General features: G+C 37.8%; 3 protein-coding genes and 1 long non-coding RNA gene across 10 annotated transcripts; all 4 read left to right on the forward strand.

Moving 5' to 3' along the window:
* The first annotated feature begins 5,387 nt into the window (after positions 1-5,387).
* Positions 5,388-11,364, forward strand: LOC128861369 (uncharacterized). 2 transcript variants are annotated; one of them, XR_008454368.1, is made up of 4 exons: positions 5,388-7,516; positions 8,846-9,375; positions 9,437-10,422; positions 10,498-11,364. It is a non-coding gene; the product is annotated as an uncharacterized LOC128861369 (long non-coding RNA). The 2 variants fall into 2 exon arrangements; XR_008454367.1 differs by having other exon boundaries at positions 5,389-7,510.
* Positions 11,365-12,878: 1,514 nt separating this feature from the next.
* LOC128861375 (protein fem-1 homolog CG6966) lies at positions 12,879-41,604 on the forward strand. 4 transcript variants are annotated; one of them, XM_054099489.1, is made up of 6 exons: positions 12,879-13,848; positions 38,366-38,723; positions 38,793-39,393; positions 39,457-39,710; positions 39,762-40,225; positions 40,283-41,604. In XM_054099489.1, the coding sequence occupies exons 1-6, from the start codon at positions 13,789-13,791 to the stop codon at positions 40,466-40,468; spliced, it is 1,923 nt and encodes a 640-aa protein (XP_053955464.1). In that variant the 5' UTR covers positions 12,879-13,788; the 3' UTR covers positions 40,469-41,604. The 4 variants fall into 4 exon arrangements, with proteins under 4 accessions (XP_053955464.1, XP_053955471.1, XP_053955480.1 ...); XM_054099496.1 differs by having other exon boundaries at positions 39,768-40,225; XM_054099505.1 differs by having other exon boundaries at positions 12,882-13,848; positions 39,777-40,225.
* A 34-nt stretch (positions 41,605-41,638) lies between these two features.
* Positions 41,639-42,694, forward strand: LOC128861400 (zinc metalloproteinase nas-13). Its single transcript, XM_054099523.1, has one exon. The coding sequence runs from the start codon at positions 41,816-41,818 to the stop codon at positions 42,617-42,619; it is 804 nt and encodes a 267-aa protein (XP_053955498.1). The 5' UTR covers positions 41,639-41,815; the 3' UTR covers positions 42,620-42,694.
* Positions 42,695-46,530: 3,836 nt separating this feature from the next.
* Positions 46,531-93,661, forward strand: LOC128861406 (uncharacterized). Of its 3 annotated transcripts, none has more exons than XM_054099536.1 (8): positions 46,531-47,346; positions 49,883-50,080; positions 61,277-62,028; positions 76,820-77,349; positions 88,351-88,573; positions 88,741-88,868; positions 89,913-90,081; positions 90,407-93,661. In XM_054099536.1, the coding sequence occupies exons 3-8, from the start codon at positions 61,605-61,607 to the stop codon at positions 90,973-90,975; spliced, it is 2,043 nt and encodes a 680-aa protein (XP_053955511.1). In that variant the 5' UTR covers positions 46,531-47,346; positions 49,883-50,080; positions 61,277-61,604; the 3' UTR covers positions 90,976-93,661. The 3 variants fall into 3 exon arrangements, with proteins under 3 accessions (XP_053955511.1, XP_053955519.1, XP_053955529.1); XM_054099554.1 differs by having other exon boundaries at positions 46,535-47,346; positions 90,429-90,684; XM_054099544.1 differs by lacking the exon at positions 49,883-50,080.
* Positions 93,662-144,179: the final 50,518 nt, after the last annotated feature.

The following is a 144,179-nucleotide window of genomic DNA, read 5'->3' on the forward strand; positions in this document are numbered from 1 at the left end:
ATATCATCCAGCAGACTCATAATGTATTAATGAGCTTATGAACGATGTTATTGTAATAAGACAGCGTAAGACTCGTAACACGCTGGTTCACACAAACTACTATTACGTATCAGCCAAGAAGATACCGTGTTGTATTTACTTATACGATAAATAATAATCAGAAGTAAAAAATAATACTTATTATAATAAACATACATATTTACTGGTACTGTGCATGTATAATTGTTAGTACATTATATCACCTCTAATAAAAACCAGATATCGAAACCCCGAAAATGAATTTAACTAAAACAAAGAGCACCGTTTTAATATCTATGTACATACTTACGTCGCCAATCATATCAGCCAGGCATAAAAATTCTCAGCACCTTACAAATATGATAAATTGTATTACCGTCATTACTTAAAAATAATTGTTTTTGGAAAAACTATACACGATAGGTGGAGCTGGAGTTTCGAGTTATTACGAAAAAGCATTGATGTGCACACATCCATACACATGTATTTGGTTAGATTTGGTTCATACCCGGGATATGTGTAAAGGTGCTCTCACTCACCAATGGAAACGTACGTTCCGGGTCAGCGACACGATAAAACTAATGAGAGCCCCATGTAAATGAAAAATCACCACCGTTCCGTTCCGTACTATCGTAGATCGTGTCGTGGGTAAATGAAAATTTTTGGATTATTCCGTAAAAACGTGTCAGCTGATTGCTCTCTCACCACACAGTCTTGCCAAATAGTACATTGCGAAATCATTTACAAAATAAACGTATAAAAATTTAAAAAGAAAGTCTAAGCGAGCGAAGACTGTGGCGGCTACCATATTATTTTTTGAGTTTTCTTCAAATTTTCAGGGTTTACTTTAAATTGTGGGCCCTTATTAGCCATTTATACCTTTTCAATTTGCTTTAATGCATTTTGTAAAAATGCTAACCGCTAACCCGCTCTCAGTGAATTTGACAGAATGACATGATTTTATATACTTATGCATGTCAATAATGATAGAAATAGAAGATTGCGCCCATCAGAGAGTGCGTGACGTCCATTAGCCGAGTTGTGCAGTGTTGCCAACCATTTGCTCTTTGCAATAAATTTTGCGCTTTTTCACACCCTAATTGCGAAAATTTTTATGTTTGGTCTTTGTTTTTTTTTTAATATAAAGCTACCGAAAATGCAAGTTAAAAGCAAACTGTATTATTGAACAAAAGAAGGTTAAACAAGATCCCTCTGAGAAGATTTTAGTGCTAATAAAAATTTGTTGATTCTTATAAAAATTTGATATTTGGAATGTGCAAATTTAATTTTTGCCCTTTTAAGGTTATGCAAGAATATTAAATCTTCTTCTCTCAACTCTCCTTAACATTGAATACCTTTTTACACATTATAAAAAGCGTTTGAATTTACTGAATACGAATTAAAACCATAGAAGTCTAATCGTTTCTTCCAGTCCTCAGTCCTTAGTGGCACATAGGGCAGCAAGACGTGTATTCATAGTAAAAATAAACCAAAAAATACTAGAAAATACTGAAGAAACCATAACGTCGTTTTTACAAAAAGAGTACCTTGCTATATAACCTCAAATATAGCAAACAAGTCTTTCTCTTAACAAAAAAGAGATTGGTCCATATGTTTTTTGTATGTTGTTGTTGTCTTTACATATAGATTTATTCTTTTTGTTTGAAAATTGCGCGAAATTGTATATGTATATGCATGTTTATATGTTTTGGCATAGGACATTTGTATATTAGACTATGAAAATTGAACCAAAGTATATGTATGTATGCATGTTTATATATGTACATATATTGGTATACAACATATCTTATAAGGTATGTATGTGGTAAATATTTCTATACACTTTTTCCTTCATATATAATAACAAAGTATTAATAAAAACATTAAAACAACAGGTATTATTAACAACTAGTCGTCACTAATTATAAATTCGGTGAGGATGATGATGATACACTTGGTTTTAAATTCTTCAAGTAAATCAAATTAATAATAATCAATAAGAAGGCATATGCAAATAAAAATATGTAAATTTATATACATATGCGCATATACATGCATATATATGCTCATTCAAGTAGGAGAGAGCCAGATGTCGAACGTTGCCGAATGCGGGAGCCGATTGTGCTCTTTGTTGTTGTTGTTGTTGTAGCAGTATCTTTGCCCTGTCAGTGTTATGTAAATTACCGGTCGTCTTCGTCTAGCTCATCTAACGGTAGGCCCAGGAAACTGGCTGTTTCGATGGGTTGGGTCCAGAGGGAGAGGGGTGTTAGATGAGTGGGTTTGTTGGGGCATGTGAAAAGGTGGTTAGTGTCGTGCGGGGTGCCTTCACATGCTGGACATATGTTTAGTATGTCGGGGTCGATTCTGGATAGGTAGGAGTTTAACCTGCTACAGTATCCAGAACGTAATTGTGCCAGGATTACGCGGGACTCTCGGGGAAGCTGGAGCTCTTCATCTGCGATGGGTGGCGGTTGGACTCCGATAACGGCATTCGAGGGTCGGGAGCTTAGGAAGGTGGTAAGGGTCTCCCGATGGATGTCGTTAATGGTCTGTCTGTATACTGTCTGATCCTGGAGAGGTCTGTCTGTTTTGTCCAGGATCTCGTCCACGTAGTTGAGGAAGTGTCTCCTGATGTGCCTAGGAGGTGGCTCGGGCTCGAGCAGGTGTCTGCATGGGTGAGGCCTGCGGTGACACCCTAGCAGAAACTGCTTGCCGAGCATTTTGTTGTGCTCCTTAACCGGGAGCATGTTGGCCTCATCGTGTAGGTGTTGAATTGGGGACATCAGGAGACATCCTGTCGTGGTCCTAATGGCAGTATTCTGGCAGGTCTGTAGCTTCGTCCACTGCGTATCACTGGTTCGGCCTATTGCTTTGAAAGTCGACAGCAACATTTCTTTGTCTTTGCCCCAAGTGCTGCCGGCAAGCGACTTGAGGACCTTGTTGCGATTCTGTACTTTCGTTGCAATAGCGGTTGTGTGCGCTGAGAAGGAGAGCAAGCTGTCCGAGGTGACTCCCAGAATTCTGGGGTTATTAACCGTCGGTATTGGTGTGTCGTCGACGTGCACCTGAAGTGGCAGCTTGACCTCCTTTGTCCAGGTTGTAAAAAGGGTCGCCGTGGATTTAGTGGGAGAAAGTTTTAAGTTTCTCGCAGTGAAGAAGCGAGAAAGGCGGGCGAGGTAGTCGTTTATCTTAGAGCATAGGCCATCAATGTCATTGCCCGACGCCATTATCGAGCAGTTGTCGGCGTATGAGACCAGTGAGACTCCCTCTGGTGGCTGGGGGAGTTTCGAAATATAGAAATTAAAAAGCAAGGGTGAGAGGACACCACCCTGCGGTACTCCTTGCTTTATTTTTCTCTGTTTAGAGGTTTGGTCTCGAAATATCACCGACGAGTGACGACCACTCAGGTAGTTCGCGGTCCACCTCTTCAGCCCTGGCGGGAGTGTCGACTGTAAAATGTCATCTAGTAGCGTGGCGGGGCTAACTGTATCGAAAGCCTTTTGTAAGTCCAACGCTACTAGGACAGTCCTCTCGCAGGGGCGGTTTTGGTTAAGTCCGCGGTTTACCTGGGTGTTTATGACGGTGAGTGCCGTGGTGGTGCTGTGCACTCTACGGAAACCATGCTGGTGTGGGGCTGGAGTCAGGTGTTGTGTGAGGAGTGGGAGTAGAAGGGCTTCAAGTGTCTTCACTACTGGGGAAAGGAGAGATTGTGCATTCCCATGGCAGCCGGTTCTACGTTACCGGAATGACTCGGGTTTTCTTTCCCGACCAAGGGCTGCCGCCCCAGTATACTAGCCCTGTCTAGTGTACAGTATTTTTACCATTGTGCTCTTTGTCGTTCGTTTCGCTTGCAGTTCAACGATCGTCGATGTCGTTCGTTTCGCTTGCAGTCAAACGATTCGACGATTGAGCAAGATAACGACGATTGAGCAAGATAACGACGATTGAGCAAGATAAGGACGATTGAGCAAGATAGCGACCATTGAGCAAGATAACGACACATTTTTTCGTGCGTGCAGCCGGCTAAATCGAATTATAAGACGTTATCACGTCAAAACTCATAAATTAAATTGAACATAACAATAACACCTTTATTTAAAAAAACGCACTTTCTAAAGACAATTTGTCACGCATACAAAGTTCTTTAAGTAATTCAATAAAAATTTGGTATTTTATTTTCTTTAAATGAGCATTTTAGTGCGTTTTTATATCCAAAGCTAGGCAACACTGCAGTAGCGAGAGAGAGATTTGACTGCTGGAAGAAGAACAGCAACAATAACCGCAATCGCGGGCAATCTGACCAGACGTTAAAAAGTAAAGCTAAATATAACTGAGTGAATTACTGAACTAATTAAAAAAAAATGTATATTTTACAAAATCATAAACATTACATTTTAATTAGAACAGGGGAGAAAAATGTCACGAAGAAAGAACTAAAACTCCGGGACTAAATAACAAAAAAAACAGCTAAATCAAGTCACGAAATGGTAATCTGGCCATACTGGTCGACAATTGTGCTAATATGAAGTCACTCATTGTCAAATTTGCTGAGGGCAAAGTAACGATACCACGATAGGCGCAATCTCATTATTCTTTCCATCATGTATGCATGTGATTTAAGAGTTTTGCTTTCGTTTTTTGTTTACTGGGTAGTAAAATAGTTAGTTCTAGTTACTTGTCTTGGTTTGGATGTTATTTTGAAGATTACTTTTGTTTTGGCCGTTTGGAAAATATAACCTGATTTCCCGCCTACGCTGTCCCAATGCTATGATTTTTATTTTAAAAAATTTAGATACGAAAGTATATATCGTCCCCTTAGTATTAAAATAGCCTATAAATTTTTTGATGTTTTGAGAAAATGAATTTCAAACTTTTTGTCGAAAGTAGCTCTCACTCAAATCTCGTTATGTCTGTAAATATTTATTATTTTTTGACTGACGTTTTGACCCACTTTGTGGAACTAGAATTTGACAAAATTTTGACCACATATAAAATCGACGATGGAGAATCCAAATATTCAATAAAAAAATAATAGCCTATGAGCACATAGGCTATTGTTATACTAAGGGGACGATATAATAAATGTGCGGAAATAAAAATTATACATTTTGTGTGCACCCAACATACAATCAAACATGTTATAAATCTTTAAACGACTAAGCAGTTTTACTAGTGCTACCAAGGATGATAGATTACCAAGTTTGGCCAGGGTAAACGATTTTTACAGGTGGGGCTAATATCAGATCGGCTGACGTAACCGGAGATGTGGTTACAAAAAAACTGAGAAAGTATTAATGATATAGGAGAAAAACAGTTTCGACTAGGGTGTTACCACAGGTTTCCCCCATGTAGACACCTGCTTGAACCAGAGCCATTCACTCTCTGTGCATGAAAAAGCAAAATGATAGAGTTTTTTCTAAACCTCTAAGTGCATTTCTGCTATGGAAAAGCTTCTCATAAAAAACCTTTTGCTGTTCGGAGTCGGCTTAAAACTGCAGGTGCCTTCTTTTGTGGAACAACATAAAGATCCACGCAAATAGGAGGAGAAGCTGAACTAAATACCTAACAGAAGTGCACGGCTCAATTATTTAATCATTTTGATAAAAACTTTAACTCTGTTTGTACAAAAAAGGTCGTGAATTGGAGTGAAATTTATCCGTTTGTCGTTTACGTCAAAAAAATTGGGGTGTCTACCGACGGTTAACACTGATAACAACGTCAGCTTTGAAATACTTTACACAAAGTAGGTAATTGGGCGAACATGAGAGAAAGGAAGGTAAAAAATGGCATAGTACAACGAATTAAGACCTAGCAGTCCCGCTGGGTAAGTCATGTAATCCAAATATTCCAGCTCTGAAAATATTCGATGCAGTGCCAGAGGGAAAGGAAAGCCTCGTCTGCGTTACAAAGATCACGTGAAGAAAGACTTGGGGGGAAATCCCCATTTGTTCTCCCGCCCCTTTTAAAAAAAGGGGTATAAGGGGGGGTAGAGGGGTGTATCCCCATCTTAAAACTGAAAACAGAACCTACCGGAGGCTTATAGTTTTTAAGTTATTTGAGTTTAAAAATTGTAAAATTTACCAAGAATCCTCCTATTTTGGTTACTACAACCAGCCGAAGTGCTGCCAGACATCGTATAAATAAACAATTTTAGAAGATAATAAATGAATAGAAATACAAAATTTTACAAATTATTTCTATATTATATACGTCTATTCATATATATATATATATATATATATATATAGGTATATTTATGGATATATGTATATATTTATATACATATATATATTAATGCTTGATTTTCAGTAAAGTATGTTTGATTGTATGCATTTTGAATATATGATATATATTATATATATGATATATATATTTTTAATTCCAAATTTTCACTATATTATGAATATATGATATATATATATACATATATATATTTAAAAAAAAAGAAAAAAAAGCGCCGCAGGCGAAAATTTGGAATAAAAAATCGCGCGATTTTTAATTCCAAATTTTCACTATATTATACATATATATATTTAAAAAAAAAAAAAAAAAAGCGCCGCAGGCGAAAATTTGGAATAAAAAATCGCGCGATTTTTAATTCCAAATTTTCACTATATTATGAATATATGATATATATATATACATATATATATTTAAAAAAAAAAGAAAAAAAAAGCGCCGCAGGCGAAAATTTGGAATAAAAAATCGCGCGATTTTTTATTCCAAATTTTCACTATATTATGAATATATGGTATATATATATACATATATATATTTAAAAAAAAAAGAGAAAAAAGCGCCGCAGCCGAAAATTTGGAACAAAAAATCGTCTATGCTGTCCACAGTATTTTTGCGTAAAACTTTCTTCTGCGTAGGCGGCCTTCGGCCGCACTTCAAAAAAATAACCCTCATCAGTCCAACTCCGGCTACGCAATCCACAGTATTTTTGCGTAGAACTCTTTTTCGCGTGGGCGGCCTTCGGCCGCGCTTCAAAAAAATAACCCTCATCAGTCCAACTCCGGCCAGGCAATCCACAGTATTTTTGCGTAGTACTCCTTTTCGCGTGGGCGGCCTTCGGCCGCGCTTCAAAAAAATAACCCTCATCAGTCCAACTCCGGCTACGCAATCCACAGTATTTTTGCGTAGTACTCCTTTTCGCGTAGGAATTTTACGTGAAGCTGAACTGTATTTCGAAAATCACATCGATATTGTATTTATATATATTTATGAACTCGATATATACACCTTAGAGGTTGTAAACCCCCATTCCCTCATTATTCTAACAAAAAAGAGTGTGTGGAAATTATGTTCCTATGTTGCTTCGTTTTCAATGGCATTCTATTATTTTTTTTATTTTTTGCTTCTGGCAGCACTCCATTCAGTCATGCTTTTCAGTTATTGTAAATTTAGCTGGCATATTTGGAGTTAGCAACTTAAAAATGCAGTATAAATGGTTAATTTGTGGTATAAATAAATAAAAAGAGTTAAAAACGTATGTGTATGTTAATATAGTTTCAATATTTATTAAAATAAATGTGATAAATGCACTTATTCTATCAAAATTTGGTGAAGATAAAAGACAAACTTTATCAACAAATAACTTAAAAACTATTATTAACAGAATAGTGTTGGTGCTAGTTTTAGCAAAATAAGCACGAAGTGAACATCTCCTGTGAATTTCATTGAAAAATTCGTAATATTTCTCTCAAAAGAAGTGATGGGAGAACACATGGGGTCGGAGCCGAAATGATTCCATGTGCCTTAGATGTTTGGGCGACCAAATTGTAGTAGGCCACGCACTATGATAGCTGAAAGCTTGGCTGAGCTTTCCTTTTCTACCACGATATATTTGCTTATAATGTCTAAGTGCGTGGAGTGAATTTAAAAATTATAACACGCAAATGTAGTCACTATATCAGCCTTTTGATTTATATTACTTTTGATAAATTGAAATTAAGAATTAATAGTAATATTTAACGTTAAAAATGCAGCTTTTTTGCATAAGCTTAAAAAAATGCCCTATTACAGACGCTTATTTCACATAAATACAAACACAGAAAAGTAACAAAATCACTTATAAACATTCTTTATTACATTAAGATTCGATTTAAAGCTATTTTTACTAAATAATAGTCCAAATTCTATTAAAATTCTATTATTATAAATGTTCTTCTAACCGTTTGTAATACCGTGCAGAATAAATTTGAGGAGCGAACTGTCAAACGGACGATGAGAGAGAGAAGAACAAAGCGAAATAAGAAAAACCCAGTCAACCAAAAGCGAACAATTCTTTTATTATTTATAGGGGCGCTTTTTTAGTTTCAAATATACATAATATGACAAAAACAAATATTTTTACAAATACTGAAAATTTGGAATAAAAATCGCGCGATTTTTAGTCCAAATTTTCGCCTGCGGCGCTTTTTTGATTTCAAATATACATATTAATTACAAAAACAAAAATTTTTACAAATACTGAAAATTTGGAATAAAAATCGCGCGATTTTTAGTCCAAATTTTCGCCTGCGGCGCTTTTTTGATTTCAAATATACATATTAATTACAAAAACAAAAATTTTTACAAATACTGAAAATTTGGAATAAAAATCGCGCGATTTTTAGTCCAAATTTTCGCCTGCGGCGCTTTTTTGATTTCAAATATACATGTATATTACAAAAACAAATATTTTTACAAATACTGAAAATTTGGAATAAAAATCGCGCGATTTTTAGTCCAAATTTTCGCCTGCGGCGCTTTTTTGATTTCAAATATACATGTATATTACAAAAACAAATATTTTTACAAAAAAAAAAAATTTTATAAATAGTGAAATAATGCAAAATCGAACAATTTTTGACCTAAATTTTCGCCATCGGCACTCATAACTTTTACGATAAAACAACGTTTTCATAAGTGCTGTGAAATATAAAACCTAAGTTAAATGCTTGCTGGGTTGACGACTGCTGTATACTCTTCTCTTCAACTGTATTTCAGTACAAACTGCAAATGCGGTCGGAAAAAACCTAATTTTTAAACATCTCCTGGGGGTTCTATAGGGACACTAGAAGGTTGGGACTTTCACAGTTATAATGGTACAACCTTGCTCTTTCTAATGGGCGTGGTGGGTGGTGCCACGCCCCCTCCTTCTCCGCCCCCCATTCAAATATATCGTGGTAGTAAAGGAAAGTTTTGCCGAAAGCTTTGCCTGTCAAGGAGTTGGATGTCGGAACAGCTGCAGTATGAAGTATTTTTTAGAAGTATAGCCGCAGACAGTCAGGCCGATCATTTTGCTCAACTGCATACAACGTACTAACCTCGAAATAAATGAGATTCCAATGAACAGAGGCCATGCATGCGGTAGTTTTACATATAACCATAATCATATGAACAGATTTAAATCGATAAAACATTATTTCAGCTCCACGATTGTCGAGGTACACGATGCCCCAGCTCTGTCACAAAAAGGAAGTCGGGTAAATCAAGGATTAGTGCAGGCTGGACGGACTTGAAAAAGAAAATATAGCTTTAAAAAACTCATCACTTATATATTCACTAATTCATGATTTTTTTAATGTAAGCACGTGTTTCTACTTACTTCATTTTATTAATTAACAAATGAACCAAAGTAAGCATAATATTTCCATTCCATTATTATAAAAATGTCTGGGAGCTGATTGCAATAGTTGCTGCCAGACATTCAGAAAGTAATATAAGTCTGCTTTTACACAGCTCAACACATAATTTCAAGACTTATAATACGTTTACATATGCATTAATTACCAATAAATCCACAAAATTAATCTACTTGTCACATATGACAGATTACCTGCAAAATTGACAATCAGCTGTCAATACTGTTGTAAAAGGTTTTTCTTCATAGAAATTATTTTGGTGAAATATTTGGTCTTTTTGGTTTGTTTAATTATTATTAACGATATGAAGAAAATACAAGGAGAAGGAAAGCTAACTTAATTGCGCAATTGGCTGCTAATAATAAACAGTTGAAGGAAATCCGTAAACGACGTTTACTGAGGTTTCAAACGTTTTTTTTCTGTTATATGAATGCATACTTAATAATACCTAACAAACATTTTATTAGAATTATGTCTATAAACCTGTTTTCTTTGCCGGTATCCATTTTATTTAGTTTTTAATTTGATGTTTTTCTTTGCACGCGTAAAAATAATGATCTATTACATAGAAAAAGCAGGGTTGTATGTCAAAAAATATGATTATTATCTAGGATTTTTTTATAATCTCAGATTTTGGGAGAAAAAATGTGTATCGGAAATCTCGCTTTTTAATTACAGATTAGGAGTTAAGCACGAAAAAGTAGATCATCTACTTATATGTAAAGATATTATTAATGCACGTGTAAGAGATTAAAATAAAGAAAGAGTACAGGTATATATATACTCAACTCGTTACAAGTTACTTTGCTCCCTTTTGACATCTTTTTTTTGAATGTGAATTTTTCAGAAGCTTATTCGACATTTGTGACAATTTTCCACAATTTCTACCACTTTCTAAAATTCATGGTTACATAAATATCAGCGTGCATGGCTAAACGAAATGCTAGCCCGAAACCACGAAGCTGTTGCATTCATTCACGTTCAAGTTACATCAACAAGGACGTTTTGCTACATGCAAGACAAGGCGAATTTATTACAGGTGACAGCAAACACATATAAGTAAAACCCTACATGTATTTGTTGTTGCGCTTGGTGCAAGCATCATGTCAAAATCAGCAAGCAAATGTAAACATACGAATGTAAACATACCAATACATACAAACAAAGCATATCATTTTGACGTAAGCCATACCTACGGCGAAAAATTCAGCTGGGTGAATGCTGTCACCTTATTAAATCCACCTTGATGCAAGACATAATAAAATAATAATAAACATATGTGAAAAAATTAACTCATATTTAAAATGTAATAGAAATAGCGACCTAAGTGCCCATTTACACACGGAAACATTTGTAAGGGAAACATTTTGTACTGTACTGTACTGGCGACACGCTTTGCTCTTCTTATTCGTATTTCTTATCTTAAAGCAATTTTTGATAGTTGCTTCATTTGTTTTCTTCTTTTGTGGGAGAAAGTTCTGAGTTATGTGTTGGTTTTCAATCAAACGGAAGATAACAACGATGACAAACATCCGAACGCTGCTTGGGAAATGCACGATTATTTTTGCTAGTTAAGTAGGCATAATTTAAAATATATTATGGGGCATGTTTATCTTGAATTCTAATTTTCCCCGCATTTCTAGATACTCAAGTTAATTTTAAGTCAATTATTTATATATGAAGTATTTTTAATTTAATTTTTTTTATTCAAGTACAACAATTTATAAATATATTTAAATAAAAAAACAACAAATTATTTATTATTTAACCAGTTTGCATTTTTCATTCATATATTTAAGAAATTGTTGACGAACGTTTTCCGCTTTAGATGTTAGCGGATTGTAGAATATATTCGAACAAGAAGATGCTAAAGTAGCAAACGTCAAAATGTTGCCGAAAACAATTTTGCCCGTGTGGCCGCGAATGAGACATGAAAAGAGAATTTCCAGTGTCTCCCTTCCAGATGTCTCCGTGTGTAAGTCCGGTGTAACTCCCAAAGCTGAGCCTAACATAAAGCAGACTGATAGTGTAGACTGGTCACTAGATATATGGATTTAAACGAAAATTTGTAGAATTCATACATTTTTTCATTTAATGTTTTTAGCTCTTTTTTGGGAAATATTCAGTATAATTCACGCTTTGAAAAAAGGATGTAAATGGGGGATAGAGGCGTGTATCCCTATTTTAAAACTGAAAGCCGTACCCTCCGGAGCCTTACAGTTCTTAAGTAATTTATTGTTACAATTGGGTAATTTAGCAAAATTTTAGTATTACCAGACCCCTCAAAACAGCAAGATTTTCGCCTACAGGTAGGATTTCATGAAACTTTCGACTAGACACGTGTTTATAAATTTGTAAAATTTTTGCGTAAAGCTCTTTACCGCGTGGGCGGCCCTCGTCAAAAATAACTCTCATCTGTCCAACTCCGGCTACGCTTTCAATAATATTTTTGCGTAGAACAGTTTTCCGCCTAGGTGGCCTTCGTCCGCACTTTACAAAAAAGCTATCATAAATTAGAACGCAATATGTATGAGTGCAGATGGAGACACGATAACCCCATCCCCATCATCAACTCTGAATATTTAATTTTTGTTCGTATTTTTATTTTCATTTGCAAGCATCCGGCAACACAATATTGTTGCCAATTCCAATGAATGAATGCATTTGCATTTTACTTTCATTGAAATAATTTGAATACAAATTTACAAACAAAAAAGCCCACACGTGTAATTGTTTATTTTATGAGTTGCAGAGAAATTTAGAAGGAAACATATTATAATATGCCAAATTCTAGTGAAGTTGCCGAAGGGACTCTGAAGGCAAATAATTGGAAAACTATTATTTCCGAAATATTGGGAGTTATAAAAGTTGTTCAGGAACCAGTCCGTAACATCTCCACCAAGTTTCATTAAAGAAATCATTATACTCTGCCCAAAAATGCCCATGCGGCAGTAAACCAAACATGACAGTTCTTGGTTATTATCGAATCTTTTCTCTAATTTCACAGAAATATCAACATACTTGTTTATTTTGCTATTGCCTTTGTTGGAGTATAAACTTTTTGAGTAAATAGTAAATTGAGCAACGGCGTGATATCAATTTCGGTATTTATAGGGTTCAGGGTTTTAGCAATGCTATAACAACCGCAGTTAATGTGTTTAGTGCATTAGTATTCCGACAGTTGAATTCATTTTTTGTAAATAATGGTGCAGTAATACTAGAAATCTTTTGCGCAAATAGCATTTACGAGTAGTAGCAGTTTGCTGTAGGACGAGTGCAAACGTGATCTCAATAACGTTCGGTCGTGTTCGATATAAAAGCAGAAAAAATATAAAAAGTTATTTTTTGGCTTGTAAAATTTAAAGCTTGCGGCTCACACCTCGATTTTAGTCAATTGTTTCCGTTCCCCCTATACCCTTTTGACCACCCTGTGTTTTTATAAATTTCCTTGAATTCCAGGAGTGTTCTTGCTAGTGTTTTATTTGGTTCATTCGTGGAACGGCTTTGCGGAATTTGCTTTTTGTTGTTCATTCGTCGGGCATGCAGACCAGAGAACGCAGAGAACGTTAATTCTGCGAAGTGTAAATGACAGTTCTATTTCTGGCAAAGTTTTTCATACGAGAACAAAGAATTACTTTAAACGTGGAAAAGTACAAGTTACAAAATAACAAATCGCTAACAAAAGTCTATGATTGAGAAGAATGTTGGAATAGCTGCAGATTAAAGACGGCAGAAACAAAGAATAAGGGCAGAAAATAAATTGTCTTCCTGTTTTGCGTTGCCTGGGGGTTTTGTTGTTTTTCTCCGTGGTTCTCTGCAAGCGCCAACGTCTACGTCAGCGGGAAACTGCAAAAGTTTTTCACTATTGCTTGAAAATAAAAAGAAAAATCGTGAAAAAATTGTGCAATTGTGACAAAAACAATTTGAAACGCTTTCAATTAGCCCTAGAATAATTAGTTACGAAAGGCGATAAAACATAAAGTACCAAAAGAAACGATATAAATACGAACAAGTAGAAGATAAATAGAAGTTTCTGATCGGGGTTGTGCTTTCAAGAAATTTCGAAAGCCGTGCAAAACAATTGTTGAATTTGATTTGTTTGACTAAAGGGGTTTTATGTCTGAGTTCTACGTTGGCTATGGATTGTAAATTTATTGTTTATAATGCGGCTCGAGACAACAACTTAGCGCAATTGAAGGTAAGTGGACGGAGTTTACCTCAAAGAGATCTTGGTATTGATTTTAATACACATATGAATAACTAATGAAAACATATATATTTTGTACACCTTTGTTTAATTTTAAAGGATATTTGGTGAATAATGTATACTCGACATGAAGTTACACCTCTCTTGTATAACCGATAAGTCCGCAGCCCCGGCCGAATTATTACTAAAAAGTTCAGAATTCCTAGGCCTGTGCAAGTGGCTGCGGTCCTAATAACAATGAGACTGCAGCCTATATGAGCCGAAAGCTATTGGCATCCCTAGCAAAATCGATTTCTTTTGTTTTTAGTATGATCCTGAATTTCTTTTCAAATTTAGTGACCTTAGTAATATCATCCCTGGGTAGCTTGGCAAGTGGAAGCTGCAGGTTCAAATATTCCATTTTCTTGGATGAGGTAATTTTTCCTTTACCAAAACCTTCCCTAGTCGAGCGCCACGTACGCAGCTGTAGAGCAGCTGTAGCTCAACTCTAAGCGAGAGTCCAAGTCTTTAATTTTGCAGAAATTATTCTAAAATAATGATAAGAGTATTTAAAATCATAGTCCTAACCGTTAAGCATATTAATGTCTTTAACTGGATGAATTTCATAGGCACTGATTCCGTTTTGTGGTCCAACGTTCGGCCTTCGGTGAAATTTTTAAGTACTTTTGCGGTCTTTTGTGCCCTATCTTTACCAAGTCCTGCAACCATATCCCATATAATTAAATGTACATTTATTCTTGATGTGGAATGCCAAATCCAAATATTGTTTCTTATTTCTTTATTATTTGTAAAAACACGATTTTATGTGAATTCATGTATTTCTCTAAAAATGTGTGCGAATTTGACATCTTTGATATTGTGACGAAGATGACTAGAACACTAATATTCGGTATTCATCATCATTCTTGTATGTAGATACCTAATACCTTTCAGGTTTTTGTTACCATGATAACCACGCCAACGTTGCCAATACGACTCGGAATTATATTCAACTTAGGACTGCTTCCAGTGGCATTTCTCGAAAATGTATGTTGTTAAGCAAACGATATTAAATTTAAATTGCATTTAAATACCTTGAGAATGAGCAAGTCAATAAGAGCTGTAATATCTTTATTATTTTCAAAAGATTTTTAGCGGGATAATTTCTCTGTACCGAAGTAATATTCAGATACATATGCATACTCAAAAAGATCTGAATGAAAGCAACGAATACATATAAACTAATATTTTTTAATAATAATATTTTTTAATTAATATTTTTTAATATTTTTAGTTTTCGTATCTTTCTTCTTTCGTATAGCATTGGATTGATTTTCCGTAAATATTTTTTTAAGTTTTGCTGCCGCTTCCATTCGTAAAGGTCAGCATCTGGTTGTGTATCTGGTTTGCTTTGACTCCAATTCTTCGATAAGATCTTTCTGTTAGTTTCTGTGAATTGCCAACAAGTACGTGAACGAGGAAGGGCAAATTGACAGTCAAAAGAACATCAGTCACTGACTCAAATGCTAAACGAATCAGAAATGAAAAGCAATAACCGTACGGTCAAAAAACTCAGACCACTCTTGAGTTTCTGAACGGTTAAATTTCTTGTTTTGGTTTATGCTGATTTTTTTGTTTTTCTTTTTTCCAACAACGCTCTAGCTCAATCAACTATTGCAGCTTTATCGTGTTTCAAGCTTTGGTTTATACAGATTGATGGTGGTTGTAGCCAATATCTTAAACCAGAAGGCTAATGTTCGCCAGTTTGCTATTATATGTATATACAAATGTGTATAATCAGACTAGTTTGTGTTCATGTGTGAATGCAGGTAACTAAACGGAGTTAAATCTAGCTTTACAATCGAGTAATCGAGTAAGATCAATGCGATTATTTCCATTCCAAAGAGTAGGAGGCAGCACTTTCGCAAATAAAAATAATGTATTCGCAATCAATAGTTTCGATTCCGATCACATTTGTCAAAAATTTATAATAGGGGTTTCATGCAATTGGCAATACAAAATTCAATTTTAATACACATAAAAACTGATTCTATTCTCAGAATCTAATAGAAACTGGAAAGTTTTGGTGTAGGCGACACTAATATTTTCTAAATAAGCAATTTTCATTATTATTTTACTGTGCTTTCATTATTGTGTTTTCAGTAAGTTTAAAAGGCTACCTTCGTATTATGATTATTTCTATTAAAACTATACATATGTGTCCGCCGTAGAGGAAGAGATTGATGCGCGAGTACCATTCGGAAGAACAGAGGTTCGAATCTCCTGCTTGACAGACAATGGCAAGCCTGCGAGTGCATTTCTGTCATGAAAAATCTCGTTATAAAAAAACATTTGCCGTTCAGAGGCGGCGTAAAACAGTGGGCCCCTCTATTTTGTGGAAAACATCAATACTATATTTTACAAATAAATTTGCAAAATAATGTAAGTAGATGGTGCCGGGCGCCGATGCTATTTTGTACCCATGTTGGTTAGTTGTGGTCATGTATTGAGTAACATTTCGTGGATTTCGTGGAAAATTCTCATGATTTCTATTATGTTTTTAGCGTAATCTGGAGTTTCTTGTATTTGTTGCCCCTCTTGGAGATGGGGCAGTGCAACACAATGTTCAATGTCAATGTCGTCGAGTAGAATGAACAGGATAGCGGTTCGTGTTTAGTGTACAGATGTTTGCTAGAGAAGAGTGTTGTTTCCAGTCTCACTCTGAGGAATGATATGCAGTCCTACCGATAACACGATGTGACAAAAAAAAAAAAATTTAAATATACTTTTATGGAGACCTAGCACAACTTGTAGGTATAGTAAAACTAAGAAACATGGTATAGGAGAAATTTCCAATACACCCCCAAAATCTCATTTTATGGCCATAAAACCGTTTTTCAGTAGGTTGATGTGAACAATCACTCCTAACTTCGCCAATTTCCATCCGATTTCGAATTTGTTTTTTTAGTTCGAAAGAACAAAAACAAGCCTTTTTGACAGTGTGTTGACATTTTTTCTGAAATGACAACTGACGAGACTGTAGACGGAAGTATTTGGAATTTTTTTATTTTTTCTCTATTTTTTCAACTTTGACATAATTTTTACGATATTATCCGATATTGAGGAGTTTTTTTAGTACCCTACTGTTATAGTAAATTTAATTTTGCGTCAAATGAGCTATATTTGACTGTAATTGAATTAAAACTAAAAGAGTTGTGTGAGTTATAAGATTTTTTTTTTTTTTTTACTAATTTGGTATGTAGGTATAGCTTACGCTAAATGGGAATAAGGACGTGTTTTAATGCGTTATTATAGATACGTAATATTTATTGGAGTGTATATGTATACATAAGAGTACACTGTACTGCATACAACAGAACTGGTTAGAACTTACGAAAATATCTGACATATTATAGCACATTTTTTTTTCAATAGAAATATGAAAAAGCTCCCAAGTGTACCAAAGTTCACACTGTACATTGATTAACAAAAGAAGTTTGTTATTATAATTTAACCTTATTAAAACGTCAAAGTTTTATTGTTTGTTTCATTGAAATTCAAGAGATATAAATCAAAACGTTGCCAGAAAAGCCGAATTTCTCAATATTCTCCGATGATGTGGCATCATCAGCCTTATCATATACCAGATGATTGTTATTTTTGTAAAACGGACGTAAACGGTCATCATTATAAAACTCGAAAGCACATAAAGTATGCTGATGTTGCAACTGTTAAGAACCCCGTAGTCTTGGACGATATGATTGACTCAACTGCAAGTCATGAACTGAAGGAAGTTCAACTCATCGCTGATGATGATCAAACTGATAACAATAAACCTGATGATGAAGAGTACTTTCCGTCTGGTTCTAAGTCTTCAGAACGACACATTGTATCAAATTCCGATTTTCAGGATCTTTCTCGTGATTTACTTCTATCGGGAAGACAATCTGAAACGCTCGCTTCTCGATTTAAACGATGGAATTTAGTTGATGACGACTTCAGATGAATGATGATGATCGAATTTCTTACAGAGAAGTATTCAAAACTGATGAAGAGAATGACAAATGTACCTTACCATACTAAACTCCAAAGGGCCGTTTCCAATGCATTTTTAAATTGGGAACCAGTTCCGCACCGTACCGTACCGTACCATACCGTACTGCACAATACTCCAATAAATATTATGTGTTTATAATGACACTTGTTATCATTTTCATGCTTCGAAACGCATACCAAATCTCGTAGTAAAAAAAAAGAAAAAATCTTAAAACCCACACAACTCTATTAATTTTAATTCAATTACAGTCAAATATAGCTCATTCGACGCAAAATTAAATTTACTATAACAGCAGTGTACTAGAAAAAATCCTCAATATCGGATAATATCGTAAAAATTATGTCAAAGTTGAAAAAATAGAGAAAAAATAAAAAAATTCCAAATACTTCCGTCTACAGTCTCATCAGTTGTCATTTCAGAAAAATTGTCAACACACTGTCAAAAAGGCTTGTTTTTGTTCTTTCGAACTAAAAAAACAAATTCGAAATCGGATGGAAATTGGCGAAGTTAGGAGTGATTGTTCACATCAACCTACTGAAAAACGGTTTTATGGCCATAAAATGAGATTTTGGGGGTGTATTGGAAATTTCTCCTATACCATGTTTCTTAGTTTTACTATACCTACAAGTTGTACTAGGTCTCTATAAAAGTATATTTTCACTGTCGCACAGTGTAATGTACGATGTTGTATTTTGGTCTAATGGATGGATTGTTGTGTAAGGAATAAGCTTGAGCAATTCCAAGACTTCAATTTAATTTCGGAATATACTCTGAGAATCAAGATGTGATTAGTGAGTCAAAGCATGGGTATTCATATGCTAGCGGCAGAGTGAGAACACTTTTTGCTGATCTGTTGTTGTTGTTTTTGTAGCAGTAACTCTGCCCTGCCAGTGCAGTGTAATCACCAGTCGTCTTCATCTAGCTCATCTAACGGTAGGCCCAGGAAACTTGCTGTTTCGACAGGTTGGGCCCAGAGGGAGAGGGGTGTTAGGTGAGTGGGCTTGAGAGAGGATGTGAATAGGTGGTTAGTATCGCGTGGTGTGCCTTCACGTGCCGGAAATATATTGAGTATAATGGGGTCTATTCTGGTTAGGAAGAAGTTTAACCTACTACAATATACAGAACATATATTCATTCCCATGACAGCCGGTTCTACGTTACCGGATCCTACCCCCAATCTTTCGTCACAGGAGCAACTCATTGCAGCAAGTTTGCTCCAAATACTTCTCTTCCGGGCTGGCGTCGAACCCAACCCCGGACCAGAAGTATTTTACTGCTGCATTTGTCACAAACGGCTTCACCCGAACTCCACCTCGGTTAGGTGTAATAAGTGCAACGGGTGGTGCCATCTTAAGACCTGCTCAGGCTTTAAGACTCACAGGGAGTGCCCACAAGGTATGTGGCCACGTGTTGCTCCCGCCCACAGGCGGCCCCTGCCTCAACGGCGATACTGCCCTCAGTGGCGGCACGTCACACTGCCGCCACCAACAACACATCAACGGTAAAGAGCCCCCACGAGCAACACAACTCCCTTTCTGACCCACAACCCTCCAGCTCCTACCCCAGTGCGGGGACAAACCAGCAGCTCTTGGACCCCCGCACAGTCTGCTCCGTGTGTCAGACCGTAGTTCCTCGGAACTTGACAACTGTCCAATGCAATTCTTGCAGTGGCTAGTGCTATTTTCGACTTCGTTGCCCCCTGCTGCAGAGCTCTGCACCCGCAACCGCCCCCAGTGGCTAGGCCGCCAGTCAACATCAGGCCACTACCAATTTTGCGGAACGCACAGCAGGACCAACGTAGACAACATCACGCATCCCTCACCCCCCGAGTTACGACCATATTCCCGCGAAGCTTCAAACTATTGCAACTGAACTGCAACAGACTCACGAGCAAGATTGACGAAATAGTCGACTTCATGAGCCGGTATGGTATCAAGATAGCTGCGGTCCAGGAGACAAAACTGCACGCTAGCTCCAGTTTAGCAAACGAGCGTGAGCACCTACGCCAGGCCGATCCCGGGGATCCCCGCATAAGGGATCTCAATTTGGAGATCCGGCATCTGGTAAATCAGCATAAGCGGACTAAATGGGTTGAGCACCTGAAGACCTGCAACCTCACCTCTGGGGTGAGTAAGCTCTGGTCCACCGTTAGGTCCCTGTCAAACCCGACGAAGCACAACGACAAGGTGGCTATCACCTTCAACGGTTGCACTTCGTCGGACCCGAAGAGATGCGCGAGCTATTTTAGCCGGCTTCTCATATTACATCCTCCGGGCGACAGAACCAAACGTCGTGCTATCAGAAGGCTGCACAAACTGACGAACGACAGTGCGCCACTTACTTTCTCCGGTGATGAGGTTCTGGGGGCCATCAACAAGTCGAAATCATCGAAAGCCATTGGCCCTGACGGTTTAAACGCGCTGATGCTGAAGCATCTGGGACCCCTGGGAGTAGGATTCCTCACAAGGGTTTTCAATCTGTCCCTGGCCACTCTCATCATCCCTGACAAGTGGAAAGCAGGGAGAGTGGTCCCACTACTGAAACCTGGGAAACCCGCCAACCAAGGGGAGTCTTATCGGCCGATAACTCTCCTTTCCTCAGTAGTGAAGACACTTGAAGCCCTCCTACTCCCACTCTACACGAAACACCTGGCCCCAGCCCCACATCAGCACGGTTCCGACGAGTGCACAGCACCACCACCGCACTCACAGCCATAAACGCCCAGATAAATCGCGGGCTTAAGGGGTTATACGCAGTTATGAAGCAAATAAAAGACGGGTTGTCAAGGATTTATCCTGAAGAAACTTCAGAATATTTTAATTTGAAATTGGCGGTTATAAAAGCATCCTTCAAGAACGGAACAACATTTTTTATTTATGAAAATGTTGATTATAGAGCGCGCTGCAGGCGATTTCTGGAACCTTCTTTAAAAAAAGACGATTTACGGTGTACATCGTAACTCAGGATTGGATTATCTGAAATCAAAAAACCAAACAAATTTTGTTAATATATTAGATTATCTAGTAATTAATCGTTCGGCTAATCAAAATAGTGAATTTTCACAAAATGGCAGCTTTTAAAAGAAATGATGTCGATTTTTACGTTAAAATTTGGCCGTAAATTGATTATAAAATGGAAAATAGTATCAGATTTACAAAAGGAACGATTAATTACTAGAAAATGTATCTTTAAAGATTGAGTTAAAACGGTTGACCGATCAAACAAGCCGTTTTCGAGATATCGTGTACACCGACTTGAAAAATGCCGTTTTGAAAAAACACGTTTAAAGTTTCAATACCGGTTGACACATAGGAAAAATTTTTTTTTTTAACTTACATGGTGTCATCTATTCCAGGGCGCTCTGCGCTCGGATATCATGACACGCTCGTTGTCCTCCTTTTGTACATATGCTTGCGCATTGGGCCCCAAAGACAGTCCCATTGCATTCATATGGTACAAAAGTGAGATTAAGCCTTCATTAAAGATACCGGCGACAATATTTGCAGCCATTTGAACAATTTTTGAGCCACTTGGAATGCTTTTCGGCGTAATTTTCCAGATAATCTGGTTATAACTCTCGTTATTATTTTGTGTAAAACCGCCTACACATCGTTCCAATAGTGTCTTGCTGCTGAGGTCTTCGTAAATTGGACGCACAGCTTCAGCAACATCCGTGGATAATGGCTGGTAATCGTGCTCAAATTCGGCCAGTTTGTCTCCTGCTGCTGCTCGCTGCCAAGAACACCATGACTCCGGCCCAACCGGGCACTGCTCGTGTTGTGGATTTGTGTCAGTTGAACAGTAATGCAAATACGTTGCCCATATTGCATTGCACATATCTTCAACAGATTCGCAATTTCTCCTAATTGCTAAACCGTAATAAACTGTCAGTTTGTCGATAGTTTTGCCTGTAAGTTTTCCTTTGCCACCAAGAACTTTGCTTTGAATTTTTTTTTCCGGCTTTGCTGACGGTTTCAACAGATTTTTTTTATAAGTTCTCGATGACGCGTGCCCATTCTTTTCTGCACATGCCCAATACACTCTTTTTTTATAACTTTATTATTACCATACGGTAAAGCTTTTAAAATCCCCGAGTAAGTTTTCGAATCACCGTCGCCGATGTAATTTTTGTACACAACTCCGTATTTTTCTATCGAACACTTAAACATCTCGATTACTGCATCGACCTCCATTTTTCCCGAGGAACTGGAATGATTTGCACAGCAACTTTCTGTATGGCTTTCGTACCACTCATTATATTCTCCAGAACCCATTTTTTTCTCCATAATTCACACTGTTTGCAGTATGCACTTTTCACCACAATGTCAATAATTTTTCCACTACAGTAACCAATCAATGATGAGACGCCATATAAAAGAGGTATATCCTCGTTTTTTCCAAGTCCCATCACCAGATACAGTTCAGTAGCATCGGCTTCGCCTTGATTATCACACGTGAGCTGTTTCTCTTGTGCGCAAGCCTGCTGAAAAAGTTTTTGGGTGACTGTTTCTATGCATCCGTGCATATTATTTATAAGCAAGTCATAAGTATTTTGAGTTATAAAAGCTGGCATGTCCATCAAACCACAAAACTTTTTAGCACCTTTTAATCCTAATCCAAGAACTCTCATTACAAACAAAAAACGTCTGTTTATTGCGTAAGAATGATTGACAAACGAACACGAATTTACAGAACGCGGAGCACAGTCATCACACAGCAAAATAATTTTAAACCCAAGTCCTCTTTCGCCACTAGTTTGAAACTTTATGTCTTTATTACAAGTTTTGCACTTTACATACTCAGAAATTGCTGCAAACACTGTAATAAAGTTCAAAATTCTGTATTCTATCGAGGTGTCACGAGGCACGATATTTTCCTCCTGCGTCTTGAATTTTTTCGCAGACGCGCTAACGCTGCTTTCGTCCGTCTCAGCTTTATTCGGATTAAAAACGTTTTTTCGATTTTTATTTCTCGATTTGTGTGCATTTGTAACAGAACGTCGTTCTCTACTAACTTTCATATTAAATTATTGTACTATAATTCTGAATTATCTTAGAAATCCGAACGAAATATTTCAGAAAATACGAAAACTAATGCACGACTTCACTGCTTGCCTTGGCTGTATATACTGACGAAACGTCTAAAAACTGTTGAATTTTGCTCTCAGGTACAAGGAAAACACTTTTATGCTCTCACTCAATGTATAAGAATACAATACACAGGTATATAAAAGGAGCAACGGTCGAGATAAGCGGCCGCCGCTTGAGCCTCTGTCAACCTACCTTAAAACGTGCCGAGGCATCTCTACATATTTTGGTATAACTCCGAAAGTATTGCTTAGATCTATTTCAAATTTCGTACGTATACTTTTGAATATATGTACATTACAAAAATGCAATAAAAAAAATCGATTTTTTTGAAAGTCATAACTGCGTATAACCCCTTAACCAAAACCGCCCCTGCGAAAGGACTGTCCTAGTAGCGTTGGACTTGAAAAAGGCTTTCGATACAGTCAGCCATTCCACGCTACTAGATGACATTTATCAGTCGACACTCCCGCCAGGGCTGAAGAGGTGGTCCGCGAACTATCTGAGCGGTCGGCACTCGTCAGTGATATTTCGAGATCAAACTTCAAAGCAGAGAAAGATTAAGCAAGGTGTACCGCAGGGTATTGTCCTTTCTCCCTTGCTGTTCAATTTCTACATCTCGAAGCTCCCCCAACCACCAGCGGGAGTTTCCCTGATCTCATACGCTGACGACTGCACGATAATGGCGTCGGGCAATGACATCGATGGCCTGTGTTCCAAAGTGAACAACTACCTCACCGACCTTTCTCGCTTTTTCACTGCGAGGAATCTCCAACTTTCCCCCACCAAGTCCACGGCGACCCTCTTTACCACCTGGACAAAGGAGGTCAAGCTGTCCCTTAAGGGGGGATTCTACTGTAAAAATCAAATTTTCATGGATTTTGTTTTCATACTTGTATTAATTTAATTAGTAAAAAAAAGTTTAGGGTTACATAAACACAGGTCTTGAGTGTACAAAAAAATTTTTTAAATTTATTTTCATTTCAAAATGGCAGCTGTACAGCCGCTCCCCCGAAACGCCTTTTGAAATCTGCCCACACTGTCGCGCATTTAAAAAAAATCTGAAATGAAAAAAACCAATTTTTTTTTATTATATATCATTATTTTTAGTTGTTAAGCCTATTACTTGCAAAAAAAAATTTTTTTGTAAAATTTTTGAAGTTTTTTAAAAAATCGACATTTTTTTGTTGTCATTTTGTTATTAAAAAAGGGGTTATAAATAATAAATTTTTTCCCACCATAGCTTTAAAAACTAGTAAATATTGTTAAAAATATACTATCAAAGTTTGAGCTTGATATGTTAATTTTTCACGGAGCTGTGATGTGGGCAATTTTGAAAACGTGGTTTCGAGAAAAACACGCTAAAACAAGCGCATTATCAAGCGCATATGACCGTAAACCGCTCGAGCGCTCAGTTTATACCTGCTTTGCTAAAACTTTTATAACTTGAAAACTATTCAAGATTTCTTTTTAAGATTTTCATGGAACATTCTGGAGTTGTTTTTGAGTATGTTTCAACAAAAAGTAAAAAATCGATTTTTTTTAAGTTTTACAGTAGAGGCCCCCCTTAAGGTAAAAGTCGATGATACACCAATTCCGACGGTAAATAACCCCAAAATTTTGGGTGTAACCTTTGACAGCTTGCTCTCCTTCTCTGCGCATACAACCGCAATTGCCACAAAAGTCCAAAATCGCAACAAGGTCCACAAATCGCTGGCCGGCAGCACTTGGGGCAAAGACAAAGAACTGTTGCTTTCGACATTTAAGGCAATTGGCCGGCCGGTTCTTAAGTATGCTGCGCCTGTCTGGTCGCCTGGTACTAGTGATTCGCAGTGGACAAAGCTACAGACTTGTCAAAATACCGCCATTCGGACAGCGACCGGGTGCCTCCTGATGTCACCCATCCAACACCTTCATAACGAGGCACAAATGCTCCCAGTTGTGGAGCACAACAAACTGCTCAGCAAGTAGTTCCTGCTTGGATGTTACCGCAGGTCTCATCCCTGCAGACACCTGCTTGAGCCCGAGCCGCCTCCTAGGCACGTCAGGAGACACCTCCTAGACTACGCTGACGAAATCCAGGACAAAACTGACCGTAACCTACTGGACCGGACAGTATTTAGACAGTCAATAAACGACATTCACCGGGAGACCGTTACCACCTTCTTGAACTCCCGTCCTGTGAATGCCGTAATCGGAGTCCAACCACCACCTATTGCAGACGAAGAGCTCCAGCTTCCCCGTGAGACTCGTGTAACACTGGCACAACTACGTTCTGGATACTGTAGCAGGTTAAACTCCTACATATCCAGAATCGACCCCGACATACCAAACACATGTCCGGCATGTGAAGGTACCCCGCACGACACTAACTACCTCTTCACATGCCCCCTTAAACCGACTCATCTAACCCCCCTCTCCCGCTGGACCCAACCTGTCGAAACAGCATGTTTCCTAGGCCTACCCCTAGATGAGCTAGACGAAGACGACCGATGATATGCCTACACTGACAGGGCTACCTATGCTGTTAACAACAACAACAACAACAACAACAACAAAACTGCACGCTAGCTCCCCCCTGATTACCAGGGACGGCTACAACGTGCATAGAAAGGACTGCGAGCGAGACAACGGTGGTGGCCTAGCGTTCATAGTCCACCATTCAGTGCAGTATCGTCTCATCGATGAAGGCATCGACCGCAGGGAAAGCACCTTAGAATGTCAAGGTATAGGTGTCCGGTCAGGCGATGCCGATAATATCTATATACCCCCTGTCACCTGCTGCCCGCAAGATATCTCCCTGATATTGGTGCGCTCATCAGGGGAGAAAACCGATTGGTAGTAGGTGACTTTAACGCGCATCACGTTCTTTGGCATTCAAGCTTGCCAAATGATCGTAGGGGACAGCTATTGGCAGAGCAGATAGACAATTCGACATTCAGCACTGTAAACGACGACGCCTCCACTAGGATAGTGGGCAATTGCAGCAGCTCGCCTGACATCACAATTGCTAGCGCAGGTCTGATAAATAGCATAACCTGGCGACCTATGCTATCGCTTCCATCAGCCTACTTGCCCATTATCATCTCGATCGAGAAACTTGCCGACTTTGTTTCCGCGGATCATCGGTCATATATCAACTTTAACAAAGCTGATTGGACCAGATTCGCGGAATTTACTGAGGACATCTTCGCAGCCCTATACATTCCCACCGATGTGCGCGCAGGCGAACGCGCATTCCGCAAGGTGATCACAGCCGCCGCGGCCCGCTTCATACCCGCTGGACGGATCCGGGACATACGTTCCAATTTCCCAGCCGAAGCAGCTGTTCTGGCGAATGAGCGTGATCGCCTACGCAAGGCCGATCCCGGGGATCCTCGAATAAAGGATCTCAATTCAGAGATCCGGCAACTGGTAACCCGACATAAGCGGACCAAATGGATAGAGCGTCTGAAGTCCTGCAACTTCATCTCTGGTGTGAGCAAGCTCTGGTCCACCGTAAGGTCCCTGTCGAACCCGACGAAGCACAACGACAAGGTGGATATCACCTTCAACGGTCGTACTTCGTCGGATCCGAAGAGATGCGCGAGCTACTTTAGCCGGCAATTTATACTGTATCCTCCGGTCGACAGATCCAAACGTTGTGCACAAACTGACATACAACAGTGCACCGCTTGCTTTTTCCAGCGACGAGGTTCAGGGGGCCATCAAACATATGAAACCATCTAAAGCCATTGGCCCTGACGGACTAATCATGCTGATGCTGAAAAAGCTAGGTCCACTGGGAGTAGAATTTCTCACCAAGGTCTTCAACCTGCCTATGGCCACTCTCGTCATTCCTGATAAGTGGAAATTAGGGAGAGTGGTGACACTACTGAAGCCACGGAAACCCGCCAACCAAGGGGAGTCCTATCGTCCGATAACTCTCCTTTCCCCAGTACTGAAGGCGCTTGAAGCCCTTCTACTCCCACTCCTTATAGAACACCTGACTCCAGCCTCACACCAGCATGGTTTCCGAAGAGTGCACACCACCACGGCACTCACCGTCATAAACACCCAGGTAAACCGCGGACTAAACCAAAACCGCCCCTGCGAGAGGACTATCCTAGTAGCGTTGGATTTACAAAAGGCTTTCGATACAGTCAGCCACGCCACGCTACTAGATGACATTTTACAGTCGACACTCCCGACAGGGCTGAGTGAGTGGTCGTCACGTCGGTGATATTTCGAGACCAAACGTCAAAACAGAGAAAAATAAACCAGGGAGTACCGCAGGGTGGTGTCCTTTCACCCTTGCTTTTTAATTTCTACATTTCGAAACTCCAGCCACCAGAGGGAGTCTCACTGGTCTCATACGCCGACGACTGCACGATAATGGCGTCGGGCAATGACATTGATGGCCTATGCGCAAAAGTAAACGACTACCTCGCCCGCCTTTCTCGCTTCTTCACTGCGAGAAACCTAAAAATTTCTCCCACTAAATCCACGGCGACCCTTTTTACCACCTGGACAAAGGAGGTCAAGCTGCAACTTCAGGTACACGTCAATGATACCCCAATACCGACGGTAAACAACCCCAGAATATTGGGAGTCACCTTTGACAGCTTGTTCTCCTTCTCAGCGCACACAACCGCTATTGCAACGAGAGTACAAAATCGCAACAAGGTCCTCAAGTCGCTTGCCGGCAACTCTTGGGGCAAAGACAAAGAAATGTTGCTGTCGACTTTCAAAGCAATAGGCCGACCGGTTCTTAACTATGCTGCGCCAGTCTGGTCGCCCGGAACCAGTGATACGCAGTGGACGAAGCTCCAGACCTGCCAAAATACTGCAATTAGGACCACGACAGGATGTCTCCTGATGACCCCAATACAACACCTGCATGACGAGGCTCACATGCTTCCTGTGAAGGAGCATAACAAACTGCTCAGCAAGCAGTTTCTGCTAGGGTGTCACCGTAGGGGTGCTGGCCGATTGCACCAACACATTGCGTCAGGTAGCGCCCGTGGGGGCTAAGGGCACCAGATGGCGGGATCGACATGTGGCCACATACCGTGTGGTCCACGAATGGGTAGCGTTAAATCGTGCAAAATGTTGATGATATTTCTTATACTGCAGGTTGCAGCTTGTAATATCGTTTTAGAGAGATTGATATGTTTCTAAAATACTCATGAAGGCTTGCTTGTGTTGAGGTTATTGTTTTGGCTCTTAGTTTGATGGCGCTCTCATTACACGTGTCTGTGAAGTCCTGGTAACTTGCTTCAACTCTCAGTGTTGAACTGAAGCATTTGTTAAGACGATGTTGATTTTTCTTAAATTTGTTGCTGATGTCCATCCGTAGGATCTATGTTGTAGGATGCCATTTGATAGTGTTCACAACATGTTTTGCATGTTCATTCCATAGTAGCATTATCGTAAATATTGGACTTAGTATTCTAATAATCTTTCGAATCTGGATGTTGGATGTGGATTATGCTTACCACACACATATAGGGTTTGAATTTTATCAATAGGAACATTTGGTCGTCTGCTGTTCGCCCAAAGGTTGATTTTCTCTCTTCGATACGGTCAAAGGTCTACTTGCAAAAAAAATTAAAGAATGAAATACCAAAACAATTTTTTTTTGCTCCATTTCAACAGCGCCATTATCGCGAACTAGATCGTGAAGTTAGTTTAAAAAGCTTTCACATCTTATTTGAAAGAAACATATGTATGTAGAAATAGTAAGCGAGAAGAAAACAAGCGAAAACTTTCTAGTTTCGCAGACAACTGATATTTTATTTAAATTTGGAAATTAAAAGTGAAATACGAAAAATTGGACCTAGTGTGTTCTCCAGACAAATGCGTAATGCATATTGCATTGCACATATCTTCAACAGATTCGCAATTTCTCCTAATTGCTAAACCGTAATAAACTGTCAGTTTGTCGATAGTTTTGCCTGTAAGTTTTCCTTTGCCACCAAGAACTTTGCTTTGAATTTTTTTTTCCGGCTTTGCTGACGGTTTCAACAGATTTTTTTTATAAGTTCTCGATGACGCGTGCCCATTCTTTTCTGCACATGCCCAATACACTCTTTTTTTATAACTTTATTATTACCATACGGTAAAGCTTTTAAAATCCCCGAGTAAGTTTTCGAATCACCGTCGCCGATGTAATTTTTGTACACAACTCCGTATTTTTCTATCGAACACTTAAACATCTCGATTACTGCATCGACCTCCATTTTTCCCGAGGAACTGGAATGATTTGCACAGCAACTTTCTGTATGGCTTTCGTACCACTCATTATATTCTTCAGAACCCATTTTTTTCTCCATAATTCACACTGTTTGCAGTATGCACTTTTCACCACAATGTCAATAATTTTTCCACTACAGTAACCAATCAATGATGAGACGCCATATAAAAGAGGTATATCCTCGTTTTTTCCAAGTCCCATCACCAGATACAGTTCAGTAGCATCGGCTTCGCCTTGATTATCACACGTGAGCTGTTTCTCTTGTGCGCAAGCCTGCTGAAAAAGTTTTTGGGTGACTGTTTCTATGCATCCGTGCATATTATTTATAAGCAAGTCATAAGTATTTTGAGTTATAAAAGCTGGCATGTCCATCAAACCACAAAACTTTTTAGCACCTTTTAATCCTAATCCAAGAACTCTCATTACAAACAAAAAACGTCTGTTTATTGCGTAAGAATGATTGACAAACGAACACGAATTTACAGAACGCGGAGCACAGTCATCACACAGCAAAATAATTTTAAACCCAAGTCCTCTTTCGCCACTAGTTTGAAACTTTATGTCTTTATTACAAGTTTTGCACTTTACATACTCAGAAATTGCTGCAAACACTGTAATAAAGTTCAAAATTCTGTATTCTATCGAGGTGTCACGAGGCACGATATTTTCCTCCTGCGTCTTGAATTTTTTCGCAGACGCGCTAACGCTGCTTTCGTCCGTCTCAGCTTTATTCGGATTAAAAACGTTTTTTCGATTTTTATTTCTCGATTTGTGTGCATTTGTAACAGAACGTCGTTCTCTACTAACTTTCATATTAAATTATTGTACTATAATTCTGAATTATCTTAGAAATCCGAACGAAATATTTCAGAAAATACGAAAACTAATGCACGACTTCACTGCTTGCCTTGGCTGTATATACTGACGAAACGTCTAAAAACTGTTGAATTTTGCTCTCAGGTACAAGGAAAACACTTTTATGCTCTCACTCAATGTATAAGAATACAATACACAGGTATATAAAAGGAGCAACGGTCGAGATAAGCGGCCGCCGCTTGAGCCTCTGTCAACCTACCTTAAAACGTGCCGAGGCATCTCTACATATTTTGGTATAACTCCGAAAGTATTGCTTAGATCTATTTCAAATTTCGTACGTATACTTTTGAATATATGTACATTACAAAAATGCAATAAAAAAAATCGATTTTTTTGAAAGTCATAACTGCGTATAACCCCTTAACCAAAACCGCCCCTGCGAAAGGACTGTCCTAGTAGCGTTGGACTTGAAAAAGGCTTTCGATACAGTCAGCCATTCCACGCTACTAGATGACATTTATCAGTCGACACTCCCGCCAGGGCTGAAGAGGTGGTCCGCGAACTATCTGAGCGGTCGGCACTCGTCAGTGATATTTCGAGATCAAACTTCAAAGCAGAGAAAGATTAAGCAAGGTGTACCGCAGGGTATTGTCCTTTCTCCCTTGCTGTTCAATTTCTACATCTCGAAGCTCCCCCAACCACCAGCGGGAGTTTCCCTGATCTCATACGCTGACGACTGCACGATAATGGCGTCGGGCAATGACATCGATGGCCTGTGTTCCAAAGTGAACAACTACCTCACCGACCTTTCTCGCTTTTTCACTGCGAGGAATCTCCAACTTTCCCCCACCAAGTCCACGGCGACCCTCTTTACCACCTGGACAAAGGAGGTCAAGCTGTCCCTTAAGGGGGGATTCTACTGTAAAAATCAAATTTTCATGGATTTTGTTTTCATACTTGTATTAATTTAATTAGTAAAAAAAAGTTTAGGGTTACATAAACACAGGTCTTGAGTGTACAAAAAAATTTTTTAAATTTATTTTCATTTCAAAATGGCAGCTGTACAGCCGCTCCCCCGAAACGCCTTTTGAAATCTGCCCACACTGTCGCGCATTTAAAAAAAATCTGAAATGAAAAAAACCAATTTTTTTTTATTATATATCATTATTTTTAGTTGTTAAGCCTATTACTTGCAAAAAAAAATTTTTTTGTAAAATTTTTGAAGTTTTTTAAAAAATCGACATTTTTTTGTTGTCATTTTGTTATTAAAAAAGGGGTTATAAATAATAAATTTTTTCCCACCATAGCTTTAAAAACTAGTAAATATTGTTAAAAATATACTATCAAAGTTTGAGCTTGATATGTTAATTTTTCACGGAGCTGTGATGTGGGCAATTTTGAAAACGTGGTTTCGAGAAAAACACGCTAAAACAAGCGCATTATCAAGCGCATATGACCGTAAACCGCTCGAGCGCTCAGTTTATACCTGCTTTGCTAAAACTTTTATAACTTGAAAACTATTCAAGATTTCTTTTTAAGATTTTCATGGAACATTCTGGAGTTGTTTCTGAGTATGTTTCAACAAAAAGTAAAAAATCGATTTTTTTTAAGTTTTACAGTAGAGGCCCCCCTTAAGGTAAAAGTCGATGATACACCAATTCCGACGGTAAATAACCCCAAAATTTTGGGTGTAACCTTTGACAGCTTGCTCTCCTTCTCTGCGCATACAACCGCAATTGCCACAAAAGTCCAAAATCGCAACAAGGTCCACAAATCGCTGGCCGGCAGCACTTGGGGCAAAGACAAAGAACTGTTGCTTTCGACATTTAAGGCAATTGGCCGGCCGGTTCTTAAGTATGCTGCGCCTGTCTGGTCGCCTGGTACTAGTGATTCGCAGTGGACAAAGCTACAGACTTGTCAAAATACCGCCATTCGGACAGCGACCGGGTGCCTCCTGATGTCACCCATCCAACACCTTCATAACGAGGCACAAATGCTCCCAGTTGTGGAGCACAACAAACTGCTCAGCAAGTAGTTCCTGCTTGGATGTTACCGCAGGTCTCATCCCTGCAGACACCTGCTTGAGCCCGAGCCGCCTCCTAGGCACGTCAGGAGACACCTCCTAGACTACGCTGACGAAATCCAGGACAAAACTGACCGTAACCTACTGGACCGGACAGTATTTAGACAGTCAATAAACGACATTCACCGGGAGACCGTTACCACCTTCTTGAACTCCCGTCCTGTGAATGCCGTAATCGGAGTCCAACCACCACCTATTGCAGACGAAGAGCTCCAGCTTCCCCGTGAGACTCGTGTAACACTGGCACAACTACGTTCTGGATACTGTAGCAGGTTAAACTCCTACATATCCAGAATCGACCCCGACATACCAAACACATGTCCGGCATGTGAAGGTACCCCGCACGACACTAACTACCTCTTCACATGCCCCCTTAAACCGACTCATCTAACCCCCCTCTCCCGCTGGAGCCAACCTGTCGAAACAGCATGTTTCCTAGGCCTACCCCTAGATGAGCTAGACGAAGACGACCGATGATATGCCTACACTGACAGGGCTACCTATGCTGTTAACAACAACAACAACAACAACAACAACAAAACTGCACGCTAGCTCCCCCCTGATTACCAGGGACGGCTACAACGTGCATAGAAAGGACTGCGAGCGAGACAACGGTGGTGGCCTAGCGTTCATAGTCCACCATTCAGTGCAGTATCGTCTCATCGATGAAGGCATCGACCGCAGGGAAAGCACCTTAGAATGTCAAGGTATAGGTGTCCGGTCAGGCGATGCCGATAATATCTATATACCCCCTGTCACCTGCTGCCCGCAAGATATCTCCCTGATATTGGTGCGCTCATCAGGGGAGAAAACCGATTGGTAGTAGGTGACTTTAACGCGCATCACGTTCTTTGGCATTCAAGCTTGCCAAATGATCGTAGGGGACAGCTATTGGCAGAGCAGATAGACAATTCGACATTCAGCACTGTAAACGACGACGCCTCCACTAGGATAGTGGGCAATTGCAGCAGCTCGCCTGACATCACAATTGCTAGCGCAGGTCTGATAAATAGCATAACCTGGCGACCTATGCTATCGCTTCCATCAGCCTACTTGCCCATTATCATCTCGATCGAGAAACTTGCCGACTTTGTTTCCGCGGATCATCGGTCATATATCAACTTTAACAAAGCTGATTGGACCAGATTCGCGGAATTTACTGAGGACATCTTCGCAGCCCTATACATTCCCACCGATGTGCGCGCAGGCGAACGCGCATTCCGCAAGGTGATCACAGCCGCCGCGGCCCGCTTCATACCCGCTGGACGGATCCGGGACATACGTTCCAATTTCCCAGCCGAAGCAGCTGTTCTGGCGAATGAGCGTGATCGCCTACGCAAGGCCGATCCCGGGGATCCTCGAATAAAGGATCTCAATTCAGAGATCCGGCAACTGGTAACCCGACATAAGCGGACCAAATGGATAGAGCGTCTGAAGTCCTGCAACTTCATCTCTGGTGTGAGCAAGCTCTGGTCCACCGTAAGGTCCCTGTCGAACCCGACGAAGCACAACGACAAGGTGGATATCACCTTCAACGGTCGTACTTCGTCGGATCCGAAGAGATGCGCGAGCTACTTTAGCCGGCAATTTATACTGTATCCTCCGGTCGACAGATCCAAACGTTGTGCACAAACTGACATACAACAGTGCACCGCTTGCTTTTTCCAGCGACGAGGTTCAGGGGGCCATCAAACATATGAAACCATCTAAAGCCATTGGCCCTGACGGACTAATCATGCTGATGCTGAAAAAGCTAGGTCCACTGGGAGTAGAATTTCTCACCAAGGTCTTCAACCTGCCTATGGCCACTCTCGTCATTCCTGATAAGTGGAAATTAGGGAGAGTGGTGACACTACTGAAGCCACGGAAACCCGCCAACCAAGGGGAGTCCTATCGTCCGATAACTCTCCTTTCCCCAGTACTGAAGGCGCTTGAAGCCCTTCTACTCCCACTCCTTATAGAACACCTGACTCCAGCCTCACACCAGCATGGTTTCCGAAGAGTGCACACCACCACGGCACTCACCGTCATAAACACCCAGGTAAACCGCGGACTAAACCAAAACCGCCCCTGCGAGAGGACTATCCTAGTAGCGTTGGATTTACAAAAGGCTTTCGATACAGTCAGCCACGCCACGCTACTAGATGACATTTTACAGTCGACACTCCCGACAGGGCTGAGTGAGTGGTCGTCACGTCGGTGATATTTCGAGACCAAACGTCAAAACAGAGAAAAATAAACCAGGGAGTACCGCAGGGTGGTGTCCTTTCACCCTTGCTTTTTAATTTCTACATTTCGAAACTCCAGCCACCAGAGGGAGTCTCACTGGTCTCATACGCCGACGACTGCACGATAATGGCGTCGGGCAATGACATTGATGGCCTATGCGCAAAAGTAAACGACTACCTCGCCCGCCTTTCTCGCTTCTTCACTGCGAGAAACCTAAAAATTTCTCCCACTAAATCCACGGCGACCCTTTTTACCACCTGGACAAAGGAGGTCAAGCTGCAACTTCAGGTACACGTCAATGATACCCCAATACCGACGGTAAACAACCCCAGAATATTGGGAGTCACCTTTGACAGCTTGTTCTCCTTCTCAGCGCACACAACCGCTATTGCAACGAGAGTACAAAATCGCAACAAGGTCCTCAAGTCGCTTGCCGGCAACTCTTGGGGCAAAGACAAAGAAATGTTGCTGTCGACTTTCAAAGCAATAGGCCGACCGGTTCTTAACTATGCTGCGCCAGTCTGGTCGCCCGGAACCAGTGATACGCAGTGGACGAAGCTCCAGACCTGCCAAAATACTGCAATTAGGACCACGACAGGATGTCTCCTGATGACCCCAATACAACACCTGCATGACGAGGCTCACATGCTTCCTGTGAAGGAGCATAACAAACTGCTCAGCAAGCAGTTTCTGCTAGGGTGTCACCGTAGGGGTGCTGGCCGATTGCACCAACACATTGCGTCAGGTAGCGCCCGTGGGGGCTAAGGGCACCAGATGGCGGGATCGACATGTGGCCACATACCGTGTGGTCCACGAATGGGTAGCGTTAAATCGTGCAAAATGTTGATGATATTTCTTATACTGCAGGTTGCAGCTTGTAATATCGTTTTAGAGAGATTGATATGTTTCTAAAATACTCATGAAGGCTTGCTTGTGTTGAGGTTATTGTTTTGGCTCTTAGTTTGATGGCGCTCTCATTACACGTGTCTGTGAAGTCCTGGTAACTTGCTTCAACTCTCAGTGTTGAACTGAAGCATTTGTTAAGACGATGTTGATTTTTCTTAAATTTGTTGCTGATGTCCATCCGTAGGATCTATGTTGTAGGATGCCATTTGATAGTGTTCACAACATGTTTTGCATGTTCATTCCATAGTAGCATTATCGTAAATATTGGACTTAGTATTCTAATAATCTTTCGAATTTGGATGTTGGATGTGGATTATGCTTACCACACACATATAGGGTTTGAATTTTATCAATAGGAACATTTGGTCGTCTGCTGTTCGCCCAAAGGTTGATTTTCTCTCTTCGATACGGTCAAAGGTCTACTTGCAAAAAAAATTAAAGAATGAAATACCAAAACAATTTTTTTTTGCTCCATTTCAACAGCGCCATTATCGCGAACTAGATCGTGAAGTTAGTTTAAAAAGCTTTCACATCTTATTTGAAAGAAACATATGTATGTAGAAATAGTAAGCGAGAAGAAAACAAGCGAAAACTTTCTAGTTTCGCAGACAACTGATATTTTATTTAAATTTGAAAATTAAAAGTGAAATACGAAAAATTGGACCTAGTGTGTTCTCCAGACAAATGCGTAAGGTCCAAAGTATATTTATTTTCTTCTTCCCTATCTGTATTCTTTATATTTCCTACGATAAATTTAATTTTGTGATTTGCACAAATTGTAAGTAGCCGTTTTGGATCAGCTGTTTTTCCCTGCTGGTGAAAATGTTTCCAAAAATGAAATATCGCATTCTTCTAAATTTTCCCTATAAAATAAAATATGAACTTCGCGAACACAATCTACAGAAAGTATTGTCTATGTAACAGTGATGCTAAACGCATGCTGCTATAACGGAGTTTTGTGCCCCACGGCACACCTCTAGACAATTCGTACATAGTTCGATAGGATGAGGCTAGATTCCAACTACGTTAAGTGAATGTAATGAAATAAACTGTCGAATCTGACATTGAGGAATCTAACATTTAACGGAAATCATAGTTGTATAAACTTCTAAATCAAGCAGGTGTAACGCGTTATTCATACTTCAATGTTTTCATTAATACTGAACACGCGGTAGAGTTATTTATACATAAAAACAAGTTCTTTGCAAGTGTGCACGCCAATATTAATAGTCTTATTTGGCAGAACCACTATCACATGACTCATCCAGTGATGTTGCTTTATATTTTTACTCTTTCCATTGCTCGAACTCAAAATTATTAAATTTTCCGCAGACAATTAACTTTTACTTTAGTTTACTTATCCAGTTCGCTACTACTAGAAATGGAAAATCTTAATGTATGGAAATTAAAAACCACTTTTGCGTTTGCACGTACAAATAAATTTAATTGCGGAAAAATGGATTTTAGTGTTCCTGTGATTCTTTGTGGTTTTCTGTCTTCAGAATTAAGCTCATTCACCTTGAAATGAAAGAAACGCCAATTCTGGTCCAGTTGCTCTACTTTATTTAAACTTAATATTCCTTTATGGCTTCGACACCAATCTTGCTTTCGTTGATGTCCCATAAATTCGTTTTATTTGAACGTGCGAGCACGTGTAACTCAGCCGCTTTATTTTAGCGCCAGTGCTGTGGTAAATAAATATTCACGTGAGTTGTTTTTTGTTAATTTATAAATTTAAATAGCTTTTACTTGGCTTAAAGATGTCATTCATTGATAATTTTATTTTTATGTTGATTTCGGAACCTTTTTCTTGCCATTAGTCTCACCTAATATCTTACAACAATCCCATTTTACATAAAAACGTATTCTCCCACTAATAAGTGGCACTATTAATTAGTATCGCAGTCACAAACGTATTGTAATATTTTTTAACCCTCTGTTGGGCACCCGGGACTTTTTCGGCTTTCGACGTAAATTTAAAATATTTCTGTTGTAGCTAACGACTTGAGTTTCGAAGTAGTTTCCTAAAATTTAATTTTCTAGCGATTTACGGACGTAACCTTTTAAAAAGGAGCTTTGAAAAGGACGAAAAAAGGTCAGATCCGGGTGCCCAACCGAATGTTTTAAAAAAAGGAGGGTTAACAGAATTGCTTTAGTTTTCGAAGTTAATTTTTGTGGTGGGAAATGTTGTTTTGTCAATTGTCTAAACAAATGTTTGGAAAAGTGAAAATAGCCCATTATATAGTTATAGTATCGAATTCACAAACAAATTTACAAAGTTTATGAAAAAAAATGTTAAGTGAGTGCCAAAGTTTTAGCCAATACTGTAAGTGCTGCATTTTGGATATTGCATTGATATTATATTAATCGTAATCTAGCTCATATCCGTATGTAATAATGTATCAGATACCTCCTTTGTTTCTACGCATAAATTATTTTTATTTGACATTGAACTCACACAATGTCAGCGCATTACGAGTTTGAGATACCACTACACCAGCATGATCTTGCAAAGATCACTGCTAAGCTAATCGAAGGCATGCACACGCACACACATTTATGTACCTATGCACGAATGAACTATTTGTTTTTATACATCGAAAATTCGTGTGGTATAATATATGTGCGTATGTAAATACACTTAATGTAGGCGGAACGCAATGGTGGCAATGACTGCAGCGACAGTAAAAGCAACGGCGTATGCGAAAAATATATTCATACACAACATGCCAATGCATAGTGGGACCCTGAGTTGGGGATACATCTCCATAGGCAAAACTTCAGATTTTTGGCGAATCTTGCGCCTGTTGCGACAGCTCAAAGATCAGCTGTTCTTTTGTGTTTATGAATCTGTTTTTTACCAAGTTTTCAGCAGGGGAATTTGTGAGAATTTGACAGTTTACGCTCTCAAAACCATGTTCATACAAGGAAACCTTTACTTCAAGCGTCATCAATTTACTTATTTTTATATTTTCAACTTTAATTTGATTTTCGCATTAATCTAAATTGAAACTCAGCAGGGTTTAAATATTGCTGCTGTAATGGTTTTTACTGAAATACTCCCAATAATTTTGTTTTAATCAATTTAATTTTTTTTGTTTATTCTTATTCTGTAGCATACTCTCGCCAACAGATCAGAGTCGGAAGTGATGATGCTTATATCTGCGAAAGTAAATGGTGCCACACCGTTGGTGATTGCCTGCCGAAATGGCCATTACAATATAGTAGAGTATTTGCTAAAGCGGCATGCCAACGTTGAGCAAGTAGGATCAGTGAGTTTCGATGGAGAACCAATTGAAGACGCGCCACCGCTATGGTGTGCCGCAGCTGCGGGTCATTATGGTATCGTGAAACTGCTGGTACATCATGGGGCTAATGTAAATAGCACGACACGCACAAAATCAACGCCACTGCGAGCAGCTTGTTTCGATGGGCACTTCGACATCGTCAAGTTTCTTGTGAACAACGGTGCAGGTGTGTTTTTTCTTTTGTGAGAACGAAGATTATTTTATATACTTTAAACTGGGTTTTTATACTTTTCAGATTTTGAAGTGGCCAACCGACACGGCCATACATGTCTAATGATAGCTTGCTACAAGGGCCACTATAAGATCGCGCAGTATCTACTATCACTGAATGCCGATGTGAATCGGTGCAGTATAAAGGGGAATACGGCCTTGCATGACTGCGCGGAATCTGGTTCGCTGGAGATTTTGCAACTGTTGCTGAAGCATGGTGCAACAATGGATGTCGATTATTATGGTATGACACCTCTGTTGGCTGCCAGCGTGACTGGGCATTTGCCAATTGTGGAACACCTTATTACTTTGCCCTGTGTCAGTCGAAAAAGTAGAATCGATGCCTTGGAACTTTTAGGTGCAACATATGTGGATAAAAAACGTGATATGATCAGTGCTTTGTCACTGTGGCGGCGCGCAATGGAAGACCGAAATCAGGAACCAAAAATTCCAAAAGTTATCGGTGAACCCACTGCTGCTTACGAATATGTATCGGAAGTGGCAACAATAGAAGCGCTGGAAGAGTTGGTTTTGGATCCCGATGAAATGCGAATGCAAGCTTTGGTTATACGACAAAGGATCTTGGGGCCAACTCATCCTGACACCAGCTATTACATACGATTCAGGTACCTTAGGAATATTATATTTATTACCATGATGATTTATTTACATATTTTCGTGTCATGTAGAGGTGCGCATTATGCGGATGCCGGACGTTTTGATCGTTGCATTGAATTATGGACTTATGCGCTAACGATGCAGCAGAAAATTCTTCAACCTCTTAGTCCAATGACTCAATCGTCTTTGCTATCATTTGCTGAGCTGTTTAGTTTTATGTTAGTCGAAGCTGGGCGTTTGTTACCCCGCGGCCGCATTGTACCACCAATCGAAGCTGCAGATATGTTGATGATATTTAATAAGGCTGTTTTAGAAGTCGAACGAGGTAATCAAATTGCTTGAATAAAATAGGTTTATTTTCGCGTGAAGTATTTAGACTTAGCACTTTCAGGCCTTGAATGGAGCCTAGAACACGAAAAAAATCCCGTTGCACCACCAACTATGCATGATTGCAATCACGATCCGAATGCTTTAAGCCGCGCCTTAGTAAGCGCTTTACATATTGGCTGTTTATTGGCATCACTTGAGGAAGACGAAAACTTCTGCCCAAATATGCGCAAACAAATTTTATATTCTTTATATAAGTTGAATCGGCTTAAAGTGTCCGTTAGATCAGGGCGAACTGCCTTGCACTACGCCTGTTATCGAGAAGGCACCCTTGTTGGTCGCTATCCTGCTTGCCAGTTTCCTTCACCAGCACTAGCGAAAGCTCTACTCGAAGTCGGAGCCAACCCGAATGCTAGAGATGACGCTGGAAACACGCCATTACATTTGGCTGCAACAGCGCAACCATGTCCACGAGCATTAACGAAAGTGCTTTTAAAATATGGGGTACATCTGGTAAGTTAAGATTATTCACAGATTAATCATTTGACAATAATAATATTTTTATTCCAGGATGCTAAAAACGATGCTGGTGAAACCTTCGAGTCACTGTTGAATCCTACGAAAATACATGAAATTGTAAATCCACTGAAATTCACTACTCTGGCATGTTTAGCTGCGCGAACAATACAAAAACATCGAATTAAGTATGTTAATATCGTCCCTTCATCGCTGTACACATTTATTGAAATTCACTAAATGCTGAGTGAGAGCTGTAAAATATGCCAGAATGCTCATAACGTGTTCAACTGTTCAGCGCAGGGCAGAGCAGAGTAAATGATCGCAGTTGTGAATACTTTTGTGATCGACGCGTGTTTTAATATTCTATTGAATTTTATTTTTACGTGTATATTACTTATCAAAACCAGTTCGCGGAGATATTGAAGTTATTAATGTTAATATTGATGCCCTTTCTTCCTGTTTGGCATTTGCACTGATATATGTAATGTAAAACAATAGCCTGCAACTCATCCAATGTCAAGCTTTAGTAAACCAGAAATGAATGAAATTTAAAATATTGTACTGATATTCTATGACAAACAGAACAAATTCTGTGCATTGACCAGATTTTTCGTTTTACCTAGAGGCGTTTGAGTAAAACAGTGATGCAAAAAGTAAGACATTCAGCTTTAGTGAATGAAATAAAGATGTTTGAGGATAAAAGCAAGCATATATACCATACATAGGCAGATAGTAAATAAAAGAAAAGGAAACGACTAAGCAAATCAGTGTAACAAAATAAAATGCATAATCAGTAATACAATTCTTGATATACATGTATAGCAGCTTAGTTCATTCGTATATATTTTCAATGCACTCATAAATACCAAACAGCTGCAAAATAATTAATTTTATATTAATCGCTCAGAGTGTATGTACATCAAATCAAAAATTTCAGTGAATGTAGAACTCTACAATTACATACATATATCCTATAGATTATCGATCTTAAAAAATATACTTTTGTTTAACGACTAATAAGAGGCGGGTTCTTTGTCGACTGTCTTTGCTGGCAACATAGACGAAAATGAATTGAAAATCATTTGCAATTCTTATTAGTTATAAATGTTGGAGACTCAAAGTGTGAATAGCTTGGCCCATAAATGTCATGCTAACAAAAATAAATCAGAATTAAGCAATGCGATAAATAAATATGTAGCATAAAATATAAGTAAGTTTGTAAAAAAGTCGACTTTGGCTCCTTTTTTAGTATAAAGGGAGAGCAGGCTTTTGTAAGACGCGTGGAGAAATACTTAAAAGTTGATATAAATACCTTAAATACAAATATTAAGTAGAGTAATTTAATACAAACACAAACATTTTAAAATCATGAATTGTGTGTTTTACTTAATTAACCAAGCCGTACTCCACTTACGTAGTGTAGTTGATAAGTAAAAAGAACTTGCAAGTATTCCATCTATCGCTTGTAATTAGCATTGAATTCCGGCGTTGTGATAAAGTAGTTGTATGCTAATGAAACGAGACGGTATATAAAGGAATATCGCTGTGCAAAGTAAGTTTCATAAATTCTAGCAATTTGAGGGAATGCATTGTCGTAAGTATTGTATCCTCGTTAGTACACAAATTTTATTGCTAACTGTGCAATGGGCTTCCACGAAACCGATGCCTTATGGAAAACGCGCCATAGAAAACTTCGAGAACTATTTCAATGAAATAAATGTAGACGATGAAGAAGCAGAAGACAAAACTCGCAACGCAGTAAATTCTCCATTACAACGATGGCCAAGCAACTTACTGCTCTACAAAATCTCACCTGATTACAGCAAGGTGGAAGAGGAAAATGTTCACGTGGCACTGAAGGTATTCAATGAGAGCACTTGTTTAAAATTCAAGGAATATGACGAACGTCGAGATGGGAACTTGAGGTATATTAACTACAAGAAATCTTCGAATATGTGTGGTACAAGAGTTGGGTTTAATCCACTAACACCGACTGGGCCACACGATGTGGTATTAAATCCGTATTGCTTAAGCGAACGCGGCGTAATACAGCATGAGACGATGCATGTGCTCGGTCTCTATCATGAACAGAGTCGCCCCGACCGCAATAAGTACGTGCAAATCGAATATACGAACATTCCACAAAAGTACTGGCCGCAATTCATTGCATATCCCGAAATTTATACCACCACATATAACGTGGAGTATGACTACGAGAGCCTTATGCACTACTCACAGTTTGCTTTCGCAAAGGATCAGACCAAACCATCCATGCGTGCAAAGATTGGAAACACGATGATGGATCGTGACATGGGCCAAATTGTCGGACCGTCGAAGGGAGACCTGATGAAAATCAAAATGATGTACAAATGTGGATTAACGAAATAAACAGTAGGTAACTGGTGCAAAAAAGAGAATTTTTCATATATTGACTCGTCATTTAATAAGTAAATAATAAAAGTTGCACGCCTTTTCTGATTATTTGATTGTTTTGTTTAGATATGGAGTTACCCGTTTGCTTTGTCCGAGGAAGAGAAGGAAAACACAGTTTAAATATTGGTATTGTTTTAACATAAGTTTTAACCTGTCATACTAGCGACCACATTCCTCGACAAAGTTTTATACTCGTCTACTTTCATGTAAGCAGTGTCTAGTAAAACTCTTAACACGCGTTATGCATTCCAGGGCTAGCGAACAAAACCTAGTACATACAAAAATACGTATTAAGATGCGCTTTGCGGTATATTCGCAAGTTGTGTGCATTAATATCTTAGAACTGAGCTATTTCTTCTAGCTGAGAATTGAAAGCTTCTCTCGGCATGTAAGTATTCTGTTTCTGTTGTCTCTTTGTCTCTTATTGCTCTGTGCATATATGTATACATAAGCATGTATGACATGCCTACGCATAATATTTGCTTGAGTGTTTGTGTGCGACAATGATTTATTTGTTGGTAAGTAGTGTAAGACCATTAAATTGAGAAATTACTAATTTTCTTATAGTTTAGTGTTCACGTTTTATTCATAAGCAATTTACAGTTTGTATGTAATATATTTAAAAACATCTACATAAACTCTTTGATTAACGTAAACAATTTGAGGCATTGTTGAAGTCTCTAGGTTTTGATATTAATGTTATGCTGGACATAAATATGTTTATACTTTCGACAATAATAGCAGTGTTTTCGTCATTCACACGTGTTGAAATTATTAAAAAACAATAACGAATTTCATGCTCCGATCGATTCTTGAGGTACTGCCAGCGCATGAATGTAGTTTCAAAAAAATGCTAAAATCAATTTGATATCTCACCGTTGTACCATTTAAAATTCCTATCTTTCTTATCTCGTCCCCCTAATATAATACTATATTCTTATTTTTTATTTGTATTCAGCGTAACTTTAATTATTACTAGCGTACCCTCGCCCGCTTCGCTAGGCGATAAATTCAATGATTTGCTGAAAGAGAATAAAATTAATACGAAATAAAGCAAATTCTTTGTTACAATTTCATTCGAACTTCATTGTAACCCTTTTTGGTAGACAACGTTTTTGGTTTTTCCATCTTTCGCGTAAATGAATAATGACGATGGTTTGCCTACTCGTGAGCAAACAATATACATACAATTGTCCATGAGAAAAAATTTGGTATTCTAAATTAATACCGCACATTTGTAGAGACTGTCCTTACGCCTTATTAATTGTCATAGCGAAGGCAAGGAGAATAGGGAACTGCAAACGTTTGTAATCGAATGTTAAATCCGTCGGAATCAGTGGAATTCTGGGTATCAAAACGTATTCTCCTCTGTACTTCCCTTTCAAAATTGTTGCTTCGATAACGTTACCCATTAGCTTCTTCACAGCGAGTCTGGTACCGTTGCAAAGTCGTGGCACATTAATGTTGCGCAGCATAATAATCGGTGCTCCAATTTTTAATCGTAAATTATGAGGTGGTAGGCCTGGCAAATCGAGTGAGTTTAAGAATTCAGTTGGATAATTTACGACATCATCTTGATCAGTAATAGTGTCCATTGACTTACTTATATGCAACTATGCCATCAGGTATTTGATCCAAAATAGCTACATTTATATCATTGACGTCCTTATTTTTCCCAGCTAAAGTAGCTTTTTCACTGAGCCAATCATGGTTTTTGTAATGTTGAACTATGTTTGGAAATACACTCTGTATCAATGCCTCTTTAGACTGTGCAAAAGTGCAGAAATTGTTAGGCAATGTAATCATTCCTGTTGGATCGACAGACATTTGGTCATTTCCGATTTTCAGTAATTGGTGTGAAAATTCAGTTGCTGACGGACCGTTCTGTAGTTGAACACGTACGTTTGTAGCAAGTGTAAGCGTGTTTATATGTCTCCATAAATACGATGATTTTAAGCATGCATTGATTTCATCTGCAGCCGTAGATTTTGGGATCATAGGTAAGGTTTGCCTGAAATCTCCAGCCAATAAAATCATGGCACCTCCAAAGACTGTTTGGCTTCCTCGTAGATCTTTCAAAGTTCTATCAAGTGTTTCCAATGGTTTCTTGTGTGCCATAGTACACTCGTCCCATACGATGAGCTTACATACTTTAAGAACTTTTGCCATTCCAGATGTTTTCGAAATATTACATGTTAGTGTTTCATTTACCTGCATATTCAAAGGCAACTTTAATGCAGAATGTGCTACGCGACCGCCTTCCAGTAATGTAGCCGCAATTCCGGAAATAGCGAGCGCCAATGCAACGTTATTATCTGATCGAATTGTTGCTAATATCAATGAAATCAAAAAGGTCTTTCCTGTTCCCCCAGGAGCATCCAAGAAAAACAATCCACCAGTTCCATGGCTAACATTATTCATGATTGTATCATAAACATGTTGCTGTTGGTCATTCAATTTCGTTAAATTTGATGTTACAAATGTTTTTAGTTCATTACAATCATAATGGTATTCACGCTCCAGTTCTCGATTGAGAGCTTCGGATTCTGTTTTCGTTTTGTGATGAACAATTTCCGTCTTTGACTCGTTGTTCGTTGAATTTTTGTCTGAAACAGCAATCACATTGTCCTCATCGATCTGAATTCCCATGTCTTCAAACACGCTCATATCGTTGGAGTTATCTGAATTTTGTGTATTCATGTGTTCATCCTCTTTGGTAAATAAATCCACAACGTTATTTAAATCTGCCATTCCGAAAATGTAATGTTATTTTTTTCAATTCGTATCAATCCGGGAACAATGTATTCTATTGTAATCTTATCGATGTGAATACCCAAAGAAAACTGTCAACACACAAGGCCTATAGAGCAGACCTGGTAACTGCTTGAAATTGCAAAAACAAAAAAAAAAACAAATTTTTTCTGCCACATCACATGGGGAAAGGTATAAAGTGGTATGCTCTGGTGTGCGGTATTCGTAAACAAACCATTTGAACATTTCCTTTGTTCTTACAAAATGTATATCTCGTTTGACGTAAACCCAAAAACAACAATTTGTACAATATTTTGATTTTTTCTTTTTTTTATATGAAGAAAATATTAAAAAAAAAATTTTTTTTGCTAAAAACCTTCCCCTAGTGGATCCCTATAATATGTAACGAATAAAATTGGCCTCGTATCGGCCCAAAAAAATGCGTACAAACGAACATCATTTCATTTTTATATATATAGATTATTACCATCTTGAAATCCGTCTTTATTCGGATGCATGCGTACCGTCGAGATCGAGTGGGCTGATTCGTGACTTCCACTCGGTTGGTCCGGGCGGCATATAATTGAGGCCATTCCATTTTTAGGACATCATCGTCTAGCTACAGACAGATCTTTTTTTAATCAAACTTTTAAGAAGTATTAAAGTATAAAAGCTGAAAAGAAAAAGACTAATGTAAGTCGTATTTTAATGTAAGGCTTACGGCTTTTGTCCTCGAATCGATGAAGGTTTTTTTTTCCTTTTGAAATTGAAAAACGTCTAAAATAGTAAATATTATGTTTACAGTTTGGAAAATGTGAAGTGTTAATGAGTCAGCAAAAAATTCCCTGTTAATTTGTGGGAATCCTGCTAAATGGCAAATTTTGTGGGTCGTTCTAGTAACGTAAAATGTTGAAATGCTTTCTTAACACTTTGGTTTTTGCAGAAAACTGCAAAAAAAAACCAAAAAAAAACTTTTTTTATCTACTAATTTTATTTAAAAACTTTATTTTTTATTTTATTATCATGTGAATCCCTTCCTATGAGTATACAATTTCAGCATCGTATGGTATTTCTAATACACACTGAAGCAAAATAAAAATTAATATGATTGCTATTAGATGGGCGCTCGAGTTTGACTCTCCTTTCCTTCTTTTCGTTATGGAACGATACACTGAATGCAAGCTTAAGGCCTTTGAGATTGGTAGTAAAACACCCTGTATAAATATGTTAGCCAACACAAAATTAAAAAAAACATGAGCAGTTACTGACGCCTTTGCTTAGCCAAATACATGTTTACTCATCCTAAGCACATTGCATATATTCTATATGAATGTACGTATATGTAAGTGCATGCATAAAGAAGTTGAATTGTCGTTGCTTGACCTTTGGATGATTATTTTAGATACAATCCACAAATAGCGCCAGTATCGTCCAAGCTGATAAAGTTGAATTAGGAGAGAAAGACCAACTGAGATTGTGAGCAGTAATGAGTAGATAATATCGCGTATGCGCAATGTTGGAGCTGTTAAGGCCCAGAATGTATAACATTAAATGCACTTCCATTGAACTGGAGAGGCTTTGAGGAAATTCGTAGCAAACTTAGTTGGAATTAGCAAAATTCCACTGGAATGAACTCATTTACGAGCGTTACGCTCCCACATTTCTCAGGTTATTTCGCATTTGTAGCTTTATGACTCCGTGTAACTGCTAGCCAAAACACGCAGTCGTATCGTGTGCAGGAATATTTCATTTTGTGCGCCTCAAAGTCGGCACTTTTTTCATCCCTCTTAGCAGTTCTCTCTGTGCAATCGTAGTGTAAAGACGTTCGACCGGGCAAAACTACGAAAACGGTGCGGACGGCAGATTTCATATCTAATAGTGTAGTACAAGTCTCAGCTGTAGGTGGCATTAGCCTTGATGATGTGTTTGGTGTAAGTGCTTTTGCAAGTGTTGGTGTTAATATTGGGCGTTTTAGTCCCCGATGTATGCACTCAGTAATAAATAAACCACCGGAATCTGTTAATAATGCGACACCAACGCCACGATGTGTTCTTTGTAGGTCCCTCAGTTCGCTTTATATCCGTATATCGCTGACAACGGACTTATTGCAAAAACACGATTGGGACCCTGTGAGTGCAAAACAACGGGTGGCAAAAGGGGAAACGGAATACGGGATGTTTCGGATAGCCGAAAACGAGCAAACACTTGCAACGGAACGCGACCGACGTAAAACGCAGAACACATTCCCCCCAGCCGTGCAAATATAAATGTTAACAAATAATTCAAAATAGGCGAAAGTGTGTGTTGGCCTTTCGGTATGCAAAGTTGTTTGTCAAAGTCCCCACCACACAGTCCTCTCATACGTATGCCTGGCTGATCTACTGGATTTGGCCTAGGAGAATAAAGTTGTGAAGTGATTGTGTGAAGAGCTAAGGAATTTACATGAGTCAAGGACGGTTCATTCGTTTTCGTGCCACTGCCTCTCCGTCTCTGTGCGCATCTTTCGTCATGGAAAGCAACGAGTAAATCAGCCATTTCAGCTTATGCTTGAATAGAAAACACAGTTCGAAATTATTTCTGTATATGCCAAATAAGAAGTGGAAAACAACAAATAAATAAAATTTAGTTGGTGCAGTGGCCAAAACTTAAAAGTTATTACTGCGCACGAAAGATTTTTTTTGTGAAATTACTGGCAAATAGCCATTAAATGAGTGCACATTTTGCTACCGAAAATACGGACACACACATGCTCTCATATAAGCGCACATATGTATGTACACACACACACATACATATATATAAAATGTGAAAATGTATCCGCTCATCCGTTTACTTTGGACTATCAGAAAGCCAAAAGAAAAGCTAAACTGATCGTGAAAGTGATTTGTTGATGTGAGCAATTTTGAATTTTATATCATCCGGTTGTCGAATATCTGCGTTCATGCATAAACAAGCATGCATATGTGTGCATGATCGAAGTGACTACAGTAGATTTATGCATGCAGGACTAATTTGGGCAAAATTTTTACGAGTTGGCACAAATGAAGTTCACAATAATAATTTTTATGCCATTTAAGTTTTTCGCTGCCGACGGCAAGAGCAACCCATTCACCCGCATAATAACGTACAAGCCTGATTTTTATTTTTTAGCGAAAATATATATGTATGTATATATTTCGTGGATGCTGGGATCGAGGAGGACGTTGAGCAAGGATAAATATGAATGAACAGAGCTAAATGAAATTGCATATCATCCTTGTCGCCTCTAGTGTCGTTGCTTAGGTGCTCATTATTTAACTGGTCGGCATAATATTGTATAATTAGTTTTTATTCGTACCAAAACACACACGCTCACATTATCTCGTTTTCTTGGCAGTTTCTATTAAACTTTGTTTTTATATTCCATTCCTTCGTTTATCTCATGATGAAGCCACTTGCCATCATTCGTTGTAAATATTTAGACAGTTTTATTATCAGACCCAACAAAATAAACACCGCCATTTGGATGTGCATATGTAGGCGAGTGGCAAATGTTAGGAGAGTGGCAAATGAAAATGTTTTAATTTACATCGAAGCAGCTCATGAGGACGGACAACGAAGTTGAATTTTGATACTTCGTTCACCTACTAGGGGTATATGTAAATAAAACGTTCTCTATCCCAAAAGCTGAAACTTTTTACAAATGGAAACGGGCAGTGTGTGTTTTCGGCAAATATTTCTTGTTAATCAATATATTTGAATTGTGCTTCGACATGCAATTTTGCACACTTTTCTAAGTTATCAAATTATCCATTTTAAACAACATGATGGTGGTTACAGTGACTCGAATGGCTTCAATCGATTCTTGATGCTTTTCTTTCTTCGCCAAAAGCAGTTTCGAAAATAGTCAAATTAAGTGAATGCGGTGAATGGTGAGAAGTAGTTTGTCTTTTTGCCTGGGATTCGCTCACAACTCTTGACTGATCGATCAATTTTTTGGCCCTTCGTCAGCTAGAGGTGCACTAATCTTATATTGAGATGAGAGAGTTCTAAAGACTCGACAAAAATGCGGTACACAGTTGTCTGAGGATCCTCTAATTCTATTTCGCAAGCTTTAAGTTTTTGAAGACCATAAACTGGTTTTTGCCTACGGGATAAATAATAATCAACATTTGCTTTTGGCGCGTTTCGCTTTAAAAAATATATTCGCACTAACAAAGATGACATAAAAACTAAAGATATTTAAGTGTAAATACATCCGCGTGTTATTCTTGATGGAATACCAATGCTTGTTTTTCGGTTTTCTTGCAACCCGTGCTTTATTTAAGAGAAAATACAGGTGCTCAGTGTACATAAAATAAGTATCGAGGGGCATTAATCGCCTATAAAATGAGGCGTACATAAAATAAAGCTTCTGTGAATTGATATGAGATATGTTTTAAAAGAAAATATGAAAAGTATTACTAAAATAAAATTTTATGTTTTTAGTGATTAAAAATTGTTATTACAAAACTGTATATTTACATACGTGTGCATGCATACATGTGTATAATTGAAATCTACATTTGTGAACGAACGTATTTGCAGTTTTAGTTTATGTAAATTTGTGTGACGATAAACTTCAAAGTGCTAATAACGTTAAAACTCCGCCGTCGCTGAAGACCTGAACATCTGATTGTAACCAAGGTACATTCTTGAAACCACCAAACGTGTATTGAGAATATGTATGTGTGTACGTCTGGATGCATGAATATACATACATATATACTATATTAGAAACACATTTATTATTTAAGGTGCTGTGAAGTAAGGGATATGTAATATTTTAATAATTTAATTTAATTTTGGTTTTTAAACTTGCCCTGTAAGTGACTGCATGTGATTCTTTTTATATGTAAATCAAACTAAAACATAAAAAAAAATATATATATATGTTTTTAATAGCACATATTTGCATTAAAAAAAAAATTTTATATATACATTTCACAGTAAATTTTATTCTTATAATATTTCTTCGTACAGGTCAGTCCATAAGTTCGAGCGTTTTTTAAAGGTGGTTTTAAAATTAAAAAAAGGGGTTTAAAGTATTTATTAATCAATAATATATTTTCTTTCATTATATACAATGTCTTCCCAACCTTTAGGCAAATTTTTAATTCCCTGTTCAAATCATTTTTTGTCCTTGGAGCCAAAATACGCTTCGATATCCCTTTTTATAGCTTCTTTTGAGGAGTAATTCTTGTTGCTCATATGGGATTGAAGTCCACGGAAAAGGTGTTAATCACAAGGTGCAATATCCGGAGAGTATGGTGGATGCGGGATTAGCTCCCATCCGAACTCGTTCAGCTTGCCTAATGTTTGCCTTGCGGTATGAGGTCTTGCGTTGTCGTGGTGAAACAAAACTTTGCGTCTATTCACTAAAGACGGTCGATTTTTGTTAAGGGCCTCATTCAGTTTTGGTAGCTGATGGGAATAATAATCAGCAGTTATCGTCTGGTTAGGTTCCAGAAGTTCATAATAAACAATACCGGACATATCCCACCAAATAGACAGGAGAATCTTCTTGGGGTGAAGGCCATATCTAGGGGTCGGTTCTGGTATTTCATCTTTATCTAACGATTGGCGTTTGCGAACAGGATTATTGTAAAGGACCCATTTTTCATCACCAGTAACGATACGGTTCAAAACACTTTCATTTTCAAGCCGTTGCAGTAGCTAAGAATACATGGCGATGGAAAGTCTATGCGGAACCCATTTTCCCAGCTTTGAAACCTTTCCCAACTGAACTGAGCTATCATATCGACTGTCAAATTTGGCTCAGCTTCCACGAGTTCGAGAAAGGCGTCGGAGTTAAAGACTTCAGGACGACCAGCGCGCGGGGCATCCTCAGCGTCGCAGTTACCACTTCGGAATTTTGAAAACCACTTTTGCGCAGTCCTTAAACTCACGGTCAACTCTCCGTGAACGGTGTTCATTTCTGCAGCAGCAGTTGTTGCATTTGTACCAATTTTATAAAAAAAATACAAAATTGCCTCTTATACGCGTTCGAAGGTTCCATTTTATTTTTTAACAACACGTGCTTCTATCCGCGTTAAAATCATTTGTTGAACGCACAATATATCAAAGAGAATATAAATAGTTCCGTTATATTCCGCGAATAATTTTTTGTATGTAAAAACCGTACAAAGGTGAAATTATGGGTAAAATACGCACGAACTTATGGACTGACCTGATATTAACTAAAGATAGCTTCTTTCAATATTCTGGGTACTCGAAATTGACTTTAGAGCCATGCTCTAATAGACTTTAAATGACAGCTGTTAAAATTTCATGATATTCCATTCATTAGTTCGTGAGTTATTGTGCTAGAGTACGTTACTTTCATTATTTTCAAAACAATGGATCAAAAAGAACTTCGTGTTTACATTTTACAATGCCTCTTGATGGGAAAAATACCGTTCAAAAGAAGCAGTGGCTTGAAAAGTGTTATGGGGCCTCCGCTCCATCAGAAACAAGAATAAAACGATGCTTTGTTGAACTCAAACGTGGTCGTAGAGACACCGATGATGCACAACGCAGTGGACGTCCAAATGAGGTGGTAACACCAGAAAACATAAAAAGAAATCCACATAATCGTTGTGAATGGTCGAAAAGTGAAGTTGCGTGAGTCAGCTGACATCGTGAAGATATCAAAAGAATCTGTTGGCTTTATATTGAACGAGCATTTGACTATTTGGGTGCCGCGTTCGCTCATTGTTTTGTTTCATCATAATTATTTTGAGGCAAAAGATAAATCGTTCTATAAAAGCGGTATTGAAATGTTAGAGCGGTGCTAAAATTATTGCGTTGTTTTTGATGGAAATTGTGCTGATGAATAAAGCTAATTTTTAACAAAAAACAACTTGTTTTCGTTGTTAGGCCCGGCACTTTTCAGCCTTTGTGTTACATATGTACATATTCAACTGATATTTCTGAAAGTCACTTTGCACGAAAGTATAAACTGTGAAAGATGGAGCAATGTGAGATATATGTTAGCTATTAAATAGCGATAATGATTTCACATTTTTACTTTTTAAAATCTTTAATATACATTAAACGTACCACCTTACAAGGAAACAAGTTTGCTGTATACCCTTGATTTTAAAGAATTTTTGCAAGGCAATGCACTTTGAAACAAAAAATGTTGCCTCCCTGGGTACGGTCTAATTTACACCCCTCCATTACTTCTACAATGTTATTTAAGAATCCTCCATTGCTCAAAACAGGATTGGAAGTCTTCTTCTTTGACTTATACTACAGAAATACTAGAATGCTGCGTTTGGTAGTCAACGCGAAATGAATTGACACATTGTCTTGGTGGAACGCATAACTTCTTCTTAACAGTTCCTTGGTAATAATTTTGCCCTTCAGAAACGCAAACAACATTTCACACATTCAGAGAATCATTCTTAACGTCTTAATACAACGCATGTACCTGAGATTATTTGTTACCATACACTTCTTTCAATATATTGTGTGAAAAACCTCAAAGCCCTAGTTTCTTGTAAGATTGCACAACAATTCGTTCCTCTTTGTTGCAGTTAACGTTTCTTGGGCGAAATAAAAAACAACTTCAACCCTCTAGGAGTCGATAAAAAATAATGGTTGAAATGTATCTAAAATATTAAATCCAAGTACTTCTCAACGAATCGGAAGTATTTTCAAAAATTGTTTTTTTTTCAATTCCCTCATTAAAATTTAAAATAGAAAAGACTACAGTGCGTATACTAAATTTTCCTATTGTGAACGAAGTCTGTTTCGTTATTTCTGCTGGTAACTTACCCACTGCATTAGTTGCGCATTGGTAAACTTATCTTCAGAGTGTATACCTATGTCATTGTCTGTGTACTCACCAGTTAGCTTGGTACCGAGTCTCGCTAGTTCGTCGATGTCGCAATGGCCAGGAACCCATGTTACCTTTGGGTGAAACGACTCAACCATCTCTTTAAGAGATTTCATGGCGCCCTTAGATGTTGTCGATTGTTTGTGAGGGATTTTATCGCCGTCTAAGTATCTGCGAAAATGTAGGAAACATCTCCAGGTATCGCATCAAAGTGTCCCAATGTCACGGCTTCCATTTTTGCCATCAGTTCAGCGTGAAAAGTATGACAGTAGAACAGCCATGTTTATGTTTAGGCAGTCAACAGCCATGTATTTCCTCTGCTTACGATCGAGCTACTAAATTGGCACTCGAAGTAGTATTGGTCGAACAATTTATGTGTCCTTCTGCAATACATTTGCCATCTCAGGTCCGTAATAGGTGTACATTCTTCATATTCATCAATATTTCTTCGTTGAGACTTTACTAATTCTTTATCTGATATAATATACAAGTAAGAGAATGGCTGTGTATAAATTTTTAAATATAGGATGAGGTTCTTAAAATTTGGAACCGTTTGAGATAGTTTAGCGACCCCATATGAATTGCATAGAACTAAATATGATATAATTTAAATATGTGGCTTGTCTGGAGACGGAGATTACGGAGCAGATTACATGTTTTATTCAAACACATCAGTTTATGCCTTCACAAACAAGAATTTTTTGCAACAGAGCCAAATGGCTCGTGAAGTTTCTCTGAGAGGTTTCTGACTCTGTACAAGGGGTCATATCCATGTTGTCCTATTTTAATGCGTTCCCCTTCGTTTACGAAGCATAACTATTGTTTATGTTCTTAAAATGCTTGTTTGACATGGGGCATCCCATAGACTGAAAGGCCTTCTTGCTTCAATAACTTTCTAAAGGAGGATACCGGTAAACCAACACATAAAATAAAATACCAATGATTCACTAATTTATACATAATTTGTTTTGAAGACTTTTATGTTTTCTCGTAAAGCTAATCTATTGATATCTTAACTATGTAGTGAGTTGAATACATTTGGAAGATTGTTATCTTCAGGAAAGGCAATTTCATTTATACCGGGTTGCACTTACTTCCTTTCGTCTAGATCATTGCATTGAAATTTTTCCATTTCGGATCGATGCTTTGCCTTGAGCCTTTTGTCTTTTTTGAAAACTAATATTCTGCAAGTTTTATGGTATTAATGCTCAACAGAACGCACGTGTTGCCAATATTTTTGCCGGCCTATAGTAAAATAATTAATTATTAAAAATGAAAGAAAAAAGAAAATGCCAATGGAAACAGATTTGCTTACTTATTATAAATCATAGTTTCCATTTTGTGCTTCTATGCCTCATCTAAGTCACACAATGCTTAAAAACTCATTAATGAGGAAGAAGCAGATGTTTCGGTTGAAATGTGTAATTGAGCATCTCGAGTGGAACGTGTGCATGCATATGGATCCTCTTTGCTTAAATACGAACATTTATTCATGGAGCCATTTACACGCATTGCACACCCCTTTTTTAATTTCAGGAAATTACTCAGCAGCGATGAAAAGTTTAATGAGGCTCTTTTTTGGTTTGTCATGCGCTGTGTCGTTGCACCTGAAAGACCCGCTGCTCGCACTGAACACATCCTCGGAACCTTTGGTAGCTCACAAGTGTGTTTTCGCGCCGCTCTGTTCTATTTTTTATGATAATTTCATTGCAAACGGAGAAAGCATAATTATTAATTTAAGCGCATGTATGTATAAGCTAACGACACATCTATAACGTAAGCTTGTAATCACACATCTACTGCGACATTTAATCATATAAACATATATGCACATACATATGTAAGGAGATATACTTTGCGACATGCACATCTCCCTGATCTACTCCCCGTTAAAACGACAGCATTAACCAGCCATAGTTGTGGCATGGTAATGATATTATATACATCTGATTAATATTTATAACACAATTTATATTGCGCCTTTAAATTCGGTTAAGGATAAAGGTAAGAATACCCAAGCACATGAAGTCATATTTTGAATTCGAATTTGACATTTTTTCCACGCAGGGAAGAGACGATACCATAAAAAAATGTTAGAAGTTCAAGCAAAACCAAAAATGTGACACGGAGAACAGTTTGTTGTACTAAAAAAGTAGATTGCAAAAAAATATATCACTTTAGATCAGACAGATTTAACTATATAATACTATACAAAATAGCGCAATAACTGTTTACGCGATTTTGGCCGAATTTAACGAAGCGCTCCAGTCGTTTCTTTCTCGTGCTAACCGGCGCCAGTTTTACACACCTAGTGAAGCCAAGTCCTTCTCCATCTGATCTTTCCAACGCAGAGGAGGCCTTCCTCTTCCTCTGCTACCATCAGCTGGTACCGCATCGCACACTTTCAGAGCCGGAGCGTTTGTATCCATTCGGGCGACATGACCCAGCCAACGTAGCCGCTGGATCTTTATTCGCTGCGCTATGTCTATGGCGTAGTAAAGCTCATACAGGTCTTCGTTCCATCGCCTGCGATATTCCCCGTTGTCAACGTGCCCAAAGGTCCAAAAATCTTCCGCAGAATCTTTCTCTCAAACACTCTCAAACACGTCCACGCTTCTGCGCCATACGTTAGGACGGGCATGATGAGAGTCTTGTAGAGTATTAGTTTTGTTCGTCAGTTGCCTACTTAGTCCAAAGTAGCACTTGTTGGCAAGAGAAATTTAAGTTGGATTTCTAGGCTGACATTGCTATAGGTGTTAATGCTGGTTCCTAAATAAACGAAGTCTTTTACAATCCCGAAATCAGAACTGTTAACAGTGACGTGGGTGCCGATACGCGAGTGCTCGACTGTTTTTTGTTTGAAGTACTTCGTTTTATCCTCGTTCACTACCAGATCCATTCGTTTTGCCTCTTTATCCAGTTTGGAGAAGGCAGAACTAACACGGCTCACGATGGCACGCTCTCGAACGGGTGTTCGGAAGCTATCCAGAGGATATTTGCGCTAATCCCGGAAGTTGTGAGCTGCTTGAACCATATGTAGAAGTATCGTCCTGTCCACTCCCAAGTGAATGGCGATTAGTAACTTTCCCCAATTGCGTGGGGTTGTTCAATGGGATATTAGGTTGTTCATGTTATGTTATGGTTTAAAATACACTTCATTATTCAGTATAGTTCCCCTGAACATCAATGCGCTTGTTCTAACGAGATTCCAATTTATAAATTCCATTACTGAAGTGAGAATATGGAAGGGCTGCAAAATACGCTTCCGCAGCTGTGATGACCTCATCATTTGATGGAAAACGCTTTACATGCGTGCATTTTTTAGGTCTGGAAACAGATGGAAGTCGCTAGGGGCTTAATCCGGAGCATACGGTGGATACTACAACAATTCGAGCTTTATTTAATAGGTTTTAGTCATTGCCAAAATGCGCAGTGTCACAATGTGCATTGTCCTGAAAAGAACTGTTTTTTTTGTAAACTGGGTCTGTTCTCACGAATTTTTTTCTTGAGTTGGTCTAAAAGGTTCTACTAATATTCAAAGTTTATTGTTTTACCAGATTGGAAGTAATCCACAATCAAAATTCCTTTCGCATCCTAAAAAAACTGACGCTAACACCTTCTGTGCCGATTTCTGGACACGAACTCGTTTCGGAGCTGAAGAACCAGGTTCATATTACTCTTTGGCCTCTTGTTTTGATTAAGGATCATGGTGATAGTCTTATCTATAGCTACGAATCTCTTCATCCTTTCAAAATCGCTCTAAATGTTCCTGAGAAAGTCACATTCGAATTTGTTTTTGTTCAATTGTTAGCGAATGCGGCACCCATTGTGCACTCTGGCTTTCTGAAACCCAATATTTCAGTCAAAATATTGCTTGCACTGCCCAATGAGATGCCTTGGGATGCTTCTACTAAATCTCTTTCAGCCAATAGATAATTTTGGAATATGATATCTTTTAATTTTTCTACGATTTCTGGTGTTGCTGCTGTTTTTAGGCGTCCTTGACGTGGATTGTCTTTAAGGCCTGTACGACCACGTTTAAGTTCAGCCATCCATTTTGTACTGGGCTAATTGACGACGAAAAGTCTTTATACACTTTCAACATTCGTTCATAAATTTCCAGTGTTTTTAAACCTTCCAAAAATAAAATTCAGTCACCGCACGATACTTGATTTTTTCCATTGCAGAAAATACTGTGACACGTCGATACTACATAAATGTCTTGTGAGCAGAAAATGAATTGACAGCTTTAAATAAAACTTCACTTATGTTCATATGAAGACTGTGCCAATGTAATAAAAAAATAGGCTAGTAGCAACGCCCTCTCTTATCGAACCGCAAAACTTATTGAACAACCTAGTAGAAGGTGAATTCCGAAATAATAAAGACTGGCGTCATAAAAATGTTTTTGATGGTAATCACCGAAAACTCTATCAAAATTGTTCGTACATTTATCAAAAATTAAACGAAATCATTGTTGAAAATCATGGAATCGTAGAATATCTCCAAAACGTTGATTTATCGTTGATAACTTTACCGATCATTTGGGCTTACAAAGGTCTGTGACGTTTCATTCCCCACTAGTTAACTGAGGACCAAAAATTGCTCAGAATTCAACAATCCAAAGACGCGAGGCGAGAAAAGACGAGAACTTCCTTTACAATGCTTATTGCATGATAATTAACCATCCCATCGATTCACTCTTGTGACTAATTTTTTGACTAGAAATCGCATTTTAACCATCGATCAATCACCATATTTGCCTGATATGGCTCCCGGTGACTTCTACCTATTCAGAAAATTGCATTTGGCCATGAAAGGAAAACGCTTTGCATCCGTAGAGGCTATCCAAAACACTGGTACCGACATCCTGAAGGTCAATGACCTGAAACACTCTTCGAAAAACTTTTAGATCGCATAGAACAGTGTATCGAAACCAGAGGGAACTATTTTGAATAAATAAACTCGAAGTTATCAGAACAAAGCTTCTGTCGTTTCTATTTTAGTTTAGTCTTATTTATTTTGGACTTCACCTTGTATATACGAACTCGCAATACATTCGAATGTAGCCAGCCAAATGATGAACATTTTGATTGACACTTTTCTGATGAAGGTTCTGTTCGTAAGCGAACTGCAATCACTTCTCGTACTTGTAAAAATTCATTATGTACGAGTATACTACACAAAGCAAATATTGGTGAGATATTTCAACATAGGCGTATCCAGAAATCCGTTTATATGTACTCGTATGTTAATATCCCAGTGCACAAATGAGCGTAAAAAAAAACGGTAGCGAAATCAAATACACAATTGAGGGGTGTATATTTATTATGTCAGGGGTGTATATTAGGGTGACTTCCTTCTCTAAAAGATTACTTGTTACTTTATGAATTCATTGGTAACAAACCAAGGAAAGAAGTAATTGCGCGGAATGGAGAGATATTTTGCCAACCGGGAGACACCGGCAGACTGTAGTAAAACTTATTATATAAACGCTTTGGCCGAGTGCTTACAAAGTAATTTCCAAAAATGTAGCAAGACAAGAGTTATTTTAGACAGTAAAATAATGTGTTCACGTTTTGAATGAACTAACATAATACTTTACAATAAATCTGCTCTGGTTACCGGGTCACAGGGACATAGAAGATATCTTTAAATCAGATTAAGTAGTGAGCCTGGGTATCACATTACCGATCCAACCAGATACCTATTCCTCTAACAACTTATAAGCTACTAATATATAGATATGGACTCAGTCCCTGACCTGTGCAACAAGTAGGATGACGTGGAATGGAATATGGACCGCACAAACCAACAGTTGAAACTTAACAGGAAGGACGTGAGCAATCTATTTGGGATTCTAACAGGGCATTTCTAACAGGCAGGCATGTTAGCAGGCTGGAAGCACCTTATAACGACTACTGCAGAAGCTGTAATGACATTGAGGTGCATGGCTCTGGGTGGAAGAAGAAAACTTATTTAATGAATTTTACGCCTTTGAAAGGCTTTTGAGATCTAGCGATGCACTTTTAGTAAAGGTGTATTTTTGTATTTGTTTCCTGAGGTTGTGCTGCTTTTAATTTCTAATAACAACGTACCTTGAAGCTAAAAAAACTTTTATTTTTAATAAAAAAAATCGTCTCCTGAGAGTAGTTACATTTTAGGAGAACTTTCAGTTTGTAAAAAGTTAAGAACTAAGAAATTGTTCTGCAGTCGCCTGGGGAATGTTTGAAATTAAATTTTTCAAAAAGTTTAGATTCTATACAGAAAACTAATTTCTCAGTTTTCTCAAGTTGGCGGTTTTAAGCGTTATTTTTTTATTTTAAAGTTGGTAGTCTGCCATGAAAAAGCTCGTCATAAAAAAGATGCTCGGCCAAACACCCAAAAAGGGTGTACGCGCCAATTATATATATATATTGTCGTGGAGAAGTATTTGAAAAAATTAGAATTGATTTGATTGCAAATATTTTTACCACAAAAAGATGTGTCTGGGAGTTTTTGGGTACGAGGTATTTGAATCTGCAATTTATTTTTACTAAAAACGGCCACCAAAAATGAACAGTTGTTTCGGCTAAGACCACAAAAATTATATCTAATGTACGAAACAGACACTTTTTTACACAATGAAAAAAAGAACATATTTGAATATGGGTACATATCGACCATTTGTTGAAAGAGTGTCACAAACCAAAAAAAAAAAAAAATTAGAAAAACGGCTCTAAAGTTTTCAATTTACTGTGCTTCCTAAGTTAAAGTAAATACACATTTTTATGCATTATACTTTTAATAAATATGGCCATGAAGTTTTTACACAGTATAGAAGAAGAGCTGGTGGTCACTTTTGCAAACTTATCTCATATTTTTTGGGTTTCGACACTCTTGCAGCAAGTGATCGATATGCGCTTTTCAGTTTCATTTAATTATTAAATATACTACGGCGTACGACATTAAACATATCATTAAGGACAAAGGACTAAAATAACATCAAGTACTTCTCAATTAATTATAGTCATTATTTTAGTAATATTTTTAAAATGTTCGACATTCCAAACACTAAATAAACAACTGCTTGCAATATATACAAGTAATTTCTTAATAATTTCGACGTAATATTCTTATTCTATTAATATAGTTATCTTTTGTAAATTGACACCCTTAAGAGCCACGTTCCGAGCTAAATACGAAAGTATTTCGTTATCGCATTGCCATCACAAAGAGAGTAGATAGCCAGTCGCATTTGCCATTGCCGTCTCTCCCACTATCCAGATGACGATGGTGCACCAAATTGGTATCTTTTGTTCTGAACGTGCATCTAAATAGAACTTCGAAGTCATATTTCGCTTTGTTTTGGCTCTAGCACTATTGTTCGTCCCTAAGACAATGGCAAATTGGAAAATTCGCTTTGCTTGGTGCTCTGGTTGCCGCTGAGCTCATTCACTATACTTTCAAGCCTTTGCGAGAGTCTCATATTACGAGAATTATATATGTATGCATGTGTGCACGTATATAATGGGCGGATACATCCTTGGTAGGTTTGTTAGGTGTTTGGCCTAGCTGCTTCTCCAAGTTGTGGCGTGCACCTAAATGTTGTTCTACGAGAATTTCTATGGCCATAAACATGGTGAGAGTATGTGGCCGGGAACGTGTGCAATATTGTATTTTCAGTGGAGGGTTACTAGTGCTCTACTTGCTGTAGTTGTAGTTGCTTACGTTGTGTTCAGAAAAAATTTCATTGTTTTCGCAATAAATTGTAGTGGTGAGTTTCAGAAGGTCAAGTCGAATGGAGTACCACTCGGATGAACAAAGCGGCTGAACTTTTTTACGTTAACGAGCCTATACTTGGGCGTATACTTCTACTATATTTATGTGCGTTTATTTATGTTTATATTTGTGTGAATGGTTTGATTTTGTTGGCTGAAACTTAAAGAATATTAAGCGAAGCGAAAATTTAAGGCTAATTTGTCCTAAAGTTTTAACACAAACTTTTTAACTTTTTGCAGAGATAAATGACAATCATCCTTCTACTAGGGCGAATAATGGTACAAGAACACGTGTCCAACATATGCGCCAAATTGCATAAAAAATGAAGTGATTCGTGATTCAAATCACCAACCTCATTGCCATAAAGTAGTTTCACCAAAAATAGCTATGTTCTTACATTTGTTTAAAAACTGTTCCAACAGTTTGCCAGAAACAAGCCACTCTGGGCACTCTCCTCCAATGTACTCAATGCGATAAATTTCTAAACAAACTGAGGAACGGATATAACGACATTACGATCCTACGACCTGTACTAAGGTCGCATAAAACTCTCTTCCCGTGGGACGGATGAGATTTTTAGGACATCGTGTTAAACCAACCATGAGTTCTATAGCTCTAACATACGAACCCAAGGCACGTCAAACACAATACAAACAGCAAACACAGCGAAGATTATCAGCTCTATTGCCATTAAATAACGAGTACAGGAGGAAGAATCTAGTGGAGCTGGCGGCTAAAGGTCGTCCTGCCAAACGCTTGGCAGCGTGTACTGAAGATCAATACTCCCAGCGGCGACAAAGGCGGAAATGTACAATAAAGACAGCCAGAAACAGGTCAGTTAGTTTCGTGGATGAGGCGAAAGCGACAGCGTCGAATTGCAGGCTGTCTTTCTGGAGATATGGCGCTAATTATAACTTGCGGACAGACTCGATGCTTATGATGATAATGATATTTGCTGTTGTAATGGCTGTTGTGATATCGGAAAAAACTGGTAAGTCATAATGTGTGTTTTCATTAAAAAAATCAACATATTTTCAAATTTTTTTTATTATTTTTTGAAGTATTTCGAGTATTCACGGTTATAGCCCACTGAATAATATTATAATTAGCAATTTTTTTTTGCTGGTGGTCTTGTGTATTTTTTCCATATATGGAATGCTCGAAATGTTTTTCAGATGGTTTATAAAACCAAAAGGAAACAAAATACATAGGTTACTTAAAGTTTTTCCAAAAATTTGCTGCATTTTTTTATTTCCACAAAGTTTCCGCTTGAATTTATCTACTTTTTTATACTATTTCATAAAGAAACTATTAAAATAAAATATGAAGTAAGTTTTAATCTAGAAGAGCTTGCAGACATTATGCAAAACGGTGCCGAAAATCTAAAGGAAGGATTGTGCCTAGTACTCGTTCTTGCATCGAGTGGGGCACGAAAAACATCCCGATTAGATATTCGATTACACCCATAAAGTAAAATCTCTAGCAACAGTGATAAAACCAGAATTCTAAGGTTCATAATATCGAGCTAGAGCACCTGCTAATTGAAAAGCGTATAGGTGGCTGATTGTACCTCTAGATATGTTTGACAAAATGAGTGATGCCATGACTCATGTTTTTTAGAGACACTTAAACTTCTATCACACAAAATGAATTTTGGGGAAAAACGGCATGCCTATTATTCTGTTGTAAATTTTGCTAAAGTTACTTTTCTCGACCGTAGCATCATAAAACTATACATTTGACCGAAAGTAGCAAAGCTGATCGAGTTTTTCCACTCCAAATTCCGCTTATTCAAATCACTTCCCATCTCGCTATGCACATACAACTGCTTACTGTCAGTTACTTTTTGCCTACAACTTCAAGCGCTTTGTTCTGGTTCCAAATAATAATATATTAGACGTTGTATAAAAAGGCTACATAAATAAATCTTTTTACTGTAATAAAAATGAATAATGGCGTGTATATATCTTCTTTTGTATTCTATTTATTTACACTATAGAGGGCGTGGTACTTACAATGGTAATAAGCTATTCTAGTGAAAATTCATATGCATTAGACTGGCCGCAGCTTGTATGGAGAAAAATAAAAATTGAAAATCCAAAAGTTTTCGGGTCGTAAAACATGAGGTTAGATGCATTAAAGAACGGTATATTTTTTCACCCCGATCCGATGACGTCTAACCGTGCCCATTTGATCCCAAAGTATGGAAAATTTGAAAAAATCACAATTTTTACTAATTTTTTTTCGTTTCCAATTTTTTTGTTCGAATCTTATATTTATTGATGTGATGCGATTTTAGTTAATGATCTTGTTTACTTTATTGCGGTATGACTCAATTTATATCGAGAAAGCCACCTGACAAAAGGCGCTTTCAGCACACGTAACTGATTAGTGATACGTGGAAAATATGTCACCGTCAGTTGAGTAATAGAAATTGTGTTTTATGAACGGTGTGTTGAGCCAGCTGCTAAATGAAATAATAATTTTTAAATTTTATGCAAAGGTACTTTTTAAATAATTTTTCACACTTCACTATAATAATAAAAATAAAAATTTGTTTCATAATCAACACTTTGGTGATCACTAACAATTCATCAACTGTTGTGTTCGCTGAATACGCTAAAAGTTTTGAATTTAATAGTACACAAGTAATTATATTAGTTAGTGAAAAAATGAGTTCAAAGTTATTATCAGGCATTCCGAAAAAAAGATTACGTTCTGAGCAAAAAATATTTCTTGTGGGTGAATGTGAAAGTGTTATTTTGGGGGCCAAGTTACCATCAATGAAACAGGTGCTCCAATTATTGTTTTACAAAAGGCACGAAAACTTGACTTTGGAAAGTAGTATGAAATACACGATTGGTGCCACGATTGAATTTTGGAAAACAGCTAAAATTCCCACGATGCAACAAAAAAATTGTATTAAAAAACTTAAAAATCTTTAGATAGAATGCTTGCATGCATGGACAAATGTAACCTCTCAACAAGAGATGCCATGCATTTGGTGAGTGCAACGGTTGCTGCCTTCATAAATACCATGCAAAATGTTAATGGAACGCCGTCAATAAGAATGGAAGATTTAATTCTTAATCGAACAACAAGAGATTATTAATGGATTCAATGTAATGGTTTTACTGAATATGTTTATAAGATTTTGGATTCTTGACCTTTCTTTTTACTTGTTGGTAGATTCTCGACGTTTTTGTCCTCCACTGGGATGGCAAGCTGCTTGCAGAAATCCGAGGCACAGAAAAGAAAGATAGATTGTCTCTCGTTGTCACAGGAGAAAATTTGGAAAAACTGTTGGGGATACTAAAAATTGAAAGTTCAACGGGAGATGCAATAGCTGCAGAAGTACATAATTTTTTGTGCAAGTGGAAGCTCGATGATTTAGTGGAAGTTGTATCATTTGATACAACAGCTGCTAATACGGGAGTTAATAATGGAGCAGCGTTCTTGCTTGAAAAAAGGTTGGGCCGAAATCTACTTTTCTTTCCCTGTCGTCACCATGTTAGTGAGTTGCTAGTCAAAGCAGTGTTCGAACAAAACTTTGGCAAATCATCAGCACCGGAAGTTCCCTTATTCAATCGTTTCTCTAACAGCTGGAAAAACATTAATTCTAAGCCATTGAAATTGATCACAGACTACAACAGATCGCTTACTTATAATGAAGAAGATAAACAGTACTTACTGCAAGCTGTTGAGCACTACTGGCAATTGTATCCGTCTTACATCAAAACATCTCTCATTAAATAGACAATCTAATTCTTTAATTAAAATATTATTAAATTAAAATAAATTATATAAATAAAGTTAAATTATTTATATATTGAGTATATACATATTAAATTAAAATAAATTATCTAAATTGGAAACAAAAAAAAAATTTTGTAAAAATTGTGATTTTTTGAAATTGTCTGTACTTTGGGATCAAATGGGTTAGGCACATCGGATCGGGTTAAAAAATTACACCGTTTTTCATTACTCCTAACCTCATGTTTTAAGACCCGAAAATTTATGGATTTCCACAAATAAAAAGTTACGGCCAGTCTAATATGCATATATGTATGTATATGTACATATATAACAAGATCGATTACAGTGGTGGAGAATTAATTAATAAATTTACAGCCGAAAATTTGAGGCACTAAATTGCGTAAGATTCGGCCTAAATTGGCTAAAAATTTCCATCTCAGTAAAATGCGATTGAGCAAACATTTTCAGCGTATACAGTAGAAGCCCGATAAGTACAATTCGAAAATTTCAGCAATGATTGCACTTAGCGAAAAATTGCACTTTTGCGAATTTCTCCTGTGGATCGAGGAATACCTAGGGAAAAATATTTTAACTCTATTCAATGCAATTAATGAGCTCAAAAGGTCGATATTCAAGAAAAATGAACACATATTTATTGAAATTAATACAAAGAGATCAATGCGGAAGGAAAACTTTGTTATTTTCGATTGCGTTTTCTCGTAACACTTTTCAAGTGCTTTTGATCGGATATCATGCAAACAAGCGATCTGATTGAATGACAGTACATCGTTCTGTTCACCCCATTTTAAAATTGTATTGACACAGCCAAAAATAGATTCATGCTGGACTTTTTCGGTTGTTTCTTCTTGAGTAGTATCTTCGGGTTCATTGGCTTCACTATCACCTTCATTTATTCCTAATTCCAAAACCCAATTGCGGATTTCATCTGTGTCTGCTTCACCCACATAGTTTTCGACCATCTCATTTAACCGTTGTAATCCTCCAACAAGAAGGGGGTCCTCAATTTCGATATCCAATAGCATATCGTCTGGATTAGATTCAATAATCGCGTCAACTGTTGGGCTTGTACCCAATACGCTTTTCCAACATTTAGCGATCGTTTCAGGGAGCAATTTCCCCCATGCTTGGCTCAACATGATCACGGCGGGTTTCAAATCAATTTTCTTCAATAGTTCATGTAATGAAGAATCTTTTTCACTAATTATGGTTTCCATTAGCAATGTTTTGTATTGAATTTTTGTCAAGTTAATAACACCTTGATCCATTGGCTGTAAAATCGCTGTGCAATTGGTCGGAAAATACATCACTTCGATCTCACCACAAACTAATTCTTCTTCGGGCGGATGAGATGGGGCTTGATCCAGCAAGAGTAATGCTTTGGGTGGAACATCATTTTCTTTGGCGAATTTTTTCACTTCTTCGACAAAATTATCAAAGAACCACTTTTTGAAAATATCCCGCGTCATCCAAGCAGTCTTGTTGCTAGCATAATTCACCGGTAGACGATACAACGCGGATTCATAGATTTGCCGATCGTTAATGGTTTTATTTTGTGGCTGCCATCACCATTTGCACACAAAAGAACACTGATTCGATCTTTTGAAACTTTGTTGCCTGGAGCACTCTTTTCATCTTTCGAAACGTAGGTTTTATTTGGCAAAAGTTTCCAAAAGAGCCCCGTTTCATCAGCATTATATATTTGTGATGTTACATATCCTTTTTCAGCGGTTTTCGCCGTCAATTTTTCCTTAAATGGCTCAATGGCTTCTGGATCACAAGATAATGATTCACCAGTCACAGTCAAATAGCGAAGTCCGAAGCGTTTCTTGAATCGCGAAAACCATCCATCACTTGCATTGAATTGTTCTCCATCCTTTTTTATTTCATCAAATATTTTTAATGCTTTGCTTTTCAATATCAAGCTAGAAACAGGAGCATTTCGTCGCCGCTGATTCATGAAAAACTGGTACAAACGCTTCTCGAGCTCTGGATGATTGCCAAATTGTATGCATTTTCTTTTAATGAACGGGATTGTTTTTTTATTCGGCAAATCGTTGCGCAATCAACTTTGTATTCGAATACAAGATCTCGTTGTTTAACGCCTTTTTCAATTTTTTGGAGAATCTCATCTCTTTCTTTCAATGTAAGAAAATGTAGATTCTTTTCACTTTTCCCATGATTTTATTTGATGAAAGCAAAAAAAATGATTCAAACTCCGAACGATTGTTTTACTCTCAAGAACCAGCTTGAAACTAACGCGTGTTGAATGTCACAAACGATTCGATGCCATATTTTATGATATCAGCGCTACAATTTTACAGTTATTTGTAAAAATCAAAAATCACAAAGGGTGAGAACAGAGTTTTTGGTCGCAATAATTCCGAGAACCATAACTGTGCATAGCTATAAAGCTGTGTATTCGCGCGTGATGAACCCAAATACATTGCCGTATTAAGTAAAAAATTTCTTCGAACAAGAATTCTTTTGCGCCCGAAAATTGCAATTTTTTATTGCTCTTTTCGAGTTTTCTATGGACTCAAAATCGAATTGTACTTTCCGCGAAATTGCAGTTATCGGTATTGCACTTATCGGGCTTCTACTGTATTTAGTTTTTCTTGTTTTATGCAAAGTAGTTTACTTTTCCTTGTTTTTGAAGTGAAAACTTCTTTAGAATCGTTGGGAGTGATTTGAGACTCGATGAAACGAAAAAGCGACACCAAAAAGAAGAAGAAAAAAGATATACGTATATATATGTATGTATAGAAAATGCTTCATTACCAGGCACACAGAAGGATGGCATAAGCAAATTTAAATTTGTGAATTTATATATGTATGTATATATGCGGATATATGTATATATGTTGTGTGTATGTACATATGTGCCTCGCCACAGCAAAACATACGGTAAAATTTCTCAAGAAATCCAGCGCGCATTCATAGGCATAGCGCACATTCATAGGCACAGCATTGCATGTACAGTAGGGCGGGTCGATTTAAAAATCGCACATTGCTCTATGAAAATCGTATTCTAGGGATCAAAATAAGAAACTTTGCCGAAGGAACCATACCTCTAAAACGAATTCTGATGTCCCCCAATTTCAAAATATCACCATTTTTGGCCTTTACATGAAAAAATCAGCTAAATGGCTATGTTTTTTCTTTATTTTTATTTATTTATAATATTATCTATTTTTTCTCTTAAGAAATTTATTTAGTCAGAACATATGTAAATGAATGAATGTGAGTTATAGAAAAGAAACTAAAAAGTTTTATAGGTATGGTTCCTTCGGCAAAATTTCTTATTCTGATCCCTAGAATATGATTTTCACAGAGCAATGGGCGATTTTTTTGCCTTCCCACAAATCGACCCGGCCTAATGTACAGTAACCTTGAACAGGCAGCTGCGGTTGTCGAGCGTTTAGAAACATATATTTACATACATATATGGGTGCAAACATATTTACGGAGCCGCGGGCACTCGACTTGACAAAAATTTAATATTGGCAAATAATTCTACGCGAAATATTCCAATATTGACTATTTTCGAATTGTCGAGAAAATTAGCATATGGGCGGCTCGTTTTATGAATGAAAGTACTTGCTCTTAGAACTATGAGCTCGAATTTATAAATCAATTTTTTGATGATGAGTTTTTGTTGCACAGTACAATAGTTGAAACTGTTCGGCGCCGCCGCGACTGTTCAGCGCTATGGCAACTAGGATGATGGCCGCTACGCCTGCGCCTATTAGTGCATTTTGTTCTTGTAGTCGCTAGGCATAGAATTTTAGCTTTGGACGGCATACGCATTTACAGGAATAAAGTGAGTGGCCTGTGTGTGCGGTTGTATGTAGATACATATGTGTATATTAATAAGCATTGTTTTGCTGGAAGTTCAGAACACAAATATGTATGTACGTACATAGGCTAGGCCATAGTATAGCATACATACATATGTATAAAAAATTCAAACCAAGCGTCCTACGAATGTTTGTGTGTATGTTAGTACGTCTGTGTATTATACGCGTTACGACGCTCATAATAGCAACCACGTGTGCTGTATTGCGTCCGTATTTTTATATTCGTAAATATTTTCATTTTTAAATATTTACCGCAATTATGCCGAAAAATAATGCAGAAAATTGTCGTGAATATCGACAGAAAAAAAAACAAAAATAAAATAAAACTATAAACCAGATTGAGCAATGGAAAAACAGTTTTAATTGTGGCAATTTATATTTCACTGAATCAATCAATAAATAGCATCACGGAATTCATTCACGAAAATTTAATAAAGTACACACCAGAAGTATCGCGGATACTTAGAAGAGATTACGATAAAGTTCCAATGATTTTAAGTAGCGATTTTAACGTAAATTTTGCATTGGACACAGCGGTTCCTTTAATTGACTTTCTCAATACAATATTCAATTTAAAAATGTGTAACAATCGCACTGAATCGACAACACGATCAAAAACAACAATTGACGCGGTATTTCAAAGATATGTTGACAACATCGAAACCAAAGCATTTGTATCATATTTTAGCTATCATAAGCCACTCGTATCATTTGTTGAAATTGAAAACATTGAGGATGAATAATAATAAAATGAAGAAAATAAAATATGAACTTTATAGCAATATTATAATGAACTTATATTGGGAGGTTGAATTAGTTTTAAAGGTTTTTTTCGAAGATTTGGGGCTTTATTGTGAAAAACGGTACAAAATATTTTATTTGAAGTATTGGCCATCGCTAGCTACAACTTTCGCCCATCTTTCGGGCAATTTCCGGATGCCGTTTCTCCAAAATTCTGGCCGCTGCTTGGCTATCCATGACTCAACCCATATTTTGATAGCCTCGTACGAGGAGAACCGCTGGTCCGCCAAATCGAGACTCATATGCCGGAACAAATGATAATCGGAGGGAGCTATGTCTGGACTATACGGCGGGTGGGGTAACACTTCCCAGCCAAGCGTTCCAAGGTATTTTTTGACAGGTTGAGCAACATGCGGCCGAGCGCTGTCATGTTGCAAAATAACCTTGTCGTGCCTTTTTACCGTTTCCGGCCGTTTTTCTTTCAATGCCCGGCTTAAACGCATCAATTGCAGTCGGTAACGATCCCCCGTGATTGTTTCGCCCGGTTGGAGCAGCTCAAAATATACGACGCCGACCTGATCCCACCAAATGCAGAGCATGATTTTCTTGCCGTGAATATTCTGCTTGGCCGTCGACGTTGATGCGTGGCCGGGCAAACCCCATGATTTTTTGCGTTTTGGGTTATCGTAGTGGATCCATTTTTCGCCGCCAGTCACCACCCGATGCAAAAAACCCTTCCGATTTTGCCGCTCGATCAGCAATTCGCACGTAAAAAATCGCCGTTCGACGTCGCGCAGCTTCAACTCGTACGGGACCCAATGTCCTTGCTTTTGGATCATTCCCATCGCTTTTAGACGCTTGCAAACGGTTGATTTATCAACGCCCAATGATTCAGCAAGCTCCTGTTGGGTTTGGCACGAGTCCTCGTTTACCAATTCCCCCAATTCCGCGTCCTCGAACTTTTTGGGCTGGCCAAGACGCTCCTTGTCTTCGGTGTGAAAATCACCACTTTTGAATCGTCGAAACCAGTACTCACATATTGAAATCGACGGAGTATGGTCTGGGTAGGCCTCCTGCAGCAATTCACGGGCTTGGGCTGTATTTTTTTTCAAATTGAAGCAGAAAAGCAAAGGTTCCCGCAAATTGCGTTTCGACGGCACGAAAGTTGACATACTCGGAGCACGAAAACACTGCGTTGTTTATACTTCAGCGAAATGACAGATACTGATAAACAAAGCCTAGGGATGAGGCTTTGTCATGAATATATATTCAGTATTGCCAACGCGATAAAGTGATAAATAGCGCCATCTGTGTGGCACCTTTAAAACTAATTCAACCTCCCAATAATTATCCCGTATAATGCTGCTTTTGTCCCATTCTCTCTCAGTTGGTTTTACGGAGGGTTTCACTTCTATCGCGTCTAACCGTTAGACTGGTATTTTTTTTATTTATACAAATGTATGCTATACATTAAGATCTGTTGAAAAATTTCCACACAAATTTGGTATAATGAGGCAGTCGGAAAAAGGGGATACAACCACTCACATTTAAATGAATGTGAGGTTATTTAAAACTATTTTGTTAAATTAATTAAAATAATAAGCGGTCGCCGTAGCCGAATGGGTCGGTGCGTGACTACCATTTGCACGCTTTGTTGCGATTTCGTGGGAAATTTGAAGCATCACTTCTGTTAAAATACCCACTGAATTCGGATTCGGCTGGCTGTACTGTGTTTTTAGTTTCTGACGATAATAGCCTGTACTACCAATATATTTCTGCTAATCTATTTCAACGATCAACAGAAAATCTACCGTAAGTGCCAAGGTAGCAATTTACAATGTAATTTTGTAATTTACTTTTGATGGTTCTGTAAGTAATGTTACAACTTATGCTAATTTCAATACTAAACGTTTATGTTCTTCATGCAATGCATACCGCGAAGGTCTTCATCTGTATGCTTACGATGATTGCTAAAAGCGCGACGTATTTCTATTGCTGATAAGATAACTAATTACTTCCTTAACGCTACCTTTAGTGGACTCAAATGCTGCTAAAAATTTACAATCAGAAATTTACGACCAATGCCTGAGCGTACTGCTTTGACCTCATCTAAATCAGCGTTTTCGCAACCGCTAATGTTCTGTCAATTCAACCGATCGTTCGTCCGTATTTTTTCGTATTTCTCCATTACATCCATTGAAAACAAATCTGGAGGAATCATCGGCTCATATTTCATCAAAGAGTCCTTCAGCAAGTCATTTAAAATTGGTGTTTACAGATGGCCGAATTACGGCGCGGTTGCAGCCAACATTTGTTGGACAAGTCCAAGCACTCAGTCAGAAGATCATTGAACACACCCGGATAAATTTCAGTAGAAAGAATAGAGATAGGAAGATAAGACGGTGGTAAGACGGATAAATTAGTTTGAGGTCACTCTTCCACAAATCTCTTGGATTCATTGATGAATCTTAAGAGATCCTGGATGCAACAAACCAATCACGTCTGCTGGTAATTATATTGACATGATCATATTGATCGATAGAGCTTTGACGAACAACATTCCTGGAGCCAGGGAAATGTGCTGAAAAGAGAATATCGTACGCTTCTGATTTTGAGTCCGTATAAGTCCCATCCGGTTTGAGCATTGAGTCCAGCCTAGCCGTCCAGTCTCTTTGGAGGGCTTTGCATAGCCTCGCTGAACTATTGGGTTCCTCCAGTTCACTGCAGAAGGTTCTATTAGAGTCCAATTTAGATGATCTAATTTTCGTTTTTTATTCCTTGCTCTGCTTACGGTAGGCAGTCCAATCTCCTTCCAACTGAGTTTTAAGAGCTCTATTAAGAAGAGTCCTAGAAGTTTTCCGGAGTTTCGAGAGTTCAGCGTTCGGCCAATCGACTTTCTTACCCTCTTTTCTCCTACCTTCCGGGCACCCTTTATTATAACACTCGATTAAAGTTCGCCCCAATGAGTTTGTGGCTTCTTCAATCGCAGTTATTGTTCGGAGTTTGGGAACATCAGGGATTTCCTCTTGGGTGAGATCCTCATATCGTGTCCAATCCGGTTTTCGAGGATTCCGGCCGGCTGGGGTCGAGGTTGTCTCGGCCGCAAGCCTGAACTCTATATAATGATGGTCCGACAGGAAATCTTTATCGAGTACTTTCCAACCAGTGGTATGATCTGATATTTTATGTTAGATAATGTCATATCAATCACTCCTGCCTTCTGTTGGTCACAAAAGTTGGGCTGGTGCCAACATTCTGTATAACCAAGCAAGATGACAGAATGAAGTCCATGAGTTTATCCCTCTGAAGTTACATTTCGTGCTACCCCAGAGTGTGTTCTGTAAATTTGGGTCACATCCCACAATTAGACCTAATCCCATGGATTCAGCATATCTTACATAAACTCCCTCATTTTTAATTTAAGTACACAAACGTAAAGGTAACATCTGGTAACACTAAGGACCAATAGGTCTATGTGATGGCTTTCAGCCAGCCAGGTCAACCTTACCTAACCTAAGTACACAAATAATATTGGGTTGCTATGTTTTCACGATATTCCAATTTTATTATTGTAATCTTAGTGCTCATAGTTGCGTATGAGTGAAATACTGGATTTCGTTCTTTGATATTTGTTTATTTATGAATTACTAATTTTCCAAACAATTGAATGAAATAATGAAATGAAAATAAAGGCATTTATTTCAGTGTTTATTATTTAAGTAGTGATTTGAAATGAACCATATGAATATCAGGCGAATCTACTTACATATATATAAATATATAAAAATAGGGAACGGACTATATTTAAATCCGCTAGGTGGCGCTGGAACCTTGTTATTCGTAAAATCCGAATCTATAATCCGATTTTTACGAAGTTAGGAAAACTGGATCCGCTAACGGGTACCGGAGTCGAAATATTACAAAATCTGTATTTAACTTCCGATATTGAAAAATTTAAGATGCGTGATGCAGGTGCGATTATTAATACTTTTACGAAAAACTAGTCCGGCAGATGGCGCTGGAGTCTCGTCATTCGGAAAATCCGCATTTATAGTCCGGTTTTTATGAAGTTAAAACATATGCTGCAACTGAAATTAGAAATACTTATTACTTTAAATTAGAAAAGGGAAGATACCCTGGAGAATATAAACACTTGTGGAAGTACTATAATTATTGAACGCAATGCATATAAAATATTGTATTCGCAATAAAATTCTCTTCCTTTTTGGCAAGAGAAATCGATGTAAATAGCCGTGTAATGAAGAGTTTGCAACGCAAGATTAAGGATAACACTTTCGTATTCAAATAATTACCTTAAACCGCACTATAAGCTAGCGCCAAATGAAGTCATTTGGAAGCAATTGTTAAATGTTTTAATATTTTGTAGGAAGTGTTTCGAACCACTTCATATCGCAGATATCAAGGTTGGCAAAGGCTTTGTTTGGGTCGTCTATGAAAATTTCTTAAAATTTTCCTGAATTTTGTATAAAGTGTGGAATTTGGATATTCGTTGAATGATGGTTTTTTGTTAGAGGAACTATTTTTTTCGAGGACTATATTATAAGTATAGATATATTTCATTTCGTCATATCATTTCGCTGAACTAACATACAAACATCATACAGGAAATTTCTTTGTAGCATCATTTGAAATATCTATATATATAAAAAGAAGTTACATTTCCTTGGTAATCTTATAACTCAAGAACGGGCTCACCTATCCAAACCAAATTTTTAGGCTTTGTTTGGACTATTCAGTAGATGGTTTGCGTTTTAAAATTTTAAGAATCGGATACCAGGGTCTCGAGAAATAGGCCAAAACGTGAACCCGGGTAACCCTAGGATGTGTTTGTACAATATGGGTAGCAAATGGAAGCTGTTGATGATTCTATAGTATAGAGTATTTTTGATGCCGCTCCGTGACTAGCGTCTCGAGATATCGCCCAAAATGTGGACCCCGATAACTTAAGGATGTGTTCGTACATTATGGGTAGCAAATGGAAGCTGCTGATGATTCTATGGTATAGAGTATATTTCGTACCGTTCCGTGACTAGGGTCTCGAGATATAATCCAAAACGTGGACCCGGGTAACCCAAGGATGTGTTTGTACAATATGGGTAGCAAATGGAAGCTGCTGATGATTCTATAGTATAGAGTATTTTTAATGCCCCTCCGTAACTAGGGTCTCGAGATATAGACCAAAACGTGGACCTGAATAACCCTAGGATGTGTTTGAACCGGTACCTTACCTGTATATAGGTGACCACCACAATCAAATTTTAAAAAAGTAGCAAATGGGAGCTGTTGATGATTTCTATAGTATAGAGTATTTTTCATACCGTTCCGTGACTAGGGTCTCGAGATATAATCCAAAACGTGGACCCGGGTAACCCTAGGATGTGTTTGTACAATATGGGTAGCAAATGGAAGCTGCTGATGATTCTATAGTATAGAGTATTTTTCATACCGTTCCGTGACTAGGGTCTCGAGATATAATCCAATATGTGGTTCCGGGTAACCCTAGGATGTGTTTGTACAATATGGGTAGCAAATGGAAGCTGCTGATGAGTATTTTTAATGCCCCTCCGTAACTAGGGTCTCGAGATATAGACCAAAACGTGGACCTGAATAACCCTAGGATGTATTTGAACCACATGAGTATCCATTTCGGCAAAAATATAAAGCACTTATGGATTTAATTGTGAAATTATATGTATTTGGGGAGGTGCGTTGCCATATGTACTCCATCGAATGGCAGAAAAGGGGATTGCCGCACGCACATATACTAATTTGGCTGGTACATAAAATAACTCCGGATCAAATCGATAGCCTTATATCAGCTGAAATTCCTAACCACACTGCTGATCCTGGGTTATTTCATGGTGTCGTTATATATTACATTTCCTTAGAAATCTTATAACTCAAGAACCGCCGAACCGATTGACACAAAAATTTTAGAGTTCTTTTCTATCTTTGAGGAGGTGGTTTGTTCGAAGTTTGATTAAAATCGGTGCAGCCGTGCCTGAGTTATGATATTTTATGTGAGTAATGGTTTCCTCTCATACGAAATGCCTGTATGGGAAAAACAATAACAAATACACAGCCGCTTATGAGCGTTTCTGTTGTACTGTTGTGGTTGTAAGTGAATTATGTTAATATTAATTTTGGGCGAAAATATAATAAAAACTGGAGCATTCAAGGAACTGGAAAAACCTTTTTAACTTTATTTATTTTAGCATAATTTATTTAGCGTAAAAAATTGAAATGGAAATTAAAGAATCAAAGTTTAATTACAAGTTTTTATCGGCTCTTTCACCTTACCTGTATATAGGTGACCACCACAATCAAATTTTAAAAAAGTACAGAAAAGGCTATTGTGACATCTTTAGAAAGTATGTTGAATGAAAAAAATCAACTTATTCAACTGTTTAAACATTTTACGAGCTCTATAAAGAAAACTTAATATGAAAAATTTCTTGCGATATAAAAAAAAACATTTTATGTATGGTGGTGCGAAGCCCACTGGGTGATGCTAGTTATATATAAAACACAATTTGCGAGAAGCGCAACTGTTTTGTCTTTTAACAAGAAAAAAAGTAGAGCTGATGGATCGATTACTACGTAAAGCATAGAGTTGACCACGCTTCATCAATAAAAGCATGTGAAAACGCATGTTCGGGGCTTTAAAAGTGGTAATTTCGGCAACGGAGACAAGGAAGGAGGTCAGTAACAATTGCAGATACTGAGTTGGCGGTGGAGCTGCTCCAGCCTACTGAAACCAGCACTCGGGAATGCTACCAGCATCAATTGATGCAAAAGTATCCCAACTTGTAATTTCTCATAATCAAAACTCGAAGTTCCAAAAAACTCTTAAAACTTATTTATACATCCAATATATTGCCACTTAGAAATCTGAAAATTGAAATTGTGTATCGAAGCAGGGAGTAATAAATTGATTAATAAAAATACACACACACACTTGTCCTAACCAAGGGATACTGGTTTGTACTATTTGTCAAAGTTCAGTTTTTTAATAGAGAGTGTGTGTGTGGCACGGTTCAAGCCCAAAACAGTCGTATCTCACAAAAGTTTGTTGTATTTTGGAATGCTCGATTTAGTGCTTATGTGAGATAGGTAGATTTTTACCGATGTGATTAAGTTAATAAAAACGAATTAAAACGGTCGAAAATTAATTAATTTTGTGCTTTCGCAAATATACATTACCATTCAACGCTACCACCTCGTCTTTTGTTAGTTTACTATATTTATGAAGGGTATTGCTTGAAGCTTTTCAACGCAATATATTTGCATTACATACATATTTTATTAAACTATATTTATTGAACACATATGTTTATATACTGAGTTATACTTGTATTATAACGATGCTCGAATGTTTTCTTTCAGTTCTGGCTGCGCAGCGCGACTCAGTAAAACAGAAGAATCCCAATAACCTTAGTAGTAATGCAAATGTAATACCAACGGGAAGCGGAGGCGTCGCCAGTAGCGGCACCAGTGCTGTCAACGGAAATGGGAACGGAAATGCCATCGGCGGTAGCAATACCAATCCCAACATGCACAACAATGATATTACCAACGGAAATCCGAACAACAATGCGTCGGCCACAAGTAATGGTAACTCAGCGACGGTCGATGCCGCGGTTAATTACGTCACCATAGCAGCGAGCACCACTTTCGCAATTGAAACGGTATTAAGCAGCAGCAGCAGTCCAGTCTCTAGCGGCAATATGCAGAAGAACAGCGGCAGCGGCGCCTTCCCTTCAGGCACATCCGTGGTAAATCGCAATACGATTGAAGTGACGGAGGATGCTCGCAATGGCCCATATTTCGACAAAGCCGCTTCAAAAAATGTGACAGCGCTGCTTGGAAAAACGGCATATTTAAACTGTCGGGTAAAAAACCTGGGCAACAAAACGGTGAGTTTTAATTTGAGTACAATATTTAATTTCAATTCAAATCCTTTAAAAAAAGCCATCAAAGGAAAAGAAAGAAAAAAGTTCAAATAAAAAAGAGGAAGTTTTTTTGAATTCAGACCAACACGACTGTTGGGCTGCCTTGTGGCCACTGGCAACCTAAATGTGTCCGCAGTAACAGAAGCAACAGACGTGCTGCCATAAAACTTGGGCTCTCAGTTTAAAAACCCAAATGATTAATTAGCTGGCAACCGGAAAAGGCAGTTGAGTGGTTCCAATTGCTGGCGATGCTCGTTGTTGCACTGCTGTTGCAAATATTTCGCTCAATGGGCTTTATGCCTTTATTGCACATACAGTTTCACTGTCGTGGAGAATTTATATTTTCGATAATGCCAGGTAATGAGTATGTAGGTAGGTGAAATGGTTGAAGTGCCGGTCTGGCACTCCTCAAGTAGCACTAAAGCGCTGTTTTGATACCATTATGAGACCTCCGACAGGCAGATATCTACAGCCAGCCAAAGCTGTTGATATAATGGAGGAGATTGATTGGATTTAGGTTGGCGCACTGCCCCAGGCTGTTGAAGAAAGGAGCGCTCAATGACCTTAGTCGCCTAACTGCCAAACCCGGACATTTACAGAGAAAATGCTCTAAAGTCTCCTTCTCTGAAAGTTCCCTACAGCTTCTTCAATGGGGGTTAAATGGTAACCCTAGCTTTTCCGCGTGTGTGCCGACCATCCAATGAACGGTAAACACAGCTACGAGTTTGGAAATTGAATGGCGAGGAGTCCAAAGAACTTTCTGAGTCCTTCGTATATCGTATTGGGGCCAAAGGGTTTTCGAAATAGCACATGAAGAAATGGAGATCCATATTTTTTGCGCTTTCCTGAGAAATAATTTGCCGATGACCGGGTAGGAGGTCTCTGAGGCCAATTCAGTCCCCTTCCTGGCGAGCTCATCAGCAATTTCATTTCCCTCTATGTTCCTATGTCCTGGAACCCAGATCAGAGACATATTACCTGCACACCCAAGAGATTTGACATCCTCCTTACAGGAGTTTACTAATTTCGTTCTGCCCCATGGCGTCGTTAGAGCCTTATTCACGGCTTGACTACCGGAGAAAATGTTAAGCATTTTGCGTGCCTGCAGGATCGCAAAGACTTTTGCTTGAAAAACACTAGCAGTATTCGGCAGTTTAAAGGAGATAGATAAATTGGCTGATGTAGAGAAAACCCCTGTTCCGACTCCCGATTCCATCTTGGAACTGACAGTGAAGACAGGGGTGCTAGCTTCGGTGCAGATTTTCTCCTCGATCCAATCCTGCCTATTTAGAAAGATTGCCCTAGCCCGACCCCCAAACTCTAGTTTGCGGATAGAGAGTTCTGTTCGAAGTTCGAAGAAATGCGGTGTTAACTGCCCGAAAATGCTACCATGTCCCTTGAGAGATTGCCTCTAGAGGCCAATCTCCTTTAACTAATTGCACTTTGAGTTGCGACGGAAATGACGGAAAAGTCGATGGGAAGTAAGTGCAAAAAGGACAGTCAGGGCAGCACTGGGGCAAGTTTTACATGCTCCGGTGATGCCAATGCATGCAGTCCTTTGCACCATCCCCAGTTTAGTGTTATTATAGCCCTTTCGAAGAGCTTCTCTCCAACTTGGCATTAGTTAAAATTGGCAAAACCACTGCGTTGTACATCCACAGCACGACCTATGGCTTGAGTCCCCATTTTTTACCGAACATAGATTTGCAGGAGTAGTAGACTGTACTGGCCTTCTTGATTTTGAATGTCTAGCTTCCAATGGAGTTTGGACTCAAGTATCACTCCAAGATACCTAACTTCCGAGGAGAGCGGGAGAACGTGGTTGTTTGATTTGGGAGGTCGAAAGGGTGGAGGTTTATATTTTCTGGTAAATAGTACCAGCTCCGTTTTGTCAGAGTTGACTCTTAGGCCGCAAGTGGTAGCCCTTTCCAAAATCTCAGCCATGACTGAGGGAAATGGTCCCGATACCTTCAGAACCAAGTCATCGGCGTATGTTAATACCTTAACTCCACCCTTATTTATCATTATCAGAACTTCGTCAATAGCAAAGTAGGGGCGAAGGGACACCACCCTGCGGTGTCCTTCTGTGAACGAATCTTGTGACTTTAGTCCCTCTTACGCCCGTATTAACTTCCAAAGACAGATTGCTCTCCACCACTAGTCTATCTAACGCAGGGATAATTGACTCCGCTCTGATGTTATTAAAAGCATCTTCTATATCTATGAAGCCCCTCAAAGTGAATTGTTTGCCTTCCAGAGATTTTTCCACAGATCTTACGACCTCGTGTAAGGCTGATTCCGTGGATTTCCCTTTCAGGTAAGCGTGTTGCGCTGGAGATAATTTGGATTCAATGTGCTCTCGGATATGATAATCAATCTTTCAAACCCTTTTAGGACAAATGAGGTAAGACTTATAGGCTTAAAGTTCTTGGCCGAGTCGTGACCCCTCCACCCCTGCCTTGGGTATGAAAACCACCCTCTTTTACTTCCAGTTGGCGGGAACGTGATTAAGAGCGATGCACGTGAAGTAGATTTCTTGCAGGACAGGAACCACCGAAGTAATTGTTTTCTGAAGCATCACAGGCAAGATATCGTCAGAACCAGGGATTTAAAAAGAGAAAAACTATTTATTGCCTACGTTATTCTGTCAACTAACAGGATAGATTCCAGGGAAACATCGAGTAGCCCTACCTGTCGGCTCGTGTCGGCAATGTCACGTGGGGTAGTAGAATTTTCCGTGAAGTGATTATTCACCATGATATTTCAAGATTCTTCTACAGCTTCAGCTCACTCCCCGTCCTCCCTTTTTACAAGAGTTATGCAAGAGTGGTCTCTCGGAAGGATCTTGCTTAGCCCTGTAGAATCCTTCACGGATTCAATGGACTCGCAGTACTTCTTCCAGGAGTTGCATTTCGCATATTTAATGGCTTTTTTGTATTCACTCAAAATTACACAGTAATTTTTAAAATTTTTAGTTTGGTAGCATTCGTTAAAAACCCTCCTAACCTTCTTTTTCAAGTTGGTCAGCGTCTTTATCCACCAGGGAGGAAAGTCTTTCTTGCTAAAAGATACTGGACAAGCCACTTTGAAGGCCGTTTGAAAGGATCGCTGCATGTGTTCCACCTGCTTGTCCAGTTGATCAGTGGATGAGTAGGAAAAAGTTTGCCTGTTCAATTTATTATTGAAAACCCTATTAACAGAGGCCACTCGGTTCTTTTATGGTTCCTGTTGGGAGATATGGTTTCCCGTGCGAAATTGATTTTGAAGGGGATCAACCTGTGATTCGAAAAGGAATTTATCTGAGAAACCTTCCAATTATCAACCCTAATGGCACGCTAATTAGTCAAGGGAGTGATATCAAGAACCTTCTCCCAACCGTTTGATGTTTTCGATGCTGGAAATTTCGACTTATAATGAAATCAAAAAGAGGTTCACCTTGATCATTTATCTCGCTGCCTCACCTACCATTTGGTCAGCGGTCACTAGATGCTTCTACACGGACGACTGTTACGTCTGGTGAGCTGAAATGAGAAGTCAGAAAGGCGTTAATAGTATTCCTAACGAGGATACAAGGCCTGGCATTACCTTCCGACTGGACATATACAAGATTATAGTGCCTGTTCTCGAGGCCCATGATCGTAGACTGCCGAACCCAGGGTTCTTGGATCAGACAGATATCTATGTCTTCCTCTCTGAGGATAACACAGAGGTTAGCGAAGGTTAATTTGAGCTACCCTTAATATTTTTTGTTAAACGATGCTCACCTAAGCGTGTTTTATGGCCGAGCTTCGAGGATTCCATGGAGCTCTTGTCTTCGGGTACTACGTCCAGCGCAGATGGCTGAAGTTCGCCTAGCTGATTTGCTACTTCCCCTATTCCGTCCAGTTCGCCATTCGGAGCACCAGACTTGGGGAAGATCTTAAGTTTGGCCGTTCTGAGGCCAAAACACAGTTTGTGCTTCTTTTCCTCGAGTACCTTCAAGGACTCTTCAGAAATTAGCAGCAGTCCCGTGGAGCTGTTCTGAGGTTCCTCCAACTTGATCATAGACCAGTTGTCATAGGAACCTCAGGGTTGTGAAGCTCGAGGCCGTGGAAGATCTTCGGACCCTCCAGATTGACCTTCGGGATCTCCGAAGCTGGGATGAGCTTAAGTGAGATCCCGTTTTCATTACTTTGCCCTCTAAAGTCTGCTTTAAATTATAAATAATAAAGGGTGATCAGACTGGAGGTATTTTTCCAATAGGGATTTTTTACAGATCACACGTGACTACTGTTAAATTAAATACATCATTTCTCAAAGTATTCATTAACATTTCATCATGGAAAGACTTACGCGCCAACAACGTTTACAAATCGTACAACTGTATTGTATAACGAAAATTGACTTACTAAACGACTTTTTGATGCCGAAAATTGAAGCCCGTGATCTCTGCAACATGTGGTTCCAGCTTTGTGAATGAAACATCTTGGATTGAGGCATTACTATAGTTATTCACGAGATACCGAGATACGATACGAGATAATACACAAAAATAATAAAGATTGCCCAATCAGTTTGAACTTTCGTTGTTTTATTTCAATTTAAAATCCGATACCTCTAAATTGATCACCCTGTTTAATACATCAATTTGTTTGCCAATGTTATTTTATTAACTCATTTGTGATAAAAGACGGCATTGTTATTTTAACAGCGTAGATTAACGTATATTTCCCTATCATTCAAAGATGGGCAATCATGGCATTTGCTTGTTTCTGTGAATTTCATCACTACAAATTCTCATTAATAGCAAGCTACTCTAGAAATTCTATTACGTAAAGTACCCCACATACGTTTAAGGTATTCTTCTTGAGTGTCTACCAAATCGCTTCTATGAGAATATTTGAATTGAGAAATTTTTAGCAGAAATCGATACGCTTGATTTTGTGGAATAAGACGGCCGCCCATTCGGGCGTGTTCGTGTTCGAATCCCATTGTGGGATCATTTTTTTTGTTCTAATCACCTCTCGAAAGCGGACGCGGACCTCTCGGTAACGGACAAGCAAAATATATCACTGAACAAATGTGTAAAGAAAACAATAAAAACCTCTCATAAGCGGACGCGATACTCTAATCCACGGACAACAAAGATAGTAGATAGACAATAGTTGAAATAAAAGATATTAAAAGAATATGGATGGGCGGTGATAACGTCAATAAAAAGTTCTTAAACGCGGATGGCTCAAAAATTGACCATTTTAGTTTCGAATGGTTCGTTAAGGCCAGAAGCCAAAATATACCAATATCGGGTATTATTATAAAGGAAAAAGCAAAAGAAATCGCTGGCCGATTAGGTATTCAAAATTTTTCTGCGTCAAATGAATGGTTGGAGAAATGGCGTAGGCGTCATAATGTGACTTTCAAAAGAATATGTGGGGAATCTTCCGAGGTTAATTTCGAGGATTGTGTGCCAATATGGTTGGAGATAAAGAAAAGCCATTGGTTATCGGAAAAGCAGCATGCCCACGCGCCTTTAAAAGAGGCAATATAGGAAGTTTGCCAGTAGAATGAAAGTCAAACTGCAAATCTTGGATGTCTCGTGAAATTATGTGTGAGTGGCTAGAAATGCTTGATAAAAAAATGGGCTGCCAGAAGAGAAAAATTTTATTATTTTTGGACAATGCTACAACTCACCCTCGAGATATTAAACTAGATAACATAAAGTTGATCTTTTTACCTGCTAATACAACATCCGTTTGTCAGCCCCTCGATCAGGGTATAATACAAAATTTTAAGTGTCATTACAGATGCCATATAATCAAACATATTTTGACAAAATTAGGAGACATGCCAATGGACAGACTTTCAAAAACTTTTTTTTTTTATTAAATCTTCATGGGACAACGTAACGGCAGAAACAATTAAGAATTGTTTTTCGAAAGCCGGGTTTCAAAAAGCTCCGCTTGAATGTTCTGACTTCGAGGCAGAGAATGATATTCCCATATCGACACTAGCGGCTTGGATAAAGATTTTAAATGAAAATCAGCAAGGTCAGTATACAGAAGAGTTTTTGTTAATCGACGAAGTTGTTAATACAGAAGACAATAATATTGACGTTGTCATTGACGAAATTAATACTGAGGAATTATCTGACGGAGAAAGCGAAGACTCAAATCATGTATGTGTCCAGGATGAAGGTCAGATCAAGTCATATCCTGAAGCATTAGAACAACTGCGTCGCATTAAACAATTTCTAAGAGACGATATTACTGGATTCCAATACGCCAAGACTTAAGAATGTCATCTTGAAAACCTTTTTCTGAAAAAGGAAAATCTACGACAGACTACGGTATATGAATTTTTGAAGCCTAAAATGTAAATATGTTCAATCAAATATGTATATTCAAATGTGTAAATGTACTCATTGTTCCCAATATAAAAATGTACATACATACCTACATATATATTTTTCAATAAATATGAAAAAAACTGAACGTACCATAAAAGAACATAAAAAAATTATTTAATTAGGTGGGATAGTAATTTTAACTTAGAGTTTTTTTTCAACCCCCCATAAGCGGACACTCCCCATAAGCGGACGAAAATTGTGGAACCGTGAGTGTCCGCTTGTGGGAGGTTTCACTGTACATATACATATATACGATTATATAAGTTAAGAGCACTCGCAAACATCAAAATTCGAATTTATCCTCTAGACTCATGGATTTTACGATTATGTAAGCACGCGTTTTATTATTGATAACTTTTTGGTATTTCACTCTACGTAGCAGTGTGACGTAACTTCCTTTACACGTCGCTCGTCAGGTTGACGTAAAATGAAATCAATTCATTTCGCAATGCCGCCGCCACAAGCATTCCACTGCCATTTTTGCGGCACTGAGCAGTTTAGCGATTCAGTGCTAATACTACAATATGACTTTTTTGGGGGACTCGGCAGATCCTTAGAAATCTAATGGAAGACAAATATCCTCCACACGTATTATTCTTTTTTGCTCATGCAAGAACGTGCAAAGAGTAGCGTCAGGTATGACTACACGAACACCGGCGACAGGTGATAATTATTCGTTTGGAAAAGTTTTCAGTTTGGAATTGTTTCCTTCTGCTCGTCTGTTATGTTGGTGGACCCCTATTGCTTTCCCCCCTGTTCGCTCTTTAATGACATGCTGTTGCACGCACGGATGACAAATTTGAAAAGTGATTGTGCGTCGATTTTTTGTGATGATATCACTTGGTGGGAGTGAGTGGGGTCGTCGCTTTGATGGCGACATGACACAACACGAATTCAATCGATTTGTGAAAATATTCCAAAATTGTGCAAGTCGGCTCAGCACAGATGGTGAAAGACAAGTGTTGAATATCAACACCTATTCTTGTGGGTAAATCTCCTACATTGTAGACCTCCTACCGTAAAAATATACCTAAAATATTGGACTGTCGTTGCCCGAATTTCTTGTCTTATTGTTATTGTGAATGCCAGGTAAATCGCTGGTTTTTCATTAATAGGCAAGGCAAAATGTGCGATTTGTCCTTTGTGCATAAAATTAGCCCCAGAATGAGGGCTCCAAGGCCCGACAATTGTAGCTCAGGAATGCGGTACGGTGTATGTAGAGAGCACATTTGTCAATGTCACCGTTGCAGATGGAAGGTAGTAGGAGGGCTGGCAATGGCTCATTGAATGCGGGCTTTATGGACGCTGAGATTCAGTTTGCAAAGTTGGAAATTTACTATGCAGTTCCAAATAAAATTTCCGTGGAAGGCGCAACATTAACTGTAAAATGGAAAATAGAAGAAGAATGTATAACGACCTATACGCAGCACAAATAAGCAGTTTTAATGAAAGGGCGGGCAACTAAGTGAGTACTATGAAAACAAGCTTTGTGCTTTAGAGGAAAGCAAAAAACTAAAATTCGATGTAAATCCATAAAATTCGACTAAAGATTCTCTAACTAGACTTGCTGACTGGACAAAGGTACCAGTTGGATATGACCATATAAATACAGAAGAGGTTCAGATTAGAAATGTGCTAGCAGATTTCATATTTTTTAGCGATAATTATCAGAAAATTGTTGATGATAAAACTTCGCTTCTGTATTCCTTCGTTGTGCTAGGCTTATGGTAAAGTCAAGTTGTGTCAGGCTCGTTGTTGAAAAACAGCAACCGGAGTACTTTCGAAACGACTCATTGGCCTTTGCAGCTCCCTCTTATTTTAATCAATATTCATTTAAAACAAAATCTTTGTTTACTGCTTAATAATTTTGACGCATTTCATCGACGATTTCTTTAAGGCTTTCTTCCTGGAGTTGCATGCAAACATACAACCATAGCTGCTTGCGTGAACCTTGCTGACTCGCGAAAATACCTCTTGCTTCTTGTTCCAAGCCTAAACTTCTGTACGATAATGCATTCTTATTGCCTTGCGCGATGTTTATCCGCGATCCTAATCCTTACAACTCGCAGTATCAGCTGTGTTTTTTTTTGTGTACTTCTGTCAGAATCATCTTTATGCATTTACCGTATATGTAATTTTGAAATATTTCGACTGAATCGGCTACAGCAAGAGCTTCGTGTTGTTAGCTGTGATAATTTTTCTCATTAACTAAAATTAATACCTGTTTAAACGCCGCTTTACACGCAAAGCAACAACACAAGTCGTATATTTTATCAAAGTAGAATCTAACTCGTATACAGTTATACGGCTTGATGTGAGTTCAATTATGGCACTTTTGTGATTGATAACGAAAGAACTTGTGAAATTTGCATTCAAACGTCATTTCGTCTAATGAATAAGAGCTTAAAGCCGTACTGCCATAGCTGAGATAACCGAGTTGCAATGTATACAATAAAATGCGGCCATAGTTCATCATGAAATCTGGTTCAACACATAATTTTATTTTCGAGATAAAAGGCTTCGAAAATTGCAGGCGTATTTTTCAGCCTAAATATACTTGAACTGAACGCGGGAAACTGACGGTTACTTTCTTCAATAGGGGATTGTAATAACCATAGATCTGTAATGTATTCAAACCGTTCTTTGATATTTCGTGTCGGAAAAATTTCTTTCCGAATGTGATGATTGATGCATCGGAAATTTCCACACAATCTACCTTTCTTCTTTAACAAATTTATTTGACTCGTGTACTCGGAATCGTATACTCAAATCATGTCGCAATCGAGTAATTCTTTATTATATAAGAAAATTATAATTGTATAATTTTTACAATGACAGCAGTGGAGCGCTATAGTCCGCAAGAGCGTGAAATAATTTATATATTTTTTTACCAATAATCGGTCGGTAGTGTGAATATCGTCGTCGATTTCCTTCGTGTCGCGCCTACTGGACAAGCATTTCGGTGCTTAGCTGCTCGACTCGATCAGATTGAACCACACGAGACCTTGCAGGGACTGCTGATGTCGCTGAGAACGAAGAAAGATGTTTCGTACAATGTGCAAGCAGTGCATCAGTTAAGACTCCCTGCCCGTTAGCCGTGTGTGATTTGCTGGAGGACAAATTGAGGCGTATTCTTTTGGAGAATAACACGGTCACTGTAACTGGCGAACACTAAAGGGCCATGATAAACGAATTCTCATTGCCGGAATTGAATCAAGGGTGAATATTTGGTTTCAACAAGATGGTCGGCCACAATGGATATTGTGAAGAAGGCGTTTCCTGGTAGTTTAGCCTCCCGTTTTGGCAATTTAGTCTTCAAGATCGGCCGCTTTAACCAACACAGAGTTCTTTCTTTGCGCCTACTTGAAGTCGCGGGCTTATGCCAACAAACCTCCGACAATCGCAACTCCTAAGAAAAATAGTCGACAGAAATGCGAGCAGTTATTAGCCGAAATCTTGCGGAAAGTCATGGAAAACGCGATAAAATGGGCACAAATGTGTATCAACACTCGCCACATAACGGAACAGCAGTAATTGATTATCATTTCCACGAGCTCTGTTTGACCGATTTTGCTGATGCAACTTTCAAAAGCATCACTGTTATTTGAGGCCGCATTTAGTTTGATAGCCACAAAACAAATGTAGTTTATACATTGATTGTCCGTAAATCCTCTGGCGATAGTGAATATATACACAATTCGGTCGAAGCTGCCTACATGCGAATTTCTAACTATTTTCGAGCAAACGTACACACATAGAACGCATACCACTGCCAAAAAACATTATATTCAGCATACAATCGTCTCTAACATATTTAAGATAATATGTTGGCGTTTGCCTAATCAGTCAGTATAGATTGGGGCTGCAAGCAAAATTCTCGAATTTATTGTTTAAGCTGACTGCCTCATACAATGTTTTTTCGTAGTTAAATTAATCAAAGTTACTCCAACTTGGTAAAAGTTATTAGCCCAAAAACAGAAATACGATGAAAGAAATATTTATATTGGAAAGTGGTACGCGGTAAATGCGTAGGTATCGATAACGACTTCCCACCGCATTTAGATCCAACATAAATATTATATTTGTATGTTGAGACTAAATTTCCGATCCGTTTGATGTTACACGCTATAACTCTTATTATCTACGAGCTTGTTTGATTCCAAAAATTAATAACCAGGCAAATTTAATTTTACCACCAAAATTAACAAACCCCCGAGAAATGAGTGCCCCAGTTTCGTTCAGGTATTTAAATTTTTAATCAAGTTATTGGGTGCACAGTCAGATACTCGGATGGACTCCTTTGCTTCACTAATAACTTAGCATTCAAGTTCTTAAAAAAATATACAATAAGTAGTGCTTTATATGCTCGCTGTAAACATTCTAAATTTATCCATAAAAAGTCTAATTTGCAATTCGTAAGAACCTCAATATCTAACAAATAATGCACCGGTGGAAAATAATTGCAAAATTAAGTAAAATACTTCGTTTTAATTAAAAATATTTTAAAATTATTTTAAGATTCGTAGTTTATTATATTTATAATTGTTATTTTATAATTGTGTTATTTACTCATATTTCAGATGCTTTTGCAAGTCTCCTGGGTACGTCATAGAGATATTCATTTGCTAACTGTAGGACGGTATACATACACATCGGATCAGCGATTCCGTGCAATACATCAACCACAAACCGAAGACTGGATTTTGCAAATAAAATACCCTCAGCATCGAGATTCTGGCATATATGAGTGCCAAGTATCTACCACACCGCATATGAGCCATTACATCCACTTAAATGTTGTTGGTGAGTATTATATTGTAATGTATGCATGTGTGTATGTACATATGTAAAGTGTGTAATATACATAGTATTAGCTTTCCTTATATTATATTTAACCGTTATGTATTGTCTTACAACGGTTTTAAGTTATAGTTGACTTTTTTGAATGTTTTTGCCTACTTCAATTGTAGAACCTTCCACGGAGATTATTGGAGCACCGGATCTGTACATTGAGAGTGGCTCAACTATAAATTTGACTTGCGTCATACTGAATTCGCCCGAACCACCTGCTTACATATTTTGGAACCACAACAATGCTGTAAGTATTGTATATTATTTCCACGCGCTGTTCATACCTACATTAGATCGCACTAGCTTACGGGAAAACATTCACCATACACCCTTGAGTTTAAAGTATTTTTGCAAGGTAATTTCGAAAACAATTTCTTTTGTACGAACGTAGTAGATTACAACATATCGACATGTTTTTCTGGGAAATACACATTTTTTTCTTTCAAAGTTATTTGGTTCAAGTACTTCGCTCTAGTACTTGAATTTAAAAAATAAAAGCAAAATCAAATATGGATTAATTTATAGTGTAATTTTTAATCGATCAAATTGTTTATCGGCCACTTCCATTGTTGAACTACCAGATTCATGAACTATATTACACCAACCAAGTATTCGGTGTTTTGAAAAGTAGATGAATAAGCTGTGAAAATAATTCAGTTTAGCAAAAGAAACTACCAAATTTTATTGAATAGAGCTTCCTGGTGGTCTTGTGTGAAGAATTGCAAAAATGGCGGCTCAGTTAATTCGAATTTGGTCCAATCGATTATATTGTAGTACGGGTCATACTCAGAGTTTATGAAATCATCTACTTGTGGATCGCACATTTCACGAACGTGTCCAGTTGATCTCTGCGGCCTGCAATGGTCTTTGTATAACCATCATTTTTAGGTGTTTGGCCGAGCTTCTCCTCCTATTGGTGGCGTACGCCTTGCTGTTGTTCCACAAATGGAAGCGAAGAGTATAGAAGTGGTATTATTTTAGAATCTCTTAGTCCGTTATACCTTTGGATGTTAGGTGATAAGAATCGGTGTACATGAACTTTGACAAAAACATCGATATGTATTATGTTTAGATCCGACTATATGTAAATGCCGAGGACATGACGAAAAATGTAAAACTTACTTTGGGCAAATACTTTAAACTGAACTGTGGACAGCGAACTTCGTTTTTTCGGCACGGTCTGATGTACATTGAATATTATAATTTCTTTAATTATCTGGCTTAGTTTGCCTCCATACCACAATAACTGTACTGTTTTAGTAATAAGATCCCTCCCATATTACGCTTTCAGATAATCAACTATGACTCTCCGCGTGGTGGTGTATCCGTTGTAACAAATAAAGGCGAGACAACAACCTCCTTTTTGCTCATAAAAACTGCTCGGCCCTCTGATTCGGGGCACTATCAGTGCAATCCATCGAACGCGAAACCAAAAAGTGTAACAGTTCATGTATTAAATGGTAAGTATAAAAACGAATATTTATCATATTTAGAGTTTATGTGAATAAAACCAAAAATAAAAAATAAAATAAAAAATTCCAAAGATATCTGTAATAATGCACGCGGGTATCTTTGGAATTTATTATATTTTTTGTCACTCATGGTTTTTAAGAATTTGTTTACGATTTGATAGGTACACAAATTTTAGTAAAAAGTATGTTAGTGTGCGTGAATTGACTTATATCTAGGGAAGCACTTCTACTGGATGCTTCTTATCGCTAATACCTTTTCGTTGAAAATTAATGATGGTGTTAAAGGACAGCAAAAAAGATGTAAATTAAACAGGTGTTTCTCATTCCGTTTCCAGGGGAGTTCCCAGCAGCAATGCAGCGCGCGGGACCAGCGCATCATCGAATGTCCCAAAGTCACTATCTCCTAGTGTACCTGTCTATGTACTTGTGCACCTTAGCGTATGTCAGGTGGTATATGCAGCCATTGGCAGCAGCTGGCACCAAGGAAGCAGAAATGTGAGGCATTTAGTTGCGAAGCTTCTGAGCGTACTCGCGTTGCTGGCAACCGAGCTGCTTAACAAGCGACAAGCGAATCGAAGAAAGGGCGGAATTTCTAACAACAACTGTGGCTGCGCCTGCATCGACGCACAGCTCAAAGGAAATGCGCAGCTGCAACAACAACAATCTGTATTCACAAAATACAAAGTTGCCTGCAGCGAAGTCATTCACCGAAAAATAATTTCCAAAACAAGCAAATATTACATTTCGATAAGTGGCATACTTCGCTACCAACTGCTAAAGTCAAGTTTTTACAATACCATTAATAAAAGCTGCGGAAGTAATAATTATGCCAATACATCTGTGTTGTTCGATAGACACAAGTCCGAACCAGACATCAGGTGAGTGTACTTTATTTGAAATCCTGTTCACAGGTTCCATGGGCTTATCTAATACTGAGCATGGACTCGGTGAACGGATATTTGAGGAAAAATCTAATTCAAACTCAACAAATCCGACTAAACTAAACTAAGCTATAAGTATGTTATGATAATGAATTCAGAATTGTTTTCGTATTGTATGTATTGTATATTTTTGGTATTCGTTTGATTTGAATTTTTCTACTTGAGGTGAAATAGCTCTTTTGTGTAACCGAAGGAAAGCACTTAGAAAAATTGGAGTACATGTAAATTTACTCATAAGTAAAGTTGTAAATAATTATAAAATAATAGAATATAAATTAAAAGAAAAAACAGAGAAAATCATAATTAAGCGATACAGGAAATTCGCTTTGATGTAGATTACAGTGAGTAAAATTCTAAATTGCAAAAAAATAAATAAAGTTAGTGAGAACCACTGTGCTTAAAAACATAATTAAAGAAAGTTCTACCAAACCAGTGGCTCTAAAAGTATACTATGTAAACCGCATACAAGTAATTCATCATTAAACGAGTACGTAAATCTGCCTGGCACACGATTCTTAAATGCTATGAAATGTTCTGTATTTTCCAGTTGACTAGATACATTTTTGAGTAAAGAAATATTGCAACAGTAAAGGACATTAATATTAAGTTCGTTGTTAATTTTGAAAACTGCCATAAGGTTTTTTTTTATTATTTCACCCAGGCCCGACGAGAGGGGGGGGGGATCGGGTACTTTTTCCCCCGGGCCCGGAGTTTTCAGAGGGGCCCGGACTCGAGATTATACGTATTTATATGAATTAGACATCATTGGAAAGGGCCCGTATTTGCAATTTTCCCCCGGGGCCCGGATATGCTCTCTACGGCCCTGATTTCACCCAATCGCTCAGTTTGAAAATAATTAATAAGAGATGTATACACATAAATTTAATTGTTATGCCATTCGATATACATACCTATATGACTTTTAGATGATTAGAGAGTATTTCCAACCTTTTTCGTTTTCATGCAACTGCTTCTAATTTGCAATGTTCTGAAACTTCTACATTTTCCTAGCCCGCAGTCCACTTGAGATGAGGCTTGAATTATTTTATATGCCACTACACTATCCGCTAAAAGTAGAAATGACTTTTGTAAGGCAATTTTCTGCAGTATACACTCATACATGCGTAATTATACATGTACATACATATTTAAGTAATACAAAGTACTGATCAAACAAAAAACTGTACATTTGACATAAGGTACCTTAAATAAAAGTTATGAAATTTAATTAAAATGAAATTCTTAAATTAATATAATATACCAGTCAGTCATACCAATAAGCTAAAAATTGTTACATATAACGGTTAGCTTAAAGTAAAATGTTTTCAAGGTAAACCTCTAAGTGTAGCCTTTGAGATAACGCATACTGTTTTTTATTATATAATTAAGCAATTTGTTTTCTGTTTTCATTCACACGAGTGCTGTAAGTTTAAGTCTTAAGTCCCGATAATGGCATGGTAAACCGAAATCGTTAAATAAGAAACCTAAAGAACACAACGCAAAATAAAAACTGCAATTTCGTTTGTTGTTGAAATTTTAGCATAGTACTACATCACAAAGACATACCGTAGATAATAAAATAATAAATAAATGATTATAAAGAAAACGAAAAGTGAGCAAGGTTAAAAAACGAAATGAGACCAACAACAAAAAACACAAAAAATAACAAAAAACCAAAAAGTTAAATGTTTAGATTAAACAACAATACTAAAATTCAAGTTAAATAAGCAAATCATAATAAAATCCTTGAACCGAACAAAATAAAGTCTGCGGCAGAAAATAAAAGTGAGATAAAACCGAAACTGTTAAGCATGGAAATTAAGGGAAATACAGTGAATGTAATGAATTGGCAATCGCCAATTTCGTCAGAACGTGCATGCATGAATATCGAAAATCAGCTACATAAGTAATACATATACTCACATAAAATTTAATAAATTATTATAAGGATGTTTTAACATTTCATTAAAATCGGTTCTGTTTCGTCAGGCGGTCATAAGAAAGGGTTTGAATATACTTTGTGATGAATATTTAGAATAGTGATTTGCAACAAGCGTTTGTGCTTCTTGGTTTATGCGTTTTCTTTTTATTTTGAAATTCAATAAAATTTCGCTTATATTTTATATTAAATGTCCAGCATTTGTGTAAACTACAGAACACATTAATGCAGTGTGCACACATACATATATAAGTGTATATTTATATATTTAAATTAAATTTAATTTAATTGAATAACAAAATTATTCTTATGTAATAATTTCAAAGTGTTTAATAAAGGATAAAAAAATAAATAAATGAACGTAAAACAATTTCAAACGATTTGATTTTAACTGCTCATGCGGGTATGCTTAGCACCCCCCAACATAGGATGTGAATATTTATCAAAACTCGACTCCACTATTCTACTTGTATTCCTTTTCGGGATGTGAGCTGTTAGATGTTAGGAATTGTAATTGTTCTACTGTTGTACTGTTTAGTTTGTTTTTGTTTTCGTTTTGAAAATCAATAACTCCGCGTCAAGTGGACTCGATACATCTCAAGTTAGTTGCCAGAAACATAGCGATGAAGCTATGGAGTAACAAATCATAACAATCGGTTGAACTTTAAACAGATCAAAGTGTGTGTTTGATTTACACAGAGTGAAAGTTAAAAACAGTTTTTTTTGCGAGTGTGTGACGGAGTTGACGATGTTTGTCATGCTGTTTGAGATTTCGAAGTGCACGCACGGGGAAAAATGGCAACATTCATAATAAAAACAATGCATGGCAATTTTTTTCTTTCCGCGTTCTGTGCTTACTTGGCAGCGAACAATGTGATATGAGAATCGTCAACCGATCCACAGAGCGTGGCGAAACGAATTCCAAACGATTCTGATGATTTGTTAGACGTTTGCGATGCGCTTTACCCAGACGTTGCATCAACATTGGTTGGTAGAAATATGTGCATGTATGTACGAATATATGCAAAAAATTCACAAACCTTGCAAATACCTTGCAGGAAAAACCTGTACTTCTATGCCTCGCTATCCACATCGCAATAGCTTCAAAGTAACAGAATTTCAAAGCCTAGGAGTGAACGCAAATAATCGTGATTAAATATTACTCTGCTGTTAAGAAGTTTTTATATACCCTTTCTCATTTATCCCTTATATTTATAGATGTGTTTAGCTTTAAAATATTTAGTGGTGGTTACACGGAGCTTATCTGCTGTCTCAATACCGGCATTAGTAAGTTGCTGGTTCATGTTGGGATGAAAGATGGCGTGTAAGTTATTGTTCCACATTTCTGTTTTAAAAAATTTCAAACTATCAAATTTTTAAATGGAAGAACTAATGCCATAAAAATATTTTAAAAAGTGCGTACAAAGTTTGGTAGAGTTTCATTAAGATGTTTTATAGATATGCCAACATATTTGTTCAAAAGTGGGTGTTGCAGCGGAGGCATTTTAAATTATTTAAAAGGAAATCATACATTTACGTCAATGCTGATTGCTGAAATATCATATTTTTTGCATTTTGAAAATTACTGCATATTCCTCATATTGATAGGCGAAGCAAAAGGTTCTGAATACTTTACGCATGGTCATTCCATATATGTATAAATGGCGATGTAGAGGTGTCATTACACTAAAAAGTGTTCGTTAACAGTGTTACAGTGTCTACATTCTTTTTGATCTGACCTGCAAGCGAACAAAATCTGGTACTTGCGTTAGTATAACCGTTTTGATCTGAAGACGTATAACTATATGCGGTTTTATTATGAGGCTGTAAAGAAAAACAAAGAGAAGGGAAGAAAGATCAAACTGCTGGAAGCACACATTAAATCGAGGCACATCTATACCCGGTGAGAGCAGTGAAATAGCTGATCTGTATTTTTTCTTGCGATTTGGTGGTTTCAATGACAACGCTTGTTTATTTGCATTTTGACTGACGTTTTGCAACTGTAAGTAAATGTAAAATGTAATGGACTTCGGGTGTTCTTTTCGCAGGTCGGATGCAAACGAAACCATCAAGCGCTTCACAATAAAGCTGTCTACGGACAAAAGGTCACTCGAGCTAAGTTTGTCTATATTGGAAAGAAAAGCAAGGCATGGTTCTAAATCCATTAAAAGCGCACTGGTTTGATACTAATTGATTTCCCTGCAGGGAGATGTGGCAGCAAGGTGTAGATGTATGTATGTACATATATGGACTTAAACGTACATATTTGAATATGTGTACGTCTGCACTAAAAGCAAATAGTGAAAGTGGCAAAGTGTATTGAACACCATTTTGGAAACTTCGAGCAAGATTAGAAAATGGTAATTTCTTATTACTCCCATTTGGATAGTCTGGCTAGTGGCTGGCGATTTCCCTCTGTGGCTGACTAAAACACCAATTAGATATGGTGGCAACTACTCTAGCTCTGCTTAGCAACACATCTGCCTTGCTGGAAGGTTAGCTGGATTAAGTGGAATTTCTGGCTCTTCATTTGACTGCCTTTGCAATCCTCTTTCGCTAGTCATAACGTACACGGTACGTGTCATAACTTTCATGCGGCTTTCGGTTGCGAACACATCGCTTATGGTTGCTCATTGCCCACACATCCAAGTTAACAACTTACAGCTCACTGCGCTTTGCTCACCATTTGCTATTTGCTGCTCACTGTTCATCGCTTAGTACTAGCCGGACTGACTGGACAGTGATAAAACTTTTTCAATAAAAATATGATTGACTGCAACTGAATCTGTTGAAGATGAAACTGAAACTACGCTTAAGTGCTGCGGTCAAAACTTTACTAATTACAGCACTGGATGACTGCACGTTTTTGTGCTCATCAGGTCATGTCATAAACGTTTCGGAATGAGGTGGTGTGGTAAGCGCTGGTTTTATGAGAAATCCTTTTATTTGAACTTTGGAATTACGATGCGATTTTTATTAATTTTCAAAACGAGTCTGTGGTATAGAGTTTTTGCAGAGAAGCTAGAGAATAAAACTTTTGTTTAAATAATCATAAATTACTTTTCACATGTTTGTGCATTATACGCGAATCAGTAGCAAGCACACACATAAATAGGAATATTTACAACTAAAATTAAGGAGCATAAGTTATTGGTTATCTTTTCAAACTACCATTTTCCTAAAGTTATATTAGATCGTATTTTCTAATTAAATATATTTGAATCAGTAGCAATTAAAGAAATTCAACCAAAATTAAATCAAATGAAATTCACTGACTTTCAGAACCCGATTTATTTTTTGATACAGGTGCTCTTTCTTGCTGTGCCTTCTTATGTTATTCACAACGAGGACATACGTACGAGCATCTGCCACGAAAGCTACCGAATTGACATGATATTTGACGTAATAGAGCGGCTTTATAGCGTCTAATGTGACAGTAATTTTAAATCATCGGTCGAAAAATTAAATTTGAATAGTAAAATATATCAAATGAAGCAATAAGAATATGGTGATGAGAGTTTATACAGGACCTCTAATCCAAAGCGCCTGCTTTGAAGTTGGGCGCGAATTTGCGTTGCAAAGAAATACATAGGCCAAAAGTGTAATGCTCTGTTCTATTTCGCTGTTATGGAGCATTTGCTCTCGCGAAATCGTCGTGCTTGGCCAGAATATCGTTAAAATGGACGTTGTGGCTTGGTGTAGGATAATGCGTCTATTCATCATTCAACTTTAATCAATCCCTCCCGGTGTTCGCCTCATTTAGCTCAGTGTGACTTCTTTCAGTTTCAAAAATTTTCGTCGGCCCCGAAAGGAAAGCCTTATGCAGGCATTGAAGGCATTTTGAAAAAGTTTTCAGAAACGAGTTATCATAAGACGTGTGATATGATTCTTGACCGTGTAAAGCAGTATTCCGAAGAGAACGATTTTGAATAGAATAAATTTATTTTGCTAAAATATCTTTTAGTTTTTTTAACTTTGCACTATTCTGACAGAACTTGTAGTGCGTTTGAAGAAAGGATTAACGAGTAGACACCGCTATTAGAAAAACAACTTTGTTAATGATTTGGTGTTTGAGTCACATACAAGCCTATTCGACTTCACCGGCTGCAAGAACAAATAATATTGTAAAAATAAAGTCAAAATATTTAAGGTAACAGAAAAGTTCTTGGAAAAAAGAGGCTAGCTAGATGGCGTTATGGTCGAAATAATGCATTTATGATCCGATTTAATTATCATATGGACACGTTATATGACTTAAGAAGAGAAGGGTTGAAAATATACACTGGGTGGGCTAAATGGGGGTGTGCTGCCTCCCAAACTAGGGCGTCACAACTTTATAAAATGTCATTTGGCAGCCTGAACTACACCGTTCAGAAGTATTCGTAATTTTATTCTTTTCTTTAAAGGAACCATCGATTTCGACGAAAGTGAACAGTTGAGGCCAAGGAAAACCATATTTAATTGACTTCCAAAGACGTATTATATAAAAGGAATATTCCTATTTAAATTTCGATTGGATCCAATTAGGTTTATACAACAAATTACTTTAATGATTTTAATGATGTTTGTGAAATTTAGCAGCGTTTACGCACAACTAAGTGAATGAAGCAATTCAGAAAATATAAGTTTCTTTGTCTGTGTTTATCTATTTCTAGGAAAAAATGTGTAAAGGCGGGGGTACGTTTTGTGACATTCTTCTTTATGGTATTCTTGTAGCATTCATTATTGAAATCCATTATCTGAAAAAGAGGACAACGCAGGTAAGGTTGTTCAAAGGAAAAGCAAGTAAGTACCGTTAATATTTTTTACATACATATGTATGTCCCTCAATCAAATATAAGTAAAGCCACAATCATAATAACGCCAATACAAACATACTAGCAATTCCACTGCAGCTGCCATATCAACTAAAACTAATGAAAAAAGCAACGGAGAAGCAATCGACGCGCTAAACAGCTTTGACAATGGGCAAATAGAGAGCTGAAACTAGAACAGAAATGGGGACAATAAAAAGTGACCGAATCATAATAAAATTTCACAAGTGTATAAACGTTTTATAGAATAATCAAGTTAATATTTCAAAAACGAGGTAGTTTGCTGCACATGCAAACTACCAAGTCCACGCCCTCATACGTACTGATACAAATGCTTTAATTTCCGTTCTCGCTGTTGGTTATTTTATCGACACGACATCCAAACATCCAAATGTTCATGATATTCATACTTACAGCTACATATGTATATCCACGCACAATACCATTTACGAATGTACGTATGTATGTGACTGTAAGGACATTTAGTTGTGCATGGCGCAACCAAATGGAAGCAACGAATGGTGCTTGCTAAAGGACATTTGAGTTGAGCTGAGCAACTGAGTAGCTGAACAATTGAACAACAACAAGCAAACAGAACAAATAAAAAATAACAGAACACGGCACAACAATCTGTGTTTCCGTTTCCTGTTTGTATTTATGACATCGCTTAAGCTATTCTCTCTTTCACAGTATTGTTTTTCTGTTTGCGGCGTAAATAAATATATATGAACATTGATAGTAATACCTATTGACATATGAGTGTGTGCATACGAATGTGTTATTATACTGTTATTTTCTTTGTTTTATTCACCCCTCACCGGGGTAAGCACTTCGCTTGTGGCGAACATGTGAATGTGTGAGAGATGGAAACATGGCTTACTGGTTCAGCTGGATAGAATGTGTGCACCTGCCATGCGCTCCCGTCGCCTTGTAGATGTACTCACTGGAACTTAAGCATTGGCTGGTGACCGTTGCTACGGTCATTTTGCGTTATAAACCGTATGAGCTGGTTTGCAAGTGTGAGTGCAAGTAAAAACGTGAATTACTCTTGCACCAAGAAGTACCCAAACGCACCCGCCCGCACTCTTGAAGGTACAAAACAACAAATGGGCGAACGACCAAACGAACTCACATCAAGCTCGACAATCAGTTAAATGACTCATGAAATTGTAACCGGAGTTTGTTTTCAAGTGCTTCGCTAGTAGTGGCAGGAAGCGGAAAGAAGATATCACCATATTTCCAAACACATGCAGTCCCATTCATCCAATTCGTTAGTGTGTGGATACAAACAACTGGCAGATTAGATTCTCAACAAGGGAAAGTTTAAGCGATTGAACGATAACTTTTTTGATTTTTATATGAGCATAAACATACATATCATATGCATACCTACATAGTTTCATGCGCATACGAACGAGAGAATACTTATGTGAGGATCTTTTCGCAGGCATGTGGGCGATTGTTTATAAAATTGCTTAGCCAACTATCTGGTAAACTTCCATATGTTAACTAATGCACACAATCATGTATGATTTTATCTAGTCAACATACATACATACTTACGTATTATACTTATGTATATTCATATATACAGGCCACGACAAACGATACCACTTCAACATTTTGATCAGTTTTCACTATGCTTCTTTCTTTTTTTAATTTGCATACTTTTTTTGCATCACAATTCTACAGCTTTTAATTCGAATTCTTAGAAATTTTTCTCGTATCGAGCTTAATAGATTATTAAATTTTAGTATAAGAAAGTATAAGTATGATCTCTGGCGCTCTGGTTGAGTTCATCAAAAACATGCTCTTGAGCAGATTTGTGATCGCAACCCTAGGGGCCTCAGAGATCAAGAAAAAAGTTAGCAGAGGAACACCTCAAGGCGGCGTGCTGTCCCCTCTCCTATGGGTGCTGGCACTAAACTCATTGCTAAAGAGCCTAGAGGAGAGAGGACAACACGTAGTAGCATATGCGGACGATGTTGCAATGGTAGTAAGGGGGAAATTCCCCAATACACTCATAGAAGTCATGCAGGATTTACTAAATATGGTTGAAAACTGGTCAAAAGCAAATGGGCTAAGCGTCAACCCCAATAAAACTGAACTAATCCTATTTACCAGGAAACACAAAATACCAAATATAACTCCTCCGACTCTAGGTGGAACGGCACTGTCATTTAGTGATGAGGCCCGCTACCTAGGTCTAATACTAGACCGAAAGCTAACATGGAAGGCAAATGTCGAAGATAGAGTAAAAAGGGCGACAATAGCACTATACTCTTGTAAACAGCTGATAGGACTAAGTTGGGGTCTCTCCCCATCTATCGTATACTGGCTGTACACGGCAATTGTCAGACCTATCCTAACATACGGCATATTAGTATGGTGGCCAGCTTTAGATAAATTGTACATTAAAAGAACCATGGCACACGTACAAAGAATGGCATGTCTTTGCATCTGCGGGGCCCTCAGAACCACACCCACAGATGCACTAAATATCATGCTTAACATTTTACCAATAGAGCAGTACGGTAAGCAAACAGCTGCCAAAGCAACTCTCAGACTAAGAGAAATCGGCCTACTCAGAACGAACCGAAGAGGACACTCCTCAATTTTAGAACAATTCCCCTGCATTCCCAACACAACGGATTTCTGTAGGACCAAGGACATCAATTTTAATAAATCCTTCGTCACGGTATTTCCCTCCAAAGAGGAATGGGATAACGGGCACATTGTTAAGATAAATGACTTAAACATCTGCACAGATGGCTCAAAACTGGATAATAAAGTAGGTGGAGGGGTCTACTCCGACAAACTCGGAGTACGCCAATCATTTCGCTTACCTGATCATTGCAGTGTATTTCAGGCGGAAGTCACTGCCATAAAAGAAGGGCTTAAAGAAATAAAAACGAGAGTATTATCCACAAATGAAATCTTCATTTACTCGGACAGTCAAGCATCAATAAAAGCGCTGGAATCAAAAACGCACTCGTCAAAAACAGTTCTAGAATGTTTTAAACTACTAGATGACGTATCTAAGTGCTACAAGGTGCACCTTATCTGGGTACCAGGCCACAGGGACATTCCAGGAAATTGTAAGGCGGATGAACTTGCAAGAGCAGGTACAACGCTCGATCTCGAACCGGATAAGGCGCTGATACCCATGCCTATAGCCACTTGTAAATTACTTATAGACAGGGAAACCATCAAAAAGGTAAATACAATCTGGCAAAACCTCACAACATGCGAACTAAGCAGACAGACATGGCCGAACTGGAACAGCGGTCGATCGAAGATCTTGCTAAGATTCAACAGGGAATCTATAAGAAAAATGATAGGTGTACTAACAGGTCATTGTTTAATAGACAGCCACGCTAGAAGGTTAGGACTACCTTACTTCGATTTCTGTAGAAGCTGTCTAAATACAGAAGAAGAGGAAACAGTCAGACACCTTTTATGTGAGTGCGAAAGCCTAGCTAGGAGAAGGCTGCGCACCCTCGATACAGCATTTCTAACCGATGTAGCGCATCTAAAACTAACGAAGCTCTGCTCGTTTATTAAAGCAACCGGATGGTTTGAAAGGGAACACGTAGAGTAAGGATAAGCTCCAGTGGTATCACAATGGACCTGCCGAAGGTCTAAGTGGATCTTACGACAACCACCCTACCTACCTACCTACCTAAGTATGAGGAGTATAACCGCGGAATTGGGATAAAATATGTGTGAAATTCTTTTAAAATTTTTTGATGTGCTCTCGTTTTGTCCCCAGGTGTACCTATATATAGACTTGTTCCGTTATGTAGTAAATCCTAACGAATTTTGAGACTCAATAGTTTTCACTTTTACATACATACATACATACATATGCCAGTTAGAACTAGTAGCAGTCTAGTTTCCTTTCTTTTTATAGTCTTTTGGGTTGCGGCTGAAAATCTCCCAATAAAATCTCCTAATTATAGCTTCGCTAATTGAATAACCCATTAGCCATCATAAAGTTTTCGTTTTGCTCTGTATTGCAAATCATGGTTGTTATGAATGATCAATTCAATTACTCTACAAAAATGTGAAGCATTTTCATTTATGTATTACTAGCTGACTCGGCGAACTAATGTTCCGCCCTAGAGGCAATAAAAAAGCAGATTTTTGATTTTATTAAATTAATTTTTTTATCAATCAAGTATTTCAATGAAGCTTTAATAGATTGCACTCTTCAGTTAAGCCCCTTGTAATACACGACATTTTTTGTTTTATTATCAGGTGCAAGAACAAACAACGCAGACGGTTTTCCGGCCCATGAACATGCCACATATAATTTACCATGTGAGAAACATTGACTTTCTAGATTCAGGCCACAACTTTCAAGGATTGGCCTTGTGATTTGTTAATGGTCATGGCGAATGCAAGACAGATCGGAAATTGAAGTCTTTTAAACTCAAACGGAAGATCGGTTAGGATCATCGGGATCCTCGGAATGAGAACTTCTTCACCTTCGAATTCTCCTTTGAGTATCGTCGCGTAAATCACATTGTTCATCAATTTATTTACCACCAAACGCGTACCGTTGCAAAGTTTTGGTGGGCTTATGTTTCGAAGCATGATTACTACGGAGCCAACTTTTAGGCGTAAATTGTGCGGTGGTAAGCCAGGTACATCCAAGGAGTTTAAAAATTCAATTGGATAGTTGGTGGCTTCATCTTCATTTGTTACACAGTTAATGGATTTGAATGAATGCATTATTCCAATGATATCATTTTGAATTATGTAGTTTAGGTCATCTACATCTTTATTCTCAGCCGCTAAAATTGCTCGCTCACTCAACCATTCATTATTTTTGTAGTTATTAATGATGTTTGAGAATACTTTATTGATAAGTTCGTCTTTCGATGAGACAAAGTTACAGAAATTCTGAGGAAATGAAATCAATCCACTCGATTCGTCGACAGGTACTCGACTATTACCGATAGTCAGTGATTGCTCAGAGAAATCTTCAGTAGATGTATCATTAAGTAATGCAACTCTCATGTTTGTTGTCAGCTGAAGTTTCTTCACATAGCGCCATAGATTCGATGATTTGAGGCAAGCGTTTATTTCGTCAGCAGCCGTTGATCTAGGAATTACTGGCAGTGTTTGGCGGAATAATGGCAATATCACTCTTCCACTAAGGCAGCACAATCCGGGCGTTTCTCCGGAAAACTTCAATGCGCCACAATACTCGCAAACAACGTTCATTGGCCCAATCCTAGCGTTGGATGCAAGCAGTAATCAGTGTTGCAATCATATCGAAACGCTGCTCGATTCAAATCAGCATTTGATAATTCTCTTCTTGTGCGTCGAAAATGATCTACTTGTTGATCTCTGTTATTCGCTCGACGACTTCGCATTGCCAACCAAGCCGTTTTACGGGCTGCCTCACTTTGCTCTTGTGATTGAGAAGCACGAAGTCGAGCCATACTAACGCGGCGCTCTTCAGGGGGGAATTCCTTGTGCTTCTTCAGTCGTTTCATTCGCAATGTTTCGTATCCTTCTTGCATTGCGGCTTTGTCGGGAAAGATTCGATCGTCTTGGTCGCGGCATTGATAATGATGATTGAAAGAGAATAAATACAAATTACTGTGATTATATATTTCTGACAAAATTTATATTATAAAATTTTCTACTTAACCATAGACAAAATTACGTTTAGCTGTCATTTGCGTTTTGTTATTCCATATCAGATGCGTTTTTGTTATACCACATTTTATAGTGACTTCACGGAAAAGCGTTCGAAAGGGATAAAAAGTATCCTATGTCCGTTTCCTGGTTCTAAGCTACCTCTCTACCAATTTTCAGCCACATCTGTTCAGCCGTTCTCGAGTTATAAATAGTGTAACTAACATGACTTTCTTTTATATATTATATATAGATTTTTCATGACTTCCCTTAAAGCTTCCAAGCATATTTGTTTGTTATGAAAGGGAAATCGTAACGCAATGGAAACTTGTGTGCCCAGTCGATGATATTTACTTATATTAAAATGGATGACAAAAGTGATTTTTTAAATTCACTTTGAAGTAAATAAATTTAGGCCACAATGCCTTCTGGCCACAAAATAAAAATACGACAACTATATTTACACGTATTTATATGTATATACACCAAACGCGTGTACGTATGCTGCATATTTATGTATGTAATACTGAAATAAAAAATAGTTTAAAAAAACTAAAAAAACGTGTTGCTTTTATTGCCAATCGAACTAAAAAGTAGAAAATAAAAAATAGTTTAAAAAAACTAAAAAAACGTGTTGCTTTTATTGCCAATCGAACTAAAAAGTAGGAAATAAATTTTAATGACAAAGAGACCTAGAATGAAGTAATAGCAAATCGAACGATCAGTCATAGTCAACTACCTCACAACAGAATTATAACAAAAATTAAGATACAAATATTGTAGAATAATTCAAATTAGAGTTAAAAGCGTGGGATGCTTGGTATAGTAAATATTACAATCATTCTATTGGCAACTACCTATGTACAGAAGGTTATGAAAGTGAAGCAAAATGCATCCCACGCTTTTAACTCTAATTTGAATTATTCTATTTGTATCTTAATTTTTGTTATAGTTCTGTTCTGAGGTAGTTGACTATGGCTGATCGTTCGATTTGCTATTACTTCATTCTAGGTCTCTTTGTCATTAAAATTTATTTCCTACTTTTTAGTTCGATTGGCAATAAAAGCAACACGTTTTTTTAGTTTTTTTAAACTATTTTTTATTTTCTACTTTTTAGTTCGATTAGCAAAAAAGCGTATTTTTTAGTTTTTTTTTTTAACTATTTTTTATTATGAGTGAAAATTATTGTTATCATTGCAGTCAGTGAATTAATGATTCGATATATTCGTGTTATATTTAATTCCTTTCTTATCGACTGTGAGTCTAAAGCTATGCAGTTATCGGCCGTGATAAAGAAGTAATCGGGATGAAGAACTTATTTCGTGGAGGGAGCCTGAGAAACGGCTACCCCACTCCATTGGCCAGTTTTTTTCGATTTTCGTGGTGTGGTGCACTATGAATTCCTTCCACCTGGCCAAACAGTTAATAAGGAATATTATTTGAGCGTTATGTGTCGTTTACGTGAAGCAATTCATCTAAAACGACCAGAATTATGGGCCAACAACTCTTGGTTTTTGCATCACGATAATGCACCGTCTCACACTGCACTCGTTCTTCGTGACCATTTCGCTAAAAATTCGACGCATATCGTTCCGCAACCACCGTATTCGTCTGATTTGGCTCCGTGTGACTTCTGGCTATTCCCAAAACTCAAGAGACCACTCCGAGGAACGCGTTTCGAGTCGATTGAGGAGATAAAAGCTGAATCGAAGAAGGTGCTGATGGCTATACCGGAAATGGACTATTTGGCATGTTTCGGGGATTGGAAAAATCGTTGGCATAAGTGTATTTAATCGAGAAGGGATTGTTTTGAAGGGGATGAAATTGATTTACAAGAATAAATAAAGATTTTTCATTTTACAACCAAATTCACCTTTCTTTCTGCCCACAGGAAAAAAAGAAAATATTAATCCTGACAATCCTAATAAGGATAATGGAAAACTTTTATCAAATTATTGCATTGTCATCGGTCCTTGATAGGTGTGCAAAATTCCAAGTCGATCAGATTTTTAGAAGCCAGTGAAAATTAAGCTCAAAGATTCCGTTACATACATACATACATACATACATACATACAACCCGACCTAATAAAAGTGTGTTAAAAACGTTAAAAAAGTTCTTTGTCGATTTCGGAGAAAATTTTGGCAGCCTGTAGTAACTTTTTTCTGCGCATCACTACATATTATAAAACAAAGTCGCTTTTTCTGTCCCTATGTCCCCTTATACGCTTAAATCTTTAAAACTACGCAACGGATTTTGATGCGGTTTTTTTTAAAGATAGATTGATTGAAGAGGAAGGTTTATATCTATATAATGTGAAGAAATATATAAAGGGGGCGTGGCAATCGGTCAAAATGTGGCAAAAAATCATAATTTTTTTGTTTTCACGGCCATAAATCATAAACGAATCAACCAATTAAAATGAAACTTTCTTGAAGTTTAACTTTGAAATATTTACTTTCGTTCTGCATCAAAAAAAATAATTGATTTATTTGTTATTTAACCAAAATTGTTTAAACAAAAGCAGCTCTTTTTCCAAAAAAAGCTTTATGTGTGTGTGTTCGCTGTCAACCGAATGAAGCAATAGGTGTTAAGCGATAATCTCACCACACCTCATTAATGTTGAATTACATCGTATGGTGACGTATGCATGTATGTATTTACGAATCGCTCGCATTATTTCATTTCGGACATATGTGCATATGTATCTATGTATGTACTGAATTCCATGTAATTATATGTACATACAATTTTACAGCGAAATAAAACGCTATTTTCAGGTTCTATATTAGTAAATCGCACATAATTAACACGTTCCCTGTCCGCTGAGCCACATATGGTTCAGGAAACGTGCGCCTGATAAGCACTGATACACATGGCAGAAAAAGTCTGCGTTCACCCACTGTTATAAAGTATTAAAATAATTTAACGTGTTTATCTTAAAACTCTCAGTTATTTCTTTTCACTTATTTCAAAGAAAATTATTCATAGAGGTTATGAACAAAATTTTTTGGAGTTTGAGCTGCGTCGTGTTCAGATAACGGGATTGTAGTACAGTTACTTAAATAGGCTAAGCAGAAAAAGTGTGCGTTCATTTCGAATAGTGACGATTATTTGCATGGCAATTACGTTAAATTAAATTTTAAATCATTCATGTAGTTGACGCGGTTAAGAACAAATCTAAAGAGGGAAAAATTGGTATTAGAAATACATTTTTTGTTACTATGGGCCAAAGGCGAAAAGAAATAGATATTGGTGAAAGGAAAATCATTGTAAGTTTGTGGCAAAATAGTAAGAGCTATCGGGAAATCGCGAAAATTGTTGGGAGGCAATACTCCTCAGTCCAAAGAGTGATAAACAACTTCAAGCAAACGAATTGTTTGGAGTCTAAGCCTCGTTCTGGGCGTCCAAAAAAACTGACGGAAAGAGAAGAACGCAACATAACTATTCTTGTGAATTCTAATCCACGACTAACAGCAAGCCGAATTTCAAAAGACATAGAAGTAAAATACCAAAAGATAGTACATCCAGATACAGTAAGAAAAATTCGAAAAAGAATCGGATTTCACGGCAGAGTGGCCCGAAAAAAACCCTTCATATCGCGAGTAAATCGACTTAAGCGGATGGCTTTCGCCAAGGAATACGTAAACAAGCCACCTGAGTTTTGAAATAGTGTGATTTTTTCAGATGAGGGCAAGTTTTGCATTTTCGGGATAAAAAGTCGTAAAATTATTTGGAGGAAAAACGGAACGGCACCTGGAAAGCAAAATCTGGTACCTACGGTAAAGCATGGGGGAGGAGGTGCCATGATATGGGGGTGTATGGCTAGTTCGGGCGTTGGAAATATGCAGTTTTTTGAGTCGATAATGAACAGACATGATTATCTCGATATTTTAAAAACGAATTTGAGAGAAAGTGCAATCAAACTGGGACTCGGTGAAAGATTTGTTTTCCAACAGGACAACGACCCGAAACACACAGCAGAGATTGTTGGGTTGTGGTTGTTGTATAATGTTCCAAAACAACTTCGCACACCCCCACAACCACCTGACCTTAACCCCATTGAGCACTTATGGGACGTTCTAGAAAAAAAAATACGAGAGCGTACAATAACTAGCAAGGAAATGCTTAAGAACGCGCTAAACGAGGAATGGGAACCCATAAGTCCAGAAATAACAGCCAACCTAGTTGGATCAATGAAAAGACGCCTCCTAGAAGTCATAAAAATCCGGGGATATCCAACTAGCTATTAATTTTAAAACATTTCTATGATCTTAAGCCTTTTATTTTATTATTATTGAAGTGAACGCAAACTTTTTCCGTTTAGTTTAAATGGCCTTTTTAATTTTATGTGATCTCATTTTAAATTTGATTTTGTTATTGGTAGCGAAATATGTGTGATAGTTACGTTTAAGTGAACTTAATAAAACTCATTAAAAAAAAATTCTGAAATATTTATTGTTTTGAACTTTTTCTAATGCAAAGAATATTTGCATAGGTGAACGCAGACTTTTTCTACTATGTGTACGTTCCTGAGCCATATGTGCGTCAGGGGGTATATAAACCACATGTGTTTCATGAACGTGCAGAAGCAAAAATGTCCCTCTACGCTCATGGACCATATGTGTTTCAGGAAGAAATACCCTACATCCGTTTTTTTTAATTATTATCACTACATATTATAAAACAAAGTCGCTTTTTCGGTCCCTATGTCCCCGTATACGCTTAAATCTTTAAAACTACGCAACGAATTTTGATGCGGTTTTTTTTTAAAGATAGATTGATTGAAGAGGAAGGTTTATATCTATATAATGTGAAGAAATATATAAAGGGGGCGTGGCAAACGGTCAAAATGTGGCAAAAAAACTTAAATTTTTTGTTTTGACGGCCATAAATCATAAACGAATCAACCAATTAAAATGAAACTTTCTTGAAGTTTAACTTTGAAATATTTACTTTCGTTCTGCATCAAAAAAATAATTGATTTATTTGTTAAAAAAGCGACTTTGTTTTATAATATGTAGTGATTTAACCAAAATTGTTTAAACAAAAGCAGCTCTTTTTCCAAAAAGAGCTGTTTGTGTGTTTGTTCGCTGTCAACCGAATGAAGCAACATGCGTTAAGCGATAATCTCACCACACCTCATTAATGTTGAATTACATCGTATGGTGACGTATGTATGTATGTATTTACGAATCGCTACATATGTATCTATGTATGTACTGAATTCCATGTAATTATATGTACATACAATTTTACAGCGAAATAAAACGCTATTTTCATGTTCTATATTAGTAAATCGCACATAATTAAAATACAGTTTTTGAATAGTTTTTATTGATTCGGAGCGCGTTTAGTTTGCTAACGATTCCATATAATAACATTTTTTGTCATTTACTTTTTACGACAACTAATAGCTTATTTTCGAAGCGATTTCAACAAATAGGTACAACATTAATCCTTATCCAATTAAATACCTTAAATACATTGTTGTTTTCATATAGATCTATGTATATGGCTCTTTACAGCATATAATTAAAAACAATATTTTTCAAGATATTGCATCAGTAATTAGAAATTGAGATCTACCGGAAAAATTGCGTTAGCTGTTGCGTCATCCGGCATTGCCGCTACTCTTTTGGAAGGAGGCCAAACCGCACACTCTACATTCAAGCTCCCGCTGAAAATCGCCACCGATTATGATAACAGCGTCTGTAGTGTTTCTAGACAGAGCAATACAGGAAAATTGATGCGTGACTGCTCATTAATAGTCTGGGACGAAGCTACCATGTCAAACAAGACGTCTGTGGAAGCACTGGATAGGACAATGCGCGATTTGCGCAACAAAAATGCACCTATGGGTGGATGTACAATTCTGTTCTCAGGAGATTTCCGTCAAATCCTACCAGTTGTGACTCGAGGAACACGTGCTGACGAAATAAATGCTTCGCTAAAATGATCCCACCTTTGGTCGCATGTCAATAAATTAGATCTTAAAACTAATATGAGGGTTTCGTCATCTTCACGTGAGAACAGGCTATTTCCAGAGATGCTGCTAAAAGTTGGCAATGGAGAATTAACACAAAGTGAGGGAAGGATTAACCTAGAAAACCTTTGTGTTTTGATAGACAACATCCAAGAGTTTGTCAACAATGTCTATCCAGACATTGATAACATAAGTTATAAGACAATATCTTGGTTTAAAGGAAGAGCTATTCTGTCACCAACTAACGAACAAGTAGATAAAATAAAAAACTGATTATTTCAAAGATTGATGCGCCGACGAAAATATACTATTCGGTCGATACTGTCTGGACTTCCTCCTCACAAAATGGAGCTGAAAATAGGTTGTCCTGTTATTTTATTAAGAAACCTAAGTCCACCTAAACTTTTCAATGGCACGCGTTTGCTGGTAAAATCACAGACAACTTTCATAATAGAGTGCACAATACTGACAGGATGTGGTACCGGAGAAGATGTATTGATTCCCCGAATCCCTCTGATACCATCGGATCTACCATTCCAATTTAAACGCTTACAATTTCCGGTAAAGACATCTTTTGCAATGACCATTAATAAATCTCAGGGTCAAACCTTCAACGTTGCAGGCTTAGATTTGAGTGTTGACTGTTTTTCACATGGCCAACTGTATGTCGCTCTTTCAAGAGTAACCTCTAGAGAAAACATGTTTGTATTGTCTAATGACAAGAAGGCTATGAACGTTGTATATAAAGACATTCTGTAATATAGTAATTGTTGTAAAAATAAAATAAATACATATGTAAAAAAGCAAAAAGGTAATATGCAAAAATGTAGGGTATGAATTTAGATATCCCAAAGATAGCAGGAAATCTTCATGCTATAAAGAAAGGGGAATTGTTTTACTCCAAATTTAACGCGTGCGGGCCACGGGCAATAATGAATAAGCCAAAACTACTGGATCGACTTTAATCATTTTTTCAGTGAGTGACATAGGGTATATATTTTATACCCGTGCGAAGCTGGGCGGGTTGCTAGTTTTAAATAATTTGGATAGGAGTCTTTTTTCGAGTAGAAAAGCCTTGTAATTTTTCAACATCGAAAGTAATAGCGGGACATTTAACCTGAAGGTCACGTTTCCTCATTTATAGAGAAAAAATATTAGAGAATAATTATAAACAATTCATTTGGTAACAATTTTAATGAGTACTTCGGGGTGAAAAAATCTAGGAAAACATTTATTTATTAATCATGCTTACAGACGGTAAAATAGATAGATATATACAAAGACCTTATGACAAGGATCTTATAAGCAACTTCTTAAAAGTAGACCTAGAGTAAGAAAAATCATTAAATTGAGCTGTCGTCCTTCTAAAATGAGCATTCATTCCATGAAATATCCACAAAAACAATTCGTAATAACAGAAAATGAGTGAGGGAACATTAAAATGAATTTTATTGAGCAGATACGGACTAACCGCTCTACTAACCTGTAAATAATACGGATCAATAAATTTCATGGAATAAAACGAATACCTCGTATTCTAACATGGACTGAACTAAGGATAAGTACAACAGTTGAGAGTATAGGGATCAGAAAACGGAAAACTATTTCGGCGAACATTGCGAACGATTTAGAAAAAATGTATCTTTAAAAGGGTATAGAGAATCGTAGAAGGGGACAGGGATGTATTTTGGCGTATCGTATGGCGCAAACTTTAGGCGATGCCAACAACCGATGAGATGTCTCTTGGAGTAAGCTGTATGAGCTTTACGACGACATAGACATAGCGTAGCGAATAAAGATCCAGCGACTTCGACTGAGTCACGTCGTCCGAATGGATACAAACGCTCCGGAAGAGGAAGGTCACCTCTGCGTTGTAAAGATAACGTGGAAAATGTCTTGGCTTCAGTTGGTGTGCTCAACTGGCCCGGGTTAGCATTGGTTTATGGTATTCGATTAAACGTCGTTAGAAAAGACACACATATGAAAGAATAGGCAAAACACCTTTAAAACCCTCACTTTAAATATTATAGTTCGTGTCACATTTAACAGTTCGCTCTGCATGCACCTGACAAGAAAAATTAATTCACCAAATCTTTAGTTTAGCGCCAAAAGAATCCAAGAGAATGTTTCCAATTCCTACACAACCATTAGCAGGGGTGCAACCGCGGAGTTCTTGCAGGCGACAAATATACGAGTACAAGTGTGTGTGTAAACGCAACCAATGACAAATGATTTATTATCAGGATTTCGGAAAGCATTAAAAAAGAGAAAAATAAAAGCTGTGATTTTGTAGTCTGAAGGAATTTTTAGTTAATTTATGAACTGTTTTCACATTTGCTAACCGAATATGCACAATATAAATCGTCTGACGTCAACGTTTGTAGTTGTAAAGTACTATAAATTCTACGTGAAGGTGGTTTAATGCTTTGTTTTTGTGCGTACATATGCTACAAATGTCTCATAAAAATGTCACCCACTCGTGTATATATATACGATATACTGCCACACGATAAAAAAAATATTTTTTATGCTAATGCCATGTTTATAGCTGCGCTGGACAAATTAACTACCAGACTTTGTTGTTCCATAAATAAAATACATCAATGCCTTGCGTACAATTTGTACGTATGTATTTATGCGTCATGTACTTCTATTGTTTTGCGTGACAGGGCTGTTCTGTTTTTAAAAGCTTTAATGTGGGCAGGGCAAAACGCAACAAATATTTAGTAATACGAGTATGTACAACAGAACTTGCATATTGAAACACAAACAGGTGTAAGAAAACTCAGTAGGCCATTCCTTTAAGGTCGGAGAAGATTTAATTTTTGAAATTGTCACTGAAAATATTTTAGTTTTTAAATGTCGAAGAGCTGAATAAAACGTTTATGAAATAAAGAAAATTCGAAAGGCCATTTCCTTTCAGGTCAGAAGCGGGATACTGACTCCTATTTTTTTTGTATGAATGCGCATAAATTCGTGCTTTGTTATGCGCGTTGGCAAGATGCATATATGGCGTAGTGTATAAAATACATGCGACGGTCGTGGGAAAAAAACTATGAGCAGATTAATACGTGCGTGTTAATGTGTGGAAAGCGAGAGTTGAAAGGGAGCAAGGAACAAGCAGATATACAAAAAAACGAGTGGTGCAAGCGTGTACGAATGTACATATTGTGCGGGGAAAATGCCGAAAATAGTGAATTTAAGAGTGGAACAACTTAAAACGCTGCTGCGTGAACGGGAAAAACCTACGACTGGTTCTAAGGCAGAACTAGTCCAGCGGTTATGCGAATTTGAAAACAGTGACGAAATAAATATGGACGAAAGGTGTACAATGCAAGAGCAAATTAACGAGTTGCGGGAAATGATGCAAGGCATCACTACTTTGTTGCAGCAACAAAGCCGTGAGCAACGACCAAGTGTAGAACAAACGGCCGCGAGTGTAGAAACTGCAACTACCCCGGTATCAATGGTAGATTCTTCGAGTGCAAGGTGTTCGGTGAAAGAGATTGCTGAAACTTTACCTACCTTTGATCCAACGAATGAACTTTCTTTGCCGGTTGAAAAATTTGTAGAACGTGTTAATCAAGCGCATAGTGCCTATCAGTGGAACGAAAGAAGTTTAATGCTAGCAGTTTTTAGCAAGTTGAAAGGTGTTGCCAAACTATGGTTAGATGCTTCACCAGAGTGTTACTCGAATTGGACAATTTTCGCGGAAAGGTTAATAGAAGAATTCGGTACTAAGCCAAACGAGGCAGAGATACATTACAAAATGAACAGTTCGGTGCGTAAATTTGATGAAAAAGTCTTGGAATATTGTTTTCGTATGAGTGCCATTGGGCAGCGATATAATTTGAGTGAATCAGCGATTATAAAATATACGCGGAACGGATTACGAAATCGGGAACTGCAAACGGCAATTGCTCCAATGCGATTTGATTCGATGAGACACTTGCGCGAAACGCTTGACGAGTATGATAAAAATCGTAATAGTACTCCGGGTTTGAAGTTTGAACAAAACAAAAATAGAAACACGAATAATGACGGGAATAAAGGTAGCGCTGAGAATAAAAGTAAAATAAAGTGTTATAATTGTTTTGAAGAAGGTCATATAGCGACCAGATGTTCTAAGCCACTACGAAAAGCGCAGTATGGTGATGGTCAGAAAGTTGACCCGAAGGTTGAGGTTGTGCAGCGTAATAAGAGAAATGCTACAATGACAAACCGTAAAGTCGAGTGCGATGAGGAATTTTGTATTAAACTGGTGTATGTTAAAAATCAAGCAATAAAAGCATTCGTGGACACAGGAAGTGAATGCAGCATGATACGGAAATCATGTGCTGATAAATTCGAAATTGAAACAGAGCCTTGCGTGTTAAAAATAAAGGGCATATGTGGAGGTGCACGGTATGCAAGTGAGTTGATGAAAACTGAAATAAAAATTGACAGTGTAAAAGTAAATGTAATACTATATATAGTGGATGACGAGTTGTTAACGTCAGATGTATTGCTTGGAAAAGAGATTTTCAATCGGAATATTGTCGCGCACATAAACAGTGGACAATTGAAATTCGAATATCTACCGATCGCGGAAAATCGAGAAACGACGGTATCTGAACGCAAAGTTATAAATGAAAATCAAATAATATGTGGAGAACTTGAAAGTGCGCAGGCGGGAAAGCTATTCAGACTGTTGAACGAGTACAATGATATATTTGCAAATAATATCAGTGAGATAGGACAGACAAATGCAGTATCCATGAAAATTAAGTTAGATACTAATGTACCTATTGCACAAAACCCATACCGTATACCAGAGCCGAAGAAAGTGTTGGTTCAACAGATGATTAGAGAGTTATTAGTTAACGATATAATAGAAACGTCAGAATCTGAATATGCGAGTCCAATTGTACTCGTGAAAAAGAAAAATGGAGAATCGAGATTATGCGTAGATTATCGTAAGGTCAATCAACATACCCGAAAAGAAATTTATCCAATGCCGCATATTGAAGAACAGCTTCATGAAGCAAAACGTTATAAATATTTCACAGTATTAGATATGAATAGTGGGTATTATCAGATACCGATACATCCAGATAGTCGTAGATATACTGCGTTCGTAACCACAGAGGGGTTGTATCAATTTAAACGAATGCCGTTTGGGCTAAAGAATGCCCCAGTAGTCTTCCAACGCTTGATGGCAAAGGTAAAAGAACGAACACAGAATGGAGATATGGTGAACTACATGGATGACATTATGATAGGGGGTTCAACTGTCGATGAAATGTTGGCCAAATTGAGGCGTGTACTTGATGCATTACGAGAGCTTAATTTGACTTTGAATTTGAAGAAATGCGAGTTTGCAAAAGAAACAATTGAATTCTTGGGCCATACATTAACTCCAAGCGGAATTAGTCCAGGTACAGCAAAAACAATAGCTATTACAAATTTTTCAATACCTAAGAATGTAACTGAAGTATGACAATTTCTGGGGTTGAGTGGATACTTTAGAAAGTTTGTGGCAGGGTATGCCATTACATCAGAGCCACTGCGACGTTTACTTTGTAAGGAACAAAATTTTCGATGGGGCGAAGAACAGCAAAGGGCTTTCGATGAGCTGAGGTTGGCGCTGGTGTCCAAACCGGTGATGACGTCATATAGAATTGAAGCTAAGCATGAGATCCATACCGATGCAAGTTCCATTGGATTAGCTGGCGTGTTATTGCAACTTGAAGAAGACGATTGGAAGCCGGTAGTATATTTTAGTCGATCCACGAGCGAAAATGAGAAAAAGTATCATAGTTACGAGTTGGAGACTCTTGCAGTAGTGGAAACATTAGAGCGTTTTAAATATTATGTCTACGGGAAAGAGGTTACTGTAATAACCGACTGCAATGCAATCAAAACAGCAATGGCCAAGAAAGAGCTCATCCCGCGTATAGCGCGCTGGTGGCTCAAAGTGCAAGAGTACGACATAAAAATAGAGCATCGTTCCGGTAAGCGGATGGAACATGTCGACGCGTTGAGTAGGTCCCCAGTAGAAGCATCGCGTGAAGTGGACGAAGCGTCCTTGTGTGTCTTGAAAACAGGTATAGACGAGCAGGACTGGTTATTTAGTATGCAGATACAGGATGTTGATGTCAAGCAAATAGTCGATAAAGTGAAGTCAAAAGATATTAAAACGTTAGATGAATATATACTTGAGAATGGTCGATTGTACAAGAAATATGAAGGTGCGAAATTGTGGGTTGTACCAAAGGCACTTCGATCAAAAGTTCTGTATGATTGTCATAATAATGCAGGTCACTTAGGTGCTGAGAAAACTATCCAGCGACTACTGAGTTATTTATGGTTTCCAAGGATGAGAAATTATGTCAAATCGTACATCAAGTCGTGTGTAGAATGCGCCTATAACAAAGATCGAGGAGGGCGAAGAGAAGGGGAATACCATTTCGACGATATAGAACCAATTCCGTTCAAAACAGTGCACTTAGATCATTTAGGTCCATTCCCTAAAAGTAAACAGAGAAACGAGCATCTGCTGGTCTTAGTTGATGCCTTTACAAAATTCACAGTCATACGAGCGGTCAAGAGTACCAAGACCAAACCTGTACTAGAAATAATAAACGAAGTTAGTAGTTACGTCGGTATGCCAGCACGAATTGTGACAGACAGAGGTACCGCTTTCACTTCGAAAGAATTCACGAAATATTGCAACGACAACTGTATAAAACACATCAAGAATGCTGTGCGTACTCCCAGAGCAAACGGACACGCAGAACGAGCAAACAGAACAATTTTGTCAATGCTGTTGCCAATTACCACTGAAGATAGATGTTGGGACGAAAGGTTACGAGAAATACAGTGGGCAATAAACTCAATGAAAAACAAAACTACTACTAAGACACCTCAAGAGCTACTGTTGGGTTATGCCCCCCGAGATGTCCTACAAAACAAAATATTATTAGCAATACAAGACGAACACTGTGCAGTTAACGATACTGATTTGGAAGAGGTCCGACGTACGGCAGCAGTCAAAATCAACGAGGCAAGACAAAAAGCCAAACTCAAATATGACAATCAGCACAATAAACCAACAGTATACAATGTAGATGATTTAGTGCTCGTCGACAATGAACCAATGAGTACCGGGCATTCACGAAAATTAGAGCCACATTACAAAGGACCATTCATAATCACGGCATCTATTGGTAATGATCGGTATGTGGTTGAGGACTTGCCAGGTTCACACAGGAAGCAGAGACATTATTCATCGGTGTACGCATCTGATAAGCTGAAATTGTGGTGTAACCTACCTCCATGCGACGATATCGAAACAGACGAAGATGAGACTACAGGAGAATCTACGGAACCTGAGCGGGGTCGCACCAGTATGTCAGGAGAGGCCGAGTGTAAGAAAACTCAGTAGGCCATTCCTTTAAGGTCGGAGAAGATTTAATTTTTGAAATTGTCACTGAAAATATTTTAGTTTTTAAATGTCGAAGAGCTGAATAAAACGTTTATGAAATAAAGAAAATTCGAAAGGCCATTTCCTTTCACAGGAATGTTCACAAACGCCATGACGAATTTAATTTATAATATACATATTTTGTATAAAACTTGCACTCTTACGTGTGCAGTTAGCTACATATATACTTATATACAAAAATAAATACAAGTTGGCTGCATCTACATACATACATAATAGCACGCACACACTATTTGGACTTTAAATGAATATATGTATGTGTTTGTGTACTCGTTTATTTATGTATTGAATTATATTATTGAATAAAATGACTGATTCATTTAGATAGAAATGGGAACCTTACCAAATCAGAAACCTAAATTGAATATGCAAATTCAAAACCACCATCATTTTATTCCGGAAATATGATAATATTGACATTCATAGTGCAAATACCGTCCTTAAGAAGACATTGAGTATTCCGTAACAAAGAGTGCTATTAATTTAGCCATGCACACTAGAGTTGTGGTGATTGTTAACCCTTCAAAAAAATATTATGGTGGATGACACCGCTCTGACTGATGAAATAAGTGAGAGCCAAGATGCCTAAATCTTAGCTCCAAGAGAACAAGACAGCTAAGGAGAAGGGGCTGAGTTGATTCTATCTCATCCTCCAAACAGCTGACGCAAAACAGACTCGAACTAATGCTGAGTATCACAGCAAGCGCACCTCGCCGACAATATCCTGTAAGGGTACCCACAAAATTCGAGAGTGCAGGCTTTGTTAGAAGCTCCTCGAGCACCTCCGATCTTCCAAAATAGTAAGTAAATTGAAAATATATCAAAATGATGAAACAAGCAACAAGCTGCTAAGCTGGGAAAATCTCCGAACCGAAACTTTTTACTTATTTCGCTTTCTTATTAAAACCAAGTCTCGTTTCTTCCTTAAAGCTTGTCCTTAGTAAGTTTCTAAGGGTGTAGCAATTAACAAAAATTAAAATTATTCTTAATTGAAAAAAGATTTGGCTCATACTCACAAGTTGTTGAAACTTTTTGAAGTGAAAACTTCTTTAGAATCGTTGGGAGTGATTTGAGACTCGATGAAACGAAAAAGCGACACTAAAAAGAGACATTCATATAGATCTTATAGTATATAGCATGCGAGAGAATGAGACAGTTATACAGCGTTCCCTATTCTCCGTCTCCTCTTTGCGCGGTGCTTCGTAGCCTCCCCACTCTTGGCTACGAAGCGTTATATGTTGATATACGTATGTGTGTGTGGCTGCGGACTGCTGAGCCACGCTAGTATAGTGAGTATTGTAGTATGTATACTACACTGCCTATTACTTGCTTTGGTGTTTAGTTCAAGCGTCATACGTATGTATGTTTGTATGTATGCTAGTACGTATGTGTGCGCGCCTGCGTATTACGGAGACAAGGTGATCGAAAAGGCATTATGTATACCTATACTACACTACCTAATACTTGCTTAGACTAAGCGTCCTACGAATGTTTGTGTGTATGTTAGCGTCCGTATTTTTATATTCGTAAATATTTTCATTTTTAAATATTTACCGCAATTATGCCGATAAATAATGCAGAAAAGTGTCGTGAATATCGACAGAAAAAAAAAAAAACAAAAAGAAAATAAAACTAAAAAAACCGCAAAGACTTCAACAGAACGTGTACGTGAATTTCGTGCACGCCGAAAAACATTACGAAATGCGAAACCTAGTGTTTCTATTGTGCATAACAATGCATCCACTGTGCAAAATAGTGAAAACGATCATCGTAAGTACTTTAATATTTTCTAATCAACAAATTTTTGTGTTTATGCTCATAGATTAAATGCATAACCTACATGCACCATGTGTATAACCTTATTTGTCATTGTCTTTTCAGACGATTTCCAAGTGGATGTATCACATGTGCAAGGCAATGCTCCAAATGAACAAAAATGTGTAACAATCGCACTGAATCGACAACACGATCAAAAACAACAATTGACGCGGTATTTCATAGATATGTTCACAACATCGAAACCAAAGCATTTGTATCATATTGTAGCTATCATAAGCCACTCGTATCATTTGTTGAAATTGAAAACATTGAGGATGAATAATAATAAAATGAAGAAAATAAAATATGAACTTTATACATAGCAATATTATAATGAACCTATAATTATCCCGTATAATGCTGTCGTAGCCGAATGGGTTGGTGCGTGATTACCATTCGGAATTCACAGAGAGGTCGATGGTTCGAATCTCGGTGAAAGTAAAATTAATAAAAACATTTTTATAATAGCGGTCGCCCCTCGGCAGGCAATGGCAAACCTCCGAGTGTATTTCTGCCATGAAAAAGCTCCTCATAAAAATATCTGCCGTTCCGAGTCGGTTTGAAACTGTAGGTCCCTCCATTTGTGGAACGACATCAAGACGCACACCACAAATAGGAGGAGGAGCTCGGCCAAACACCTAACAGAAGTGTACGCGCCAATTATTTATTTATTTTTGTTTTAATGCTGCTTTCGTCTCATTATCTCTCAGTTTGTTTTACGGAAGATTTCACTTCTATCGCGTCTAACCGTTAGACTGGTATTTTTTTTTTTATTAAAACAGGTGCTCCTTTTGTGCCACGTACTGCCATCTAGATTGGGCGTGCATGTGTCTGTATAAGCTGGCGATATGATGATTGGAAGCATATTGAGCACCATCGCCCGGATTAGAAGAATACAATTAATTGTAGACAAAAGCAGCAATCGAAATGCTTTGAATTGTTTGAAATAAAGTGTCGCAGTGGATCAAGTCACTCTGCACAGCGGGTAAAGCAAAAAAGATCGATAAATTAACCCAAAAATATACGTATATTATATGTATATATTATTTGCGCTTACACCATTTCTGGGTATTTTGCCGTGCTCCTTCTCCTATTTGTGGCGTGCGTCTTGATGTGGTTCCACAAATCGAGGGACCTACAGTTTCAAGCAGATTCCGAACGGCAGATATTTTTTTTGAGGTGCTTTTTCATGGCAGAAATACATTCGGAGGTTTGCCATTGCCTGCCGAGGGGCTTTTTCTTCATTTGTTTCACCGAGATTCGAACCTACGTTCTCTGTGAATTCCGAATGGTAGTCGAGGATGCTTATGCGATGTAATATGGCGAAATAAGCATCTAAGCTTAAAAGGCAAAGTCCGAATCTATAAAACATGCGTTCGACCACTACTATGATGTTGAAACCCGAGCAGATACAATTGCAACACAACAAGCAAAGACACGAGGTGGCAACATTGCGATCAATCATAGGACACTCTCGAAGAGATCTTATGCGAAATGAAGAGATTGGAGGTGTATGCGATACACAAGATAGGTGAAGCCGAAGACGAGGAAGGGAGTGGAAAAATCACGTGCTACGCATGACCGACAATCGGTTGGCTAAATTGGTAATGAAGGGAAAGCCGATGACGACGAGGTCATTCAGACGCCCATCCAAACGATGGAATGAGTGTTGGACATCCAACTCTATCGATAATTGAAATATTTTTACATGCAAACTAATCTAAACAAAAGGCATCTCTTGTACAAAAATTGTTGAAGAACAGCATTTAATCCTATAATAAAGAAGAAGAAGTGACCTATGCATGAGCCTCGCGAAACTAATTTCAATTCCTACAGGTATACAATCATAAATTTTTAATTAATCAGTATATCATTATATAGGATTAAGAACCAACGTGAGGTTAGAATAAATAATTTTATGGGTATCTTGTGTTATATGAAATTTTTGATTCAAGCAATTCCTTAAATTTATATTCAACTTGTCGAGATATTTGTAATACTTAATGGTAAACGTTGTAGAGACTTTATTAAATTTGAAATGGAAGGACAGAATAATTCTTGTTGTGTCACTGTGTTAATAACTGCGTCTGTCTGCGGTAATGTGAGTTTCTGTGTAGAGGCCTGTTCGCATTTCTTCCGCTGGCGTTTCGTTCGCTTTTTCTCTTTATACACATGTATATCTATGTATATCTCCATCCGGGTTTTATTTGCCTGTTTGCTCATTCTTGACTCTCCTTATTACTTGCACAACAATGTTGTGTGCTTGTGTGCATAGTGCAAAAGCCAAAGTATACCAATTTTCCAAATAAAATAAAATCCGTGAATAATCCAACTTTTTCGCCTAATCGAGAATTGTTGTATTGAATTGACTGCAACAAAAAGTCAAACAAAAACAAAACATCCTTGAGTGGAAATATAATACAATAGATTTAGAAAATTGCTGCGGCGAGTAGAGTGAGATCAAAGAGAATATTGCGTGTCGTGAAAGTTTTCATTAATTTTATGTAACGTTGATTTTTGGCACTTTTTATTTGTTGATATTTTACATAATTAAGTTCCATTTGCAGATATGTAAGTTTATTTGAGCAGCCCCTTGACATGTAATGTTATTATTGCAGTTTTTGTATGTTGGAAGCTTTCTGCGATCGTATTGCAGCCAAATTAAATAAATAATTTTCTCTTAAACCACGCAATCCAGCATCCTAAAGCAAGAATGCCTCTTGGGATTGCATTTTTTAAGTTATTATAATACTTCTGTGCTGAGGCCAGCTTCTATTCACTTCTTCATACTATTGATCTTCTTTACCTCATTCAAGCTTTGCTTTGGTTCTTCATTCCTTGTCGGCTGACTTGTCATGGTTGGAAGTTGTCTAACACTACTCCGCGTACTTGTTAGTCCGGATTTACACACAGAGACATCTGGAAGGGAGCCAGTGGAAATTATCTTTTTATATTTCATTCGCGGTCACCCGGAAAAATTGTTTTCGGCAACATTCGTTGCTTTCGACGTTTACCTGTTTAGCATCTTTTAGTTCTACAATCCGCGAAAAGGTAAAGCACTGGTTAAATAATAAATAATTTTTTTTGTGTTTTTATTTACATATATACATATAAATTTTTGTGCTCGAAAAAAAAATTAATTAAAAATACTTCATATATAAATACTTAATTTAATACTTAAATTAACTTGAGCGCTTAGAAATAGAAAAAAATAGGATTCAACATAAGCTTGTGCCATACGTTTTTTAAATCATACCTACTTCACTAGGAAAAGTGGTCATGTATTTCCCAAGTAGCGTTCTGTAATTTGCCATCGTCAGTTTCTTGGAAACCAACGCAGAACTTTCTCACACAAAAGAAGAAAACGAACGAAGCAACTGTCAAAAATCGTTTTGCAGTCAACTTTAAGTTTGACAATACGAACAAATACGTCAATACTCGCAAAGCGTGTCGCCAGCACGCGAGAGAAAAAACTCTCTCTCTTCTCTCACTAACAAAATGTTTCTTTGTGTATATCGGGACTTTCCACAGTTTGATATTTATTTCATTAGCGCATAATTGCCAATGTACGAGAATAAAAGTAATTTGAATAGAATAGTAATTTGATAATACTCGTAATGTACCAAGTAACTGGTCACATGAAAGCGAACTCTATGGAGCCAACAACAACAACAGAATACACACCACTTGCATTTAACCAGATGGAAGTAATGAAAAGATAATTCATTACGTTTTTTCACTCTAAGAGTCCCTTCTGGGCAAATGCACCGAAGACCACCAATGGCTCCATAAACAACTACTAGGTTGTTTAATAAGTTTTTCGGTTCGATAAGAAAGAGCGGTGCTACTAGCCTAAATTTTTTTTTATTACGTTAGCGCACTTTTCATATGAACGTAAGTGAAGTTTCATTTTAATCCGCCAATTCATTCGTTGTTTACGTGTCACAGTATTTCCTACAATGGAAAAAATCAAGTATCGAGTAGTGATTGAATTTTTTATTTTTGGAAGGCTTAAAAGCTAAGGAAATTTTTGAACGAATGCTGAAAGTGTATAAAGAATAACAAGTGTATTGAGGTTCAGGGAGACTATACTGAAATTGTGTTTTTCTTATCGAAACGCAAAACTTATTGAACAACCTAGAAAATAGTCCGTTGAAAGTTCTAAGGATTATTTATTTAATATATTTGTTGGATTTATGATATTAATTAGGTTTTTCAACTTATGACTTTCATACCTATATATATTTTCTTGCATTTTTATTTGGGTGTTTTATTATAAACTAATTAAGCACTGAAGGTAAAGTGCAAATATGTAAACGAAGTATAAATTTACGTAAATTAATTTTTTTGCTTTTGCTCCAGCTGCCACAGCAATATACATATTAAGAGCAATATGTACAAAAAGCGGCCATAAATGCCGGCGTAAGTGAACATCAACGAATACATACACACAGGCAATGCAAACAAACACAAATCACGGCCTGTCAAGCGCAATTGAACGATTATTTCTTGAGCTGGTGCGTGTAGTTGTTGATTGAATCAGGAACCATTTGTTTTCTGGGTTCTTGTTATTTTATTTTTATCGGTGATTGGCTGAATTTTCAGCTAATTAAGTTGTTTTTCCTTGTGCACCAGCGGAGGACTATGGAAGTCAAGGGAAGAGGTGTGTGGCATGTGGGTGTAAACAAATAAATAAGGCTCGTTATTGTTGACTTTAGAAATTCGTGAATATTGTGTAGCTAAGCAGTTATGTGATGTTTATGGCATTGGCTTTTAGCTTAGACAATATTTGCGTAAATACGCAGCGGGATCAGGTCAGCGTGGTAGCACTTTAGCTATAATAAACTTGCAGGAAGCCACAGTCTACGGTGTGAGGGTATGCTGACATGAGCGATGGTCGCCAGCGCGTGCACAGTTGTTTTGATTAGGAATAACGACTATACGATACTCACCTACACTGCTTCCCGTTTCTGCTACTCGCGCTCTCTCTTTGCGTTCCTTGGAAGCGCCAAGCTCTGGGAATCCATGTCGCCGCGTGCATCTTATCAAATCCATTGACATTTTTCCTTCTGTTTTGGTTTATTTGCTTGTTTTATGTTTGTTCGCTTGTTTGGCTTCTTTCATCACTTATGCATGTTCCTTAGCCAAGCGTTAGCTTGCTGATGTCGGCCATGCGAGTTCGTGAAACTTTGCACAGCAAAATATGTGTATGTATGTATGTATTTGCTTTTCACATAAATAAAAGTTTATATCATCGTGATTTGGATGGCGGTACCACGCCAAACGCACGTAAATATGTGAGTATGTGTGTTGAGCGCATAGCTTGAAACAGCAAATATCGAGCAAGGAACAGCTTGTGGGTATTTGCGGTAGCGTACATGGGAATATATGTATTTACATACTTGTGTTTACTTATACGAGTATGTGCGTGCACACATATTTGGGCACTTTGATACATACTGTGTGTGTGGGTGTGAGAGGGTACTCGCATATTTGTGTTCGTATGAGTTAAATAGTCTTCCAGAGTAGCAGTTTAGTTTATGTTTAACTTAATATTGTGCTCAGATTTAGTTGTCTACAGTTTTGTTTCTTGATTTTGTTTTGTTAACGACAAAATTTAGCAACAAAAATTCAGCAGTCATCATGAATTGTCGCACCACCTGCTTTGCCCTTGTGGTCCTCTCGTTTTTGGTGTCTAAGTTGTTATTTCGTTTATCACATATGTATATAGATATTAACACACTCGTTGGCTTTTCAGCGGAGTTTTTGCCTTTTGTTTAATACAATGTTGACATAATAAGTTGTCTTTCATTTTTTGTTTTAATTTGTATTTCCAACTTGAGAGATTCATCATCTTTATTAGATGGAGTGGTTAATCACTGGTATGGAAATCGCGCAATCAGTTTATAAAGCTTAGCCAACACAGTTATGCACACACAAACATTTGTTTATTTAGTAATATGATCTGTCCTCCAACGAACGCATACAGTAATTTGGGAAAATTTAATTGTAATTTCTCTCGCCACATGTCTTGCCAATACACAGGAAGCAGTAACAACAAGTGTACTCACTGTTAGTACGTAGGTGCTTGAGCTCGGCAAATATTGGCAAATATTTAGTAAGTTTACGTCTGTGCGTGCATGCGCGGCATATTTCCGCTTCCCACTTCCTATTAACTTCTGAGCAGATAATTACTCATACGCCACCTTGGCTCACTGCGCAACTGCTTACATACAAACGTATGCATGCACACTTCTCTACAACCTCAATTAATCTATATTATCTAGAGCATCTGAAGCTCACCTGCATGTTTGGTGTGGCTAACATACAAATTAACGCAACTTAATTGGTAGCAGACTGTGTTAACTAGCATATTGAATGCGAAGTACCGGCGTTCTATGCAGATTACCTCCACATTTACTGAATCCATATTTTAAATAATAGCAATTAAAGCAACCCGGGCAATACTTGGTTCACGGAGGCCAGAAGATGAACTTTCCTTAGCATTAAAATGCAAATTTTCATCCTATCAGTAAGTCGACAGACTCTGAATTCAATTGCAAAGGATAGACTAATAATAACAATGAAGAAGTGGTTCAAGTAGGAGTGAATCTGCATAGGCACCATCATGCACATTTACATATAGTACATATGAACTTATTATTATTATTATTTACTAGCAAACCCGGCCCCCTTCGCTGGGCACACTAAAATAGAATAGATATGGTTTAGAACAGAAAATATATGGTTTTCATATTATTTATTTCTTTATTCTTTATTCAAGCGCTTTGGCATAAACAATATTTTTTGTTTTTCTATTTGTTTTTGAGTAAATATAAAATATAAATTGAAAATCAGGAAAAAAGAAGAATGTTTTTAAATTTCAAATCAACGCATTTGAATAAACAATCGTCTTTTTTCCTGATCATCCATGGATATTTCGTTTCAATTTATATGTTTTATTAAGCATGGGAGCTTTTTTAACCATTATCCATTTATATTTTTCAAAAAAAAAAAAACGAAAAAAATTGTTTTTTCCACGAACACATAATTTCATTCGGATTTCACATTAAACTCTCAAATTTCGTAAGAAATTATTCACTGTTCCAAAATCCACTCCAAAAAAATTCACAAACAATTTTTACATGTTGCACTTACTTTTTTTCCTTATGGCATCCAAATCAGAAAGAAATATTGACACATTGTAACTCACACTGTCAATTTGACAGTTCAGTTCCGCCCCAAGCGTTAAAAAAGTAAGCGACATTATGGCTGGCTCAAAAGAACGCTGTACCCGTTGCCAGTGCTCCGAATTACAACCAAATTTACGAAACCCATTTTCAATACTTACTTAATAATGTGCATAAGTTTGGTTTAATTCGGTGCAAAGACACGGCGGGTCCACGTTTTGGAATATATTTCGAGACCCTAGTCATCAATAGGTATGAAAATTACCCCGTATTAAAGCACTTATCAACAGCTTTCATTTGATACCCATATTGTACATACACAACCAAAGGTTACCCGGGTCCACGTTTTGCTCTATATCTCGAGACCCCAGTCACGGAGCGGCATGAAAAATACTCTGTACTAAAGCATTCACCAACAGCTTCAATTTGATATCCATATTGTACAAACACATTCTAGGGTCCACGTTTTGGTCTCTATCTTGGGACCCTAGTCGCGGAGCGGATGGAAATACTCTGAACTAAAGCATTCACCAACAGCTTCCATTTGATACCCAAATTGTACATACACATCCGAAGGTTACCCGGGTCCACGTTTTGACCTATATCTCGAGACCCTATCTACCAATAGGTATCCAAACTATACGGAAACCATCTTCAATACCTCCTTAACAATGTGTGTAAGTTTGGTTTAATTCGGTAAAAAGACACGGCGGGTCCACGTTTTGGCATATATTTCCAGACCCTAGTCATCAATAGGTATGCAAATTACCCCGTATTAAAGTACTTATCAATAGCTTTCATTTGATACCCATATTGTACATACACAACCAAAGGTTACCCGGGTCCACGATTTGCTCTATATCTCGAGACCCCAGTCACGGAGCGGCATGAAAAATACTCTGTACTAAAGCATTCACCAACAGCTTCAATTTGATATCCATATTGTACAAACACATTCTAGGCTCCACGTTTTGGTCTCTATCTCGAGACGCTAGTCACGGAGCGGCATGAAAAATACTCTGAACTAAAGCATTCACCAACAGCTTCCATTTGATACCCATATTATACATATACATCCGAAGGTTACCCGGGTCCACGTTTTGACCTATATCTCGAGCCCTATCCACCAATAGGTATCCAAACTATACGGAAACCATCTTCAATACCTTCTTAACAATGTGTGTAAGTTTGGTTTAATTCGGTGCAGACACGGCCGGTTAGCGAACACACACAAAAAGTTGACTTTATTTTATATATAAGATTTTTTTCAGTTTGTGTCCGAAAAATCCAAATATCTTACAGAACCCTATTTTTTTCCAAAATAAAATGTAATCCATGTTACTCTTGGATGATGTAGCTTTCGAATGGTGAAAGAATTTTTGAAATTGGTCCAGTAGTTTTTGAGCCTATTCGTTACAAACAAACAAACAAACAAACAAACAAACAAAGTTTTCCTCTTTATAATATTAGTATAGATGTAAAATTTGTATAGTAACAAGTTATACAAAATCAAGAACCAGCAGCACAGCGGCACGTGTCATGGGCTGTCTGATAACAAAATAAATGTCGTTTAATTAATTAATTAATCTAGCGTTAGTAAATATTTAAATAATTAACGCTTATAGGTTTATAGTTGGTTGGTAGAGGCGCTGTCTGAGTGACACGTCCCAGACTCAATTAGCACAAAAGGTATCATTTTAGTACACCACTAGTAGAACCCCCGCCGTTATTTAGTCAAACCATTATGATTTGACTATAAATCTGCATATGCCATATATTTTCTTTGCTGAAATTTCCACCAAGTTGTTCATTGAGAATTTCTTCACCATTCTATGATGTAGAGGACTTGGGAACTCACACAGATAGTGGAAGACGATCTGCTTGGATTCTTCTTGATTGCAGCTTCTATATCTATCGTTCTGAGGCCACCCCATCTTCGTAGTAGGGTCTCCGATAGTTCAATGTGAAAATGTCTGTTCTTGGCTTTCTTAACAGCTTTTCAGTTCTGAACTTATTGTAATCTGGCCATGATTCCTTTACTATTTTGCAGGTATCGCTGTTGGTCCATCTGTCAACAGCCTGCTTCTGGAATCGCAAAAAGATCTCTCTTTTGTAAACGCTTCGGGGGCAGCCCACTGCTCGGTTACTCTAGAGGAAGACCCTGTCTTGCCAGCTCATCAGCTTTCTCATTCCTTGTACATATGTTCCTTTAGCCGGGTATCCAAATGAAAGTGATGTATGTTGTGCGTGCTAAGGAATTTAGTTCTTCGTTGTATTGTCTGAAAAATTTTGAATTGGTTGTTGATGGCTTTACAGCTAAATGGCTGCTTGACTATCTGAAAAAATATGTGTTTTTGGTAGTTGTTGCGGATGATTTGTGATTATTCTGCAAGCTTCCCTTATCCCAAGCGAAAGAACTTGGCAGTTTCGAGGTCTTTCGAATACACCGCCGCGCCGATGCTGCAATTCACATTGGATCCATCGGTGTAAAATCCGGTGGTATCTTCCTTGACTTCTATATTTAACGCCCATTCCTTTGGCGTGGCAAACATTACCTTAAATTCTAATCTGAAGTCTAGGGTAGTCTGATGGATTGCCGTTTAGCTTTCGACTATCAAGAATTGTACTATGACCAAACATCCTAGCAGTCCAACAACCACCCTTTTTTATTGTCAGGTTTTATAGCAAAGCAGCGGTAAATATAAATTAAAAGTTTAGATTCGTCTTGACAAGTCGCTGGCTTTTAGAAATTATTAGACTGTAAGGGTAGGCTCTTTAAGAAAATCAAGTACGTGAGAGGATTCAAAGAATTGTGGTCTGGATTGTACACAAGACAAGATTGTAAAATGTAATCCAACTTTACGGTTTCGTCCTAAACAGGCAATCAGCTGGTTGTGTGCGCTGGGGTAGGTATGCGTGGGAGAGAATTATGTGGCGGGTGCATGATTTGATCACTTTTAACCGAAGTTCAGAAGGAAGCGATATGTTTGCTCTAGGTAGTGATTGGTGCTAGCGTAGTAGTGGCAGTCGTTTTTTTTTCAGTTTTCTAACAGATTAAGGGGCGCCTCTTATCAGTGGCTTCAAAACAAGGTGTTTTTTCTCAATTTTTTTTTCGAGGCGAAGTAGTTTTCGGCGGTCGTCGTTTTCACCTGAAACACAAAAGACAAATATTGTCTTATTCAGAAGGCTTTCCCGCATATAATAGACTACTCTTGATAAAAATATGAAAAAATGAACACGCAATTAATTATTGAAAAAAGTGCTTTTTTTCGCTATTTGTTTTTTTTTTTCAAAAAAAGTGTTAAATAACATTAAAAAATGAATGTTTTTTGTATTTTATTAGTTATCTTTATATAGATTATCGGTTTGAAACGATAAGTTTCGTCGGTTTTTTTAAATCTTACACGCCATTTTCAAAATCATGGTTTTGAGAAAACGTGTTTCAAAGTTTTCAGAAGGTAGACAGTATACTCACACGAGGGACGGTACACAGGCCTGTAACTCCGAAATCACTTTGAATTCCGCTATACAATTTTGAGGGCATATTCTCCTATAATATATCTATCGATTGCAGTAAAAAAATCGATTTTTTCTAGCCGACTGATAAGAGGCCCCCTTAATGCGTTGATGCTTTGTGATCTCTAGGAAGATGTCATTCTAACAGTCGCATTTATGAAGTATTAATATTAGTTCTCCTTCTCTTTGGTAGCGTCTCTAGCTCTTTGCCGCGACATCAGCGTTTTCTTTGCCGGAAATCGTTGGGGGAAAAATACTTAGCTTTAGTCTGCAAGGCGTCGATTTTTAATACTGGTATGAGTTATAAGGTGCTTACATAAAGGGTTTTTTTTTTAGAGGTTAGGTTTTCAAGTTGGCACTACTTTTTTCGTAGATGGTCTTTTTGACAGCTGTCACTTGATTTATGCTCAGTTTGGTTTGCCATAATGAATAAACTTACACCTGAACAACGTTTGCAAATCGTGCAAATTTATTACGCGCGCTGCGTCCAATATTCGGTCGACATAATCGTCCATCAGAGTCACTAATTCGATTAACCATGGCTCGGTTTCGCACCACGTTTGCTCTAGTGGATAATACGCATCCTCAGAGACGTCGTACAGTGCGCACCGAAGACGCTATTGCTGCTGTGGAGCAGAGTATCGAAGAAGACCCGAATGAGTCCATCCGCCATCGCGCGCAGCAATTGGAGGTGTGCCCATCCACTTTATGGAAGACTTTGCGGAAGGATCTTGGTTTGCGGGCTTACAAAATCCAACTCGTGCAAGAATTGAAGAAGAACGACCATCAAGCGCGTCGCACGTTCGGTGAATGGGCCCAAAACGAGATGGCCACCGATCCCGATTTTCACAAGAAAATTTTGTTCAGCGATGAAGCTCACTTTTGGTTGAATGGGTATGTCAATAAGCAAAATTGTCGCATTTGGAGTGAACATAATCCACAAGCCATTGCTGAGACGCCGTTACATCCTCAAAAAGTCACTGTTTGGTGTGCTCTATGGGCAGAGGGAATCATTGGTCCATATTTCTTTAAAAATGAAGCCGGCCATAATGTTACAGTCAATGGAGAGCGCTATAGAGCCATGATTAATGACTTTTTCGTGCCTGAATTGGCCAATGTTGATGTGGACGACCTTTGGTTCCAACAAGACGGCACTACATGCCATACAGCCAACGCAACAATCGATTTATTGAAGGAAACTTTTGGTGAGCGCATTATCTCGCGCCGTGGACCTGTGGCGTGGCCCCCAAGATCGTGCGATATAACACCGCTGGACTATTTCTTGTGGGGCTATGTGAAGTCGCTTGTCTACGCAGATAAGCCCGAGACGATTGACGTCTTGGAAGAGAATATTCGGTGCGTTATTGCTGACATACGGCCCCAATTGCTGCAAAAAGTGGTCGAAAATTGGGCCTCTCGGCTGGAATTTATTCGAGCCAGCCGCGGCGGCCACTTGCCCGAAATCATTTTTAAAACATAATGGCAAACCCATATCTTTATAATAAAGCTAAATTCTTGGCCATAACATTAAATTATATACGTTTTATTTCATCTTGTAAACCTAACCTCTAAAAAAAACACCCTTTATAACATCGTGCGGCAAAAATCAGCTTTTCCTTTCTTCTTCTTCTTCATCTTTATTGTGGTGGTCTTCCTGGAGGTCGCGATATTTGAAGTTGACCTTTTATCACAATCCTTGCCAACCGATCATTTCCCCTTCTCTTTACATGCAGGTTTCATTTTTTTCTCTCTTGCGGTCCCATTACTACGTCCGTGATTTCGTAGGGATTACGTCTTTTCTCGTATCTCCTCGTTTCATTTAAGATCGCGCATTGTCTAGCCTTTTTTCTTATACGGGTAAAATTGCGCATGCCCGTGAAACTGTAGATTTCATATAGTAATGCTGTTTACTAAGTTTTAATTTTATTACTACTTACATTTTCTTAAACACTCAATTAAACAGGGGAAATGTAAGCGGAGATAAACGAATTTGGGGCATAACATAAATTTTTTTCGAAATAACTCATTTGGAGAATATTTAAAGATACATTTTTCAAAGGACATTTATTACAATTGTTTTTAATAACTGTAGTAGTATAAGTACCTAAACCCGTTGTAGAAAATTTAAAATCCTTTAAAAAATTAAATTGATGAGAACCGAGAAAAACCGAGTATAGTTTCACGTGTATAAGGATTTTTTCCTAGATAACTTTCACTATTGCATGATGGAATAAGTAAATAAATTTAGAGGAATGAACTGAATTTGTGCGGTTGTCTGGAGAATTAGAAAATAGATTTTTTCGATGTCTCAATAGAAAAATTTGGTAAATATCGTACCTGTATATATGGGATATGTGCAGAAAATTCAGAATAATCGAAATTGGTAAGTAAATGAGAGATAATTAGTTTTTATTCTATTCTGCTTATTTTGTACTCCATGGGCATGTGCTTACTGAATTACTGATGAAATGAATGCCAATAACTGAATACACAAACTAGAAAAACACCCAAATTTAATTTCTATGTTTTCCGTACCCCTCAGGTCAAATTATTCTTCTCTATTTACTGCACATGCTCGTGATGTTCTTCACAATTTTTAAATAAAAAATACCATTTTTAACCACAAAACATTAGATTTTGAGTGGCAAGTACAGGGTGGGCATATTGCGTTTGATTTTTGAACCACCTATGTTTTTGAGAATGGTAACACAAATGACATGTCAAATGTTTTCATAATTTACTTAAAGTTTTGACATTTACGAAATGGGACGCTATACGCTTGAACAAACTTGGGAAATATTGAAAACCTATTGTATTTCCAAAGTGGTGAGTCTTCTTCTTTTTCCGCGGTTACAGTAAATGGCGAGCGTTACCGTGACATGCTCAACGAGTTTTTGTTTCCAAAAATTGAAGAGGATGACATGGACGACATTTGGTTTCAACAGGACGGTGCAACTTGTCACACTGCCAAAGTTACACTCGAACTTTTGGCTACCGTTTTTGAATTCCGATATCAATTGGCCGCCTCGGAGCTGTGATTTAAACTCGTTGGACTATTTTTTGTGGGGAGCCGTTAAGGAAAAATGCTATGCGAACCATTCAGAGATGATTGATGCTTTAAAACACGAAATCGAAGTTGCCATTCTTGAAATTAGAGCCCAAACAATCGAAAATGTGCTTAAAAATTGGGTTGATCGATTGACCTACTGTAAAGCCAGTCGTGGCAGTCATTTGAACGATATTATTTTTCATTCATAAATGACAATATTCAATCTTCAAAATAAAAAAAAAAAATTGAAAAAATATTGATTAGTTTTTTTTTATAGCCGATTCAAAAAGCAAATTTTACATGGCCCACCCTATATTGTTTAATATTTTTCGCCTGAGATCACATATTCCTATAATTGCTACCGCTTGAGTTAATGGACTTTTAGCATCAGGTCACGGCCATGCAATGCAGTAAAGAACTTGTCGTTGCGGTGGATTCAATCATAAAAACCACAATCACAATTCGTAAATTAGCACTTAATTTTACGTAGAGAGCGATTGGGCATGGGCAGTGCTGCTGTCTGCTCTCTGATTGGTAAGTGTTCCACACGACAGCAAATTCGCAATTTCCACGCTAATTTCCGTTTATGCAGCAAATTTTGTAACAACTCCTGCAAACGGCCGGACAAATGCTTTCCACGCAAACTCGCTGCAGTTGTATCCTGGCGCAATTCCATCGTGCCGAAGCAATTTTCACCGCAGTTTACAATTTCATTCCAATTTGAAGCCAAAGATGTTTGCCACGTTAATTAGCAAATTTCTATGTGTCGTTATTGTATGAGTCTCGTACAAACAAGCATTGTGCAAAAATACTTATAAACCATATGCGCATGTACATTCATGTAAAACAATGCGTGTCTATACAAATTTGCTACCAACATATTCAAGCACCCTCTTATATATGCAGATACATAAATAGCAATTGGGTAGATGAGTTTTAGGGTGTTGGGTTCACGTCATTCGGTTTTTTATCGTCTTCGTCCATAATTTGGGCAGCAACTACAGGCCGTGCGTACGAGTCTATTGAGCGATTTGGGTCAAATAAATAAGAACCATTTCATACCTCCACAAAAATATGTGTCCAAAACATGGTTAATTTTCGCAAATCGTAATCATTTTTTATAAAAATAATGTTAAAGTTGGGTGCAATTTATAATCTAGATGAAAGCTGCATAAACCTTTTTCTTAAATTGGCTGAGGTATTCAGGTATTTTTCCACTGGTTTTTCCTCACTGCGACTTATCATCACATCTGGTACCCAGTGACTAGGAAGTGCACAGATCTGTAAAGGTGGTAATATGGTGTAGCAGGGAGAAATTCCCAATCGGCCCAGATCTAGTGCCTGGATATCGGAATGCCACACCAAAATGGCGTAGTTTCGAACCATGTTAAGGGCGACAACACTGAGCGCTATTCTTCCTATTGGAAGTTCGTTGAATGGAAAGAACCAACAGGAGAACAACGGAAGGTTTTTGACTAATAATGACTGCAGACGACTGTACGTTATATATTATGTAAAGGGTGATCAGATTGGAGGCACTTTTTAAAATAGAGGTTTTTTGATCATGCGTTGACATTAGTTACATTAGTAAATACATAATTTATTTAATTTAAGAAATTGAGATTTCTTCATGGAAAGACTTACGCCTCAATAACGTTTACAAATCGTGCAATTGCATTACGAAAATCGAATTTGTGAAAAGAGTTCATCGCGCGCTCAGCCGAACTTAAAGTGTACAGCGATGAGGCCCATTTTTGACTGAATGGCTACGTCAATAAGAGTGATGATGGTATAATACTTTTTGGGTTGAAGAACAAGCCGAAGCCATTCAAGAACAGCTATTACATCCATTAGAAACAACCGATTAGTGCGACCTATGGGCAGGCGGAATAGTCGGCCCATATTTCTTCAAAGGCGAGACTGGCGCCGATGTAGCAGTGATCTGTGAACGCTATTGCGCCATGATAAACGACCTTTTTATCCCGGAAATTGAAGCCCGTAATCTCCACATATTTGGTTCCAATAAAACGGCAAGACGGCGCTACTTGCCTTACAGCCCATGAAACAAGGGATTTACTCCGTCATCGTTTCGTCGAGCAATGTATTTCTCGTCTCGGACCAGTGGACTGGTTACCAAGAGCGTGTGATTTCACCCCTTTTCACTTTTATTTGTGGTGGTATGGAAAGTCTAAATGCTTTGTGGATAAACTAGCTTCGGTTGAGTCATTGGCTAAGCCGACATTACTAAAGTTATTCACGAGATACCGAATCCAGCGAGTCATTCACAATTGGTGTTCTACACGAGTAGTTTAATTAATTTATGAGTTTCTAGAGGAGGAATTTTTTTCTTAAGCTCATTTAGTTTAACATTTCATAAGCCCTTTGGGAGACGCATGAAACTGCTCGGCAAAATTACAGCATGCAGCATACTTTCAGGGGCGAAGGAAGTCATGCGGAGGTCACTTAAATAGTTTCCAATATCTGCCTTATTTAGCATGAGTGACAATATCATGAAATGCAAAAATCTTGTGTATATACATAGTATATAGTATATAGTATGTAGTATAGTATAGTATAGTATAGTATAGCATAGTGTAGTATAGTATAGTATAGTTCAATTCAGATAAATATGCAAAACTACGATAAAACTCCCATTGCAGACCGCAAAGTTACAAATGAAATGCTAAAATTCATAACCTGAAAGTACACAAGGGTTTTGATGATATTGCAACCATATTTTCGCTAGTATTTTGTTGTTGAATCATTGCACGGATAAAAAAACTTTGGAAATCGAGTAATCTAGTGGGAGAAATATACAAAAAGCACAACAGGTAATTAAGGATCAAACAGGTCACATTTAACTAAAAAAAAATTGAGAAAAAAAAGTACTATAGACGCATTCCAAAACTCAATGAAGCAATGAGCAGTAATCGCCATTCATATTAGATAAAATTAAAATTTGCTAAGTAATGAAAGGAGTGGCTATGTTTTATTATTTACTTTGCTTTTTGGAGCCTCATCCATCTGAGATCTCTAAGGTATCAAAAATTTGATCAAACAAAAAAATTTAGATCTTCACAAACAAAATCGTACACTTGCTAAATGGCCCATTTTTTGGGCGCCAAATGCGTGGTCAATTTTCAACGGTTGTACGACCGGTTTAAACGAAGCAAAGGTTGGGTGATGTTTATTTCCGCGGTGGTCACCGAAAAAAAAGGTTTAGTTCGACATATGACAGATAGTTGTGGCTAAAACCTTGCGCATTGCTAATTTCACTAAGTACTAAGTACAGTACAGTGATGCCTAATGTTTTTCTTTCTATGTACTTATGTATATATAAATATGTATGTATATGTTTAGTGCATTTGCTTATTGTTACATACTGCCAGTTACTGAAGTATACAAGTAGATGCCAAACGCTTTCCACCCATCATTATACAGCTGTTTAAACAGCTCGGAAATTTATTATGGCAGCATCAGTTGATACTGATGTTGTTGGTTATCTAATTGGTAACTTCCTCGCCACTTTTTTAGTTTTCTATTCGATCTGTAAGGTTTTGCCGAGTTACTGGGAAAACAGGCCTATCCAATTTACACATTTATAGGTGACCTTTAATGATATCAATTTTTCGACGGTGTATATTTATAAGTGGCGGCCGCCGTAGCCGAATGGGTTGGTGCGTGACTTCAGAGAGAACGTAGGTTCGAATCTCGGTGAAAGAGCAAAATGAAGAAGAAGTTTTGTCTAATAGCGGTCGCCCCTCTGCAGGCAATGGCAAACCTCCGAGAGTATGTCTGCTATGAAAAAGCTCCTCATAAAAAATATCTGCGTTTCGAAATCGGTTTTTAACCCTCCATTTGAGGAATCATATCAAGACGCACACCACAAATAGGAGGAGGAGCTCGGACGAACACCAAAAAGGGGTGCACGCGCCAATTATATATGTACATATATACATATATGTTTTTTTGTTTTGTAAGTGGTTGGATATTGGGAAGGTTTTTATGAAATTTTCTCATCAAGTGCGCCACTAAGAGGAGAAAACTTACCTCAGCCTTGTGAAAATACAATATAAGATATTGCCATACTTATTGTGGCTTTGCAGCTATTTTCGATATGCGAGTAGTGACTAAGTATTTGCCTCGCACAGGGCGGTCCAAAGTCAAGTATGTTTATGAAAATGAAATAAAATGAAGTAACATTTCCATTTTATATGATGACTTAGATGGAGATAGGCTGCTGAGTAATAGTCAATACTTTAGGCGTGTGAAAACTTTTAGTGCTAGTAGCAAATAATTCAAAAAGAAATCTGTACTTGGACCACCCTGTTTGCACACATATCCATAAACGGAAGAAGTGTTCAGAGTGATGATGGTATAATACTTTACAAAATAGGCGTAAAATGAAACTTTTAAGCACTTTATGGCCATCACTACAAAATGCAAAACATCTGGTCTCATAGCAACGAGCAGTCCAAACAAAATAAGAACCAAAACTGTAAGAAAAACAAAAATAAGAACAGCAATATCAACATGAACGTCAACAACAGGCGTACCAACAACTGCAAAAACAACACTAGCCGAGGTAACGGCATAGCCAACAGTAATAATAATAACAAAAAGCCACAACGAAACGCCAGCACAAACTACGGTGCCAGTCCGAGCCAATTTATGTATACGCAGGGGTGGTGTAGGAAATATTCATGCAAAGAATGGGTTATGAGTTATATTGCAACGGTCGGTCGACTGTGTGGTCCTCAAGTGCTGAGCGGCACAAATTGCAAACAGCACGAAAACATTTATGGAAGGAAAAATTCACTATCCAACTAAAGAACAACAGCAACAACAGTAGCAGCAAAAACAACGGCAATATCCACAATAATAATGCAAAACTAACTGTAGCAATAACAAAAGCATTAAGCAAAAACTATGTGAAAAGGGTCAGGCCGACGTTGAACTATTACAAATGCGCAGTTCTATGCGATTCTGCCAGTCGGCGCGGTTGTTTACTTAGGTTTAAAAATTGTAATAACTGACCGGAGTCTGGAAAAGGAAAACAGGGTGGGTCGCGGGAGGTAGATAAACGCGGTTGGTGTTAGCGGAACGTAGTGAGCACAGTTTCTAGTTTTGTAAGATTTATTGACATTAAAGCAGCTAATAAACGACAAATAGCAACAATGGAACCGCAAAACAACGAAATATTCGAAATATTAACAAAAGTAACAAGATCGATACTAAAACTTGCGCAACCAATGAGATGGCGGTATTCTCTATACTCTACGCATACATACGTACGTATGTACATATGTAATATATATAAGAACTACTGCAATATAGAAATTTTCGAAAACTCGAACCCAACATAAGTTAGAAGAGTCTTGCTGATAATAAAGCTATGCTGTGAAAACTACATACATATATGGCTGAGAGAGGAGTTCCATTTTTTAATATACACACCACTTGCCCATTTGTTTTTAGGAATCTATGCTGCAGTGTTTGTCAATATTATGGGGCAGAAAATTCCAGGTCCAATTTTTATGAATGACTCAGAAGAAAAGCTTCAATTTTACACAGCATTGCAGTAGGCACAAAAGTCTGACACGGTTTGTCCATTATTTAATTGGATGCAAAAAGTAAGGTAGCAAGTTTATCAACTAAAAATCCGGCTAAAGCTGGTTTGATTTAATCAAACTCCCTCAGTAATCCTTTCTTTATTAGTGTGTATCTTTTTGCGTTATTTTTAGCAAATATTGTAATTAAACTTTCCATTATAAGGAGAAATGGGCGCGTCACCACATTGCATTTATGCCCTCCAAATGCTGTCACATTTCCATCGTAATTTCACATTAACGGGTGTCAGGGTGAGATACGCGCCCCATGACGGTACGAATACAACGATATTATACCGCTCATGTTCAGAAATTAACAAACTTTCGCAGTTTGTAAAGTTCAGTCAAGTTTTGTTGTTGTGTTGTTTCTTGTTATGTTGTGTTGTTCTTGGTTCCTAGCGTTACCGAGCTTTATGTGGGTATTGCGCGCACTTGTGTGGCGATGCGTTGCGTAGCACAAAGTCAAAAATGTTAATTTCTATCCTGTTTTGACGTATAACTTTTTGCAACACAAACATTTGGTGAGGGTAAATTTTGCGTTGTAAAACATTTTAAACATTCCACCTCCACCTCAGTAACTTCAATAGCAGTTTTGACTTTTGTCGTTGTCCGGGTGGGCCAAAATGCGCCTTAACTAATATGCCTGGGCATACGTATGAGTATTGCATTCGAAGCTAACTGCTGTGTTTGGTATAACCTTAATTTCCGAGTAGAGTTGCTTTGACTCTTAAATACAAGCGCTCCCCGGGCGGCATTAATGACAAGGCCTCGCTACGGTGTATCAACAACGCATCCCACACCAGAGTTTTGGTAAATACTAGTACAACCTAGCGAAGGAAGAAGCATCCGCAGACAATGCACAACTCAAACAACAGCAGTAACAACAACAATACACAAAATGAAGAGCTGTAATGAAACAAAAACCACAGCAGATCTAAAAGACGAAAGTTACAATTGAAATTGCAACGGAAAGAATAAGTAGGACTGAGTGGCACAGAAGGCGAGGGAGGAGAATAGTGAGGAATAACAGCAGAAATAACGTTTCACAGTCATATTCAAACAATGGATGAAATTAAAAAACATGCGGAAATAATAAATTTCATGATGTTAACTTCCAAACGCATGACTAAAAGACAAAAGCAATATTAACATAACAACTACTAAAGTGCGTGTAAAGTGCGTCAAAGGCAGGCAAGGTACAATGCAAGCATGCAGCAGGAATTTGACAGTGAGGCTTCAGAGCAAAATGGAACGACACCAGTGACACAGTGTCTCATCTCGCTAACGCACACTGACAAAGCAGTTCGACTATAATGCTGCAATGTGCAGCCGACAATGTAGCCGCGAAGACAAGGGTCGCGGAGGTAGCGAGGTGGATAATGTTAACCTTAATTGAATTTCGGCAAACATTTAAAATCGTCATGGTTATGCCGTGTGGCCGCAGACTATGGGGTGCCTCGTAGCAGTGCCACAGTTGAAGCCAGTTCGATGCGTATATTTTATACTTAACGATTTTTGAAGTAACTATGAGGAAACTTAATCTGTTTCTTACCAACGCAGCTCATAGAAAAAAGGGAGGCTTGCAATTTTTTAAATGTCTTGTCAGACATAATAGTTATATGGTATTCTACGAAAGGCTGGTCAAGTAAATCTCAAAACTACGTTCGTAATTTGTGTAATACACTAAAGTCCGCAACTAATTTTTAATAAACAATTTCAGGTAGCTTCAATCTAAGTGGTTTTACAAAATATACACGTACTTACTACAAGTACGTATACAAATTATAAATCTATTAGTATACAAATATTCATATTAGTACTTGTACGAGTACTTCAACCATTTGATCGAACTGGCATTTATGTATATTCGTATTCGCATTCGTACTGATTCTCCTTGCCATCTGGCCGCCCTATATTTTATAGTTTACGTTTTGAGTTGAGTTCTTTGAATATCGGTTTAACTTGTTGGCAGCGAAATATGTTTTTAATTTAGAATGTATTGCTAACATTTATTTTGATTCAATTGGTCTAACTAGTGTCTTACCTTTTAAAATGATTAACATTGAAACGAAATAACAAATGTTTCTACTCTTACATGCTCCAAAAATAAAAAAAAGATAAATAAGTGGCTCGTTCACGTCTGTTAGGTGTTTGGCTAAGCTCCTCCTACTATTTGTGGTGTGAGTCTTAATGTTTTTCCACAAATCAGCGTCCAGTTTTAAACCGACGCTGAACCATGGCAGAAATACACTCGGGACATGCCAATGCTTGCACCCGTTATTAGCAGTGGCGCGCGCTAGACCAAATGTGTACGTCGGCGACATCAACTTCGCGAGGCCTCTTTAAATCGCAGTGAAAAAAAACCGTAAAATTAAGTGAGCCAAATTATATAATAATTTATGAGTTTAAAGAGTTTTATTGTTAATAAAATGATGAAAAAAACTAATTACACACAAAAAATAAAATAGTCGAACTTTTCGGCTTTTAGCCGCTATTTCAGCTTCGATTGACTGAACTAACGAGGATAGTCTGTCTTGGCTGATTGTGCTTCTCAAATAGGTTTTTATCTATTTCAACTTTGAGAAGCTTCTCTCAGCGGAAGCTGTGCTGACCGGAACTGTGAGCATGATTCTAATTGTAATATAAACATTTGGATATATTTCTTCTAAATTATTTTCTAAAAAGTATTGAATGAGTTGTTTCGCGTCGTTGATAGAGTCTAGTGAATTAGTTTTTAAAACCTGAAGTTCTTCATATAGTTCGAAAGGCTGTATATCACTGTTACTGTACCTCAGTAAAATGTTTGAGAAGATCCTCTTTTGGCATAGATTTCAAATAATTGATATCATAAATAAAACCAAATTGCTCAAAATATTCATTGAGCGCTGTAAATCGACATTCGGTATCAACTATTATAGCATCTACCATTGTGTTAAAATAATTAACTCTGAACTGCATTTCAGGAGATTCAACTGGTTCATCAGTATGTTCGCAACTAAGGATTCGTTTATTTCTGGCTATTCTTTTTTCCTTAAACTGAGACTGAATTTCATAAGTACTTTTCTCCACAAATAATCTAGCTTCTGTTACGCTTTTTGCAAATCCTGTATTTCGGAATTCTTGAATCTAGCTACAAAACGAACGTAAAGAATCAATAGCGACTTGCAAGTTGACTTGAACCGATTGCCATAGTTTACTTTCTTTACATCTCTGTCTCTGGAGGGTCCTCCGGACATGATAACCTTAAATATTTTTTAGTTAAGTTTGGTAAGAACGCAATATTACAGGATACAGGTTATAAGAGTTGGTTGATGATTATTACACAGGGAGGTCCTGGATAAAGTGAAAATACGAAAACCATGGATTACGATACATACCCGGAACATTTTTTGTCAAACTTTTTGTCGGAAATGAAAAAAAAAAAACGACTACACAAAATTCACGAGTCAGCTGCCAACTTTGTATCATCATCATCATCATCTCACCCGCTAGGCAACTACTGCTGGATATAGGCCTCCCCTAAGAGCGCCACCTTGATCTGTCGCGGGCCGATAATCTCAACGGTATTTGCACTTTATCCATGACCACCCTGTATATGTATGTACGTACGTGCCACAGATCGAATATTTTTATTTTATAGTCACTATTAAGAAGGCAAAGGTAAGTAGTACCAACCTACTTATTTTGTTGAATACGTAATGCAGAAGCAACTTTTTATAAGCAAAGTCTTTCTATGGAGAAATGAAATAATTCGTTGTAGGTACCTATTCATTCATATGATTTTGTACTTATTGTAGGAACACCGCATGAGATATAGGTATGTATGAAAAAAGAATTCTGTGAAAATAATTGTTACGAATTTTGACGCATACAAAATATACTCGAAGGGATTGGTCGGTAGGCGAAATATTTTTATTATTTCGAGAAAAAAACACTAGCGCAGGTTTAAAAATAAGTAGGTAGGTACTTTACTTATCTACATAGGTAAATATAAAATTGAATCTATTTCTTTATTAACATTACGAGTATTTACGACTTATAAAATATATAGGTAATTATTGATTTTGACGAAATAATTTTTCTTCATCACTTTGCCGAAAGTACGGTCTTTCTGACCGCATTTGACTCCAGGAAGAGCGACTTTTGAGGCCTGCTCGAGCCGCAGCGCGCTCTAGCGGATTACAAGACTTTCGTGGCCGGCTCGGCTTCGTCTCTCACACCCGCCAGGAAATCCAACTTTCTGGCCTTGGGTTGTAATATACTATCGTTAAAGTCGTTAAGAAGTTGATGTTGACTTACGTTAACATTAGGTATGAAATTAATAACAAATAACGTAAAACTTTTATCTCCTAGAACTGTGCACTAGAACGTCGGGGTGATGACTTTACAATACAATAAAAAGAAACTTTGCGCTTGCGAGTCTGCAAGTTGCCGTATGAAGAAATTTACTCCCACAGACAAATGAAATATAGATAAATAAACTAAACAACACGGGGATTCCCCGTCCAGAGTCCCGTGGGCCGTGCACGAAATCGAGCGCTCGATATTGGTATTGGACGCTCATAATGAAGTGGACACACACACATTATGTTTGTATATATGCTAAACTAAGATCTTTTGCACATATAACTGATTTATTTATTGCATTCATAGGTTTACCTGCACCCATGAATTCAATCAATAAATAAATGATAAATGCCACACACATTACTTACAAACATTTTCACCCAATACAGATATCGTGTCGGGCAGTGTGCGTGGAATTGCTCATTAGGGCGAAGCCAGGATGATTGACGAAACGAAAATAAATAGGTAACTCGACGCCTAGCGCCGCCACTGGTTATTAGACACTTTTTTTATCATTTTGGCGTTTCATACATGGAAATTCGAGCCTACGTACTCCGAGTGGTAGTCACGCACCAACCCATTCGGATACGGCGGACGCCTAGTATTCTCAGTAAAGACTTGTTCTTACATACATACACACGTGCACGTAATGATGGGACTACATTTTCACATCTGCAAGTTGTAGTATAGTCATGTATGTACATATATAAATAATACTGTGCCATTTATTGCTGTATTTTTAGTAATGTTAATATGTATTACTCAGCAGCAGTAGGAAATTAAAATAATATCTCATGATGTCTGTCCTTCTTTGCCAATGTTTGCTTATTTTATACATACATATAATCAGCGAGTCTTGAAAACTATAAACTCGCTCCGTCTACCACATTTGTACATATTTTCGAGTAATGCAATTTCGAAGTTGTTGTTAAACATACATACATACATACATACACACATTTGTATTTTGCACTTAATTTGCTTTGTTCACATTATTCACGGCGTTTGTGCACCACGGGAATTATTGCACTCTTCAATTTCGCTGCAGTATAATTTTACAACTACTTCAGTTAATTGTGAGGCACCACGGCATTAATGTGGCATCACAGCGGTGGTAGTGGTGTACAATGCAAATGGAATTCATCGCCATGTGCGCCTTCAGCGCCTGCATGCGAATGCGAATCGAAATCAGAACTGAAGTGGAAATGAAAATGAAAATGGAAATGAAAGTGCATCCTAGTGATTCCCCGGAGTGGAACAGCAGTTTAATAGCAAAGGAAAGCAATAAAAAATCACAAAGCCGCTCCATGGTTCGGAATGAAACGGAAAGGAATGACGTGAATTGCATGAGAGTTCAAGTTAAAAGAGCTCTGGTTGCCATTTACTGCTTGCCGCTTGGTATTAGCCATTTGAAATTTTCCTGTGCGCTCGTCATTCAACATTTGCATTTCTACGCGTGACCGCTTTCGTCTTCGATTTGCGTTTGGCTTCGCCTGCGTGTGCAGAGAAATCACGAATAATAGCCAGTTTGTGGGCAGTTTGTGTTGCAATTTTTACGGAGCTAAAGCCGTGTAAAGCTTTTTTCCAGTCTCCTTTTCTTCAGCCTACTGCAAATGTTTGCGGGTTTGTACGTCCAAGTGTCCATTGACTTGTGACTTTCTGAAAGGCAGCAGCGTATTCGTCAAAAAAGTCCAATCGATTTGAGTGAACGTCACTTAATGCACGTGTGAGAATGCTTT

The sequence above is a fragment of the Anastrepha ludens genome, chromosome 2, assembly GCF_028408465.1.
Source record: "Anastrepha ludens isolate Willacy chromosome 2, idAnaLude1.1, whole genome shotgun sequence".
Taxonomy (NCBI): Eukaryota; Metazoa; Arthropoda; class Insecta; order Diptera; family Tephritidae; genus Anastrepha; species Anastrepha ludens.

Excerpts from the sequence above, each read along its gene's own strand:
- LOC128861406 (XM_054099536.1), top strand. The coding sequence starts at position 61,605 with ATGAGATTTTTAGGACATCGTGTTAAACCAACCATGAGTTCTATAGCT. Across the intron at positions 62,029-76,819 it reads TGTGATATCGGAAAAAACTG|TTCTGGCTGCGCAGCGCGAC; the intron begins GTAAGTCATAAT and ends GTTTTCTTTCAG. Across the intron at positions 90,082-90,406 it reads AACAGTTCATGTATTAAATG|GTGTTTCTCATTCCGTTTCC; the intron begins GTAAGTATAAAA and ends TAAATTAAACAG.
- LOC128861375 (XM_054099489.1), top strand. The coding sequence starts at position 13,789 with ATGGATTGTAAATTTATTGTTTATAATGCGGCTCGAGACAACAACTTA. Across the intron at positions 38,724-38,792 it reads TCTTGTGAACAACGGTGCAG|ATTTTGAAGTGGCCAACCGA; the intron begins GTGTGTTTTTTC and ends TATACTTTTCAG. Across the intron at positions 40,226-40,282 it reads TAAAATATGGGGTACATCTG|GATGCTAAAAACGATGCTGG; the intron begins GTAAGTTAAGAT and ends TTTTTATTCCAG.
- LOC128861400 (XM_054099523.1), top strand. The coding sequence starts at position 41,816 with ATGCATTGTCGTAAGTATTGTATCCTCGTTAGTACACAAATTTTATTG.